The 121,809-nt window shown below is 45.8% G+C and overlaps 8 protein-coding genes across 8 annotated transcripts; 4 read left to right on the top strand and 4 right to left on the bottom strand.

Annotated features, from left to right (window-relative positions):
• Positions 1-2,589: 2,589 nt before the first annotated feature.
• TTC4 (tetratricopeptide repeat domain 4) lies at positions 2,590-7,088 on the bottom strand (the record flags this gene model as incomplete). The annotated part of the gene is made up of 10 exons (XM_079535525.1): positions 2,590-2,689; positions 3,591-3,673; positions 4,370-4,451; positions 5,158-5,372; positions 5,570-5,656; positions 5,911-6,035; positions 6,361-6,438; positions 6,572-6,733; positions 6,829-6,946; positions 7,014-7,088. The coding sequence occupies 10 exons, from the start codon at positions 7,086-7,088 to the stop codon at positions 2,590-2,592; spliced, it is 1,125 nt and encodes a 374-aa protein (XP_079391651.1).
• Positions 7,089-7,496: 408 nt separating this feature from the next.
• PARS2 (prolyl-tRNA synthetase 2, mitochondrial) lies at positions 7,497-8,909 on the bottom strand (the record flags this gene model as incomplete). The annotated part of the gene is made up of 1 exon (XM_079535677.1): positions 7,497-8,909. One exon carries the CDS (start codon positions 8,907-8,909, stop codon positions 7,497-7,499), a length of 1,413 nt encoding a protein of 470 aa, XP_079391803.1.
• A 2,341-nt stretch (positions 8,910-11,250) lies between these two features.
• CIMAP2 (ciliary microtubule associated protein 2) lies at positions 11,251-15,277 on the top strand (the record flags this gene model as incomplete). Its single annotated transcript, XM_079535472.1, is given in 11 exon segments — positions 11,251-11,262; positions 11,529-11,633; positions 11,739-11,855; positions 11,959-12,096; positions 12,197-12,337; positions 12,602-12,722; positions 12,725-12,756; positions 12,894-13,022; positions 13,423-13,455; positions 13,940-14,070; positions 15,175-15,277. Coding segments are annotated over 11 exon segments (1,062 nt in total).
• A 3,664-nt stretch (positions 15,278-18,941) lies between these two features.
• On the bottom strand, positions 18,942-25,121 carry DHCR24 (24-dehydrocholesterol reductase; the record flags this gene model as incomplete). The annotated part of the gene is made up of 9 exons (XM_079535230.1): positions 18,942-19,095; positions 20,832-21,010; positions 21,374-21,571; positions 22,446-22,589; positions 23,354-23,617; positions 23,708-23,826; positions 24,007-24,112; positions 24,527-24,682; positions 24,891-25,121. The coding sequence occupies 9 exons, from the start codon at positions 25,119-25,121 to the stop codon at positions 18,942-18,944; spliced, it is 1,551 nt and encodes a 516-aa protein (XP_079391356.1).
• A 5,786-nt stretch (positions 25,122-30,907) lies between these two features.
• TMEM61 (transmembrane protein 61) lies at positions 30,908-35,630 on the top strand (the record flags this gene model as incomplete). The annotated part of the gene is made up of 3 exons (XM_079535162.1): positions 30,908-31,031; positions 33,425-33,821; positions 35,336-35,630. 3 exons carry the CDS (start codon positions 30,908-30,910, stop codon positions 35,628-35,630), a joined length of 816 nt encoding a protein of 271 aa, XP_079391288.1.
• A 1,327-nt stretch (positions 35,631-36,957) lies between these two features.
• Positions 36,958-38,239, top strand: BSND (barttin CLCNK type accessory subunit beta; the record flags this gene model as incomplete). Its single annotated transcript, XM_079536310.1, has 4 exons — positions 36,958-37,134; positions 37,413-37,504; positions 37,643-37,834; positions 37,996-38,239. 4 exons carry the CDS (start codon positions 36,958-36,960, stop codon positions 38,237-38,239), a joined length of 705 nt encoding a protein of 234 aa, XP_079392436.1.
• Positions 38,240-40,116: 1,877 nt separating this feature from the next.
• On the top strand, positions 40,117-43,594 carry PCSK9 (proprotein convertase subtilisin/kexin type 9; the record flags this gene model as incomplete). Its single annotated transcript, XM_079535471.1, has 11 exons — positions 40,117-40,251; positions 40,340-40,528; positions 40,737-40,860; positions 40,960-41,093; positions 41,180-41,321; positions 41,411-41,607; positions 41,702-41,885; positions 42,456-42,847; positions 42,919-43,084; positions 43,177-43,358; positions 43,427-43,594. 11 exons carry the CDS (start codon positions 40,117-40,119, stop codon positions 43,592-43,594), a joined length of 2,013 nt encoding a protein of 670 aa, XP_079391597.1.
• A 4,483-nt stretch (positions 43,595-48,077) lies between these two features.
• Positions 48,078-106,672, bottom strand: USP24 (ubiquitin specific peptidase 24; the record flags this gene model as incomplete). Its single annotated transcript, XM_079535768.1, has 67 exons — positions 48,078-48,140; positions 48,314-48,424; positions 48,620-48,706; positions 49,519-49,594; positions 50,046-50,124; positions 51,402-51,468; positions 51,750-51,815; positions 52,086-52,199; positions 52,457-52,578; positions 53,247-53,349; positions 53,670-53,762; positions 54,394-54,510; positions 55,825-55,921; positions 56,652-56,765; positions 56,890-56,993; positions 57,633-57,728; positions 58,135-58,285; positions 58,624-58,765; positions 59,364-59,488; positions 59,882-60,102; positions 60,496-60,615; positions 61,004-61,145; positions 61,359-61,441; positions 61,662-61,760; positions 61,975-62,100; positions 63,323-63,442; positions 63,850-63,994; positions 64,719-64,836; positions 65,138-65,329; positions 65,893-65,954; positions 66,774-66,934; positions 67,448-67,518; positions 68,092-68,247; positions 68,478-68,637; positions 69,582-69,810; positions 69,966-70,061; positions 70,823-70,920; positions 73,150-73,305; positions 73,550-73,643; positions 73,791-73,876; positions 74,526-74,696; positions 74,774-74,872; positions 75,274-75,384; positions 75,543-75,609; positions 76,249-76,364; positions 76,534-76,587; positions 76,738-76,878; positions 77,813-77,889; positions 78,141-78,252; positions 78,756-78,887; positions 79,431-79,580; positions 80,124-80,231; positions 81,971-82,183; positions 82,274-82,369; positions 82,859-82,966; positions 83,815-83,918; positions 84,514-84,628; positions 85,841-85,999; positions 86,618-86,692; positions 87,643-87,708; positions 89,325-89,390; positions 90,385-90,420; positions 91,257-91,379; positions 91,881-92,024; positions 93,386-93,453; positions 94,410-94,575; positions 106,367-106,672. The coding sequence occupies 67 exons, from the start codon at positions 106,670-106,672 to the stop codon at positions 48,078-48,080; spliced, it is 7,845 nt and encodes a 2,614-aa protein (XP_079391894.1).
• Positions 106,673-121,809: the final 15,137 nt, after the last annotated feature.

The raw sequence follows: 121,809 nt of genomic DNA, 5'->3' as shown, positions 1-121,809 counted from the left end.
TTATCACCAGGACGCGAGCCATACTTCCAACTTATCTGCAGGAATGGCTGCTGCTTGATTAAGTGCACACAGTGATGTATTCACCCCAACGCTGAACTTTGACTGACCTCTCTCCTTCCCACAGCACTGTACTTTTTAATGCTTGGGGTGGAGGTTTTGGGGTGCAGGAGCCAGAGCAGGATTCCCCAAAGAGGTCCCCACCTGGGTGACTGCAGGAACGGTGATTTTTGGCCATGATGTTGCAGCTGAATTGAGCAGTAATTCCAGCTCAGCACCGAGCCGGGGGATGGCTTGGCTGACACAGGAGGACCCAGCCCCAACCAGAACACAGTGCTGAGCAATGCGGAGCCTTCCAATGCTGTCAACTGCTGCAGCTGGTCTTCCTGCCCACCTCCTGGGGAGTGCAGATCTGTGTGAGCTCTGTGGCTGGTAGGTCCCTGCACTTGGCCTGAGAGGGGCTCTCCCCCACAGGGTTGATGATGGGCAGTTGCCTCTCACTTGTGCCCGAAGGCATTCACCACATATCACCCCTGAGCTGTTCAGCAAAGAGGAAACAGCCCAGGTAGAATCGGAGTCATTAAAAACCATCTGGTCCCACTCCCTGCAATGAACAGATACCCACAGCTCCATCAGGTGCTGAGAGCCCCATCCAGCCTCACCTTGGATGCCCTTGGGATGGAGCATCTCCCCAGTTTTAGTCTGAAACCATTTCCCCTTGTCCTACCACAGCATGCCCTGCTAAAGAGTTTGTCTCCTTCCTTCTTACAGCCTCCCATTAGATACTTACAGGCTGCTCTCAGGTCTTCCTGTAGCCTTCTCCAGACTGCACAGCCCCAGCTCTCAGCCTGTCCTCATAGGAGAGGCATTCCATCTCTTGGATCATTTTTGCATCCCTTTTCTGGATGCACTTGAACAGGTCCATGCCTCTCCTGCACTGAGGACTCCGTATCTGGATGCAGTACTCCAGATGAGGCTTCAGAAGGGCAGAGCAGAGGGGTGGGATCACTCCCCTGACCTGCTGGCCATGCTGCCCATGCTGCTCTGGATACAGCCCAGGATACAGCCGGCTTTGCCTGCAAGGCAGCCCCTGCTGTAACATGCCAACTGGCTGCCCCAGCCCCAATCCCTTCCTCCACTGAGTCCCACCTCATTCTGCTCCGCTGGGGCTGGCTTGCAAACAGTGCTGAGGTCCACATGTGGCTTTGGTTAAAAGCAAGCAATTAGCATCCAGACTTCAGCAAGCTTTGCATGTAAGAGGGGTGGGGGAAGAAACCACACACAGCAGCTGCTTACAGCAGGTTCTCTTCCCCTTGTAGATCATCATCATCTTTTTTTTCATTGCTGCCTCCATGCTGAACATGCAAGGGTTTGGACAGGCCATCTCCAACACCATGACAGCCATGCACCCCATGGAAGGCAGCCACAGGAGGTCAGGCTGGGTGCAAGTCCTGCACGTGTGCCACCAGCTCATCCCATACCGTATCCTTGCTCTGCAACACTGCTGCTTGACCTGCACTGAGCCAAGCCTGTCCCACCTGACTGCCCACCTCCCTACCTTGTGAGTGTGGCTGCAAAGCAACCCTGTTGATATTTTTTACTATATTTGTGCACAGTGCAGTAACTCAGAAATAGCAACATGGAATTCTGTTTACTTTCTTAGAGCTGCCTGAACACAGCACTGGACAGAGAATAATCCTCCGTGCTGTAAGCAGAAGTTTTTATGGCTGAAGAGCTTTTCTGTTGCTCTGTGCACTTACTGTTCTTAAAACTCCCCACTGCTCACCAGGGCAGCTCAGGGAGAAAGAAATTAGAGTTAGAATTATTTTTAATTACAAGCTCCTACAGAAGCACAGATGATCCTTGTATGTTGGCACTACAAGTTAACCCGATGGATAAAACTGTTATGTTCGAGCTCAGAATTACTGTCAGAATTCACTTTCAGTGAATTTCATACGGTGAGAAAAAAGGATCACCTCATTTATTAGACAGGAATCAGCCTGCTTAAAATAGACATGTCTAGCTCCAGTTGATATAGGTAGCAAAAGAGTCAGTAAAACACGCTGCTCCAGACAAAGAGCTCTGCTCTCCCCTGGCCAGCAGCAGCTCTGAGCAGTGAAAACCAGCTGCTGCTAATCCTCAGAGCTGCAATGGCCCATGCAGGAGCCCAGCTGCACTCAGCTCGTGGCAGCAGGCAGGTAACTCACCCCAGAGCACTGCTATTAAACCCTGGCAACTACAGCCCTCCTCACAGGAAATCAGCGATTTTTCACAGGTAAGTACATTCCCAGCTGCTGTTGCTTCAGCTGCAGCCAATGTCTGGCACTGTTTCAGGTTTATTTCAAAGCCCCATGCAGCCTGTCATAGAGGAGACCTTCTGCAAGCCAGCTGGATTTCTATTTAAACAAATAATCCCCTCTTGTAAGCCCTTCATTCTCCTTCTACGCTTCTTTGCTGGAAGTTTCTGTGTGTGCCAAGACTATTTCTCCCCTGAAGTGTGCAAGGCATTTCTGTGCAAGCAGAAGTTTGCTGTCTGCAGCCGAGATAAAACAGCAAGCCCTTGCACATGATTCCTCGGTTCCTTCTTGCTCATTACAGCCGATGCACCTTCTTGCCACTGAAATACTTCTTAGAGAAGGGAGAACTCTTCACAAAAGCCAGCACTGTCGGAGTTCCCGCCTTTACAAAATACCTGCAAGATTAAAGAGAGTCCTCTAGCTTCCCTCTGCCTGGCCAAGCATCATGCAAGCAGCTTTTGCCCAGCACAGCACAGCCTGACCTCCCGAAGGATGACAGGCTGCTTTTGATGATCAGCAGAGCCTTTCAGAGCCAGGGCTACCCTTAACCAAGGAGCAGTGTTATGAATCAGTGATTCTCCCAACAACCACCCCTAATTAAAATAGAGAGCTGTTGTTCTGTCCCTGGAAAGGTTTCTTTTGCAAGTGCCCTTACAGCTTGAAAAATCTGAGGGCTTATGCACACTGCTGAGTTTTATGGAGTGCCAGTTCAGACAGTCCACAGCAGCAGAGCTCGAGCTCTGCTCCCCCTGTGACAGACCATTCTGCTGGAGCTGTGCTGCAGGCATCCCCAGCCAGCTACAAGCTGCTGCAAGTTAACAGCACCAGCTCTACAATACTTTTTTTGGTTTCTCAACAGCAGACTCTTTTCTCTAAACAATGGCACAGTACTTGAAAGTCAATTTCAGAGACCGAAACTGCGCTGCATGCTGTGCTGGGGACTGCTCACACAGCATTATTAACAGTGAGAGCATTGTTAACCTTCAACACGCTCTCTTTACACACTGCTGCTGCCTTTTTATAAGTAGCACTGTTTAGATGGGTATAAAACAGCCCCTCTAGTGCTGCTGCTTGTGTGTAGTCCCATTTCCCTCCCACCTCCACCTAGTCCAGGAGAGTTGTGCATTTTTTTGGGGGAGGGAAGGAACACTAATCACCAAAGCAGGCACAAAAACCATGTGGCCCTGGTGCTCTACACCTGCCCCCCATAGAGCAAGTGCTATTAAATCAGAAGGAAAAAACTGCACTTAAAGCCCAAAGTCTACTCTTACGAGAGACATGCAGGTAGAGCCTCACCTTTGGTGCTGCAGCACTTGTAGCAATGTGTGTGCTGGGTTCAGCTCATACATTTCTGCTCTTTCTTCATCTTCAAAATAGAGCTGAGGAAATTTGGGAGAGTTACATGCTTAAGCCATATGAAGACAAACTGCTAAGTCCAGTAAGAGCACAGCACACATCTCACAGAGGTTTCACAAGTTTCTCTACCTTGAACTGACTGCATCAGACACTAATTTAAGCAGTGCAGTCCTCTATATATATTCCAAGTCTTTCTGGCATAAACCAGCTTGCTTTCTGACAGCGGTGGCAGCAGGCACACAATTTCTGCCACAGACATTGTCCTTTAGTACCTGACTGCTTGCTGCACTGCAGGCTGCCCAGTGCATGCCACACTGAGGTGGAAAATGAGACAGCACCATCTACACTTCTTTATGTACAGTGTACCAGCTCACTGGCCTAAATCTCAGTTATTCTTTTGATTCCTAATTTCCTAACAGTATCTGTCAATACCTTATATTTCACACACACTGCGTATGATAGAAAGTACTTTCATTTTTGTTAATAAGCTCTGCCTATGTAAACTGAACATTTTCCAGATGTGCTGACAAGTGAATGTAGCTCTCCAAATCACTATTTCACAGCCATGGGTGGTGAACAGGTAATTATGCTACTGCTTTCATACACACACAGATGCTTAGTCTCACTTCAGAGAAAAAAAACAACAAAAAACAAACACCAAAACCAACCAAGCAACATTTCACAAATCAACACACTCAAATAGAAGTCCAGTTTCTCACCTGCAGATTGCTGGGAAGGTACTTTCTTTCTAAATCCCAAGGAGGTAACTCAGCAAACATCACCATTAAATGATCGATAAATCTAAAAGCCAGAACACACATTTTAGCTTAGCATTCAGCCTGATCTGTACAATTGGCACATGAAAGACAGTAAAAATACTAAAAAAAATTAGGCAATAGACTTGAAAATAGATTTAGATCACTGTAAAAACAAATAGCTTCTTCTCTTTAAACTCACTGCTTTCTCAATGAGACCATACCCTACTACAACTCATACCAATGGTTTTAAACTTGAACAGTGCAACAGCAAGTTGTTTTTAATTTCCATTTTCACAATACAGAAGGTGTAGAAGCGAGCACTGTGCATTTCTTTCACAGTTGATTTTTCATCTACATGGTCTCAACAATGCCACGCTTCACCACATCAGTGCTCAGAACACATCTGTAGGTCATTTGGCTGTTATTTTGGTACTGCAGGAGAGCTGGTCAGTTAGTTCTGAGAATTCACCACCAAACAATGTGAAAATGGAAAGACATACTTAAAAATACTATCTAAGAACTACGGCTTTATTCATCTGTTTGCACTGTCATTTTTAATGGCAAAGTTGTGGGTGGGTCTGTGCCTACAAAAACATTACAAATTCCAAGTTGTTTTAACCTTGTTTGGCCAGCTATGAGATTAGAAATCTGGAGCTACTTCAGTGGTAATGACAGCATTTCCCCTACCAGCTGTTCTAACTCACTCAAACTTTTCCTTCATGAAAGAATGCTGCAGATAGTGCATTTACCTGGAGTTCTCATGAAAAGCCTCGATGAAGTCTGTTTGTTCATGCTCAGGGTACAGGAAGAGAACAGGCCAGTTTAGGTTGCCATCAGCATCTAAGTGCACCTTTGCCCCTGTGGCACTGTCAGAGTGGAAACCATTCAGACATATCTCAGCCAGACTACCTGATATTTCTTCTTCTTCACTTGAAGGTTCAGCAACCAGCTTGATATTTCTTTCCTAGGAGAGAGGAAGGAAAATAAGTAAGTTCTTGTTTTGCATTAGTTGTTACCTAAAAAGGGGTACAGCCCTGGGAGCTCAGGACAGAGCTAGCCACGCTCAACAAGTCCTCAACCCAAGCCCCTTGTCCCTGTCCCTTCCCCTACAACCCCCCCCAAAAAGAACCACCACCGAAACAAGTCCCCTCACAGACCTACCTTTATTGCTGCAAGCAAACGCTCCTTTTGACACTGTTCTTTCTTCGCCATCGCCTTTGCCTTTCTTGCATCCCTCTCCTCAACTCGCTGCATGTAACAAAGAGTTGTATCACAGTCATGCATAGAAAGCCAAGGCCCAGCACTACTCTGCTGACAAGTGGAGGCTCCAGGAAGGCCCCAGCTGTTTTCTCTGCACATCTCAGCAACATTATTATGTGGAACCGAAATTATATTACGCAGAAACCTGAATGGAGAACTCTCCAACCAACGTGTTTCTAAGTTGACAGTAAGCAGCACATATCACTCCTGCAACAAGCATGCCAGTCTGCTGTAACATTTACCTTTAATTTGTCAGCCTTAGATCTCACTTCCAGAAGCTTTTTCTCTTTTGAATCTATTCGCAAGCCCTCCTCACACCACGCTATGGCTTCAGAGTAGTTCTTTAGCTCCATGTGACAGAGAGCTCCTGGAAGGATTAAGGCTTTTAAGCGCCTGGTATTGGAGCTGGCACAGAGCTTTTACACAAGGCAGTGGTTATAAAGTCAGTGTTAACTCTGGTGCCTTCTAAAGCAATACACTCTGTTGCACTGTGGGGTTGTGTTGAGCTGCAGACTGCCAGTAGGTCTAATAAGCTGGGAGAGAATCTGAAGCATTTCTGCAGCCATGGCATCAGCAGAGTGGTACAGCCTATGGTACCCACCCTTGGAGGTGCCCACAGCCAAAGCTGGGCACAGGATAGCAGAGCTGGGGCAGGAGGAGGCAGCTTTGCGGCCATTTTGCACTGCCCTTACCCCTCACAATGGCTTTGAGGTGGTCGGGCTTCAGCTTCCTTGCTTGGGTTGCATCAGCGAGAGCAGAGCGGTAGTTACCTGCGGGCAAAAGAAAGCAGCTCAGAAGCCTGGATTGCACATTTCAGGTACAACTGGGTCCCACAGGCGGCAAAACACGAGAACTGCATCACCGGCCCGTTCGGCAAAGGAGGGACAGCGGGCGGGGGCTCACCCAGGCGGCAGTGCGCGGCCGCCCTGTTGGACAGCAGCACGGCTCGTAGTTCCACGTCCCCGAAGCGCTGCTGCAGCCCCTCGCTGTAGGCCCGCACGGCCCTGCCGTAGTCCTTCTCCCCGAAGTACGCGTTCCCTTCGTTCTTGTACATGGCGGCTAGCTCTGCGGGGCGGGGAGGCGCGGCGTGAGGTGGGCTGCGCGGCTCCGGTAGAACCCGCCCTCAGGGTTGTGGGTGCACCCGCCGCCCCGCCGCCCACCTGCGGGCTCCTTTTCCTCGTCGAACAGCAGGGACTGCAGGCAGGCCAGGGCGGGCTGCCGCGACGCGTCGATCTCGGCAGGGCAGCTCTTCATAAACATAGGGATGGCCTCCAGCTCCTGCGGGCACACCGCGTCAGCCCGCACCGCCGGCCGTAACGCCCGCCCGGCCCCATCGTCGCCTCACCTGCTCCCACGTGTCGGGATGGAAGCCGTTCCGGTACCGCGGCACCGCATCGCCGCTCTCCCCGGCGTCCGCCATGCTGCTACCAGCCCGTCCGCTCTGCTACTTCCGGCCTCGTGTCGCCCCCTTCCGGCCCACGCCCCACCCCCTTCCGGCTCCGCGCCGCCATTTTGCCCGCTGTGGGGAGCGGGGCGCCCGTGCGTGCGGCAATAGGGATGCATAGCTGCAAATGGCTGCCCTCGTCCTACAGGTGTTCAAAATCGCGGGGTTGCCGCAGAGGAACAGGGTTGGTGGGCTGCGGAGCTGCTGTCTGTTCCAACCTTAACTGCTCTATGATGAACCACGAGGACAGCCCCAGAGGGAACGTGGGCTGACCCGGCGCGTCCCCGCGCCGCAGCACTGCTGTTAAGCAGCTCCTAAACAACGAACCGCGCTGTTCAGGCCCACTCCGCGCTGCAAAGATGATAAGATTTGGAGGCGGGGATTTCAAGGGAGTTGCACTTTACTCAGTAACTCAATGACACCTTCCTTGGTGAGGTACAAAACCGTGCCAGAGCTCTGATCCCAAACCTCAAAGACCGGGGGGTCCTCGCAAGCTCTCCTCCCGGCTATCACCACATAAGGGTACCCCAGCTTGTTGGCATCTTTCAGCCTTTTGCCAATTGTCATCTGCGTCCTATCATCCAGCACCACATCGCCCACCAGGCCAGGCAGAGCTTCAGCCACATCATCATAGAGCTGCTCCAGCACCACAGCTCCCTGCTCCTCCTTGCTGCCTTTCTTGGGGGGGATGAAACACGCCTGGTAGGGTGCAATGAGGCTCGGCCAGCGGATGCTGTCCTCTGTAGACAGCACCTCAATGGATGCTGCCAGGATGCGAGTGACACCCAGACCGTAGCAGCCCATTTCTGCTAGCTGGAGCTTGTTCTCAGGGGTGTAGAAGATGGCGTTGTGGACGGAGGAATACTTGGTGCCCAGATAAAATGTGTGCCCCACTTCGATCCCTCTGCTCTGGGTGAGTTTTTCTCCACATGTAGGGCACGCTGTTTGCTCTTCATCCATCATCTCCACGTTAGCTGCAAAATGCCCAGCAGGGCACAGCACCAACCTGTCCTCGCCAATGTCAGCCGGCAGCTGGAACTCATGGGATGCAGTGCCACCAATGGTGCCAGTGGCTGCCCGCACTTGGACGCAGCGCAGGCCCAGGCGCTTGAAGAGGCTGCAGTAGGCTCTGCACACCAGCTCATAGGTGTGACGTGCTGCCTCCTCTGAGGCATCAAAGGTGTACATGTCCTTCATGTAGAACTCCCTGCTACGCAGCAAGCCAAGGCGGGGCTTGGGCTCATCCCGGAACTTTCTGGTCACCTGGTAGAGGCGCAGTGGGAGCTGCCTGTAGGACAGGTTGCTATGTGCGGCCACCAGTTCAGTGACAGCTTCCTCATGCGTGGGGCCCAGGCAGTACTCCTTGCCGTGCCGGTCAGCCAAGCGGAACAGCTCTGGCCCCATCTGCTCCCAGCGCCCGCTGGCCCGCCACAGCTCAGCAGAGCTCAGGCTGGGCATGTTCACCTTCTGCCCGCCGATGTTCCGCATGGCGCCGTCGATCAGGCGGATCAGCTTCTCCATGGAACGCACGGCAGGTGGCAGGAGGTGGTAGCAGCCGGGGCTGGCGGGGTGGATGAGGCCACCCTGCAGCATCAGCCGGTGGCTGCGGCAGCTCAGCTCCGCCGCCTGGCCCTCGCATCCTGCCACACCACCCACCTGCAGGTTCAGAGGCTGGAAGAGCTGCGAGAGCAATAGGCGGGCATGAGCTGAAGCGTCGTGCTGGAAGCTGCGGGCCTGCAGTTGCGGTCCTGCTGCTGCTCTGAGCACAGGGAGCCCCATCCGCAGCAAGCCCAGCATCCTGCCTGTAGGGAGGAAGCAGCAAAACAAGGAGTTACATGCAAGGTGCTGCAGCTCAGAGTGCTGGTGGCGACAAAAAGGGTGCACCGCTGCCACGTGCTGCTTCGTGCTGGGTGGCACTGCAGCCCCAGCACCGATTCTTACCAGCCCCCAGGCTGGGCAGCACCTGCCTGCAGGTACTGCCCCCCACGTGAACACAGGCACCGCGTGAGCGCGCGCGGACACGCGCTCTGCACGTGCACGCGCGCACCCCGCGGCCCAGCCGCGCGCGCCGGCAGAGCCCGCACCGTCCGCACCGCCCAAGTCACGTGATACACCGCACCGTCTTCCTTCCCGGAAGCAGAACGTGCCGCTGACTCTATGGCTGCTCATCAGCGCCGCCTGCTGTGCGGAGGCTGCGCCGCAGGCTGTGCGGTTGGGGTCCTGCTGCAGGGCTGGGGACCGATGGCTGTCTGCGGGCAGCCGCCGTCAAGCGAGAAGCCCGCCTGCATTGTGCCTGCGTTTGTACTCGGGCACGGAGAAGCCCCTTCACGCTGCTGTGGGCCTCTTCTGTCAGGATCTGGTCTCTGTCCAACCTCAGCTCACGCTCTGCAAGACCATGGGAGCTGGAGGCCGGAGCTGGAGCTGGAGGATGCACCATCTCCAAAGAGCACTCCGCCAGTGGAGATGTCACTTTGCTGAGCCTGGTTTTATGGGGGCTTAAGTGATCCCTTTTTAAATATAAAGAAGTAAGCATAAGCTTTTCTTTTTATTTAAAAATGAGATTTGGGGAAATCTTCATAATTCTTCTGTGATGAGGAACATGCACTAATGTGCACTGCGATTTATATGAGGAAATGGGAAAGATAAACAGATTAAAGGGCTCACTGTTGATGCTTTTGAGTCAGGAGCACTGCAGCCGCTAAAAGCATGAACTGCAAGCACTGCCCAGAGGGACCCAGGGAAGCTGCTCCGCAGCTCTGAGCCAGAGTCTGTCTGCAGGTTTCTGACTCCAGGATGGTGCTTCCCTCCCAGAGCACCTGCACTCTTATCTCGGTGATGGTTTCCTGCTGCAATCTGGTAGCGGTGCACACACAGTCTGGGATACACAGCAGTTGAGCTGCAGGTCCTGCAGGACGCCCTGTGCTGTGGTGTGCAGGTCTTGCTGCAGGGCAGGAAAATGGTCCTGCCCTGTTTCCATCGCCTGCTGGAGCTGCTGAAGCAAAATGTGTTTCTGTCAATGACTTACTGCCTGCTGAGCAGATCAAAGAGGCAAAACATCTTGGATTGATTTGCAGGGCAGTGTTTTAAGTGGGAGGGTTTGAGGCTATACGAGAGACAAGATCTGCAGGGAAAGCTGATATCTCTCATTAAACCAACAGACAGTGCTGGATGAGGAGCTCGGAGGCTCGGTGCCTGGGAGCCTGTCTGCACTCTTTTATCTTTTCCAGCTGTGCTGAGAGGGATCAAAATGAGGTTTCAGCCCTCGCCCAGTCACACTGGCTACATCCTGGCTGACCCTGGCCATGATCTTACACAGCTGGGAGGGTCCATGAGTAAGTAGTGCTGCCTTGCACATCTGTCTGGCTGAACTTCCTGAGTGCTTCCATTCCTTCCTGTGATGCTTCTGTAATTTACAACTCCAGGGTGATGTTTTTATGTCCAATAAAATGGTAATTGCAGGGCTCGTCCTAGAACCTCCTGTGCTCCTTGGGATTGCTCCTCCAGGGGGAAGAGGTGGCACAGGCTGCCACCATCACAGAGCAGCTGGGAAACAGCCGCCAGCTCTGCGTGTCTGCAGATCTGAATGTGTGTCAGACAGCAGAACAGCCCCGAGGTGAAGCTTTAAAAACTGCTGCTTCTTTTAAGCTGCTTCAACTGCTTTTTGGGTCACAACCTGTGATGCTGGGGCTGGTCAGGCACTGATTTTGGCCATGTCCCTGGCTTGTGAGATAAACTTTAGTATCTAACAAATCTCTATGTGTTCGGTACAACCCCTTGGAGGTGCCGTGTGGGGACACCATCCTTTGCATCCTTACAGTGCTGGGGCAGAACCGGGTCATGCTTCACGTGGTAATTTGTGTGCCAGGAAGGGGGCACTGCATCACTGGTGGGAATCAAGCATGGGCTGTGCTCAGTGAAACTGCACTTGCTTTGCCAGCATGCATGGCTCAGAGAGATTGAGGAATCCTGCAGTGAGGACTGCAGGGCTTGGGGCAGCCAGGCTGGAGCCCCCAATATACTGTAGCTACAGCACCTCAGAATGAGTGGCAAGTGACAATGGTGAGGGCTGCCATGGTGAAGGCTGCCGTGGTGAAGGATGTCACAGCAGCCCTGGTGACCAGAGCCACCAGTGTGGAACATGGGCAGCCAGGTGAGGCCACCAACTGGGCTCACAGTGGAGAGAGCAGAAATTCCTGATGTAGCTCCTGAATTGTCATGCCTACTTTGCACAGCAGTCAGAGGCACCCACTGGGGAGCACCCTAGAGTGTCTATGTGGGATGTGGGCTCGTGCTCTGGGGAGCCACTTCCCACCCATCAGCAAAACCCTTTATTAGTGCTTTAATCTGGGATGAGTGACAAAGACAGCATGTGAAGCAGTGGAGTATGTACAGTTGTGCTCTGGCTCTGCCTTGCAGGGGACAGCACTGGCCTCTGGCTGGGCCAGAGCAGAGGCAGGATCCCAGGCAATTCAACTGCCCCATTTCCAACTCAAGGTGATGCTGAAGAAACGCAAACAGCAGGTAAGAGACAGATTTGATCCACCCTCCTTGTCCTGGCATCCAAGAAGCATTGGCAGTGTTGCCTTTGATGCTCAGCCTATCCTTACCATATTTTTCCTTCTGCAGCAAGAGAGGCTGGGCCCAGGAACGTACAACATCAGGGGTTTTCTGCAGGAGACACAGCCTTCGAGCCTGAGGGGCATCTGTGACACAAGGGAGCAGAGGTTCAGGGAAAGCCAGCGGGTATGTTGCAGCCTGACTTGGGAGCTGCTGGCATCCCTGTGAGCATTTTCCCTGTCAGCAGAGCTGACTGGGGGCTGCCCATCCTGTCCCATCTCTCCTGCAGGACTGCTTTCCTGGGCCTGGCACCTACGGCCCCCAGGGAAACCCCTACGCTCTCCTGGAGGAGAGGGACAAGCGCTCTCCCAGCACACGAGGGCTGATGGACAGCAGGACAGAGAAATGTGTCTTCCAGACAGCCACGGCATGTCCTGCTCCTTGCCCTGGGGTTGTGGTGTGTGCCCCTGGGGTGGCTGTGTTTCTCTGCTGGAGGTTTTCCTGCCACTTTCCCTCTGTGCCTGCAGGGCAGTGGTTTGGGACCTGGCACCTATTCCCCATGGAGCAGCACTGAGGAGCAGCTGCGACAGGCAGGCAGGCGCATCCCCCGCCAGGTCTCCTCGAGGGACAAGCTGAAGCCTGCAGGTGGCCGGCGGCGCAATGGGGAGGTGTGTAACCTGGACTTGGAGCTTTCAGTAAGCTGTGGCATCACCACCACAAACGTGTAAGATGGACAGCTGCTTTATGTCGCACCTCAAATCTTGAGTTTTGCTTTTTGGCTTTCTTGGATCTTAGCAGCCTGGTAAGACAAATCGTTGCAGCAGGAGAGCATGCCTGTGAACACTGAAAGGCTCAGCTCTCACAGTAAGGGGTGTTTGGGGTGGCTGGAATGACCTCCAGCAGCTGAGCCTCACGCTGCTCCTGTGGCCCAGCAGGGGGAAGGCACTGAGCTGCACGCTGGCACTGCCAAGGGGTTCCTGGATGAGCTGATGTCAAAGGAGAACAAGAAGAAAGGCTGCTTCAGCACACTGCCACGGAACCCAGGCTGCCCCACAGGGCCACACTCAGCCAGTGCCCGAGGGATGCGGTCAGTGGCAGTGGGGTGTTTCATTTCCATCCTGCCCAGGCTGCTGGGCTCACGTGGTGGTGTTGGGTGCCGGGCAGTGCTGTGGGGCCGCTCTTCTGGAGAGCAGATGGAAGGGTAAAAAATTTCCTTCTGTACAGTATGTGGTGGGGCCAGGCTCGTACGATCCAAAGCCCATTGAGAGATCAGCAGAATTCAACCAGCCCCCGTTCTGGTCATCTGCCAAGAGGTTTGACAGAAAGTCTGAACGCCTCTTCATGGGGAATGAGGTGAGTGAGCACAGGGCAGCCAGAGAGGGACGCAGGAGCCGTCAGACTCTAAGCTTGCCCTGTCACTGTCTCTGATGAGTTGCTGGCACCCAGTGAGAGGACAAATGCCTTCCTGCAGCTGTGGGCACCCAGTGCAGAGCAGGCCCTGAGATGGGCAGTGTGAGCTGGGCTGATGCTGAGAAGAGGGACAGGAGCTCAGCAGCAGCCACGTCACCTCTGCCCTTCTCAGTGCATGCTCAGTCAATGCTTCCTAGAAGTTTTGCTCTGCATCAACTGTAGGCAAGGGGATGCATTTCATGGATGAGGACAGCTAGATTACCTACTGGTGCTAGGAGCTCCTTGTATCCTCCCAAAAAGTCATATTCTGCTACTTAAAAGCCAGTTTTTTTTTTTTCTCTAGCAGCATCAGCAGCACACTGAAGAGCCAGTGCAGGTATGAGCCCTTCCCCTAGTATCCCTTCCTAGAGTTGTATTCAGCTTTGCAGCTTCCCCACAGAGAACCAGAACAAAGGCTGAAGGGCTCAAAGCAGCTGGAGAAAGCTGTAGTCTCAAATAGTCCATCTTGGCTAGGAATGAGCAGCAGATTATATCCCAGAGGCAAGGTTGCGATAAAGCAGCCCTTGAACTAGCAGTAGGCAACTAGGGAGTGCATTCGAGCCAGCAGAGCTAATCAGACCCTTCTTCTCAGTGCTGTGAGATGAGAGGAGCTGCTTGTGGAGAGGACTGACTGGGCTAACACCACATAGCATGCCTCCTCCTCCCTCCCCTGCACTGCAGACCTTCTTTGGTTAACATATTCCACGTATTGTTGTTTTTTGCAATTGGAAACATACAGCTACAGCCCAATGTTGTCCCAGTGTCAACAGCCACGCTGCCTCTGCAGCGATGGGAAACAACACGCGACCTTCTCTTTCCAGAATGCTGTGGGTGTGGGCCGCTATAATATCACCAGGCACGAAAAATACCCTCGGAAGATCAGATACCAGTCCCTGTACCAGAGTGACACGCAGCGGTACCTGAGCAACTTGAAGCAGGATGCCTACCTGCTGTAAGTGGCATATAACAGGGGCTAGAAGCACTTTCACACCAGCTTGCAGGAAAACCCTTTATCTTGAGCAACTCTGGTGAGGCTGAGTATGTTACTGATAGTTTGCAACTGATGTGAGAGGCTAAATAGCAGAAGGGATGATTGTGGAGTTGCAAGTGCTGGAATGGGACTGAGCAACGCTTGCTGGCCCCTGAGCAGTGTCCCTCTGTGAATGGTAAGTTAACCATCTGTGAAGAAGCGAGCAGCCCTTAATGCTTCCTTCTGTGTAAGGGCAGCAGGAGGGTTAAGATGCTGCTGGCTGCCCAGGATTCTAAAGGTATGAAGGTGGTCGTTCTTCTACTTTGTGAAATGCAGAGTCTGTGTGAAGAGGAGGTGCAGACAAATAGCGCCTGTCTGAGTTAGAGGAGGCAGCCTGGGGAAGAACCTGACGGTGGATGGGGCTCTCTCAGCTCATTCCCTGTGCTGGCACTGATTTGATCAATGGCCTCAAACAAAAATTGCGTTCTCAGACCGTGCCTTGGTTTACCCGTTTGGAGAAGGAAGATAACAAGGCTCAGTTCCATTGCAAAGGGCTTTGAAATCGCTAGGGGGAAAACCCTGTGAAGTAGTTGGGAACTGTACTAATGAGAGACCTCAGGGCAGTCCTCCGCTTTCACCTTTGCTCGTGGCCAAGATTAGCAAACTGCTGTGGTGGTACTATGGCTGACAGCTCTGCAAAAGCTGTCTTGATCTCCAGAGAGTTGTTAGAAATCCATTTCAGCTGAATACAACGTGGCAGCTTTCAGTGGGGCAGCTACGAGTTAGCTATCCTATGATGAAGGAGAAGGCATAATGAAATCTAGCCTTCAATATCGCTGGCTTTGTTAATTTTGTAGTTCCACTAGGAATAAAAAAAAACCTGAACAGTGAGCAGGATGTTCAAATGCACCGAATTGCTCTATGATCAAATAGCACTCGCTCCAAAATCACTTTTCAAGCTACAGCTTTACTTTCAAGGGAATAGCCAGGCTTTTAAGAGCTCTGTTCACCTCCATGCTCGTTAAGACTAATGAGATTAATCCAGCCAATAATTAGAGCTCACTGAATCACATCCTCTTTTCACAGCGAGCGGCTAAAGCCTGCTGCGAAAAACAAATGGAGTCATTTGATTTCTGCTCCACGTTGTCCAGATACCTGTGAAGAAAGCACTGCTGTTTTCCAAATGTAAGATGGTGCTGGAAAGCCTGAATTGGCGAATAAACCACAGACGGCTGACGAGATGGTGTAATGTGAATACTTGCAGTGTGCTGACATGCAAGAGATAGGAAACAAGTCTTGTTCTGTGGTAATAAAACACCCTTCAGACATTCATCAGTCTAACCTGCCTGTTGACTAATTCATTATTTTCACCTTGGCCTTTATGAAAATGACACAGTGGAGAAGAGGATGTCAGATACAGATACACTGACCACAGGAAGGTCTGCTGGCACGCAGCACTCATTCAATATTAAGCATTTCCTTCCCCATCAGCTTGCACTACTCATCGAACGTGCAGCTCTCTATCTGTTCTGTGGTTGGTGGCAGTTATCGTGACAAGCAGTGAATGCCCCAAGGTCCACCACAGCTACTTGAAAGGAGAGCTGGTTCTGAGAAAGCAGCACCATGGCAGCTGGGAGAGGTTTAGGAACTGTCTGTGTACCTGTCCTGCCATCCTGGAGCAGTTATGTGTGAGGATCTTCATTACAAGCTATAGCACACACAGCTTCACTTGAATTAACAATTCAAATACTTACAAGCAGCTGGAGGGCATTCGGGGGAATTTAGTGTCATCATTCCAAATTTTGTAGCATATTAAGGCCTAGAGGCAATGAAGAAAGTGAAATGAGCAGAGAGCTCTATCAGCTGTAACAAAGGATGGCCATAAAACCATACCACGAGTATGCTGGTTCACTTCACGTTAACCTTTACAAAGGCTCACACCAGTGTTTAGATGGACTGGAATAATTAAATTTAGGTGTAATTACATGTTAGTTGTGGCTGATTAGGTATGCTAATTAATCTGCAATTACCCTTTGGTGGGAGAGATAATTGAACACAGGTAAAACTGTGGTAATTTAAAGAAATAGCGATTACTGTAATAGAAAGGCAAGCAAAGGAAAAGAAGGTCTCTGAAGGGAGCATTGGAAGAAGATGTAAAAGCTGTGACCAAGCTGCAGGAGGGCTGGAATACCTCCCTCCAAGCTTACAGAGTTCCTATAAGGGCACTTCTCAAAGAAACTGAAGATGGGGACGTGAAACTCTTCAGGCTGAAGAGGGCACTGCATCTTCATCCTCTCTTTTGTGGTTGGTCATTCAAACCAGGGAATAGTTTTAACAGCAAGGAGAACTGAGATAGGAGCTACAGCAGTTGATGTGGATAGATAAATTCAAAATGCAGTTTTGCTCTCATGGGCCAGAAAGTCACAGGGAAACAGTGAAGTGAAGGGAAAAATCAGAATAACTGGCATTATGAGGTTCTTAATGAGGCATAACGGAAGGGCAAAGGCTCAGCTATAAGGCATATCATGGGGCAGAGATAAGAGTAGACTCATGGCCTTCAATGGCATTTCCTTCAAAGCTGTTTGCAGAGTTAGACACCTCATTTAACATCACTGCAACGCCTCTGGCCTTTGATCAAGGCAGCAGCTTTTCTCACTAATTGCTGACCACTTGTAACAGTGCAACAGACATGAGAAAGGCTAAACAACGCCATGAAAAATAAGGTATCACTTGTTAAAAGATGCCACTTTGAGCAGTACACCGGCTATATTTTTATTTTAAACAGCCCATACAGCCAAAGAATAAGACCAACAGCAATTCTGCTTGTGCGTGTGTGTGACTGGTGTACAGTGACAGTACCAGACCACATCATACCAAGTCTGCTCATAAATTAACGAGTGAAAAATCAAATTCAGTGCACACCCAAAGATCATCAACATGTGAGAGAAACACAGCTTGAGTAAAAGTATTTGCATATTCCTCTAGCTTTTTTAGCACTGCCCCTTAAAAACGGACTCAACCGATCCTTGCTCTGCGCAGATCATCTTGCAAGCACTGGGCTAAATCATAGCTTTGCCACAGGAATAAGGAAACTGCTCATGTGCTGCTTCCCTCGCAGGGGTGGGAAGACAAATTCCCACTCTGAGAATCAGTGCTTGCTTTCCTGTGTGCCACGAGGCCTGGAATGGATCACCGACACAGCCCTACCTCTCACCTGCTCTCGTATCTGTATGGGCAGCCCATGGGCTGGGCAGCATTGCATGCACCCTGCAGTGGCTGTGTCTCCCCTTGGCAGGCTGCTCCTGCCACCAGTTCCCTGCGCAGGACTGTAAGGAGCACCTCACTTGCACACCATTTGCCCAGCATGCATCACTGAGAACAGGCCAAGCTTATTCTTGTCACTGTTTTATCATTGGTTTCATCTGGATCGTAAGCATCCATCTATCAATAAATAACATCATTGGTTTAGCACTCATAAAAAAATCACAAAGCTTCTCACTGCAAGCCATTTAAAGTGTTTTCTGTGTTACCCCATAAGTAGCCCTCAAGAAATGACTCTTTCCCCTCAAGCTCAGCAATGTTCAGAGTAACAATGTGCCACATTGCTTGGATGAGACATGGGCTTGGTTTGGAATCACGTCTCTGGCTACAGAGTCAAAACATTCCCACACTTCTACACTTGACTGCATGAAGTGTGTGACTGTGCTGTGCACCAGAAGGGGGAACTGAACAGTATTTACTATTGATCTCCTCTCCAGGTGACTGAAACAGTCCTTTTTACAAAGCCTATCAATCTAATCCAGGTAAACTGAAAAGCAAAAATGCCTCTCGAGCAAGAACTGAAGCCTGAGCATACCAAGCACCCAAAACAAGGGCTCTTCCTATCCATAGCCACTTGCTCTGGCAAACCTTGTGAAAATAAAGCCTTAACTTGTGAGGGCACGCTTCCTCTTCCTGCTGGCCAGGACAGAAGGGATTCACTGACCATGTTCTCTTCCAACTGAGTGTTTATAAGGCACTAAAATTAAGCAAAAAAATCAAAAACAAAAGGCAAAAACACAAAAGTTCAAATAAACAGACTCACAACAAGCAAAGCCCCAAATTAATAATTGCCTATATGAAATAGCAGCAATTTTTCCAGTAGTTGTACAAAGCCAGAGCGTTGCTATCAGGGGGCACAACCCAGCACAATACTGTTAACCAATAAAGTAACTAAAATCTATACCCACGTAACATTTTATAATCAAAACCAGTACAAATCTGATAGGCACAAGTAAAAAAGCATTTGCTTCACACCTCAGTGCTCAGTTTTGAAATGAGACCAACTGCTGGGGAGTGTGGTTGTGTGTTGATGTGCCACGCAGCTCCGCACGGCCAGAAGGACGTGGTACCATTGCTAAGCTGCCCTACAGCTTACTGACTGGAGGCAAACGATCAATGTGACAATTCATTCAGCTTTGGCACCTCTTTCTGTCACCTCCTTACCATTTTCAGAAGTAATTTTAAATACAGCTCTAGTTTCTAGCTGGCATCACTTCAGTGTCCTCTTTTCCAGTTACTTTTCTTATGCTCGGAGCTAGGTGAGCTCACCTATGTCCAAGACAGGTCCAAGATACACAAGGTAATCAGCACTTCAGATTTCTTAAAAACAATCACTTTGAGTTTTGGAAAACTGCTCTTAAAGCATACTAGGAAATACTAAACATAAGTTTATAAAGCATGAATTCATATCATTTAAATATCAACAAGAATGAGCTTATTTGGAGAGCAATAAAGCTTTTCTTTAAAAAGGATATGCTGACTAGCTATGGTAAATTCATCTTTCCCTGATTGCTTAATTAGGCCGTTCAAGCTCAGTGCCTGGCAGCCTTGCAGATTTTGTCGTACACTTCTGGAAAGGCATCCTTGCAATTCATTTGCTCCCTCAGACTGTGGTATAACGAACCATCAAACATATCCCAGAACTCCTCACGGGTCATGTAGCAATCTGCATACAGCATCTGGAAACTGAAATGAAAAATAAAAGGAAGTGAGAGATACAGCATTAATCGTCCCGCAGGGTATGAAGAAGAATTAAGAGGAAAATGGACAGGGCTAGTTCTGGAGAGCAAATATTCAACAGAAAGAAAACCACCAGAATGCTCACATGGATCATGCTGGGACCCTCAGCCAATAGACAGATGGAGCAACGTGTTCTTCTACTTTTTAAGTTTTCTTTGGATTGCACACTGAGAATAAAACTGGGAAGGTGTGAGCCAACACAATCAGATCAGGTGAAGAATATAAACGTATCGTGTAAGTGAAGCACAGTGTAACAGAATTCCATTCACACAAATAAATGGAATCGTTATTTCATCGAACACAGAATCCTTAGAGTTGGGAGGGACCTCTGAGGGCCATCTAATCCAACTCCCCTGCAATGAACGGGTTCTAAATCGTTGTGTACTCTTCCTTGCTTCCACTCTGTTCTCCCTAAAATGCAGCAAGCATCAGAAAAGAGCAGTAAAATACAAAGAGCCCCGTTGTGATTATGAAACTCTGAGATAAAGCATTTACACAGTGTTCATTTTTTTCCAGTGACAGGTACAGAAAAGACAGAACTTTGCTGGCAAAAAGATTAAAATTAAAAGCTTAGTTTCAAATTAATTTTAGAAGCTTAACATTAACTTTTGGTTGCTTTGTTCTCTATGGCAGATCACATTGTAACTAAAAGACTTTTATAATCTCCAAAATACCTCGAAGCATACTCACCATTGTTACTCAAACACATGGGATGTAATCACTGTTAGATTGAGAAATACAGAAACGCAGCTAAATGATACTGATGGCATAAAAACACCGCATAGCTGGTTTTTGTTGGGGAGAAACAAGTCTGTAACTGCCTGCCTATTGATGTTACTACGACAAATTAGGCTGTCAGGAGTCAGTGACAGATGGTGGGGATCTATCTCACACCCACTGTGGTCTTGTGTAACCAGAATCAGTGCAACAAAAAGATGACTGCAAAAGCTCCAGCTGTAGGAAAGGCTTCCAGTGCCACGCAGGGAGCAGTCAGGGCTGGCCTCCTGCTGGGAGGACACACGAGCCCAAGGACAGGGCAGAGTCTGTGCCGCTGCAATGGCAGAGAGCCCAGCAGCCCCAAGGGCAGGCAGGGAAGCTGTCCAAACTTTAACAGCCTGTGGGATTCCTGAAGGACCTGTGGCCTGCTGCAGCCAAACAGCACTTGCTCTGCCCCTGCTCTGGATCAGCCTTCAAACAAGCCAGCCTCAATCTGCAAGGTCAGTGGTTACCTCTGGAAGGACTGAGCTACCAGCCTTGATGAGAGCGGTCACTGCGCCGTACTTACGCTGCCTTGGGACAGCAGCTGCTTTACATCCCGCCTGCACGGACCTGCTGAGGTCCTTCTGACTGCATGGACCAGGTCTGTTGCAGCAGATTCTACTCCCAGAGCAGCACGGAGCTGAAAGGACGCGAGGCAACCTGTTTGGATGCTGCCCAGCTCCCAAACACATCGCACCAACTTCCATCGGTGACCCCACGTATTTGGTTGGTTTTGCAATCAAATCATGATCGTGCAAGCATATTATAAAACTGCAGCATCAAAATTAATAATTAAACTAACTTACAATTATGCTTTTTAAGTTGTTGTAGTATTAAATTGCTGCAGTGCAACATAGGAGTGATGAAACTACACAGATGTAAGTTATATGGCACTGGCATCGTCCCAAGGAGTGGAACCTTACCCATGCACGCTTCTCACAAACTTTTCCATTTGCCTCATGGAAGCCCTGGCTTCAAATTGTTTTGTTTTGGGCTCTCCATAAGCTCCAATATCCACGTAGAGTTCTGTTTCATCCCCTTTGGGGTGGACCATACCAGGATTATTGGGCAATATGAAAGGACATAACCAAAGAGGGTATACCTGCAGAGGCAAGAAAACACTTGGTAAATGATTCTTAACACAATAATCATTTAAGCAATCTCTTAATAAAGGTGACGAAGAGTTAAGAGGACTTCTTCCCAAGGTGGGATTAAATCTTACACAGCTTTCCCTTTCCAATTCTCTTGCTGCAGTTCTTAGAGCCTCCTTCTAATCACCATAATAGATTGAGATGCTCAGTCAGAACACTTGCAGTGTGCTCCAGGAACAACAACTCCCCATTAACTACCTCAACACCCAGATGCATGTTTAATCACCTTTTACACAAGCTGAATATTATGCCTTAAAACAAATGGCCACAAATATTGCAACAAGCACTCCATGATTCACTGCACATGTTCTTACATTGAGGTCAACGTGGAAGGTTTGGATGGATTTTTCAAGGCTTTTCATTGGGACCAGCATGTCTTGCACAACATGATGTTGCTCATACAGCTTTCGAATAGCTTCTCCTTGGGTGAGTTTTAACAAAGAGATTTTGGGTGGAACCATCCAGCCAAAGAGGTAGCGGAAAACAGGGTTATTGCCAAAAGGAATGATATCCTTTAAAGAGGAAAGACAAGAAAAATTTGACTTAAGAGTGTGTAACTGAACCAGAAGACAATACTTGAGAATCCTCAGAGAAATATTAAATGAAATTTTCAATAAATGTAACTGCTGATGCTTTTGCTAAATGCAAATCTGAACTAAGAGAAGTCTGAACTGGATTTTGCTACTGAACCCTTCCCTAAGCATCTCCTTGTTACCACAGAGGATTTTCCGACTCGTGTAACTCACAATATTTCATCAGCCCTAAATACTTGCAGAAAAATGAAGTTCAGGGAACAGCAGGCTATTATCTCAAAACTGCTGTGAGGAGCTCCTGAGAAGAGAAACTTGCAAAACTCTTGCAAGAACTGACACGCACAAGATCAGGTCTTAAATGTATTTTAAAGCTGTAAAATTTGAAGTACTTGTTACACAGCAAACTCCTGTTTGCTTACCTTCTCCAGCAGCTGAAATTCAAAATGCAGCAGTAAGAAATTCAAAATGTAGCAATAGGAATCTTTCATAATGTCAAATAAAACTTTTGCATAATTGCACATCAGAAGAAGTAAGTTTATATAATTCAAATTAATGCCATTGCCTTATAATGAGTGTTATGTGCTTAGGCAAGTTTAGGAAGGGCACATCCTCAGCCACAATTCCACCTTTGTGTTTTTATCACTGTCTTTAGAAATCACTCAGTAGGCATAAAGGCTTAATGCTTAAATACGTGCCTAAGTTTTACACTCAGAAAAGCATTCAGCCATAAATGAGGAAGTTGTGATACAATGCCTTAAGTGTTGCCAAGGAAAAGAAGCTACAACGTTCATACACTGGGAAACAGCAGAGCACCTTCCCGTAAATGTTATTTCAAGTTTCAAACTGTTCTTACCTGGAGTTCCCAGAAAATACTGCGTGTGTGTCTGTGGTAATAATGTCTTGAGGGGATGTATTCAATTCCAGTCTTATTGGCTTTCAAATACTTCTCCACGTGCTTGAAGAACCACGGCTTGTAGTAGTTGCCGATTCTGTTTATCTGTAAGACAGAGATTCATTAGCACATCCCAACATGGGTAACAGTAACTACTAGACAGCACTGAGTACTTCCCTGAAGTCCCTTTACAATGGGAAGCGATGTTACATGCTCTGTGACAGTTCCACTGCCTCAAGAAACCTAGAGAGCCTTCATTTCTCCTTCCTGCCACATGCATGGCGGCCACTTATCTTTCCTCTCATTAAGATTTTGTCTAAATAAGGCTTTCCTGTTATGAGCAGCTTAAAAAGCCATGAAGGTGGCAGAACCGGATTCCTGAAGTTCCTCTCAGCCCCTCATTAATCCAAAGCCTCATGAAGGCAGAGGAGAAATATCCAAGCTGAGCAGTGCGGTGAACAAGCAGCATATCCCTCCTGTGCACATCTCTGATTGGTCTCACCAGTACTGGCTGTCTTTAAGAGCGTGCTGGAGAAGGAGTTACTCTGAACAACTGCAATTTGAAACAGCAGTGCTCTGTATATGAAAAAGGATATTTCCTCCTTAGTACTGACATGCAAACACAGTAAATTAAATTATTTGCTATACTAATGGAAATTAATGGGTCGCTTCTCCCTCATTGAAGAGTACAGGCTCTGTTGTCATTACAAAGAGCTGCGATTTAAAGCATTCTGACAGACAGATTGCACTTTTCATCCCACATTAAGAGTGTTTTCAGTTCTTATGGTCCTAGTTCTATATCATCATATAGCAGTAAAGTGTCAGTTAAACTTTGGGGTACTGCTTTCATTGGGAACAACTTTAGTTACCTTGCTTGGCTCAGCTTCATCAGTCAAGACTCCTGTCATGATGACAGCTTCCTCCAAAGAATACACGAGTCCTTCCACAAAACTGTTCTCCTTCTTCTTAGATTCCTCAGTAAACTTCTCACAAATATTCCTCAGTCCTCGTACAGGCTCATAGTGTAATTTGATGTATTTCTTGGCAGGAATCATTTTTATTTCTGCTGCAACCAGGAAACCCAGAGTACCACAAGACCAAGGCACTGCGTAAAATAGGTCTGAGTTTTCAGTCTGCAAAAAGCACGTCATATGAAATCATCTATCCACACTGACAACTGCCAATGACATAACAAAAAATAGCAAAATAACATTTTGTCTTACTGGTGAACATCTCACAAGGCTTCCATCAGCAAGGACCAGTTCGTAGGCCACGCAGGTATGTTGGAAAAGCCCATAGATATGGGATGAAGACTCAATGCCCGTTCCCATGATCAGACCACCTGATTGAGGGAGCACATAACAGTTCCAATGAAACATACTTCAGAACGGAGGTGATTTTTACCAGAACAAAGTTCAACAGTGTATTTTAGGAAAGGTTCACACAAAGCAACGTGTCAGTGCACAAAAGTAAATGAAATGCAGGAAATGAGTCCATTTCTTCTCATCACAACAACCCTTACCTACAGTAAGGTCATCAAGCTCTGGCACCACAGGAATAGTCCATCCCATAGGATTCAGATGTGCAGTCAGCTGGCCCATGGTGACCAAAGGTTCCACACGAACAACCTACAAAGAGAGAAAACTCAGTCACAAATTAAGTGTTTGGAATGAGTGATGACAAAACGCGGCTAACTGGATCGCACTTCCATCTGTTATCAGAATTCAGAGCCCTGCTTTCCCAAAAGCAGTCCTAAAAATAGTTGTAACTGCTAAGTGATTCCTCCTCTGCCTCAACGTCTTGTTGCTCAGTGCCCAGAGCCATCAATCCTTCTGGTCTTTTAGGCTTCGGCACACAGAGCGAAGTGATTCCATATGCTGGGTTTTTGGATAGAATGATCCAAGCCCACACTGTAAAAACTAAAATTTGGAGGGTTTACTGCTACAAAAATCCTTTGTTCTTGATAGAGCCTAGCTCCACTTCAGCTACAAATATAGTCAAACAAAAGCTGTATATTTCAGTATTATGAGAGGTTGTGCTACCTGTCTCTCACTGTCTACTTCCAGAACATCCATCAGGTTGATCATGATGTTCTTATGGGTCTTCTTATACTTCCCAACACGCAGTGACACAGTCAGCCAGCCGGGCCGACCGGTGCACATGTATCTCCTACCACCTTCATCCTTCCACTGCCGCACCTGCAAAAGGAAACAACCAAAACTACACCTCAGAAACACCACCACAGGAGCCACGTTAGCACAGAACCGCGGGACGCCCCGTGTTGGAGGGGACCGTGCAGCCCAGCAGCCCCAACCTCTGCCGAGGGTCTCCCACAGCCTCCCCTTCCCGGACGGGAGAGCCACGAGCAGAAGCCCAGCTCCGTCCCCCAGCTCCCCCCGGTCTCACCTGCTCCTGGATGTGCCGGACGCGCTGTCCGTGCAGCCGCGGAGCGCTGTGCATCCGCCGCACGGCCCACGCGCGGAGCTGGTAGTACACGTCGAAAAGGATGGAGAGAGGCATCAGGAAGAAGCAGACGAAGATCCAACGGTGATGCACCAGCACGGCCTCCAGCCCCCGGTGCCGCACCCACAACAACAGCAGGAGCAGCCCCGCTCCCAGCGACCACACAGCCGACATGGCGACCGCACCGCACCGCACCGCACCGCACCGCACCGCACCGCACCGCACCGCACCGCACCGCCGGACCCCCGCTGCACCGCGCCCGCTGCTCGCGCGCTCGCAGCCCGGCCCCGCCTCCCTTCCCTCTAGCTCGCGTCTCATTGGTCGCCGCCGGTCTCCGCCCTGAGGCGAGGGGAGGGGAGAGACCAATCAGAGAGCTGCGGGGAGATCGGACCAGGCGCTGAGAGCGCTGATTGGCTGAGCGAGGTCGGCCCGGCTCTCCCCTCATCGCGGCCGCCGGGGTTGGGGCGGGGGCGGCACCTGGACGAGGGGTGGGTGCGGGGCTGGGGGCTGGGGATCCCCGGGCTGGGCTGAAGGACTGGGGATCCATGCCCCTGGGGACTGAGGTACGGGAGACCTCGTGGTGGGGACTGAAGTGATGGGGATGGGGGCGGGGACAGAAGCATTGGGGTCCCTGTGATCGGGATTGAGGTGCTGGGATGGGATCTGAGGTATGGGGGACCCTCAGTTGGGGCTGAGGTGTTGGGATGAGGTCTGAGGTATTTAAGGCCCTCCAGTGGGACGAGGTGCTGGGATAGAGTCTGAGGTATTGGGGACCCTCTGTTGGGGCTGAGATGTTGGGATGAGGTCTGAGGTATTTAGGGCCCTCTGTTGGGATGAGGTGCTGGAACAGTCTGAGGTATTGGGGACCCTCTGCTGGAGATGAGGTGTTGGGATGGGATCTGAGGTATTGGGGACCCTCTGTTGGGGATGGGGTCTGAGGTAGTTGAGGCCTTCTGTTGGGGATGGGGTATTGGATACCCCTTGGTTGGGTGAGGGTATGGGGCTAGAGCTGAGGTATTGGGATCAGAGCGAGGGTGTGGGGATGGGAACAGGGCCTGAGGTATTAGGGACTCCCCCAGTCAGGGCTCATAGGGGAATGGGTCTTGTCATAGGGCATTGACAGCACTGTGGAGAAGCTGCTTTGTGCCCAGGGTCACTCAGTCAAAGTGGATTATGCTGGTGCCTTTAGGCTGGGGGGCAGAACCCTGTCACATGCCTCTCGTGCAGCCTTGTGGTGGTTTTGGTGCCCCACAGAAACTCCAAGATGCTTGCCATCCGCTTTGTAGAAAGGAGAAAGAGGCAGACTCTTTCTAGAGCTTGTTCTCTAAAACCCTGATGGAAAATTCCTCCTACTCTCCACAGCGTGACAGCAGACAGACGTACAGCAACGTCCTTGAGGAAAATGAGGCATTTCTGCAGCTAGAGTCCCTCAAGAGGTGCAGTGTTAGAGAGGAGTATGGTGACAGCGGTGTCCTGCAGGCAGCTCCAGGAACGTGCTCACACAGTGCCAGCAGGCGGCCTGAGCCCTGCTCCATCAGCCTCAGGTTGCTGCTCTGGGGGCACAGAGACCCAGTCACAGCATCACTGAGTTCAGAGAGTCCACCAAGGAGATGCTGGCTGGCCCTGTGCCACAGGAATGTGGTATGAGGGTATTTCATGAGGACGCCGATGTTGTCACGTCATGACATGGCATGCTGACATGTCAGATAGTGCCTCTTCCTCTTTGGAAGCAGGATCTGCACCTTTGACTGCCACAGCAGAGACTCAGGAGTGCTGGACTGGGAAGGATTGCTGCATCACGGTTCAAAGCTCAGTCACACCTTGTAGTCTCCTTCAGGAAACCCAGAGACTCTGCTTTGAACCTGGTTCATTTTTTTTTCGTCTCATTGCTCATATCAGAAGACTGCTCTGCAATGTTGCTGCTCTGACGTTTGGAAATGTTCTGATTTTCACCCTAACTTTATTCACGGCCAGATTGTATTCACTGCACTTGTGCCTAGGCTGTCTGCTAGCTCTTTTCCTTCTTGTATTTAAGCTGATGTTATCTGCCTTTGCTTACCAATTTGCCTGCTGGCTGGAATTATGCACAGAAAAGAAGTTTCCCATGCCCTACGTGAGGTTGTTTTAACCTCTCTAAAGGAGCTAAATAATTATTCTTCATCTAAGGGTGACTGAATGCAGGCTTTATAGTATAACAGCATCACTTATTCACAAGGGGATATTTGCACCCTCAGTGTAAAGAATGCTTTGAAACTGGTTTTTTATTTATTTATTTTTATTTTTTTATGAAGATCCATTAACAGTGTTTATAACGTTTCTCATGCTCTGCTCTTGTTTTTGTAAGGCCCTGTGCAACAAGGAGGGAGCAGGTGAGCTCAAAGACTGCAATGTGAAACTGCTTGGAAGGAACAGAAATGAATGACTGTTCAGATTGCAGTGGAATCACCTACATGCGTAGTGGTGCCAGGTACAGGAATCTGAGGGGGTGAGGGAAGGGGAGGCAGGTTTTTTTAAGGCTGAATTGTTTCAATTTTAGTTATTTTGGGTGCGAGCAAAACTTCATCCAGCAAACAATGCGGGCTTAGCAAAGCATCATTTTCAACGGTGGTGCGAAAAGCTGAGATTAGTCTTCTGTAAGACTGAAATCCCAGTTCTCCTCAATTAAATTATCGTTTCAAGGGTGCTTAAAAAAGCAGTCTTCTTCCTTCCTGCCATCCCTTCCACCCACTCGTGCTGTTCTGGGCATGCTGTGCAGTACAAATGCTTCTGCTGTCACCGTACAACAGGTTGGAGAGCTGATCTAAGTGAGGAATACTTTTAAAATATTCTTGTCCTCCTGCCCTGATCAGCTCTCTGCTGAGTTCGTGCCCCACACATCTCTGTGTAGGCGCGGGGCAGGGGCTTCTTAAGCACATGGATCATCTCCTTGGTAAATGCTCATCAGATTGCTCTGCCAACACTGGCAGCACTTTGTTGGTTTAAAGCTGGACTTAGCAATGGCTGTGCCGCAGCTTTTGGACAAAGAATGGAAAGATGAAGCTGTAAAGGTACGTGATGTTGCGCAGAGCATGCGAGCTGCAGACAAAAGTAGGCTGAAAACTTGGGTGTCCGTGAGAAGAGCGACAAGAGGCATTCAGAGGGACCAAAGGAAGGCACTGAGAGAGTGAGAAAGCTCTTCTTTTCATGCAAGCTCCCTTAGCCCTGGTACTGACTGCCAGAGTGCTGTCGGGTGGCACTGGGATGTCAGAAGGATGGGCAGTAGCACTAGTGATGAAAATTTTGGAAAGGCTGCAAGCCTTCTTTGTCCAGCAAATAGCTGAGCCCATGGTTACGGGGGGTCAGGAGTCCCACCTGTAAACAGGATGTGATTTCAGAGGGTTTGCCTGTGTTGGTGCTCAAACTGGTACGTGAGAAGCTCCCTCTGCTGAGAAACCAAAGCACATTTCAGCGCCTTGAACAAACAGCGTGGAAGGACACAGGCTGCAGCATGGCTCTGTGTGGCACCTGGGGGTTGGCAAGTGTTTGTGCTGATACTGAGGAATACATCCTGTGACTGAAGAGAGATGTTACGTTGCAGCTTTAGAGGTTTAAGGAAAAAATATGGGGTTGGGACCCCAGTGATCACCTTTGGATGAAGCAGATGTGGGGTGTGAGATAAAGTCTGGAATATCTGTGGGATGGGGCCCAGCATTCAGAGCCTGTTTGCTGTGCTGGGGAGCAAGGTCAGCACATTCTGCCAAAAAAACGTGCCGAGAGCTGTGGTGTATTCACTAAACCCAGCTTTACAGCCACTGGGATTTATAAAAAGAATCACTTGTCAAAACAGAGAGCAGGGCTGGGAGAGGAAGGCAGCCCTGCATTCATTGTCACAGGGCCGGTGTCCTCAGCAGCCCCTGCAGTGTGGCTGTGGTGGAGGAGCTGGGTGCTGGAGCAGCTGGGGGCCAGCACTGGGCTTACAGGCTGGGGTAGGGCTGGCTGTGTAGGAGAGGCAGCAGCTGGGCAGTGCTGATGAGCCTTCATGGCCCAACACAGCCACTGTGCTGGGGCAGCGGGCTGAGAAGTGACCGTGCTATCAGAGAGCCACGAAGGCTGGAGAAGATCCCCAAGCTCAACCCATCCTAACATACCCACTGACCACATCCCTCGGTGCCACATCCCACAGCTCTGGAGCACCTCCAGGGATGGGGAGTCCAGCTGTGAGTCCTGTGCAGCTGTGCCACTGCATCACTGCTCTTTTGGAGAGGAATCTTTTCCTGCTATCCAACCTGAAGCTTCAGGTGATGGTGGTCCCCATCTCCTTCTATCAGTGAGATCCAAGAGATGCTGACTGTGCTGGGAATCAGAAAGGAGCTGCAGTCCCTGAGAGGCCCCCCATGCAATAAATAGTTTGGAGTTGTGATGTAACACACGCATGTGCCCGTGGCCTCCAGGATGCCCAGGGTGAACTGCTGCAAAGGCAGCTGGGGAACACACACAACCCATTTGGGGCTGATGTGGTGCTGAGGGCTTGCTGATGTCACCAGAAGCAAATACAGGAGGATGTCTTATTCTGCAGGCCAAATTTTTCTCCTGTTTTCAGCTCCCAGCAAGTCTGCATGTGTGTTTGGCCTCCTGGTACCAGATGTACTCACAGCCCCTTTCCCTCCAAATAAAGCTCAGACTTTTGCTGCCTTGGCCGTCGCCATCCTGCTGTCACTCAGTCACCTGTCTGCTTTCATTTATTTCGACATTTCAAGCATTTTATGGCCCCACACCCGGATGATGTAAAGCGCTAAAACTCCAGGCTGTGCTCCAAAAGCATCAAACCTCAGCTCAGTGCAGGATCCAGACCTCAGGGTTTGGTCACCTAGGCCAAGGGAAAATAGAAATGCTGTGTGCAAAACAAAGAAAAGAAAAAAAGAAAGTGGAAAAGGGGAGCTGAAACAAGTGCTCGAAGATGTTGGTTATGTAAAGACTGCACAGCTATAAAAATACCCCATTGTTCCAACCAGAAGAAACTCTATTAGTCTTATCAGGGATAAATGTTGCTCAGTTGCTCGTCCCTTTCAATTGCCTTTGTTGCAGCCCACGCTGCGGTGCAGCCCCCATGGCTGTGAGGCTGAGCAGCAGCTTTGTGAGGCTGTGAGGAGCTGCAGCCCGGGGCTCAGCAGCAGCACAAGTGTGTCCAGAAGATGTCTGTGTTGAACGCAGCTGGAGCTCACGGTTTGTGGAGGTGCTCAGCAATCACAGCGTGGTGTGACAGCTGCTGGTGAGATCTGCCTGCACCTGTGGGAACAGGAGCATGCGTTGATCCAGCTGCCACTCACACAGCTCATCCCAAATCTCAGATCAGAACGCCCTCGGCTTGTTTAAAATCCAGCTATGCCCACGGCTGCTGCGCGGCAAGGAGATCCAACTGGAATGAGGGAATGGAGGGCTCCACAAAGAGAGAAGCACAGAAATCACAGAGCGATGGGGATCCACTTGTACACCCATAGGGTACCGGTGTGCCAGGAGGATATGCAGTAAGGTACCAGTGTCTCACCCATGGGGTGCTGATGTCCTACCTGCAGGGTGTTGGTGTACCACCTACAGGGCAGTGGGGACCCACACAGAAGTTACTGGTGTCCCCATCTATAGGGCAGGGGGGACCCACGCAGAGGTTCCTGGTGTCCCACCCACAGGATACCAGTGTCTCGCCCATAGGTTCCTGGTACTGGTTCCTAGGGTACTGCAGCCCCAGCCACACAGCAGTGATGTGTGTGTCCCACTGGCTGTGCTTTCCTCATCTCGCAGCCCTCTCCCCACCTCCTGCACCCCAAGGACCCCCGAGGGCTGTGCCCTCACCATCCTCAGACGCAGCCACAAACCCGGCCCATCGAGCACACCCCCCAGCCACCCCCCGAGGATGACAACGCTGCTCCCCCTCCCCGACCTCCACCCCCCCCTCTCCTAGGAGATCGCGGACCCCGAAGCCCACGATGCAGCTCCCGGGAGCTCCGCGGGGCCCCGCCGCCGCCGCCCGCCCCCCGCCCCGCCCGGCCCCGCCCGCCCCTCGGGCCGAGCTCCGGGAGCCGCCGGGCGGAACGGGGTCGGAGACGGCGGGTGAGTACGGCACGGGGACCGCGGGGCTCTTCCCCGGGTTGGGGGGGGAACGGCGGCTTGTGCCGGAGGAGCCCCGACGTGCTGCGGGGACGGGACGGGCTGTGCGCGCCGCGGGTCCCACTGGCAGCACGGCGATGGGATGCGGCTGGAAAGTTGGTGAGAGCCGTGCGTCCGGACTGTGCCACCCCCTGATTGCTGACAGCGCAACACCACCAACGCCGACAAATTCAGTCCGAGGCAGAAAGGAATCTTCTTAATTTGGCGCTGACGCATTGGTGCGTCTCCGTTCCTCTTGGCACGTCGGTGCGCTCAAAGTCCTCCATCGTGCGGTGGAAGGATGGGTGGGAGGCGGGTCCTGCTGTCCGAAAGGGTTCGGAGCGCTTCTCGTTTCTCGTTTTTCTGGAAAAGAGTGTTTCTCCGAGCAACGCTCGGTAGTCCCTATGAATCACCATCTGCATAACTTTATATGGGGGCTGCTATTCTCAGCATCTCGCTGGAACTATGTAAACTATTAACCTCTGTGTCTGTTTGGACATGCAACATGCAAACCCCGGCTACGCGTGGTTCAGGGCGGGTCGAGGGAGATGGGGCAGAGCCAAGCGTGCCTCGGATGCTGGAGATGGGAGCTCGGAAAGGGCATCCGGCAGCCTCCCTTGTGGGTGCTGCGCTGGGGGTCCAATGGGTCCAACGGTCCGATGTGCCGACAGCAGCCGGGATGAGGGCTCCTCCGGATGCTTCCTTGTTCTTTTCTAACGTGGTGCGTTCAAAGGGCTTAGAAGGATGCTCGGGGAGAGCCGTGCCAGGTCGAGGGCGGACGGGGAGGTTTTGCCGAGGGGATCGTGGCGGTGGTGACAGCGTGAGCGGCCGCCCCCGCGCTGGGGGAGCGTTCAGCCCCGCGGGTTTTGTCAGGAGAGAAGGGCTCATTCTTGTGCTGTCAATCTGCCACCTCCCAGAAGCTCTCCTCCTCCTCCCCCCGCTCCCAGATACGTGCAACGCGGGGGCTGAAAATCCCCTTCCCCCCGGGTGGGAACTGCAGCATCTCCCAAACCTCCCAGCCCCGAACACGGAGAGAGCACTTTTTCTCCATGTCAGCTCGGTTCCTTTCTGTTCAAAAGGCATCCCCTCATTCTGAGGTGAAGCTCTGACTCATGTTGGGCCCAGATGTGACCTCTGGCTGCCGCCGGGTGCCCCTGACTGCTGCTGGCAGCAATTTGGGCTTGTGGCCGTGGGATGAGAACCATGCACACCATCTGTGCTCCCTGTCCTGTGGACTTCCCAGCTCTCCTTTCTCCTCGGATTTCTTCATTAGAAGTAGATAAGATCAGACCATTCTTTCACTACAAATTCATTTTACTTTCCATGCAGTGAGCCCATCTGATAAATAGTAGCTCAACATAACCCAGATCCTTCTGCCCTTGGTTGCATGCACAGTGCAGGACTGGTGGCCCCAGCCCCGTGTCCAGCAGGTTCCTGGCTTTTATTGGAGGTGGGGATGGATTCCCACTCTGACCTGAGCTGTGTGGCACAGGGGAGCAGCTGCTCACATGGCATCTTAAGACCTGTCCTGGGCAAGCTCACGTAGCCTCCTGGCTGTGTTTCCCTGTTTCACACCAGCATCCCTGTGGTTTGTGGGGGTGTCCTTGGCCATTGTCCCCGAGAAAGCAAGAAGTGGTGCAGCCCCTGGTCCTGGCACGCAGGGTTTTGAGTAGCAGCACCAGGCACCTACTGTCACCATGAGGCTAATTTGTATCTGGCTTCAGATGAGAAAAATGTGCACTGATAATGCTGAGTGATGACATCTGAGATTTACATCCCCTCCCTGCCTCCTCTAATAAGCCTTGCTTTGATCAGAACCCCAGCTGGCATTCCTCTGAGGTGGGGAGGCAGTCTGCAGCAGACCCCAGAGACAAGAACCATACAATCCCTGGAGCCGCCCCGTAACTCGACTGCCCGTGGTTCTCATTTGGGGTGAGAGTGTTGTGTCATCTCTTTTGCACGTTTATGTGCATTTGAGTGCGTTTAAGTGACCAGTGACATAATCATGGCTTTATATGGGGGCTGTTGATGTCCACACTGGGGTCTGGGAGAAGTTCTTTCCTCAGACGTGGGGAGGCCCCAGCAGTGCCCAGAGCTGCGGTGCCCCATTCCTGGAGGTGCCCACAGCCACGGCTGGGCCTGGGGCAGTTGGAGCTGGGGGCAGCCAGCCTGCAGCTGGGGTGGGGCTGTAGGTCCCTTCCAACCTCAGCCATTCTGCTGTTCTTTGATTCTATGTAGGCGGTGGGTATCGAGTAGGAAGAGGACACTGAAGCGCGCAACCCTTGGAAAAGTCCCGGCTCTGGCCCTGGAGGTTTCTTCCACACCTTCGTCCCTCCCACCTCTCTCCTGTGTTGCAGGCCGTGAGCTCCCATGCCTTTCCTCTGCCAGCCGTGCTAACGTCCGAAGGATGGTGGCCGCCTCGTTCCGCTACGGCGTCACCATCACCGGGGTCGTGCTGTTGGTGACGGGGACGCTGTGCTTCGCCTGGTGGAGCGACGGGGAGGTGGGCACAGCAGTGGGCAGCGGGGCTCACCTCCTGCCCCCCCGCGAGGCCCAGGCCGTGCCCAGCTCCTCCAACGCGCTGCTGCGCTCCGTCAGCTTCTTCTGCTGCGGCATCGGCGGCATCCTGCTCCTCTTTGGGCTGCTCTGGTCCGTCAAAGCCAACGCCAGCGTGGTGTCACGACGCTATCAGTACCGCTTCCCCCGCGACCTGCAGTACTTCACCGCTGAGCCCCCGGAGAAGTGGAACTGCAGGTGGGTGTGGGTGCTGCTGCGTGCTCAGCTGCTCGAACCCTCTGCTCCTGAGCGGATGCCGTTGTGCGTTAGCATCAACCCGTGCTTCCGTGCACACGCCGGCTGCTCCTGCACTGTGCTCATCCTCCAGCAGCACTTCAGCCCTGCGGGGCACTGGGTGTCTGTGCAGAGCCAGAGAGCAGAGGGCTGCAGTGATTTTCTGGGCAATGGTGTTGGCCAACCCCATCCCCATGCACAGTGTGGGAGCTGTGTGATGTCCTGTGGCTCCTTGGCCAGTGCCACTCATTCTTCGGTGTGCATAGGGAGTGTGCTGCATTGTTTTTGATGGTCTTTAGTGAACGGGATGAATTTATGCTGCTCTATAGAATGGCTGGGTTTGTGTTATCTATACCAAAATGGGGTCAAAACTAAAAAAGGAAAAAAATCAATTCTCAGGTTGGCATTAAGTGGGATGGGACTGCAGCACTAAGACGTACTACTGACCCAGGGGGTTGGTCCCTGGCTCTGCAGGGCTTTTGGTGCTCATCCAAGTATCTGGGGCTCTGTGAGCTCATCTGGGGCTCTGGTAGGCTTCACATCAGTGGAGCAGCGTCCCCAGCATGGCGCCCATAGCGATGGAATGGCATCACCTTGACATCACCCTGGCACTGCAGCAGGAGCCATCGCTGAGCATTGGCATCCTGCATGGGGAGGGCAAAGGTTGGGCGGAGGTTTTCCCTGTACACAAGTTGTGTTTGCTCAGCAAAGTGCAGCTGGAAGCAGCAGCAGCAGGGCTGGCACATGGAAGGCCCAGGTGAGTGTGGGGTGGGCTGGGACTGCACTGAACAAGAAAACCCAGCTCTCACCTGGCTGCTCGTGCAAACCGTCTGCTCAGCTCCCAGCAGCCCCTGTGCTTTAGGGGTGGCCGTGGGGCCCTGGAAGGAGTTTGGTTGTTAAGAGGATGCTCTTCTGCCCACAAGAAGCACTGTGGCACAGAACAGGACTGAGAGGCACCACCTCTACTGCTCTGCAGCCAGACACATGCACGTGGCCGTTGGTGCCAGAGGTGGCACCTTGTGGGGCTGCATCTCCTCTTCCTCAAGGTGAGGTCAGTCAACTCAGAAGGAACGGGTGATGCTGCTCGTTGCAAAGCCTCAATGATGGTGCCCGTCCTCCTGCATAGCTCCTAGCCCTCCTGGTGCCAGGCAGCAGCTGACACAGTCTCCCCTTGTCTCCAGGTGTGCAAAACCTACCCAAGTACCACCATTAGCATGCGTGTGTCCCCATGCTCAAGGATGCTCTGGCTGATGGGGCAGTAGGAAGCTCCAGTTGTCAGGGAGCTGGATGATCCCATTGGTGGACACTGGGATGGTCTGGTTGATGGGCACTGGAATGCTCCCATTGTTGAGCACAGAGATAGTCCAGTTGAGGCCACTGGGAAGATCCAATCAACTGGCATTGAGGTGCTCCCATTGATGGGCCCTGAGATGCTCCCACTGATGGTGTGCACTGCTGGGTGCCTTCTTCCCTTGCAGCTCCTGGGACGCCACTGCCATCCCCACCTACGAAGAAGCCCTGACCTGCAGACCTGCTCATGGCACGTACCTCCACCCCGCAGTGAGCAAGGAGGAGCTGACACCACCGCCATATCGTGACTTGGAGGAGGAGGAGGAGGAAGAGGATGAGCGTTGGCAGAGCGGCCGCCGCCGCAGCTCCTCCGACAGCGCCTTGTTCCGCCCCAGCCCCTCATGGTTGGACACCCAGAGCCCTGCTGGGCCACAGGAAACGCCGCCCCCCAGCTATGAGAACATCAGCGTTCGGGGTGTCTGACTGAGCCCCGTCCTTCAGCAAGGGGAGAGCGCGGGTGGCACGGGGCTGTCCTGCATTCTGAGCAATGCATCTGGGACAGTGTTCACAGCTGGCATGTTGGAAGCCTTCGTGTTTTTAATAAAACCACCTCTGGTTGCAAATGTTTGGTGTTTCAGTATGGAAACCCACACTGGCTGCCCTGCCCAACCCACATTGGGTTCTGCCGCAAAGGGGGAAGGAATGACAGCGGTGAGCGATCGCCCATTGTGCCATGATGGAGCACGGCCACCCCCAAGGTCCCACCAGCACTCAGCCACTCCAAGCAGGAGCTGGAAAATACACCTGCAGCAAGGAACATGGTACAGAGCTGGGGGAAAGCAGGCAGATCCCAGCTGGGACTGCAGGCAGGTTGGGAGCAGAGGTCTGGGCTGTGCCAAGGAGAGCGGGGGCAGTGGGCAGTGCAGCACGGTGTGTGCTGCCTCTGTTCTGTGTCTTCCCCTCCACACATCCTCTGCCTCCTCCATGCCCCCCCACTCTCACCTGTCTCTCCCGCCTTGCTCCCAACGCTCACTGACTTCCCACGCCTGGCTTCACCTTGCTCAGAAATGCTCAGCTGCTCACGCGTGTGCTCACGGTGTCCGTGTGCATTTGTCATTTCACACAGAGAAGACATCTGGGGTTGCTCAGCCCCCATTTGTGTGCAGTGCAGTGGATAAACCCACAGCTGGGGTGGGTGGCTGCATCCCGGGGAGCTCAGCAGTGCCCAGGGAACCCCTGCAGGGCTGCAGGGTGTCTGCAGAGCCACAGCCAAACATACACCTACATACTGATGTACCTCTGCTCCTACACACCAATGTCTCTGTACACCTATACACATGTATACCTATACATCTATGCACCACTGTACCTATATAATATACACATCTATGTAATTTAATACCTGGGGGCTGAGGATTTGCCCAGTGCTGAGTCTGCAACGGCCGACCCCACTCAACAACCCTGTTTCTTATCCCAGGATGTGAAAACACCTGTGGTGGCCCAGTCCCCGTATTGCCAGCATCTTGCTGTTCCTGTCCCATCACCTCGCTGTCCCCATCCCCTCCCTCGTGCCCGCAGGGAAGGTTGGCCAGGCACGTGCCGGGCATCTTCACTGGAGTGTGAACGCGGGCTGCTGTTTGCATTCATTACAAAGCCATAAAAACTGGCTGGCTCAGCCCTGGGCAGGACCAGCCCCACTCACAGCCGATCCCCAGCCCCCGGCAGCCTCCGCAGTGAGAAACCACTCCTGCCGTCCCCGGAGGTGTGCTCGGCACAGAGCTCCCGGCGTCAGCCCTCCCACTGCCTGCCCATGGCCGAGGAGAAGACGTTTCGCTACGGGTTCATCATGCTGGGCTTCTTCCTGGTGATGACGGGGATGTTCATCATGAGCGTGGAGAAGCCCCAGATCTACGCCACCTTCTGTGCTGGGGGCATCCTGCTCATCGCCGTGGGCATCACGTGGAGCATGTGCCAGTGCTACCCCAGGGTAGGGCACGAGGGATGGGGGCTTTGTCCTGGGGTTGGGGCTCGATGGGATTCAGGCGCTCTGGGGGAGGATTTTGGAAGCTCAGAGTGGGATCTGCAAGGTGTGGGAGCCTGGGAAAGCCTGAGCATGGCTGTGACCCTCCAGTCTCCTTGGCGGAGGGCACGGCAGGGCAGTAGCGTCCCTCCCGTGTTCGTGGCTCTGGCACAGAGGGCTTTTTTCCAGGCAGACTTTTTCTCAAGCAGATGGCAGCCACTGGACTCTGCATTTCTTCCCCCCAGGTGACATTTGTCCCTGTGCAGCCCGAGGCTGAGAAGTTTCCAGACCACAAAGCCACGCTGCTGCCGGAGAAGGGCAACCTGGAGACACTCAGGTAGGTGCTGGGGGGCTCTTAGTGGGTCCCTATGTGCCTCCCACTCCTGGGACACATGTCCTGGCAGCCATGTGGTGTGTGCATCCCCCCGTATCTCCCAGCAGCACGGGGAGCTGCCTGACACCCCGTGCCCCACAGCCTGCAGGATCCCTACAGCAGTGCCTACGAGAAGAGCCTGCCCTCCTACGAGCAGGTCCAGACATCAGCACAGCCCCGGCCCCGCAGCTGCTCACAGGCACTGCTGCAGGCAAAGGCAGAGGTGCACCAGGAATCGGGGGGACCCCAAGAACACCCCCAGGAGGCAGCCCCACAGCTGGAGCCTGGCAGCTGGTACGTGGTACACATGGGCATGGGGTCAGATGCATGCTGGGGGGGGTTGAACCTCGGTGCCAAATTATTTACCCTGCTGATATCAGAGCTGGGCGAGCAGCCAGCCCAGGGGAGCATCCTGCTAACCCCACTGTCACTGTCACCCCAATCTGTCCCTGCAGCCCCTCCCAGCCGCCCCTGGGCTCTGCACCACTGGTGTCCCTCCTGGAGGACATGGACACGGCCTCGCTGGAGAGCTCTGTGCCCGACAGCCCCTCATCACCCCAAGGCTGCTCTGGACAGGGTGAGCACCCCGGCTCCCCACAGAAAGCCAGCAGGAAGGTGAATGATCTCTACTATGGGCTGGGAGAGGGGTCAGACATTCTGCTCGAGGACAGCGACCACCTCTTTGAGCCTGAAAAATGATGTCCCCGAGGGGACTGGTGCTGCATGGAGGGGACACCAAAGTGCAGCCCTGGCACCATGGAAGCACTGGGATGGGCACAGGGAAGCCCAAACGCCAGCGAGAAGGACATGCTGGGAAGCAGCTGGGCTGTGCTGGGCTGTGTAGGTAAGCAGCAGTGCTCCAATCCCATGGGTTGTGTAGGGAGGAGATGTCGGCAGTTTTCCCATTTATCAAAGCCTCCCTGGAATTAAAGCTGGATTCTGAGACTCCCGCAGCTGAGATCTTCCTTGTTTGTGCCCTGGAATGTTCCATTTGTTGATGGACAATGGGGTGCTCCCCACCTCCTGCGTAGGGAATGGCTCCTGGGGGTTGGTGGGGGGGTCTGGCAGAGCCCAAAGCCCTGGGCTGTTTGTTGCCAACTTTGGGCACTTGTTTTGAGTCATTTTGCTGGAGGTGACTCTGGCCCATTGGTTTCCTGCAGCCCATATACAGTGGACCAAGGATGCTGGCTGCTCCCAGCACAAGAAACATCCCCTCCCAGGACCCTTGTGCCCCCAGCGCCCATCCCAGCACTGCCCTGCCCTTCACTCACACCTCTGCAAGGTGACAAGAGCTGGGTGGCAGCTCCACAAACTCAGTGTTTGTGCCACTGGCAGGGCGGGGAGCGCTGAGCTGTTGGCTAAACAGTGCAGCAGCAGCAGCAGGGCTGGGGAGAACTGCCCAGAGTGGGCCCACATCCTTCCTGGAGCCTGGCTGCCGCACAGCTCACCTTCAGCCCATGGATCCCGTGGAGCACTTGTCCCATCTCACATGGCAGGGACATTCATAGCATCACAGAACCTTTCAGGCTGGAAAAGAGCTCTGAGATCCCCAAACCCACCCCACCCATGCTCACTGCTCACATCCCTCAGTGCCTCATCTCCAGGGCTCTGGAACACCTCCAGGGATGGTGACCACCCTGCTCCCTGTGCCACTGCATCACTCCCTTCCTGGGTAGATACTTTTCCTGATATTCAGAGTGAAAACCTCCACCACCCTCTATGCACCTACTGGTGGGGGTCCATCCTGCAGCTCGCACAGCACCAGTGGTGTAGTGGTATCATGCAAGATTCCCATTCTTGCGACCCGGGTTCGATTCCCGGCTGGTGCACAACCTGCTGCAATTTGTTTCCGTAAACCCTTACTAAAACACCAGGGCTGTCGTGAGAACAGAATCCTTTCCCTCGAAGGATTCAGTTAAAACGCAGGGTTTCTTTTTTTTTCTTTTTTCTCCTATGAATCAGATCTGTCTTCTGCAAGAGTTCCTCCTCCCCCCACCTTCCCTTATTTTTTTTTTCAAATTACTACATTACTATGATTATTTTTCCCAATGCCAACCCCCATCTCCCCTCCTCCCGCAGAGCTCTGGGGATGTCCCCGCGGATCGCGGTCCCCACGGGGGGTTCCATTTCCCGTTTTCCCCAGAGCCGGGGAGGGGGAGAGGGAGACCCGGGGCAGCGCGGGAGGGAGGTGGGGACAGAAGGGTGAGAGCAGCGCCAGAAAGAGGAGAGATCTCCGTATTGGCGGCGTGTGACGGCTCAGCGAGGAATGCCCGAATGGGATTAGAGGATTTCACGACACAGCGCCGAACGAAGGCAGCGAGAGGCAGGAAGGAGCGGGGGCTCTCGGGGGTATTTGGGTTCGCAAGGGTGAAGGCGGTCATATTTGCTCGCTGTCCGGGCAGGGCCGGGGGGGGGCTGCACGCTGCACGGCGAGGGGGGGTCCGGCTGCTCGCTGCCCGCCTCGGGGCTCCCCGTTAATGGTTAACGCGTCCCGGTGGTCACGACGGCGTGATCCGCGCCGGGCAGAACCGCTCCGCCGTTCCCAGCTCCGTCGGTGCCGTCGGTGCGGCGGTGCCATGGACCCCCGGGCGCTGCTGCTGCTGCTGCTGGCGGTGGCGGAGCCGGCGCTGACCCAGCGCGCGGCCGACGATGCGGCGACCGCCTTCGGGGCCGCCCCGTCGAGGCCCGCCGCTTTCCATCGGGCCGCCAAGGTGAGCAGCGGGGCGGGGGAGGGGAAAGGGAGGATTGTGCGGCTCCCCGCAACCGGGCGAGCGCTCGTGCGTGTCTCTCTCCCTGCAGGCGGCGTGGCGGCTGCCCGGGCGCTACGTGGTGCTGCTGCGGGCGGGCAGCGGTGAGGCCGAGGTGCGCGGCACGGCGCGGGCGCTGCGGGTGCGGGCGGCACGGCGCGGGTACCCGAGTGAGCTGCTGCACGTCTTCAGCCTGCTGCCCGGCTTCCTGGTGAAGATGAGCAGCGACGTCCTGGACGTGGTACGAGCGTGGGGATAACGGTGTGAGCAGTGCGTGCCTGTGCAGGTTGGAAAGGAGCACTAAAGTCATCCTGCCCAGCCGTTATGGGTTGCGTCTTGGCATCTCCATCCCCTGGAGATTGGCCAAAGGCTTTGCCCAGCCTTTGGCTACCTTTGGGTGCAATCCAGGCTGTGAGGAGCTGAGAAGGATGTGTCGCGCTTCCCTACAGGCGCTGAGGCTTCCATGTGTGGACTATGTAGAGGAGGATGCGTACGTCTTCGCACAGAGCATCCCCTGGAACCTGGGCAGGATCGTACCACCACTGCCCGGCACAGACACCTACAGCCCTCCCAGTGAGCACAGGGCGTTCCCATCCCTTAGTGTGGCAGCTCTGAGGCCCCTGTCCCCATTTGGGGAGCACCGTGCTGATTTGTTGCCTTTTCCCTGGGCAGATAAAGGTGACAAGGTGCAGATCTACCTGCTGGACACCAGCGTGCAGAGCACCCACCGGGAGATTGCAGGCAGGGTGTTCATCACCGACTTCCAGAATGTCCCTGAGGAGGACAGCAGCCGCTTCCACAGACAGGTGAGCCTCTGTTTGTGTGGCAAGCCTGGTGCTTAACCCCCCTCCTTTCTGCGACGCATCAGGGCATAAAATCATCCCTGCTCCAGGCCAGCAAATGTGACAGCCACGGGACCCACCTGGCCGGGGTGCTGAGTGGGCGCGATGCCGGCGTGGCCAGAGGGACACACATCCACAGCCTCCGTGTGCTGAACTGCCAGGGGAAGGGAACCATCGGCGGGACGCTCATCGGTGAGTGCCCAACTGGGAGAGGGAGCAGCCTGCCCTGCTCACCTCAGCCCTGCCCTACCATCAGCCCCATCCCTTGGCCTGTACCGCAGGCCTGGAATTTGTTGGGGCATTGCTGGAAGCTCAGCCCAGCCAGCTGCTGGTGGTGCTGCTGCCCTTCGCCGGTGCCCACAGCCGTGTGCTGAACGCCGGCTGCCGGCGGATGGTGCAGATGGGGGCGGTGGTTGTTGTGGCTGCTGGGAACTACAAGGATGATGCCTGCCTGTATTCACCTGCATCCGAGCCGGAGGTATGGGCAGGGGGGTTCCCAGGCTGTGGGCACACATGGGAACATGCTGGAGCACACTGAGCCATCCGTACCCCCTTTGTTATTGCCCCTCCAGGTGATCACGGTCGGGGCCACGAACCGTGAGGACCAGCCAGCCTCCATCGGCACGCTGGGCACCAACTTTGGCCGCTGTGTCGACCTGTTTGCCCCAGGGGACGACATCATTGGTGCCTCCAGTGACTGCAGCACCTGCTTCATGGCGCAGAGTGGCACATCGCAGGCGGCTGCACACGTGGCAGGTGAGCTGGTTCCAGGGTCTCTTGTGGCTCAGGGTGGGATGTGTTTGCACCAAAACTGAGTGGAAGTTGTGTTTGGAGTACAGCACCTTCGACCCTTTCCAACTCATAGAACCATAGAATCATTAAGGCTGGAAAAGGCTTCTAAGATCCCCAAGCCAATCCCACTCCACCATGCCCACTGCCCACATCCCTCAGTACTACATCTCCATGGATCTGGAACACCTGTAGGAATGGTCACTCCTCTGCTCCCTGGGCAGCCTGTGCCACTGCATCACTGCTCTTTTGGAGAATAAATTTTTCCCGATACTCAGCCTGAAGCTCCTCTGGCACAACTTAAGGCCGTTACCTCTCATCCTATCACTGTTACCCAGGAGAAGGGATCAGATCATTTGGGTGTGTGTAGACGATGGGTCGCAGTGAGTTTCTCTTGCCTGTTGCTTCCCTTGATCCTGTTGTTGCCTCTCAGTCCCATCACAGCGGGCAGCCTTAGGGACCCCAGCCCACCATCACGGTGCACCTGCGTCTCTTTGGCTTTCCCCAGTTCTCACTGCATCCCCTCGGCTCCCGCAGGCATTGCAGCCATGCTGCTCAGTGCCGAGTCCCACCTCAGCGTGGCTGAGCTGCGGCAGCGCCTCCTGCGCTTGGCCACCAAGAATGCTGTCAGCAAGGCCTGGTTCCCCGAGGAGCAGCGGCTGCAGACACCCAGCAGTGTGGTGGGGCTGCCTGCCCAGCTGGGCCCAGGTGAGGGCTGGGGGATGGCAGTGCCTGAAACGTGCTGCGGGCCCTGCACTGACACCTCTCACCCCATTGCAGATAAGGAGCTGCTGTGCCGCTCGGTGTGGTCGGCACGCTCAGCGCCCACCCGGCACGCCACAGCTGTGGCTCGCTGTGCCGGCACCGAGGAGCTGCTGGGCTGCTCCAGCTTCTCACACAGCGGCTGGTGGCTGGGCGAGCACATGGAGGTGAGGCACAACGTGGCCCAAAAGTGTTGTCTGTGAGGTGCGTGCCAGTGACGCCATGCTCTCGGTCGCAGGACAAGGAAGGGCAGAAGCAGTGCGTGGCCCACAGCGCCTTTGGGGGCCGGGGGGTCTACGCCATCGCCAGGTGCTGCACGTGGCCCCACACCCAGTGCCGGCTCAGCGCCAGCTCCCAGGCTGATGACACAGCTGGCTGCTCCTTGCAGGACCACGTATCGACTGGTAACACTTTGTAACACAGCTACGGGCCCTTGGGGCGCGGAGCTCGGTGGAGGCATCCTTGAGTGCTGCTCCCACATCCCGTCTCTGTGCAGGCTGCAGCTTCCACTCCCCTGTGGCTGTGCTGGGTGACAGCGGCAGGCCCGTGCCGGGGCTGGGCAGCAGGCCTGGTGGCTGTAGGACAAGGCTGGAGGGCACAGCGCGTGCATCCTGCTGCCCTGCTGCCACGCTGCAGTGCCGCGTGAAGGAGCTCACGCCGCAGGGCTCTGCAGACAAGGTACGGAGCGACGCTGTATGGCTGCACCTCGTCCAGGTGACGGTGCCCATCCGTCCTTCTCCTTGCAGGTGACAGTGTCCTGCGATGCTGGCTGGACGCTGACAGGCTGCAGTGCTCGCTCGCGGGGCCCCAGCACCTTGGGGTCCTACGCTGTGGATGACACCTGTGTTGCAGCCAGCACTGCTGGCAGCCACGCACCAGGGGCTGTCGCCGTTTGTTGCCGGAGCCAGCAGTAGGGATGGGCTGACCGCAGTGTCGCAGCATGCCTGGCTGATGGCAGGGCACAGCAGTGCCACAGAGCCCACCACAGCCTGCCTGAGCCCCAGCCCTGACCCCCAGCACAGGCAGCTTGCTGGCCCTGCCACCATTTCCCCACCCCTTTCCTGTACGTACAGTGACTGTAGAGGCCGTTCGTGTCACCACACAGCTCCTACCTCTGCACCAACAAAGCTCCCACCTCTGCACCAACAAAGCTCCCACCTCTGTACCAACAAAGCTCCCACCTCTGTACCAACAAAGCTCCCACCTGTCCTTAATTTCAGCTAACAGTTGAGTCATTTCCAGGGGGTTTGAAAATTGCCAACTCAGGTACCTTTACTTTTCAGCCACTGCAAAGCTCCTAATTTTAATTCTGCTTGTTTAATTAGATTTTAGCTTGCAATGCTACAGAATCAGCTGCTGCTCCATTAGTGTGGTTTTTGTTGCTGGAGTTCCACACTGCTCTGTTCCGCAGCTCCAAACAGACCCAGCTGCACTTCCTTATCAAAAAAACTTGAGTTTGTACGTCTGTACTTTCAATATTTATTTGGAGTTTTATAAATAAACCTTTTTATAAACGTCTTCTAAAAATAAAATTCCTAGAGCAGCACTTAACAGATAGGACCCACGCTCTGGTTTCTGTCCATGGCCAGGGGGAAAGGCTCCAGGGAGGAGCTGGGACGCGGTCTCTGAGCTCTGCTCTGTTTGGGACACAGCCGTTTGTTTTTCAAACAGCATCGGAATGCAAGAGCTTCAAGTTGTGGAAACATCCCCCAGCTTCAGGAAACACGTCCTTGGTGCTGTTGCCATCAACTCCGGGAGGCAGGCGGCAAGGTCTGAGCCCAGGTGAGCGCAGGGCTCAGGAAGCAGCAGCTCACTGTTACTGGAATATAATTTGCTTGGTGCTGTGTTGAGGACAGCTTTAAAAATGAAGCTTAACAACACGGGTACAGGTGGATCTGTCAAGCTTTAGGTGCATTTTCCCCCACTGGAATGCCTGGTACAGACACAAGACTGCTCCAGCTTTAACTGCACCAGGACCCCAGGTAGGAAGCACTGCTTGGAGAGGTTAGAACCATTTCTAACTCTTTAGGTAAAGATGGCAAAAGCCCAACCCCAACCTATGTAATTACGTAACACATGTAGATAATCGCAACCCATAGCTTTATCAGCTTCAATCTTCACACAGGGGGAAAAAAGAGAGGGCTGTTAGCTGAGAGCTTACAGAAAGCCCTGGCACAGCTGGCAATTTCCAGCAGACTGAAGGTACTCAGGGGCCATAAGCACTTCTCCACTGCTGCAGGCAGAAGTCATGGGGATGCTCACACGGCAGAGTCCCGCATAGCTCTCACGGCTCAGTTCACACACATGAGATCAGTGAAGGGCAATGATACGGGAACGAGATCAGCCCTCGCTCAGTATCTGTGTGCAGGTAAGCAGAAAAACTAATCTTGTTTGTTCTGGGGATCACACTGAAAAAAAAAGAAAAAAAAAAAAAACCCAGCAAGGTAAACCTGAGGGATCCTGTTACCTAAAGGCACCTGAGGCAGTTTTATCAGCCCGAGAAGCAGCACATGTACTTGATACCCCGTCCTCCTCCAGGGCAGGCACTGCCAGGGGAGGCTGCAGGCTGGGTGATGCTTGAAACACAAGTCCTTGTGCTTACATGCCCTGAGGCCTCTACCTTTGCTTGCAAAGGAAAGCAGAAAGGTGATGGGGATAGCAGCACAGCTCTCTGCACTGGGCACCAACACATCTGCTCATCTTGCTGTGAGGCACACAGAAGCCAGTCTAATCCACGACTGCAAGCAGAGCTAGGGTAAATCATTCAGATAAGGTCAGGAAAAGGAACTGCAGACAGATACAGTCTGACAGGCACCACAACATGCCCAGTGTGCGGCTGTGCAGTTGCTTTGGTTTGCTCCTGGCAGGTCCAGTGAGCAGGGTAACCTCTCAGAGCTCATTATCCAGAGGACCAGATGAAGAACTTTCAAAAGGATCCACAAGACACTGTGTTGCACAGTCTAAAGACTACACTAGTTTTCTGTGAAAGGAATAACTTTATTCCATTGACCAGGAATCCCAAGACTGTTTATCAAGACTGCCTATTTTTCCAGTGCCATACGTTCATGTATTAATTGGACAGTATCTCCCCAAATGCTCACAGGCAGGCTGAGGCTGCTCCTCACCGAACATCATGTAAGCTGTATAAAAACATTTTCATCCAAAAAGATCGGCAGTAAAAAGTACAACATAGAAATGCATCACAATTTACACAAAAACTAGTTTTGTTGAACTCTATTTTCCAAAAAAATAATCTTCAGCAGGTTCAAATGACAGCAGCTGGAAACCAAAATAATTGACCGAGTATCACCTTATTGCAAATTAAAACCATCGACTTTGTACAAGCGTGAGCAGAACCATGAAAAAGTTTGTATTGGTTTCAAGTATACAGTGGTGATGAGCCATCCTGATGCAGTTCTCCCATCAGTGCTTCTCTGGGCATGCAGTAATCGAGGACGTTGTTTCCATAGGAAATAACAGGAACCTGAAGTGACAAGTGGTGCCAACCCACAGCAACGTTACCAGCTTCCTCCATCACCATCACCGCTGTGTACTGACTATTTGTGAAGACTTAGGGCCCATTACAAAGGATTGGGGGTGGGGGAAGGAAGAAAGGGCATCTGTAAGAAATGATTTATTCAAAATTAATTTAAAACGTCACACATTTAAAATGTCCCAGCACATCATCAGAAACATTTATAAAATGCTAACTTTGCCACGTGTCCATGAAGACATTGTTTGGAAAAAAGAAACATCAAGCAACAAAAGGTGAGCTATTCACTACAATGCCACCCTTGCATCTTTGCACACGCGATTTACGACACGTTTCTCTTAACCCGCAATAAGTTATAAAGCTGTACAGCTGAAATCACATCAGATGTTTGCTTCCAACAGTGAAATGACTGGTTAATTTCAATATTAGTGCACAACAGTGAAAAGCTGTCTGCTGCTTCTTGGTTCAGCAACAGTCCGTAGAAAGAAAAAAAGGCACTTCTTGGCTGGTTGTGCCTTTAACTTGGCAAATTTGTCTATTCTGGAGGTGCCCAGGCACTCCTTGAGATGCCCTCCCATTTCTGTGCATGTTTGTTTACATAATTTCTAAAGTAAGGCAGAATCCATAAATAAAGGCAAAAAGCAGTGCAGAAAATGTGACAAACGCAAATGTACAAAGTAAGAAGATAGTTGGCACAAAAGAAGCTAGCATCCAGAACCAGAAGTCACTGAACTAAGCTTGATATGGAAAACAAAACCGTGCTCCAATCATCCCAACTGCCTTCCAGTTGTTTACGAGCAAATCAAAAGAGCTGTGATATTTTAAATGTTGCCTGGTCAAGTGAAAATATAAACAAAGCCAAATCACTCTTTCCCCGTGTTAAAATTGCTTAATAAAATCTGCACGACAGTGTCCCCAAACTCAATCAAGGAATTATTCATCATGTACAACCAATACTAACTTTCTCAGTAATTTGAAAGCACAAGCAAGTGATTGCAGGTCACAGGATCGAGACTACGTTCGATTCAATATGTCTCCAAAAGCAAAAAATTTCATGACTAAAACTGCAACAGAAATCCATTTTAAAGTGCTTCTTTTCTTTCAAACTACTTTTTTTTTTTTTTTTAATTATTATTTCTTTAAACCCACCAACATCCTTTCATAAACACTTGCATACCTTGAGAATGTTTTTCTCTTGCAGCCCTTCCTGACTGCCTGTGGTTTTTGGAAGGGTACCCAAAAGAGAAGCCACGCGAGGAGCTCCATGACCAAACCTTTCTGTAAGGAGCTACTCTCCTTGCAGAGCAATCTTACTGATCCTTCCATTGAAGAGCTTTACAAATGAGCAGGGAGACATATTAAATACAGAAGTCCTTATGTAAACTGATTCTTTAACTAATATTTTACAATGAAATGTAAGTCATCACACATCTTTATACAGAAATTTGAATATTCCTATTCAACATTATCAGAAAGATTAAAAATTTGCCCTCCATACATAAGGGCAGTCTGGTTTTTCTCTGTATAAAAACCAAAAGAATTTTTTTTTTTGCAGCATCACAGAAAAGCAACAGTTTTACATTCACTCATTTAATGTTCACATAAAAATTCAACCACTAGCGTTTGTGTATTTGATAAAATCTTCTTGACAAAAATGTTGTTGGTGTCTGGACTGTCATAAGCTACTGCAGGTGAAGATGCAGTTTTCTAGAGCATTTGTCAATCTGAAGCCTTCGTGGCTAAGAAATGCTTTTAGCTTTCAGGGAAACAACCTTCTCCAGCATTGCCATAGATCCTTCTCTTCCAGACTCTTGTAATAGCATAAGCAATAGGACTCTAGGTTTCAACAGGTACCAGGCATTAAATGTTTGAGTTGATCTGTTCTTGGGTTCACGGGTATCCTTTTACGGGTCAACATCATCAAGGTCACTTTTAGTCTCACCAATCATCATAGGAGACTCTGAGCCCTTTCAACACACACAAGGGGTGGGGAGAGAAAGATAGGGTACATTATTTATTTTTCATCAGGCACACAATTATCGTGATTACATTCAGTGACCCAAACTCTAGACCCAAACTCCAGACACAAGTCGAGCAATGCAACTGACAATAAACATGCCCTCATTTAGTCGTTAATTACCTGCTGTAGATGTCTGTCTCCGTTCTCATTGGCTGGACTGCTTTCTGACCCATTACTGCTTCCAGACTGATCTTTTTCATTCAGCAGTGCTGTGGCATAGGCAAGTGTGTCCTGTAAGGAAGAGACAAGACAATTGTATGGATTAATTTCTACAGAAACAGCCACAAGATGCAGGTTTGCCAGGTAGGAATGGCATGAAGTACAGTGGAATATGGTAAAGCTGCTAAAACTAGAGCTGCTAACTGAAAAGTGAGAGGGGAAATAAACCAAGCTTCATGCCATCTCCCAGGACTGACACACACATACCTGTGCTGAAATAGTGCGCTGGAAGGTTTTTGCAGTTGATGTCTCATTGGAAACGTTGCTCTGGGGTGCCCAGTAATGTTCAGACATCTGCATTAAAAGGTGCATTAAAAAAAGCATAAAAAAACCCAGGAAAGCTACAGAATTGCAATATGAGCTCTACATGTGTAAGATCTTATACACTTGTGATGACAGGTAGGCTAACAAGTCTGGAATAAGCTTCCTGAATCCATCAACAAGCTGGAGAGCTGAGATACAGCCTTCTGATGCAGCCAAGAACAGTTTCAGAGACTACTGCCCCTCAGCTGAAGCCTAGTCATCAGCTCCTTCTGTCTGCCAACAACATGACTGCAGGTTATGCAGCTGAAGAGCAGTAGATCCAGACATTCAACAAACACTTTCAGAAGCCAGTAGATTGTAAAAATAGGCACAGAACTATCCAGAGCTGTCCGTTCAAGAGAAGAGTGGCAACAAGTGCCAGCTGCACTGCGAACATCCTACTGACAAGATTATGTAGAAACAAAAAGCTGGACATGTCAAAAGCTGTGTTCTGTGCAAAGCTTAGAAGATTCTGTAAGAAATCCACTCCTCCAATGAAAAGAAGCCTAACAGGAATATAGGGGCACTGAAAGCTTCCCACATGACAAAGAACAATAATCATTATGACCATTTCCACTCAGTTACATTTATTGCACAAACAGCTAAGCCTAAAACATATGGTGGCTTACCAAAGTTCTTGAATGTACCAGGTTTAACTTCATCCAAGCTCTCATGGCAAAAAAAAAATAAAGTAGTTTGTATTTTTGTCTTAAATCAACTTAAGATTCAAATAGAGAACAGAGGTTTTATAATTCTTGCTGTAAATAAAGTGATGTTTCTCCAGACAGTTACAGCCAAACTACCTTTTTCTGTAGCCACTGCACAGCCCAACTCCAGTGGTGGGAATTCTCCTTGAAATAATCTTTTGCAGTAGGGCACCTTGGAAATCGAAATGAGTTTCATTATTAATGAACAAGGCACTCTTGCTAAGGGAAAAAAAATAATAATCCACATATATTTCTCTATGTTGCTGCCCCCTGTATGCTGACTTGAGCTGAATAATTCTATTATTAACCAAGTTAGCAAGAACCATAAAGTTTACACAAAGTAGTACCTCTGTACAGATACACTTATTTCAGAACTATGCTTTATCAAAACATCTGCCAACTTCCAAGCCAACAGAATTTAGTAATCACAATATTTCATGTGTCTGGGGCAGTTTTCTTATCTTTATCTTGGTCTTAATGCTAGGCAGCTACTACTATAAGCACCACTTACATTACAGTAACAGAAGCTAAAGCCGAACAGAAGTAGAAAGAGCAGCAGCCTGAACAGTCACAGTGGGGTCTAATGCAAGAATAAATTAAACAATGAAACCCACACTACTCACTTCTGAGCCAAAGTAACAAGGAACTTGACACACTGGTAACAGCGACTGCTGTCCACATGGTTGCTGTGGTGCATCAAGGCTGTGGGAAGAAACACTTGGATTAAAAACCACAAATCAGACTGCTGTGTACCAACCAGGTCGAAAATGCAACAAGCTTGAAGCTAGAATTTTAGCTTACGTGGGAAAAGGCTTTGCTACAGATGTGAGCATGAGCATTTGTGCTCAACACACTGCTGCATCACTGGCAGTTTTGAGTATTTACAGAACTACTGGATTAAAAACAGATCCAAGTCAAAGGGCAGTAATTCTTTCAAACATGGTACCTGAACTTTAAACAGCCCTCTCCTAACACAGTTTTTTTTCCCTATATTCCATTTTATGTTAGATAATTGCTATGGTTACAGATTTGAAAGAAATAAAGTTTGAAGCCACAGTAAAAAAAGGAGGAAACCACCAGCTTCCTTCTGGATTATAATTGCAAAACTAGGATAATGTCTGAAGCTTCGTTACACAAACAAGATAGTAAAAATCCTGGTAAGGACCACAGACAACTATTATTTGCTACTTTCTTTTCTTGGAGTAAAAGCAGCCAATGTGACTGACAGGTCATGGACCACATGCAGAGAAACTGAAAGTTGTTTAGTGCTGTTGCTAGGGAACTCCAAGGTAAACCCACAACACTAATTCCCAAAACTCACAGCAGTTCTCAGAAAGTGTGCTATTCAACAATAAACACAATAAGCCTACAACATAAAGATTAAATTGAATAATTGCATCTCTCCTCTGCAGAAATAAAGTGCCATGTACTGTTTAAACTACAGAACTGGATTGGTCCAAGTGGGACCAACATATCTGGAACTAAAATAACCACTATTCCCTTACATTACTTCCTGTTATCTTCTCTTCTGTTAGTCATACATGGAAATCAGTAACCAGAAGAGCAGTGAAGCATAAGAGAGAATTTTTTTTTTTTTAATTTCTTTCTCACTAACAGAATCTGAAACAAAAAAATCAGGTGAAAGCCATAATCTGAAACAGCTTCTCAACCAAACAGTTCTGAAAGAGATACCCAAGCAGCACTTGCTGATTAGATATGCTATTTGAGCACTGTGTGGCCCATCTGCATCTCTGTTACACAAAAAGCCATTTCTCCTGATTCATACGAAGCAAGCTCTCATCATTCTGGGTCTTTAGTTGCTTTAGTAACTTCACTTCAGTGGTGGTTGTTAAATCAGATAATGCCAAGTTGTTTTCCATCAGAAATAAAACAGAAGGATTAAAAAAACAGAGGATTATAAGAATTATCAGCACAAGGGTTAGCAGAAGATAGGAGCATTCACACACTGGCTTACTTGCCTATTAATCCATTTTCAGTTTCAAAGGCAAATTTGATGCGCTCTACTTGTAAGGGGTCTTCGATGACCTGGCAAAAAAGGAAAAGGTCAACAGAAGTCACGCTTGAGGCCTGCATCTGCACTACAAAATGGTTTTAACCACCTCAATGTGAAAATCAAATGAGACTTATGAAGCTACTGTGCTGATGATCTGGTGTTAATGGAGTTGTGAAAAGTTATAAACTTTTGAACAGAAGGATCGAAGATTTGTGAATGCTGAGATTATCTGTGCATCTTTGCCTTCTTTATTATGCACTGGTACAGAAAATCCATCCTGTACTTAATGCGCAGGTCTTTACCATTCACCTACCAGTATCTCATGGAGTAACTGGAATATGTTTTTCAATTCATGAGGTGGAGCAGTTTCCAGTTGAGTCTGCATTAAGAAATATAAAATTATTCACAAATAAAATAAATAAAATAGGTAAAATAGGTTGATGGTGCAAAGAACTGACAGAGTGCTTCACAGCCTTTTGAAAATTAGTTATTTTAAACTGCAGAAGTTAAAAAACAAGAAAACCCTCCCAAAATCCAGCAAACTGTACTGACTGCTCTGCTGCAGATCCCAGTGCCATTCTAACATAAGACAGCATAACCAAAGCTCAGAACAAACACTTATGTAAATACCCCATCTTAACATCCATACCTTGATGAAGTGTAGCACAGTAAAGGAAAAGTGCTCATTACAAAAGCAGCAGTACACCACCATCTCAATGAGAACTGACAGAGATCCAGTTAGCTCTCGCAATGCATACATCACCTAAAGGAAAGATGCAAATAATTCTGTATGTAGCCATACAATTATTTTCAAGAGATGGATCAAGTTTATGATAAAATATTAGTCTTCTTCAGGAAGGGTGCATTTTTTTCTCCCTTTTCTCACAGCACTTCACTCAGCTCCTGCTGCCCAGCTCCAGGGGCCTGGGTCAAGCATGGCCCATTCAGTGAGAACAACTCAAGTTAGCACTATCAGACCAGATATACGTTCAAGTAAGGTAGAATTTAGAACACAGATACCTCTATTAGGTAAGGTTTTCCCTCGGACAAGAACAACAAGGCTTCCACTTCTTCATGGAGTGTCAAAAGTGGACCTGAAGTAGTGATGCTTAGAGGTGGACGTTGCTTAAAGAGACCAGGAGCTACAACAGCAAACAGAAAAACAATCCACTAATAAATGACATTGTTCTACACACCTTCAAGTCACTGCTGACATTTGCTACCTTGTCATTTCTAAAGTCATTCACCTTGACTAGCTTTTATGGTGCCAGCCCAAATAACAAACTTTATGCTAATGTATCATTTACATTATTGACAACATAGGGAAATGAACTGCAAGAAAGCAAAAGCAGAATGTTCAGATCACTTTGGTATTTAATTTCACTCCCACTACTGCACATTCATCATGCTCAAAGCATTTATCATTCTTCTGTTACAAGTTTTGACTGCCTCCAACTCCAGAAACTATAAACCTCAGACAAAAATCAAGTTTTCTTTTCACAAAGAACAACTTTAAATTCCTTCTTTAGGGCACTGGAAGTCCAAACTCATTCTTTTATTATGTTTATTTGGAAAACTCCGCCTCCTGTAAAAAATATCCAACACAGTGTTTCATTGATTATTCTGCAGTAGCTCAGTCTAGAGACTCCCATTATGAGAGATATAAGAGACATAACAGATGTGAGTCTCTCACAGCCAACAACACAAGCTGAATTGTTCACAAGAGGCAAGGCCTTACTGATGCTGAAATTACTCCCAATCAAAATAACTGAAATGCAATGTTACCAAAAGTCAAAAATGCAATTCTTACCAACATTTCTTTGTGAAGAGACATCAGAGTGCAGAACAAGTAACGCGACAGTATTGTGAAGATATCCAAACTCACGAGCTTGCGCTGAACTCCACCTGCGGTTCTGTTTCAGACAAAGGGGAGATTTAAGTGAGGTCTGATTGACTAATTAATCAAATTCTGTTAAGTCAAAACAGAACAATATCCTTAACAGCCCACCACCACATTCTAGGACTTCAAATTTGGTTCACAGTTTATTAACACCAGAATGCCTCAACTTCTGCCAACGCTGCTACTTCTTCATGGCAGCACAGAGGAATGCTAAGACTCGCATGAAACGTGCAGAATAATTTAAGGAGTGATCTATCTTAAATCAATCAACCAACAAGGTTTTTGCCCATAATGTAAGAATCTTAAACACAGGAACGGGTACATAAGCTTTACCTGATTACTCTGACGGTTGGGACCAAGGAGAAAGTTGATCATGTGCCTCAAAGCAGAATGTCTGAGAAGAAGACTGCTAGCCCTTATACCCTGCTGTTTAGACAATGATAATGCATTACAGACCTATCTAGGTAAAGAATTCGTGCTCTAAGGGACAGAAGTAAAACTTTGCTAAACATCTTTAAGAAGTTGTGAACTTGACAAAGCTATGCTTTAAAAGACACCTGATTGCATACAGCACACTAGAGAAACGAGGCCAGGATCAGTATAGGCAAAATAACTATAAAAGAAGCAAACAAACAAACAGAAGAATTAAGGGATAGACAGAACCCACAATAAGGTGAACAGCACAGTACTGTGCTGTCAATGTTTCAATGTTTCTACTTTTTACAGGACAAAAAAAACCCCCCCAACACCTTAGTATTTTTTTTTTTTTTTTTTAAACAGTCAAAAAGTCCCCAGTGAACAAAACCTCAACACTCAGACTTTGGAAATGACATCCTCACTAGGTATAATTTGCTTGAATGCTTTTGTATGATTTTATCCCTAATCAGTGTTCAAAGTCACTCAGCACACACAAAAGAACCACCCTGAAACAAGGATCAAATACATTTCTGGAAGAGTTTCACTGCGCTGCTTAAACCTTCCATGAAGATTGTTTTACAGTTTTACTACTGTCCTTTAAAATTGAAGTAATGTGAAAAGATGACACATGGTTGCTTACCTTCTGCACAAAATTGTTGAATAGTAAGAAGTACTGAGCACAGTTTTTACAGTTTTCAGGAACATCTTTATCCAGCAAAGCAAGTAGCACCTCCAATAACTGATGTAGACTTTTTAACTGCAAAAACAATTATTAACTTGCATTTAAATGCTTCTCTCCTGCTTAAAATACAGGCATTTCTACATTTTCAAGTTTGATTAACAAAACAGTATGTATGGTCAGCTACACTTGCTGTAATTAACATAAATAGCTAACGTAGGACTACAAACTTACCATTTCCAACTCTGAATTAATGTGCATATATTAAACAGGAGTGTAGTGAAAGCATCAGTAGCTTGCTTTCACATGGGTAACTTGCTTATAGAAGTGAAACTCAGTAGTTACACAAGTTTGCAATATTTTTTAAAGCAATTCAAATTAGTCACAATGTAACTGATGTTCAAATGTTCCAGTCATTACAGTAATACACTGATCACACTAAGGGCCTTGGTATAATACCTACTGCATCTTTGTTAACATGAACAGCTAACAGTAAGTAATCAGAAGCTCTTCAGCTATATTTTAAATGCCCATCTTCCTACTACTCTATTAAGTTTAGAGAACTTCTCAGCAATCTTTCCTTGAAGCTTTAAATAAGGAATTTTCTTCACACACAACAGTTGTGCCTTCCAGCCATAACACTGCTTTAAAAAAAAATATTAGAATTGGATGCAAGAAAATCACTTCAGACTAAACAAGATTTGGGCACCTGAAAGTCCCTACCATCTCCACTGACAGCTTATAGAAATATGACAGATGACAAAGTATTTTTGACAGAGTTCTTTAATACGAATGACTTGGTTCAGATATCCCATAAGAAACAGGTGAGCCTCAGGCATGTTCACATAATTTCTGCTGGGTTTTCTTACGATATTAAAAAGAGCCAAATATAACAAACCTGCACTTCCCAAACTTACTTGCCCAGATTTTTTAGTAAGAAGTTAAACCACTGAACAACAACCATAGTTCCAGTCTCTCCCTGGAACGTGACAGCTCAGTTACTGCTGTACTGCTGTGGGCTTCTGACTCTGAGCGAGGAAGGATATCAGTTAAAAACTAAGCTGATTTCTGGGCTCTCTCTGTTACAGAGAGAGAATAAATCTTACATTCTTTTAATATTTGGAAACCGCATTTTCGTGAGATGCCATACATTCATGTTGAAATGAGACAGAACTGTTCAATACTTTAAACTTCTAAGAATTACAGCAGCACATTACTTCCCAGGGTAGGAGCAGACAAGCATTAACCTATCCAAGAAAGAGCTACAAGCCTGCTGAAGATGAGAACCTTCCACTTTGTCATACACAAATCACACTGCATTGCCTGCAAGCGAAACAAGAGATACTGGGTAGAGACAATCAGCAGGATGATGGCTGATGAGGTGTCACTAACCTTCTCTTGATAAAGCAAGGCACTGTCGAGGGTTTTTTCAAGAATAGTAGCTACAGCAACTCGCACCTCTCTTACGCTGCATTCCAGGAGGAAAGTCCTGGAAGATAAAAGGAAAAGCTGCAAGAAGAACTGGAATCAAAGTGTACATATATCTACTATGATTAAGTGTGGTATTTATCATTTTAATAAGGGTAACAGTTCAAAAACACCTCTTACATTACACTTCTGTGGATAAGCTTTAACTTGTTTTCCTGCACTCCTGCTTCTCACTACAGAAGACTATAACAATGCTTTATTCATTCAAAGAACAAAAATCTAATACTAAAAGCTACCACAGGATCCTGTCCTCCAACACAACTTGTAAGATAACCTCCTCTTTAGGTTGGCAAATCCCTCTGTTATCAGTTCTCCAAGAATTGCCTTGAGCTTATCTTGAGTTGGTGAGTGAAATACAATGCAATTCATTTGTGATCACTGTCAGGTAAGTATTTAACTTACCTTACCCCTAAACATTTTCACCACATTCTCTTTCCCTCCACTTGCAGGAGTGACTTGACAAACACATTCCAAGGCATCCCTCTGAATTAAATTAGTTTGCATCCTTCATCTACACTGCACTATTGTCATATTTTCAGAATTACTGAAAAATCTGAACAGAGGTTTTTATTTCTAACATTTTCTTAGCAGACAATTTAGAGCACCTGTTTAAAGAACATGCACAGTCAACTTCTTGGCAATCTATCAGTACAGGTATGCCAGATCACATTATTTCAAAGCCCAATCCACTGGCAAGACACAAAACACTGAAGACAGAAATAGGCACTTACTTTACAAGCTCCCGGCCCTCTGGTCCAACAAAATATTCAACTAACCACTGACAAGCATCAATACTTTTGGAGAGCAGTGCATCTATGGTTGCAATCCACTCTTCTGTATCAGCCCTTTAAAACCAAACCAGGGGAAACAGTCAGTAATGAAAAACAGCTGCAAAACCCAAACAATGTGCCATTTCACTTCTTCCTTTTCTGCTGAGTCAGAAGTGGCTTTCCCACAGTCAGACCTTACCTGAGTTTCTTCTTGGTTCGGAGATAAGTTTGGAAGAGGAACTGGACTGCCAACTGTAAGCTCACCTTTGCCATACACGGATAGTAAGGATGTTTTACCTTCGTCTGAAAGAAACACCACATTTACTCCAGAGCAGACCTATACCTGCAGCACACATTCTGTCTCCTAAATAAGTCAGCATGCTCTATTCAAGTTATTTACTTCATCTAGAAAACAAGACAAACCACACTTGTCTGTGCTGAAATCTGTTTCCAGTAACGACTATGCTAGTTCAACACATATGCTAAAACAGGAACAAACTTGCTGGAAGGCCCACTATGTCTGTGGATGTAATAAATACTGGTTTGTTTATTAATCCATAACTACACTCGGAAAAACTAATTAAACTATATTCAAATGAAGGTCTATCAACTTCAAGATGACTAATGCCAATTTTTGTACCTTCCATACACAGGGGAATTTCTGCCCCTGCAGAGCTCTGTTTGCATCAGTTAATTGATTATTTTTTTTTAATTATTATGGCACAATGACATTTTCCCCCTCTGCTGCAGCAGAAGGCTGGAGTCAGCTTTGAGATGGATGCTATCAGTGTGACGAATTACTGGAGTTCAAGAATAGCTCAGTTTGAAAAGTTTGAAAAATCATACCAAACAATTATCTTCTAAACTTCCTGTTCTGGGGCTTCTCTAACTATTGCTAGTTAGTGTTTTCAGAGTACTCAAATATTAAGTCTCATTACTTACAGCATTTAGTGAAGCCAGTGACAGAACAAAACTGAAGTAGTCACTACTGTACACATCTCTGTTCTTCATAAATTTCAGGTTTTCATCTCTCACCATCTGCAGATTTTTTTTTTTTTAAAAAAAGAAGGCAAAAAATTAAAACTGCTAAAAAAGCATTGAAGTGACATTTGATCTCACACATAAATATGTATGGAGTTGAAAAACCAGAGTCAGACTATTCTGTTCATACCCTGAATGACTACTTCAGTGGAGGGGAAAAATATATGGGAAACTTAGAAGACTGATGTAAAACCAAGAACTGATGAGTCAGTTTCGGGAGAAGTAATAATAAAACATACAGTAATGCACCACTGAACAGCCTGTTACCTTTACATTTGAACCCAGTCACTTTCTGGCTTACTGTTCAGTAATGGAATTGCCTCAAGGTCACCTTCAAAGTTTCTCTTATTGTGAGCTTAAGCTTTGTATGAACAGCATCTACCTGGAACTTTGAGTGCTCTACCTGATAGATCCGTACAGGCATCTTCTCAACAAAAAGTCCCTTTTTTTCACCTTTTCGGACCAGTTTAGTTAAGATGGACAGGCGATCACTGTTGGGTCTGTGGGGTCGTGGTGATGACTGGGGTGAAATTTCTGGTGAAGATGGAGCAGATCTAAAACATAATATCAAAGGCAATAATGTAACTATGACAAACCTGCAGTTCAAGTTTTAAAATACCAATAGAGCCAGTATCACCGTAAGGCAAATTCAGATGACAGTCTAAACTACTTCTGAAGCTGCCAGTCAGCTTGAATTTCTTATTCCAACAGTGACAGGAGTATGGAAGAGTAAGTTACAAAAGCAATAAAAGGCCATTCATTAAGCAGCTTAAAGAAAAGCAGGGGGATAAGCATACTTTTGTGTGAAACAGGAATTATTCATGCCTTCATTCTGGAGATGAATCCGTACACCAGAACAGGAGAAGCCTTTATGGATACAAGAGAAACTTACAGTGAGAGGTCCTCAGCTTCCTGACGCACGACACTCACTCGACTTTTCTTTGGTAAGACTGGAGAGTTCTGATCAGACACTCTCTGATAAAACAGCATGTAGGCATTCCAGTATCGCCGACGCACATCAGGGTAAGGGTTAGCTGATGAGAGAAGAGGCATTTGATGGACCTTTGGAGATTTAGAACTCTTTTCATTCCTAGAGTAGAGTAAAACCGAGTGTGCAAGCACTAAAGACTGCAGTACAGTTACTTCTTGGATCAAAAAAATCAGTCCATGTTAGAGAAGAAAAACAGCTCCAAAGTGAAGAACATGCGTATATTAAGATGATAATCATCAAATTACTCAGCACGTGAATAATAGTATCAATGTATTTGGAATTAATTCCTTAGAACACTGAAAAATTTAACTGTGATCCCAAACCACATTTTATACATATTCATATCCTAAGATAAGATCTAGTTTGTATTTTCTTCAAACCATTCTAACAGTGTGCCATTTTACTTCTGAATCTCCTGTTAAGTCCACAAAGAGTTGAACAGTGAGCACAGTTTAACTAATGTTAGGTCACGTACAAATGGTTATGTCCTTCAGTAAAACAGAATGCTTTGGCTAGAAAATGTTTGGGAAGGACTATTAGACCAAATCATGCAAAGAAGATATAACAGACTCAGCTCCAACACTACTGAGAACTGGTATGAGATACAAAGCTACTGTAAATTAATCTTCAATTCTACTTACATTGATCATAGACTTTAGGTCTGTACTCTCCACCAAAACATTCATACTCCAAGGTTTCATCAGTTAACTCAAATTCTTCAACAACAGTGTCATTAAATTTATACCACTTTCCCTTTCCACATCCCCTGTTGTCAGAACAGAAACCATGTTATTTGACTGTTCAGCCAAAAACAGCAACAAAAACAATCACCAAGGAATATCAGAGAATGGAAGGCCCTTAACACACGTTTGTTTTGACAGGAAATAGAAAATCCATCTCAATGACAAAACTGGATTAAAAAAATTAAGCTTGATTAAAAACTTAATTAGTGAAGCCCATAATCTGAAACTGCATGTCCCAAAAAGCACTCAGAACGCAACACAAGATACATAACAATTCATGAGACTCTGATAATGTTGACAGCAGTACTGGGTGTTAAGAAAGAAATGGTGCTTCCAACAGAGCTCTGAATGGCTCATTACACCTTCCTAAAACATGTAGTCTTTAGACTCACTACATGAGCCTTCTTGGTTGTTACCTCCTGTCCTTTATAAAGGAGTAGTAATGCCCTGCATGAGCCTGGCCACTGTGAACAATCACACCAACAAGCTCATAGTTCTCTGTAGGTGCAACTTTCTTCCTTGGGGACCCTCCGCCTCCTTGATCCATGTTTCTACCATTGTCCCCCACTTCTGAGGACGAGTCCTGGCGAGCCATTCCTGACACAGTGTAAGGCTCCATGTTCAGCATCCAGGGGAACTGTTTGAAGAGAGATTTTAGATTAAACAGAGGTTATGTCATGCACTCACTGTGTGTAATTTTGTAAGTTGTATTAATACTTCCCACACCGTAAATAGTACAAGAAAGCATGGTGCTTCAACTTCTCATTCTCCTGACGCAGAATTTTAATAAAATATCTTTACAGAGGCTTTTGCTCAGGCTTTCTGAAAGCAGTCTGAGAATGCTGCAGACAAAGACAGCTCAAAGGAAAAATACTTTTCTTTAACATGATCGTATTGTACCACATGTTCAAAAGCCCAGTATCAAGATGTGAGGGAAAGAAGGGAGAACGAATAGGAAGCTTTCATTTTTCATTGAGTGGAGAGAAAGGAGAGGAGTGGGAACAGGAAGCATACTGGAAAGTATTCTTACCCTTATTTGTTCATCATATTTAATAGAACGTCCGCTCTCCCAGTCAAAGCCAAATCTCATCAGGTGTATCACCAGCAGGTTTGGTAAGACCTTAATGCACGTGCGCTTCACTGTAGTTCTCTTAGAAAGGAGAAGAAAGTATTGTCTTCATCTATGTACCTCAAACATGCTCTAGTTTTTCTACAGATGTTTGATTCCAGCCACCTGACGTACCCTACTGGAGGTAGGATAACTCTAATGCTGACAGACAGGGTACTATTACAATTACAGAGTTTGTGCAGTGGACTGGTATGTTTCAAAACATTCGACTGTTCTGCCATCCTTCTAAACGTTCATTTCACAATACAAGTTACAGGAAATGCAGAACACCACCTGTATTTGTTCAGGGATTTAGCTTTTTGATAACGAAAAGAGCAAGCAAAATTTAAGCATGGCTTCATGTGAGCATGTAATGCTTATGAAAACAAACCACGGCTGAATATTCTTTCACAGACATTAAGAACAATACCTTTTCTTTGCATTTTTCACAGTAGTATGCATTACTTCCTTCCAGAACTTCTCCCCTAACAAACTGATCCAATGATATTTCCAAACTTTGACACGAAGTCACACCTAAGTTGAGAGCCATGAAGGCTTCCTCTCGCTCATATCTAAATCCAAGAGGAAAAATGGTAAATACATTGACAGAACAGAACCTACCCAACTTGCATTAACAAGACACATGCTTATGAATTAACATTAAGTTTGCCCCATAACTATGATATTTACAATCAATGGCATATTATCCCACCTTTTAGTGCTGTTTCGACCTACATATTTTAAGTTACAGCAGCTGATATCTAACACACTAAATGTAACATTACCTGTGAGGACAGTCCTTGCAGATCTTCTGATCAGAAAAGATGCCTTGAAAAGTATTCTTAAATATTTGGTCTCTTCCTATTTTCTGTCAGAGATGTAAAATTAGACATCAGTTGTATATACTGGCAGAGTGAAAGACCAAGCATACAACACGAATTTTAAACTCCTGAATGTTACTTAGATTGTAAAATAATTGAAGTGGTTCTTTGCCTTCTCTTCCAAGAAAAAAAAAAAAAGAAGAGAACAGAGGAAAGGTATCAAAAAGATGCACGTATTTGAGGAAAAAAAATCCCTGAAGATTTTACCTTGAGGTACTCATCCATCTGATCTATAAGACTGGTAAAGAACTCGTAAGCATCCTGTTGCTCTCGAACATAAAGTTCCTTATTCCACATCTTGAAGATCTACACAAAGTATATACATATTTAAAGTGATCATTGTTCCACATAAATATCACTAAAATCTGTTTTTTTTTTTAATAAATATTATTATAATATAATATTATATAATAACACATTCTGAATTTCTGAGGTAAAACTTAATCCCTAGAATTTCTGCAATGAGAAAACAGTGAATAAATGACTTCTTGCTAAGTAGGACAGCAAAAAGAAATAATACCTTCCAAAAGTTCTCAGGTACATAATACTGTAGTTTGCTCTCCATCAGGTGACCAAAAAGAGACTGAACTTGATAGAACACATTGTCATCTGGATTGTCGGTATCATCATCAATGGAAAGCAGAGCCTAGGAAAAAACAAATGCCACCATTTTGATAAGAACTAATTTAATAAGGTTAAGTGTTCACGACAAACATTATTTGTTTGTCTGACAACTTACAGCAATGATTTATTGGAGCCTGTATATATTTTTAGTATGTATTTATATAGAGAGAGCACTATTCATATGTACACACATTTCTGTTCTTATTTTTCAGAACAATTCTTGATTAATTGATCAATGGTGCTAAAATGAACTTGCATCTCAGACAGTGGTAATTCAGAGAATCACAGGATGGCCTGGGTTGAAAAGGATCACAATGATCATCTCGTTTCAACCCTCCTGTTATGTGCAGGGTAATTAACCAGCAGACCAGGCTGCCCAGAGCCACATCCAGCCTGGCCTTGGATGCCTCCAGGGATGGGGCATCCACAACCTCCCTGGACAACCTGTTCCAGTGCCTCACCACCCTCTGTGTGAAAAACTTCCTCCTCATATCTAACCTAAATCTCCCCTGTCTCAGTTTAAAACCATTCCCCCATGTCCTATCACTGTCCACCCACGTAAACAGTCGTCCCCCCTCCTGCTAATACTCTCCCTTCAAGTACTGGAAGGCCGCAACAAGGTCTCCCTGGAACCTTCTTTTCTCCAAGCTAAACAAGCCCAGTTCCCTCAATTTTTCTTCATAGGAGAGGTGCTCCAGCTCTCCATCCTCTTTGTGGCCCTCCTCTGGACCCATTCCAAGAGCTCTACATCTTTCTTATGCTGGGAGCCCCAGGCCTGGACACAGTACTCCAGATGGGGCCTCTCTAGAGTCGAGTAGAAGGGGACAATCACCTCCCCCTCCCTGCTGGCCCTTTTTTAATGCAGCCCAGAACACAGTTGGCCTTCTGGGCTGCAAGTGCGCACTGCTGGCTCATGTCCAGCTTCTCGTCCACCAGGACCCGCCAGGACTCTGTAGGGCTGCTCTCAAGGAGTTCTTCCCCCAGTCCATATAAATACCTGGGATTGCCCCAGCAACACCTTGCACTTGACCTTGCTGAACCTCATTAGATTCTCATGGGTCCACTTCTCCAGGCTGTCCAGGTCCCTCTGGATGGCTTCCCTTCCCTCTAATGTATCGACTGCACCGCTCAGCTTGGTGTCATCTGCAAACTTGCTGAGAGTGCACTCGATGCCATCCTCTACATCATTGATAAAGATGCTGAAGATTCTGAGATGATGACCTTGAGGACATTGAACCAATTACCTCTGGGAGACCAGGCTGCATATACAGCTGCTGGAAGACAGCATTCATGTAACAAGTAGCACCGCCATTCTTCAGTCCCACAAATCCTGAAATGGAGCGACTATCCACTGGTGGAAGATACTGAAATGAGAAACATTTTTTTGTCCCAGTAAATTATGGAATGCATGACATTCCAACAAACATTACAGCTTTTATAATCACCCCTACACGAGCTGTCAAAAGCGATTTCATGGAAAACCAGGAATACCAAATCTGAAACATCACAAGAGCTATATTTGTTCACTTACACAATTAATATTTAGCAGAAAACTTAAGCAACAGCCTAAAACATTTCTGAATTGCTAGTTAGGCTATGCTTTTTCCTTATCCAGGTAATCGACTCAGAGCATTTGCTTAAAATGGATCTTAATTTACTTATCTGCTTTCTTGTCATTTCAAATTGAAGACTATGGAAATTTAATGAACGAAGCAGTTAACCAAATCACAGTGCTCCAAACCACAGGAAAACAAATGAAGAAAAGGCTTACATCAAACTCCTTGGTAAGAGCTGGGTCACACTGATGATGCATAGAAAGCAGCTCCTTCGTAATAAGCTGAAGATTGGAAGGTGAGCTATCAGCCAGCATTACTAACACTTCATAGGCAGCTAATCGGCTATCTGCTGTACTGCACCTGAAAAGGAAAATGCAATTGAGAATTATTTTGAAGATGACTCAATTATTTCTAATTCTAGAAAGCCACATTACTTGGAACAAGTGGCAACTGCTCAGAAGAACTAGTTCAAATGCTAAAAAAAACCCCACCAAACTGAGATACTGGAGAGTGGTATCTTTTCTTTCTTGGGGAGACAGGAAGGAAAGCAATCAGCTAATACAAACTCATAGTGGCTCAGAATATCTCAGGTACAAGACTTGCTCAGCATTAGCTTTTTATAAAAAATAGTTATTCCAAAAGAAAAAAAAAAGAGTTAAATGCATTTTTGATATCCTCATCTAAAAGGGGCTTGTAGGGTTTCCTGCTTGTGCTCCAACTCAACCAAATTCCCAAGTGAGGATGAACAAAAGGAGTACTCTTTGGCCTCATGAAATCAGCACTCAGTTGTGCTTGCAGCTCTTCATTGATCTAACAAGCAAAACACAGCCTTTGGAAGTACAGAACAGCAAAGACAAACAAAGGAACATACAAAAATTCTTCAAAAAGAACTTACAAAAAAAGAACTTACAAAGACACTATTTGGACAATGATATGGGAAATGTATAAATTGGAAAGTTACACTCAGAAGAAATATTCCAACATCAGTATGAACTTCTTGTATCTGTAGCCCCAGTGTGGCTGACATTTGCATTCCTGAACTGACTTGGACAAAATGCAACATTAATGAAAAAGCAATTTTTACTTTGGATGAAAGTCTTGCTGACTGATTGCAGCACTGCCTGCTGGAGAATGGCTGTTCAGAATAATCCTGGATGCTCGGAAGAGGAAGTCATCCAACAATGGCTTAATCAAAGATGAACCTGTAACACAAACCCATATCTACTGTTAAACACATTACTGCAAATGTCAAAAGGTCCTCTGTAACAGTAAGGTCACTGAATATCACCACACCAACAAAACTGCATCCAAATGGCTTGCCACAAGTCACAAGTACAATTAAGATACACTCAACACTACTTCTTCAGCTCTGTCACTTCTGTTGATATATTATCATGTCTTCATAGGTACTTTCTACTGATTAAAACATTTCCTAAGTCATTTTTCAGTGCTGCACAAATTCACACTAGTCCAACAAACTTTAGAATAAAAAGGAATACTTACCAACCATTTCCTTCTCTGCCCCACAGAGTGAAAGGAGAGTCTTGATGAGCCTCAAATGTCCAGCTAATAGGATGTTATCAGCTTCACTGGTCTCACACTCAGCTGTGCGGTTGGGTTCAAAGTTTTCTAGCCAGGTAATCTCATCTTCTAACATGGCAGCTGGGCTTATCTTTAGCTGTTCCATTTCTGATGCTACAAGACAAAAGAACCCCCCTGCCCTGAGTCTGTAGAATTTAAATACAAGGAACTTCAACCAGTTCAGTAATTAATGTATGTTATGACAATGCCACATGCTACTTTAATAGGAGGCACTACACAAAGCAGTTTATAGGAAAGATCACAGCATTGGAGCTTACTATCTGTCACTGACACAGACTGCATTACTTTAGAGAAAAAAAACAGAATACAGAAACTTAGAAGACAGATACTTCTTTGAGCAGGAACAGCATCTAGTCATGTGTGTGTTGGACTGCCTTACACATCTTCACGATCAGCAACTTCAAACACAGACAGGTAACTTCATGCACAAACTCCTACCTAGGCACTGTACAAATGAGACCTGGAGTTCAGATGCCTTGCAGTTAAAACACCAAGAATGGTGTCCATGTCAGGCATTAACAACACAGAATGGCTAGCACATCAAGTTAATGGTGAAACAACCTCATGAAGTCTACATTCTACATCTCATCAACAGAAGGAGGGAACATGTGAACGTTGTGAGCAGAATAACATGCATGTAACCTAAACATACTTACAAGTGAGGTCATCCAATAACTGACATCTCAGATCAAAATATTCGGTACACTGGGACAAAAGTCTAGACAAGTTACAAGTAGAAAAAAGGTTTTAAAATTCAAATTAGAAACTGCTTTTTCTATGCAGTTAACTTTAAGGCCCTCATGCTCTGTTCTTCTAACCTAAAATACTGCAGCTATTTAGGTATGCTTTTTGGCATGCCCACTACAGCTTTAACAAATTGCTTCTGAACTTTTCAGTCTTGCTTTCATCCCACACTTCACAACATATCAAATAACATCAAATTTTAGATTCTCATTCACTCAGATTCCTCTAGAAATTACTGTTCAAAGTTACTGTTAAATTCAATGTTTGTCCAGTCAGAGACAAGTCAACACAACTGACACTTACAGTCTTTACAGCTGTAATGATTAACATAAGCAGCAAGAAAACAGGTGAGATCCTTGCTTCAGACATCACTAAAAGGGCTGGGGCATTCTGGTTCAATTTCTGCTTAGGATCCGTGAAATACTATGACATAAATTCAATGTTTCTGTCATACACCCCATCACCTCTACACCTCATTGTGGAACTCCAGTCTGGTTTTGACTACTGTGAGAACATCCTGGCAAGAGCAGGCCTATTTAGCAATTAGATCTTCCTAGAAGTCAAATAAACCAGACTTTAAGAGTTCACAGAGGAAGAGTTGTACCTTATAAACTGGAGGAAAATAAAGCTGAATTTTCCTATTTCTCAAACTTCCTGGAGCATGACAGGGATGTCTACTTTCCACAGAATTACAAAAAGACAGTTTAGTTCAGTTATAGCTTAGAGATTCCATGGCATTACTAATGTAAAAACACAATAATTTCCTTCCTCAGCCAACATGCACGTGACTCACCTCTGGTTAATTCCTCTCATGATGCTGGTTGGTGACCAAAGAGGCAGCTGGGCACCAAGGATAACGCTCAGGAGAAACTGGTTTGGCTTTTGTACATCTGGATGAGTTGATGTGTCAGTTTGACTGAGGGTGTACAACTGGTCACAAGCAACACGACGAATCTGAAACAGCACTGTTGTCAAGCACTAGACCTTACTCAAAGATTGCTAAAAATGCACACTTTTCTTTGGTTACAAATCTAACAAAAAATATATACATATTTTAAGAGGGTTCGGACACTGGGAAGAATTTTCCAAAAGCTCAGAGGAGTGCATTAGATGTTACCCAATCTTCTGAGATGCAAGTTCCCTGTAACTTCCCCTTGCTGTGAAGGTAGAAGTAACAGTATTATAGAATCTGTCTAACCCAAATGAGACTACTGCCGTTACACTGCTCACAGCACAGCCTCATGCCCCTTGGATTAAACAAATCTAAAGAATGCAGTACTTCAGCATTTGCTATCAACACAGTACAAAATATACTGGAATCCCTAAAATTACAGACAGGTCATTTATTTGTATGCAAAAAATGTTCAAGTAGTTGTAATGTAATATTATCTCTAGACCACGTTAAATGAACAAAGTATACAAATTACACTGAAACATTTAAGGAGTTTTCAGACAAAGGAGGCTCACCTCAGCACTTGGTGATCCAAGCAGTATGTCAATAATGAAATCAGCAACACAAGGCAAATTGTAAAAAGATCCTAGAACAGAACAATACCAGGCCATTTTTTCTAAAATAATGGTTTAAAATCAGTTACTTACAGTCTTATGTTAAAATGACCACAGTACTTCCCCTCCTGTCACACCAAAAAGCAGTAGCAGGTATTTGTACGTTTCTTTATTTCCTTCCCTCACCATAGAGTGGCACTACCTCATAACAGCATTTTCTTTCTCCCATCTCCAGGATTTACAGCTCTTGTACACAAAGGTTCAAGTACTGAACATTAGCTATGCAAACAGCAGCACGTGCTATTCCCTACTCCAAGGCCAGTACAAATATTTATATACTGGCACTATGTTAGCTTACCCAATGAATTTCACTAAGGCACAGCACTACATGCCTTGTTTCATACCCACCTACTGTTTACTCGTTTGGAAAAAGAAACAAACAAAAACAATACCAAAAAACACAACTGCTTTTTAAAAATGAAATTGTATATTTCTCACTTGGTTGCCTCAACAAATTTTTCATTTTTTTTTTCCTTTACTGCCTTCAAAAGCTTTCAATCACCTTTTACATTCCAAGTAGTGAGCAATCCAATTCTATTTCATACCTAGCTGCTGACTGCGTAGCTGAAGGCAGGTTACTAACAGAGACAAGGCTTCTCCAGCAATCAGAGCATCTTTGGTAGATACGGACTGCTGTCTCACACAGATACCAGCGTGCAGTGCAGTTGGCTCTCCTTCACTTCCTGAGCTGCAATTACTTCCTGCATTGAGAAATGGTGAAACACTATAATCCATTGCGTTTTTCAGGTATTTTCAGCTTATGGTCAGTTCTCAGCAACTTAAGAATATTCCCTAAATGTCAGATGAACGTAAAGCATTTTTCTCAGATTTCCATAACTGAATGAATTCAACATCAAGTTTCTCTAAAGTTCAATTACAAGTAAACCAACAACTTTCTTCAGAAAGATGGCTCAGAAGCAGAGCAACCTACCTGAGCTGCTCAGTCTGTTTCGAATCCCTGCAGGAAATAAAGTGTTGTTTTCTTTTATTGGCTGACTACTTCCTACGAGGTCCAGTCGTCCTGCAGCAGCAGCCCAAGAGAGTCGCATGAAGCAAGCCACAGTGGAAGTGAAGTCATTCACCTCCATAGTCTGAAGGAACAAGAAGCAACAGTTATTTCTGTGATCTTCTGCAGCCTTAGTTAATCACTGGGACATAAGAGGAATGTATCTTTTGGATCAGGTCAAATACCCATTTGATTTTCTTTTCCTCTCCTCTAAAATAGGCTCAAAGATACTTCTATCTTTTTTATTACAGAGACAGGGAGATTACTATTGCCTACTATATAGGGAGTAATTTGTTTTTAAATTCTCCACTTCATAGACCATTCACTTTACCATATCTGCAATTATTAATTTAACCATGCTAATTTCATTCATATCAATCAAATCAGAAAGCACTGGCTAAGAACCTAAGATAGTATAATAACTGCAATAACTAGGAAGTTGGTTCAATCGGATGTGACTTTCAAATGGTTTGAGCTCTGTCAGCTTACAATGCTCCAGTAAATAATGAGCCTCAGACAAATTATACTGATATAATCTCCCTCCTATAGAGGGAAAAACAGCTGTTTTTTGAAAATACATAAAAGAAAGAAGTTTCCTCTTTTGCCCCCAATCAAACAAGCAATTTCTTATTGAGCTATTTAACACACAAAACTATCAAACACAAGTTCAAGCAAGAACACCCTCTGCTCCCTCAAAGCAAACGAGAATAAGGTCTTCAGAGCTGAGAAGCATGACTGAAAATAAATCGCAAGTAAGATTTCTTGCATCTCTATTTCTTGCAGGCAGCTCTGGAGCACTGCTTCCCTTCGTAGTTCAAAAATAATTCCAACAACTAAGTAAAATGTTAACATTCAGATGAATGTTAGGATGAGAGACTGATGGCATGGATTTTCCAAGACTTTTAAATGGAGGCTGGCAAAGAACCAGTATAGAAGGCAGACTTTTGACTAAAAATCCAGGAGCCATGGAGCTGTCACCAAAGAGCTCACCACTGCTACACCACCATAAATTATCAAACACTTCCTTACTTGTATGGCAACTCTTGCTGCTGGTATGATCTCTTCTACCCTAATGGAGGATCTATCAGACACAGAGAGCTGTCGGTAGGATGACTTCTCAGGTGTCCCACAAATGGACATCTGCCTACTTGCTTGTCGGCTGACATTACGGAAGGGGCGTGAGGACAGTGCTTCTACTCCATCTTTAATAAGATCTTCATCCAGTAAGGTAGGCATTGTCTGGCCAACAAGCAAGAACCTGCATTTACAGAGCAGAAACACCCAGTTTATTTTTCAGTGCTTAAAGCAAACAAGTGAAAAAGAACTCAAAGCATCAGTTTATCTTACACATGGCAAGCCACCCTCCAAAAGCCAAGAAAGCAGCACTCCCTCTAATGAAAAGAAATCACATACCTTGCAAGTTGCAGGCAGATGGAATAGACTCCCTGTCTGGTTTCATAGTCTACTTCTGATGGAATGGAATCCCTCTGCATCACATTCACCACCAAACTTAAAAAGAAATCAATAACACAGGGTCTGTTTTAAAGTATTTCACATTAGGAGAGCGCTGCAATTAATTTATCTCCATCCTTCCTTCCTCCTATTCATCAGCTGAATGCCAATTATGACTGCCACTCGGGCACCTTTGGAGACTAACATCCCCATTTTCCCCTCCAGCATTTACAGATTGGAGATTTCTGTTCCCGATGGTGAAGTTCAGGACCTGTAGGGGCTGGGGTGAAAAACGACTTCAGAACAACATGTACTTGTGTCAAATTTATCAAGAGTAAGTAGTAATGCTAAGTCTTCCAAACTGCTCACACTGTATCTTAATCCATCTGAAGGGCCTGGATTCTGGAGATGGTCAAATTCCATTGTTCTCAATGCACAATCTATGCCTTGACAGCTAAAAACTGTCTGCTGGTGTCTATGAAGGACACAGTGTGTGTAAAGAACACACTTGCAAATTTGAACTGAAATAATCAAATAACTGTCCAAACATCCACTACTTCAGCATAAGCTACGATTTACAAGCTTATCTGGGCCTACCTTCATTTTGGGGTTTAACAACATACACTCCATTACATTACAGTGGTAGCTACAGCTACCTTTCCAGATGCTCACTAATGAGAGAATAGCTTTGGATGGACTTTTCCTCTGGAAAAGAAGTTTAAAGCTTTACTATTGTGCTGCATCACAGAAAGCAGAACCACACAGAAATGCTATCTGCATGAAGGGTTACAAATGGAGCCAAGATTTTGAAATCTAACCTCAAACCTCCTGCTCTGAGAAAATTTTCACAGAAGGACTTAGCACAGTTTCTTGCCATTTCATCATCTGCAGTCGGCATCAGCTTGGAGCTCAGTACCTAAAATAAAGTATCCACACACAAGTCTTAGTATTCTTTTACTGTGAAGATCAAAAGTAAAATAGAAAAATTCTATAAAAAAAGAGAAGAAATTAGCAACATAGCTACATGGAGCTCTACTTTGCCAAGATAAACCAGTCTAAAAATATCCAGGACAACGATATCTATTATAGATATTCATCCTGTACCAAAGAGCATTTTTCCTTCACTGCTGTTTACTGACTAAAAGGAAGAAGTGCATACTCTAGCACATGAAATGTGTCTTCAGGCACAGAAGTATCCCCTTAAGAACAGAAATCCTTCTCCTTTTTAGACTTTCAGCATCCCATAAGTAATCCATCTGCAGGATGTTTTATCTCATGTCTCCTGAAATAGAACTGTACTATAATTCTTTTTTCTTTTTTTAATAGTCCAGGTAATTCTACAGTCCACCAACACTAAACTCTACAAAACACCATTACACTCAGAAATATGGCCACAAGGAATTCTGCAGTCTCTGTGGCTCAGACTTCACGCACATTTATAATCCATTTCACTTCATTTTTTACTAAAATAAATAAATAACCAGGTGTTATTGACTTTCTTGAGAAGAGCCTTTGACATGTGCAGCCAACAATGCTCCACACAGAAAAACATGACAGATCCTTTCTGTGCTCACTGGACAGAAACATGGTTTACACAGTTCCAGTTACGAAATCTTATTACAACACAGCATAATACAAACCTGAACATCTTTAACATTTTCACCTCTTTCACATGCTTTAAAGTTTGTGGTGCACATTTTCCAGACTGGTTCCCATCATTTTGACAGATAAGCAGGTGGGGGGAGGATAAAACATTATGCCACCTTTTCCTGTCAGAACTCAGCTTCTAGTTGGCTTGATCAGATTTGAGGCTTAAGTCCATTTGTAAGAATTGACACACCTAATCCAATTTACTACTACTTACCCTTTGCCAGAAAACCAGGCAATTTCTATCAGATAAAATAATGAAAGAAAGTAATAAAAGAAGTAGACAGCCATGCTGTCATACTGTAATACAAACTACAGTTCAACAAGGTATCCTTGCTGGGATATGTTAAGATGTTTGCTTTCAGTTGTAAAACTTGTCAGTGTATTTCAGAGATACTAATATCTTACAATATCTTTCCTGTCCAGTTGGACAGAAAAAAGGAGAAATACTAGCACTGCAAGGGGATATCAGAATGTGGGAAGGTGAGAAGTGGATGCTAAGACTGCAGAAATGCAAAGGAAAGCGACTACAAAAAGATTCCTACAACCACCTTAGAGTGACAGAACAGTAACTTGTTTCCTGTATTTGAAGCTGCAGGCAACCAGTCCTGCAACTTCATATTGTTCAGACAGTATTTGGAATGAGTCCTTATTAAGAGTGGCATCTGTGAGCAGAACTAGCAAGTGTCCAGTTTTCCAGAGCGTGCTTCAACGTGGTGTAACACCACCACCACCTGAACTCTCTTACACTCCTTAAAATCCATGCACTGAGCACTTAGGAAGAGTCTTTTTTACAGGTTCTATGCCAGTCTTTTGAGTTCTGATAAAGAACTTACTGAGAATACTTTGGGTATTCCACTCACTTTGCATGCACAGCTAAAACAGACCAGAAGCTCCTGAGTAAAAGCCCTGCACATTTGGATAGTGAAAATTCTTCATAGCTGAATAATTCTCAAGAAATATTCCTCCTTAGCCTTACAGACAGAATATGGTATATTTATATAGAAGTTAGCTTTTTTCTTTTGCCAGCTCCCTCTGAATTGCTAGTATTACTCTCCCTTAAAATAATTCAACTTTCAAATGAGGTTGAGTAAGAACAATAACAGCTCCCATTCATCTTTAGAAGTGCCAACATTTTTTTATGATAAGAAAATTCACATTCAGTTTCTGGAGATTCAGGCAGGGAATTGTACCTAAACAGAAAGGAACCTGATATTTCTTTGTTTCTCTTCACACAAATTAGAATATTCCTTCTACCTGGCAAATCACAACAACAGGAGCCTGGCTTCACAGTAAAGTCTCCTCTAAAGGGGAACTGTTTCACCTCTTCTGTTGGGAATTCACCTCATACAGAAAAGCAGACTGTGACACGACTTCTGCATTTCTGCATAAAGCCTTTATCATGGTGGATTTGAGGCTTCTTGCAAAGAAAAAAATATTCCAACTAAAGCCTTAGCACTTGAAAACACAAGTTAAAGTAGTAAATTTGATTTCTTACCTCCAAATTGTAGAGTACTCTGAAGGTAGACATGCCCGGAGCAAAAGATCTGAACAGACTTTCCAGTATTGAACTAGCACTGGGCTGATGTTGGTGTTTTGAAGACAAGGATGGGGATTTTGAAGACTGAGAACTTGATTCTGATAGCAGCGTTTTCTAGGAGGAATATGCCACAGAGGATATATTTTCAGACTGCTGCACTTTGTTGTGATTGCCAATACACCTCACATAACCCCTGTAACCTGCTTGCCTCTAACTGCTCAGAAATACAGCACTAATCCTAGATGAGCATTGTTTTTCTAATCTGTCACAGATTGTCATCTCAAACACGGTTTAAGAAAACTAGTAGTAAAACCCTTTTAGTTAAGCTTTCCAATACTAGTTACTGTTCAACACGTACCTTCCTTCCCAGGGAATCGAGCTGATCAAGTGCCTCCTGAATAGCTGGGTCAGTGGGAATTAAGAGCAGAAGTTTTCTCACTCGCAGTGTTATTCTGAAAAGTTACCAGGAGTTATTTAGGCAAAGGAAGGCAAAGCCACACTGTGGGCAGGTAGGTGCCAAACACTGTGAAATAACCAACTATTTGAAATTTGCAACATAAGCATTTCTGCAATATTTAATAACTACTTAGCTTGCTTACCTTGGCTCCTCTAGATTGGCAAGCTGGTAAAGCATATCAAACACATTACACACGAGAGCCATGACCACGCCAGGGAGGGATTTCTCCTGAGAATAAAGCAGAAATACAATTTGGTTTTTTTTTGTCCCAACTCTGTTTTATATAATTTAATAGAGCTCTTAATTGAGACAACCAACGTAAATGCCAACCTGGTTAAGTGAAGTTCCATCTACTTTCTTGATTGAGACAACTGAATTTTGCCATTATATCACTTCCCTTATAATAACTAAGTTTTGATGTCAAGTATTATTTAACATGCACATATGAAGCAGACTGCATGCTAGTTGATACTTTTGAGTCTACTTTCACACTACAGCTTTCTTAACAGTGTAGGTCTGGAAATCTCTGCTCCAGCCAACTACGTAGCCTCAAAATTACATCGAGAGAGTCATTTGTTTAGAGATTTAACAAAAGACCTTAGAGATAACAAGCACCAACAGGCTACACTAAATGACAAAACTGTTTTCCTGAAGACCAATTCACATGCTTAAGAGCACAAGTGAATTTAAATGGTTTGTTCCAATTTTTGAGAGGAAACCCAGGCTGCCAAGGACTGGATGCTCAAGCTGATATGAACAGCTGCTGCCCCAGCTCACTGTATTCATTGCACCATCCCAGCTGTGTACTGCACCCACTGCTGTTCTGCTCCCCACTCCTCTCAAATTCAAGGGATGTTTTCAGGCTACTATGCTGTACCTGTTCCATTGCATAGGATGAACTAAATACACTGCTGCTGTTGCTGGAACTGGTTGAGGAATCAGCCGAGCTCCCTGAAGGTGTCCCACTGCCTGACGTTTTCACTGTAAGGACTTGTTCATCAGAGAAGCCCAATTGGTGGAGTAATTTCTGATCTTTATTTACTGTTAGCTGCAAGAATATATTCATAATTAAGTTCTGAAAGAAAGATTCAATTTTATAAAGAATGAAAACTCTAGTTAACATACCAGGCTGTCATTGGCGAATATCTGTATGTTATCCACAGGAGAATTCAACATCTTTGCTATCTTCCATCTGATGCTCCCTACAGTTTCATTGCTATGAGCCTGTAAAAGTAAAAGACATTGGTTTAGTGAGCCTGCTCAAGTACTGAATCCCAAGAGGAAAAAGAAAAAAAAAAATCCTCCTTTAAAATTTTCCTGCTTCCCTGCATAGAGTGGTAAAGGTATTATGGTACAAAAAAAGAGACTGATGATGTAGGACAGCACAAGAAATGCTCACTGACAGCAAGCAAACAGTTTTTCTCACACTGCAATGATTATTCAAATCCATTTACGCTACAGACATTTCTTACTGTAGCCTTCTGCACTCACTGAGCATTTCCAAATAGATTTTTCAAGCTGACTGTAGTCCTTAAAAACAACTTCTTCTGTAAAAATCAGGCATCAGAAAGACCCTCATCTACCTATGTAATCAACATGGCCCAACGCAACCTGTGCATACATACCTCTATGGTGAAGGTATCTTTGGTAGATTCATACGTAACATTGAGAGTTAAGAGATGTCCATGAAAAGAGGCACCGTGAGGTAGAATAGTTCGGGGCACAGAATAAAGGTCCTGCCAGGAGAGAGGACAGTGGTACATGCCATTAATGCCATAAATACCATTTATGATGGCATAGAGCAAAGTTACTAGAGCTACATGGGTTTAAATTGCTTCTACTATTTTTAAGGAATTTCTTACTAGGCAAGGCTAAGAACACATCATCATCTTACCTCTATTGTTATTACATAACGCTCTGCCAACAACAGCAGTCTCTCAATTATTACAAGTTTAGTAGACCTAGGGATAAAAATCCACAGTCAGTTGCTTGTTCTCAGAGGTGAATTTTTCCAAGCTCATGCATAGCAGTCGTGAATCAACTGTTTTTAAATGCAGCTCCTTAAAACCAGGAGTATTTCAGTCAAAATGGACTAGGAAAACAGGTCAAGAATTTTGCATCACATGGAACTGCAGAAGCTTCATGCTTCTACAGGTCTCCAGCCCCGTGCTCATATATTTAAGCTGTACACATTAAGTATGCATAAATTAAGAGAAAGGATGAAGATGCATATCTCTTCTAATTAAAAAAAGCCAAAAGTACCACCACCAAACAAACAAAAAGCAAGAAATCCCACTGCTCAAGAAATAAGACTAGTAAGCCAATACTTAAGAAGACTTTTTTTTTTTTTTTTGGAAGACTCAGTCTTTTTATTTTGATATTTTTTAATTGCTACTTTTTAAATTTCAGGCACTGCTAAAATCTTTTCAGAACTCAAATTACATTGTAGCAGAATACAGAACCACCAGTAGTAAGTGACCATGGAAGAAGAGGTTTTTGGCTAACACGAAGTCAGCTTGGCCACCTCAATCACCAATTGGAATCAAGGGGGAAGTAGCTGGCATTGACTATCAAAATTACCATTTTGAAAACAGGCTCACCTGTATGGAGATTGAACTGATGTTGCCACTGTAGGCATAGCAGTTGCTGTAAGCATTTTCGTCGCTCTTGTAACAGCGTGCGTTAACGTTGGACCACCAAGTGCTGAACTGGCTGCCTAGAATACAACACAGAGTACTTAAGTGCTTGCTTCAATACACAGTCAATACATCCCAGAGAGCCAAGAGCATAGGAAATATCCACGGAATGATTTTTCATTTAGTCAGTTACTTTAACCCTAAGATAAAAAGCTAAAAAAAAGAGAACAATTCATATTCGTCTCTTACCTCCAATCGCGTGTAGCAATCAGCAATGAATTTCTTGTGCAGTGACACCGAATCCTGAAGATACAGAGGACAAATGAATTACAACTTAAACCAATGCCACAGCAATTACTGATAACTGACAGAACTCAGTAAATTATACATTTCAATAGTCAGAGTACCCAACTTCTACGAATGTCAAAGATTTCACACTAATATTATAGCTACCTTCTTCAGTCTAGGAGTGAGGTTAATATAGCTGTAGTTAATTATCAGTTGAATGGCTTCATTGGCAATTTCTTCATCAGGTGACTCCATTGCAATCTTCCAAATGAAATCCATTCCTATTAATTCCAGTTTTTCTACACTCTATGTAAGGAAGAACAACAGTAAAACATGACTTACATGAACTTGAGTTAAAACATGTAAACAAAAGTTTTCCCTCTGCTGGAAAAGTATCTTTTGTGTTAACCTCAATAATTTTTTTTTCACCAGCATGCTGTTAAGTTTTTGCACCTTGGAAAAAGAAATCAATAACTGCAAGCTTGCATTTCCTTACTAGAACTCTTTTCTTTTTTAAAGGTGAATAAGTTAGTTCCAAAGAACACCATCAATTAAGTCTACCGGAAAATTAAAGACTTCAAAAGCACTGAGAAATGTTATCAGGAATGGAATTTGTTTCACAAAGGTCAACACGGTAACTAACCACATTATAAAACATCACAAAGCCTGCTATGGTATTAAGCAACAAAAAACCAACCAAACAACCGAACAAAAAAACCCAACAAAAACCCCACCAACACAACCTGCATTATCTCTCTTTGGTAAAGATCTAAAATGCCTTTGGAAAATTACTGAATATATCACTGAATATAACCATTAGCACGACAGACAAGAATCAAGCATCACAAAGTTAAAAAGAAGTGTCAAAAAGAAAAAAATAAGAACTAGAATGATATGCCTAAGCCCCCCCCTGTAAAGAAGAAAAATTAAGAATATCTTCCTGTCAAGGAGAAGCAAAAAAACCAGAATTTAGGTTTATTAGTAGACAAGTTGTCCACTCGTATATTCCGAAAAGCTTTAGAAGCTGCATAGCAGCTGCCAGCAACCAATGACTGACTTCCTCCTATACTAATTCTCATGTTTTAGCTTCAGAATTTAACAACAACAACACTAGAAAGCCCACCTGCATGTTAATACAAACATGATCATATCAAACGGCTGCTAAAGAATCTCTCTCACCTCCCCCCACCCTCAAGATGCCACACATAGTACACAAGAATGAACTTGCCAGAACACTCACCAGCTGAGTTCCTTGCCTCTTCAGTCGATGGTCACACAGGTTCACATTTTCAAAGAAAGTCTTAAATAAACTAAAACCTGAAAATGAAAAGCAGTGCAAGCTTTTTATTCGGGTCAGGCCAAATTTCCAGGCTTTTTATTTTACTTAAATAAAGATATCGAATGCAAGCAATGACCCTTTTCTTCTACAATTATTAAAACTAAGAATAATAGAAAAAGACCTTGTTATTTTAATGATTTACAGAGCTGCCTGATGTTTAATTTGAAGGCTTAGAAAGCAAATCGCTGGTACATGTGTCAAAACCAAACATGTCCAACAAATTTCATACCATTCATAGTAATTTCATATGATTCCAGTTTAAGAATTTTCTCTTTGAAGAGCTGTTGCTGTACATCACTCTCTAGATCATGCTGTCCTTTGGTAAACCACTCAAAGCACATCTGTGAACAAAAGACATTTTTACTCTATTGTCATTGCTAGAATCTTACTAGATTCTACATCGGATATAGATGGCAACATCAGATATTACGGGAACACGTCACACACAAGTTTGATCTGCAGCAAGAGCGAAGGTCACCAGGAGATCCTGAACATAATATGCGAGCTGTACTGGAGCACTGGGGTAATTAAGCTTGAAAGTCATCTTGAACCCAAAAATAAATGTTTTCTACTACTTACTGACAAGCTTTCAGGCAACATTTTTCAAGCCAGCATCCATAAACCTGCAACTAATCTTCTCACCAACATTTACCTTCTACTCGAGTTTAAAGCTAAGAGAGCATTCTAGTTGTAAGAGAACACAACAGTGGTTACATTAGCTTCAACAACTCACACATTGCACTTCACTACTGAAGTTTCACATGTTTCAGCAAACGAACGTGCTGTTCATGACCTTTTCAGATTCCCTCTGCAACTGCAGACAGTAACTTTGACGACTTCTTACCTCTCGATCTAACTCACAGACGTCCTGCCCAGTCACGAGGCACTCCCAGATCTCCCTGGCACGATTCCAGCCCAAATAAAGGGTGGCTTCTTGCAGAAAAAATGCCAAAAATTTTAGGTGTGCTTCCAAATACTGAGAAAGAGGAAACAAAAACTCCAGTTTCAGTTTTTTCTTTCCAAAATAAGAACTGTAAGGATTCTTGTTATTATTATTATTTTTTAAACAAACTTAGTTGTCAAATAACAGCATAATTCATGAAGCCTCGCAAACTCAGAAGTCTTTTTGCAATGAGCATTGCTTTATTTCACACATATTTTAACATTATTTATTTTTTATTACCACTCCAAAAAGGCATCAAACTGAAGCAGAGAAGCTGAACGCTGCATAAGCTTGGAGACATGAGCTCCTGAGATGAGGAGATCTCATTCCCAATCAACTAGAGAATTTGCCAAGAAACTTGTATAGCGTCTACAAGTTTTCTAGCCTTGATACATAATGTAACAAACAAGGCTACAATAATTCCTAATGGTAAGTGTGAGAATTATAAATAAAACAGTGTAACTGTTCTCCAAACAGAACACCAGTAAATTAAACAAACAAAAAAAGCATCACCTCATCTTATATGACACTACACTGTTTTCAAACACAAAGTAGCACAAACTGAGGGCTCAGTACCTCCCGGTAAGTGTATCGGCCATCCACCAGCGTTGCTCCAACAAGCCCCCCAGGACCTGCCACAGATGCAGCCAAACGGTGGCACGATATTAAGCTTCCTGTCACCAACTTCACTATTTCAAAGTTTTTCTTCAGATCCTGAATAATGCTCTTGGCAGAAAACAAACACAAGAACGGTTTTCAAGAAAATACATGAACAGAGACATGCAGCAGTCTGGTCTTCTACAGTAATGTACCTTTCATAGGAAGAAGTCAGCTGTATTCCTTCCAAGCATCCAAAGCCTAACCACTTTCAGCATGTGCTGAACTAGGCATGCTGTACATTGCACACAAAAAGTCCCACACCCCTACTTAGCCACAGAACAGCATACATAACTTGCTGGTATTTCAGTCTGTTTCCTACAAGTCTATGTCAATACAAGTACAAACTAGCTGGCAGTTTCTTATCAGAGCTTGTTAACTATTTTACATAAAACTGCAAATAGAATAAACTAGACCTGACACAGCAAACAGACACAGACGCACACAGACACACAAATGGACAGCATACAACACTGTATCTCTACTTGTACCACACTGTCATTATGAGCAACTTTTCTCTCCTTTTTCTAAAGTCACACTTTCACATTCTAGAGAAGCAGAGTCACACAAGCATAACAAGGGCTTCAAAATCATCTCAGCATCCATTCTTACCTTGTCTTGTTTTTGGTAAGTTTGTTTAATAAAAGAACGTGTGATTTCATGGAGCTGACGTAATGCTGGTACCACCCAAACAAACTGAGGATTACTGTGCTGGGATGACTAGTGATAAGAAAAGTAGGAAGAATTACAATGTGTACATTGGATTAACTCTCCTCTTAGACTCCTGAAGCATAATGCTTTCCATTAACACCCCTGTCTCAAAACAGCCACTACTATCTCAGAAAACATCAGTACTTCTTGCTGGTCCCTTTCCAAACATATAGGAGGTACCCTTCTTCACTTTCTCCAAGGAGTCCTTTGATACACCTGTATGCCATTTTGCTAGCACTATTAAGCCCAAAGTACCTTCTAGCTAGAGAACATGCAAATTAAACTGCACCAGAGAGATAATGGCAACCACCACCTTCTTCAATTATGGGAGACAAAGCAGGCCTGGCAGGCTTAAAGGGGCCAATGCAGTAAAATGAGATGACATATTGTTAAGGCAAAATAATAGAAGAAAAAAATCTTAAGTACTACCAAGGGTTGGGTTAAAAGATGAGAAGAAATGTCTGATTGGTGTTGCAAGGAGCCCTCTGATAGGAAGCAAAGGCTATTTAGGCTGCATTTTGAAAGAGACCCTACAAAGGATCCTACCTCATTGTTAGAACTGCTCATCGCTTTTCTGGCAGGCTTCATTTTCTGTAAAGTTTGACCACACAAACCAGTACTGAGGGTTTTCATTCAGAGATGGGATATCTGGTTTACATATTGACAACAACCGACACCACCTGCTCACTAAGAGAAACTAAGCTAACCTGGCAGTAACAGTGCTCTTACTGAAGGCCTCCTCATGTACTTGAGAATGCTGCCTCAGTCTTACATTCCTACCCAGTTCATGTTTTCATTTCCTCTAATGTAGGGAAATAAGCAAACGATGTACTTTTTAAGAGATGTGCTGTATGTTTGCCCCAGTCACTTCCAGCCTGTAATTACAGCTTTCCGTTCGTGCTCCCCAGCAGCACCTCAGTAAAGGTCCTTGCCAGGACATAATTAAAAAGAATGCAAGAGTTAGAAAGCATTAGATTAGAAAATGCTGCAAATTTTAGAGACCTAAAGAACTTAAACTTCAGTATCTATATTCTTAAACACGCACGAAAGGAGAAAAAGAAAAAAGAATAATCAATATCAAGAAGTAACACGTTATGTTTCCTAAACAACTAAAATCCCCTACAAATACTAAGGACAGACAAAGCCTAATTTACCATGAAATGAGATGTATGAAAAAGAGTACAAGCCCCTTTATTTGAATGTATTTCTGACTAAGGAAATACATTTGAAGGAATTCTCCTATCTTCTAGGAAAACTGCTTATTATGTGAACAGTGCAAGATAGAGTACATAGTCTGTTAATTCATGCACATGTCTGCTGCTGCCAGGAAAAGCTTACACAGGTCTGAGAATGGCTTCTTCTATATTAGGTGAAAAGAGGGTTTTCTATTATTATTAAAATACAAAATTGCTGTGATTTAAATACTGATTTGCATTTTGAGATTTAATGGCTATGCTAAAGCAGGTGTTTAAGAAAACTAATCTAGCCTTTCACATCAAAGAGACAATTAAAATACTGACATACATTTATAGTTGTTCTATTTGCAAATTCTAACCTTGGGCCCATCCTGGTAGATCTTATAAACGGATCATTCCTTGTGCTGAAAATTTATTTAAAACAAAGGCAAGAGACTTAGTACAAGTCTCAAGGTCAACAAAGTGGCACACAGCCTTTCGTGGACTCCTCAAGGTAAGAACTTACAGATGGGACAGTCTGGGTATCTTAAAAGAAAGCTAAGTAATGCCAACATCAAGCCTAGACAACGCTTCACTTTGCAAAAGATAAAACAATAAACCAACCCTCTTAATATCCTCTATGCATTTGATGATGTAGCTTCTTTTGATTGCCTCTTTCACTGCATAGGCATCGCTGAGGATTGTCAGGTGTTCCTCCAAGGCCTGCTGAATAAGACTGCAGGGTAACGTTGGAAGATGAGCCAGCTCCCAGAGCACCTCCAGAACCTGGTGGAGGAAATAAAAAATGAAGACCTAGGAAGCGCAAAGACTAGAAACCCTACTTCTACTAAAGAGAAAAGAATTGCATTCACATGCCTTTCCAGTGGTCGTCTCCACCCGTGCTTCTCGACCAATGCGCCCTATCAGGCTCAGCAGCTTCTGTCGCACTCTGTCACTCTCTGTTTCCCAGCTCTGTACAGCAAAGAAATAACGTTCACTATTACAGCAGCAAGCACTCTGCCTGTTAAGCTTCAGAATGTACAAAATACACAAGAATATAGTTTACAATTGTTTTACTGCAGGACAACTGAAATGCAAATCAAATACGTTCGCTCGTGCCTATTTCCTCATTTTTGTTACTGACACAGCATTAGTTTGCCCAACTCCTTCTTCAAAGATAAAATGTGAGGTCTCTTATAAGTACCTAATCACTGCTACATAGTGGACCTATAATTAACATATAGTCAACAAGCAGTATGGTAACAATCATGCTTCTGGGTTAGTGAAAAATTAATATTGCAAGTGTTCTACAGCCAACTTTTTTCCTAAATAACATACAAATACATTTTTATATTGAAAATACAAGCACGTGTAAGGCACTTGTCTTTCGACAGGCTGGATGCACAAGCATTTTTTAACTAATTCTCTCCCTTAAGAATGCAAATTCAAGATAAAACCTACCTTTTGAATTAGAACAAATAAATGATTGAGCTGATCAGAGCTAAATTTCACAGCTGCAGCAGCAATAATGGTATGTATGTTCTCAATCACAGTGGAAGATTGTCCTGACTGGAAAGAGGAAGGGAAAACAGAAGGAGGTAGGTCTTAATCACAAATGAGATATCAAAAAAATCTTTAATGTAAGCATTATTCTACTATTCCTATCAAGGAGAAAAGTGCTTTGGACAAGCCAGAACCACAAGTTAGGAACAACTGACTCTGCTCCTTGCTCCACTGGTTTAGAAGTCTCCAGAAACAATTCTAAAGCAGGAAAGGGCACATCAGTTTTGCCTGTGGTTCAGCCACAGGAGCAAAAAATAGCTTCCTCACCAAAGGAAAGGAAGGTCCATCTAAGGAAGTGCTGAGTCTGTGCTTTCAAACAGATGTAAACAAGCTTAAGAGAACACTGTGCAAAATATTTACCATATTTCTGAATAAATTATTGTGGTATTGAGGTAGAATGAGGAATACACAGCACTCAGTCAACTGTACGCTGTCTTTTATCAGCTGAGGAACCTAAAACATGATGCATGCAAGGACTAAGATTTCAACAGGAACCTAGTGATACTATCTGGAATCATCAACCCTGCCTTGAGAAAATCCAGTTTCGCAGACTCTTTAATAATTCAGGCTGTGGGATGGTGAAAAGTTCTTTGTTGACAGAAGTCTTGTGAGGAAGTTATTGCCCAGAAAGTGCTTCTGAGTTAGACAAATTTCATTCTCACCTTTGCTAACTTTAATAAAGTTTATACCGATACAAAAGTGTATGACAATATCCTGAGTCTCCCAGGGAAAAAGCCAATACGACAAAGCAGATAATGAATAGCTAACATTCCACCAGCTAATGAACCTGGGAATAAGAAGTAGTTATTTTCACAGGACAGTCTAAAAGCAGCCACCTTGTCTTGATTCCTTACCTGAATTCTCCAAATTTTAGTGAGTTCATCTAAAGACAATTTACTGCCCAACAGTTCAATAATTCCCTTTATACGATCACAGTACTGTGCTTGGTCTATATTACCTATGAAACAAAAAGTAGCAACTGAATTAATTTATTTCAATCTTTAGATACAAACCACGTTAAAAGGATCAAGGACAAAATTGTTTTAATCTTAAAGTTCTTTATCTTTATCTGAGAGAACTTTTTCTCTCAGAGGGTGGTCGGGCACTGCCATGGCCTGCCCAGAGAGGTGGTGGAGTCGCCGTCCCTGGCAGTGTTCAAGAGGCGTCTGGATGACGTGCTGCGTGATGTGGTTTAGTGCTAGTGGTGGCAACGGTGATGAGGAGACGGTTGGACTGGATGATCTTGGAGGTGGTTTCTAACCTTGTGATTCTATGATCTATCGCTAAAGAAAAACACAATTTCCTTCACTCATACAGGCATAAAAATATACATAATTAAGCTGAGAGTAAAAACCTCAGGTACAGCAAAAGATGTTTGCACAAGTGTCAGAGGACCAGGTGACAGCAGGCAAACCTGCAGTTTTCCTATCTCTCTTTTGATGACGACAAAATCCTTTAACTCCTTTGTTAGCAGTGTCCAGTTAAAATGTATTGAAAAGAACAGATCACATTCTACATTCAAGACGTTCAATAGTCTTTGTGAAAGCACTTACCTTCTAGAGCAATGGACAGGACAGAATTTTCTACCAGCCAGTTTAGTAATCTGTCTGTATCTATTGCATTCTTCACTGACTTGGACACAGTACTGTCTTCTATTAATTTGGTTACCTAGAAATTGCAAAACGTTGACATTTCAAGGATGCTTTCCACATGCAATAAACATAACATAATCTATTCAAAATGCTTCCTATGAAGCTTGGAAGTGTGAATCCTGAAATATTTTAAGCACAGGAGGTTGTTTTTTTTTTTTTTCTTTTTCTTTTTAGTAATTAGTAGTTTGTTTATCTTAAAAATAATCTGCCCAAAGGCAAAATCTCCCAGGCACTGGTCTGATGCAGTGGATTCTCATACCCAGTCTGACACAGAAAAGCTTGCCTGCGCTGTGTATTTCTAGAGATATAGCAGAAGTGGGTTATCTCAGGCTTCTGCCTGTGATGCTCAAATAAAGTGCCCTATTTTTATCCAACACAGAACTGATACAGCCTTCTCTCTCCAGGGAAAAGTTGTAGAAAGCGTACATTTCTGCTAGGGCCTTCAAAAGCAGCACTTACATAACTTCACCAAAGAAACACACTTTTAATTAAGAACCACAGAGTTATCAGGTTTAGCACCTCAATCTTCCCTTAAGCAGACAAGCAAAAAGCCCAGAAGAGGGACTCTACAATACTTCACAATGTTTGCAGAAAAAAACCCCCTTTTCTAGAGACATTTAATTAACATAAGTTCTGGAAAGAAGAGAGGAATGAAAAACTCTATACTTCAATCACAAGTCCCAGGAAAATCTTTTCTTCCATTCACATCTAAGAGTTCAGCCCTGGTCCAGCTCCTAAATGTCAGTACAATGAACATTCATAGTAAAAAATAAAAATACTTAGTATAATAATCTGATATAGCTGGAATAATAACAATCTAGGATTAAGTCTCCCCCTCCCAGCCCTCCTTTTATTTTTTTTCCCCTTACAATGGGAAGGAAAGAGAAAAGCAACATGCCACACACGCTCTGAATTATCAGGGTGATCTCAGACAGAACAATGAAGGAATAGCATACGCTGTTGCTTATAAATGAACCTGGAATTATAGCTCCTAGAAAACGTTCAAATATTGTCTAGTTTTCCAACTGGGTGACCACAGTCTTGGCAATGACTACTAATATCACAAATATCTCTTGTCTTTTTTTCTCTGCATTTAACGTGAGCTTTTGCTATGGCAACAGAATTTGTTAGGCAACATTTTAAGGCTGTGGTTTCAGTAGCTTACAAACAGTCCACCCCAGCTACACACGTGTGCACCCACAAACACACCCACATGATGCAAACCTACTTCTTTGAGGGAATTCATTTTTGCACTGAAGTGAGGCGATTTTAGCATGCGCAGCAGAATGTCCAGCCGTAAGTCATCTACTGCAGTTACTAAATCAGGTTGGAAGCGCATACACAGCAGCTTAATACCAGACAGCAGCTCGGGGATACTGACTAGTCTCTGTTGAAAACAGCACAAACAACAACAACAAAAGGACAAATAAAGGCACTGCTGGTTCTGGTGTTCTGTTTCAGACTCCAACGATGCACAAAGAGAGGTTTAGTGACCGTTACAGACCGTTTAATTGATGGGTGGCTGAAAGCATTACTTGTCTCAGAATTTCTAGCGTACAACAAAACCTATGGTTTAAAAAGTGAACTCTCCTACTACAAATATGGTACATTAAAATGCTCCTTTGTTGATATGTAGCCTACGTGTACCTTCCAGCATATGATTCACAAAGGTATGTCTAAGTAAAAAGATAACACTCAAATTTATCAGAACTGAATGCCAAATTCAGTGCAGTGTAAGAGGTAGTCACAAGTTACATGGAAATTTTCCACAGAAAATGGGAAAATAGTTTTGAAAGGGCCATAGTATCAGAAATCTACTGAGAAGAGTTTCACATAGAATTGGGTAAATGCAGGGTAGCCACTTCTCGTATTTAGGGCTAAGAATTTCAGACAGAATTCAGAACAGGCTGTATCTGTTGTCAATGAAAGCAAGATTTTGTTGTCTGTATTACCAGCATTTCCAAGACACACAGTAAATTCTCCTTAGATACTTATAAAACATTACCTTGTCTTTCAAGTCCTTCTCTTCTACATTCTGCACATATTTAATCATTTTATGAATGACTGGATCCAGCATGGGCTAAAAAATACGAGAAAAAAGCATGCCAATCATTTGATGTTTCCTGAAATCAACTACATTACTCAGAAGATCTGGCTGCGGCAAAACAAAAATACTTAGCTGACAGCTCACAATTATCTTAGCTATAAGGCAACATCTGTAACATACATAAAACTACCCTGCTACATAAGTCCAGAAATAGAAGCAGTTAGACAAAGAAGCCACTTCAGACCACCACAACACAGGTTCACAATGGCTACCCCCAAACCCGTTCCAAAATGCATTGGTTTTTAGATGCATGTACCTCTTTGACCCCCTTGATAACCTCCTCTTCAAATAAAGACTTTCAGCCACTTATTAAACTGGTACTTTTTGTTAGTGAATGTAGGTGTGAACCCTGCAGCACATTTGCAAATTCACAGATCATGCTGTGTTCTCCCACCCACCCCCCACCTTGTACCACAGTTTTTCCGGTCTAAACTCTCATTACCATGAACTCCTCTGTCACAAACAGAAATTACAAACAAAAATCCACATATCAATTGAAATCTCTTCTCCGCATGCTTTGTAGTGTGGAAGCTTACTAGCAGCAGTTCCTGTGCTTCACACCACTGCAGATGCAGATTAGCAGCTAAGGATGGAAAATGAGCCTGATCATTATCTGAACCCTCTATTCATCACCTCCAAGATACTCAGAATGGTTCCTGTACTCACAGTGTGAGTTGTGAAGGCTTTTAGAATTAGTCACCCGTTCACACTAACACAGCTATAAACCACCTTTCATTCCTCTTATTTTTCAAATTGCTATGACGAAAAAAGCAGGTTCTCCTGTAGATATTTTCTTGATACTGAACTGCTCAAGTTTTTATTGTAACACGAAGAGACCCATCTAAATTTGAGCAAATGACTACAGTCACATTTCATAAGGCTTTACTTTCTGCTGAAAAGAAATCATAACGAAGATGTCTTACCTGTACTACAGAAGAGTTAAGATATTCTGCACAAACTCCAAATGGTTGAACTAATGCAGAGATTGCCTAGAAAAAAACAACAACAAAACCAGCACATATTTGGGTGCGCATTTACAAGGCTTTTTCAGAGTTAGCAATCTATACCTTAAGAGGCAGATGAAGGTGAATAAATATTATCTTGTGGGGAGGAGATCCTTCCTGATCTGAAACAGGAGGGTTTTGTTACATCTATACTCTGCAAACAGGTCCAGGATTAAGACAGAACACATCAGAGAGAGTTCAAATAACTCTACTCTCCTCAGCCCCACTGAAAGTTGAGAAGGAAAATGCAGGAAGTCATTCCAGTTGTCAGAAAAGCTGTGTGAGTTGATGATCATCCACCCCGACACATGGAAGAGCATCTGAAATGTTCTTTCTTGAGAAGTTATCTGCTCCCCTGGATTTACCTTGTGATTTTAGATACATCATACAACAACTCCTTGGCAGTTGCATGGTTCAGAAAGAATTTTTTTGTGATATTTTCTACCAAAGCGTTAGTCTGTACAGTCATATTCTCTTTCACTGTTAAAACCCAAAATCACTCCCTTGCATTTGTGAAGAATCTGGCCTTGAGTTTGGTACCTATCATGTAAACACAGTTTCTGCTTTGATATGTTTTAATTTTTAGGCAGTCTTCTATGAAGTCAAGGGTTGCACTTGATGATCCTTGTGGGTCCCTTCCAATACAGACATTCTATGATTTTCAAGCAAACTCCATCATCAAGAAATTACGTGCCAATTATTTGCCAACAAAGAATACCAAAAGTAGTTTCTTCCAAGAGCGGATCAAAAAATTATGAAGTTAAGTCCAACAATCAGAGGCCTGAATTTAGTGATGCTGAACCAGACTTCTTTCGTAAGTAAGCAGATAGTAGTTACTGAACAATTTTCACTCAAAGTTTCTATGGCACTATAGGACTGAAATTGAATTTCCTTATTCCTCTACCATGCTCATTTGTGGGTTTGTCTTTTCATTAAGCAGCAAGTATCAATACTCAAAGAAATGCTGAATTCTCTCCAAATGACAGTTTACTGAAAACAGGCTAATTTTATAGTAGGGGACAAAATTCTAAACGACATAGCTTTACCTTGATCTCAGCCTGAAAGAAGATACAAAGACTCCTGAATATAGGTAAGGAAACTAAAACCAAAGAAGTTTGGCTTGGCCACCAAAAATTAGTTCAGAACTGCTAAATCAGTCAGTTTTTGAACACAGCTGTTGAAGGACTACATAGGATTAAACAGTATTTGTCTTCCTAGGAACTTCTTTCTTAATTTCTATAATGAACGACAGGAGTTAAGTCACTTCCTGCTAAATGCAGCTAGATCTGAAGGAAACAAAACCAGTGATCTACTGGTAAATATACAGTGAAACTAGACTGACTGATGTCTGTGAGGCTGAAAATCAGACAGAAAGGTACACTAGTCATTCTCTTCTTTCTCTGAAGACTCAAAAGATCTCTTCAGTCAGGACTCTGACGTACAACCTCTTCTGATCTCCAGTCTGACAGCATTTCTCCAGGGCTCTCACTATTGCTCCAGTACCAAAGCAAAGGCAAGAATGCTGCCAAAAGCAATGTTATTGGTTCTACATGAGTTGAGTAATGGAAAGAGAGAAGTCTGCTGACAGCTAATGAACTTACCCCAAGCTCAATGTCTTCTGAATTGAGTTTAGACTGAATTGCTGAAAATCCACCCAACTCTGCAAACTGAAATAAAATAATCAGTATTTTATTTTCCAAGGATGCTATTATAGAAAATACTCCATTGAGAGTTCCTGGGATAACAATTATTCCTCACTATGCAACATCACATACCAACACTAGCTTTAGGTATTCACGAGAATTCAGGGATGCAGTGGGGAATGCAATGCAATTTATGTGTGGTACCAGCTTAAACATCAAGCTAGAAACTGTCTCAGGTAAAAACTGACATAGGGAAGAAAGCCAGACCACATAAAGAAACGGCTAACACATCCGACTGGGAAATGTCACTGCAGTCTAAGCTGAGTTCTGTCATTTCTTCCAGGGACAGTTACCATGCTCTGATAAAGATAATCAAGGGAGAAGGCAGCAACTCAGCAAGGCCCTTTCCTAGATTCAGTCAGGATTAAAATCCCAAACTATTTTTTGTGTTCATAACCCTCTGAAGAAAAAAGGGAAAAAACAAGGAGAAGACAGGAGGAAACTATTATCTCTGAGAAACAATGAATTCAAGTGACAATTTAGGGGACTTGAGCACCTCCCCTATGAGGACAGGGTGAGGGAGCTGGGCTTGTTCAGCCTGGAGAAAAGAAGGCTGTGGGTGACCTCACTGCAGCCTTTCAGTACCTAAAGGAAGCCTACAGAGGGGAGGGGAATCAACTCTTTAAAAGGGTTGATATGTGTAGGACAAAGGGAAATGGTTTTAAGTTGAGGGAGGGGAGATTTAGGTCGGACATCAGGGGGAAATTCTTTACCCAGAGAGTGGTGAGGTACTGGAACAGGCTGCCCAAAGAGGTTGTGGATGCCCCATCCTTGGAGGTGTTCAAGGCCAGGTTGGATGGGGCCCTGGGCAGCCTGGTTTAGCATTAAATGTGGAGGTTGGTGGCCCTGCGTCTGGCAGGGGGTTGGAGATTCATGATCCTTGAGGTCCCTTCCAACCCTGGCCATTCTGTGATTCTGTGTAACAAGTAACAATTCTGCTTGCTTTTTATTTACCTACCCTGTTTACCAGATCCACCAGCCACCCATGAGGTTCCTTAAATGATCAAAATATTAACAAATTAGCAAACACAACACCAATGCCAAACATTTGTCTTCTGAAACACATTTGGATAGACACATTCAGCCAATAAACCCAGACCTGAAATGCATGCTGTTATTTCCCAGAAAACAGGAATGTGTTTATAACAGCTCCTTTGCTAAGTGTGCAGTGGGAGCTCTGGGAGGTTCTCATTTGCATCACCCATTTTTGGATCCTCCCTAACATGACTGACCATGCGTTGTGGTAACAATACACACTGTGGCTGCTGACTCACAAGCAGCTATATTTATAGCACATTAGCAGTGTGGAACATTACTAAATAACCTTTCCTAAAGCAGCAAACAGAATTTTCTTTCTACAGCCACTAACATGTTTCCTGGGGAAAAGATTTACAACACTGAGGCTCCTTTTTAAGACCCATCTGTCTGGAACAACTGTGACAAGTCAGCACAAACCCAAAAAACCCAGCTCTTTGACAGTGTGTTTGACAAAGTTACCCTAAAGGTGGGTGTCAGGAAAGCACGAATTCGAGTTATCTTGGTCATTCCATACTCAGCAGATGCCAGTCCTTAGATACAACAAACCTACCCATTTGATTGTTGTGATAGTTTACACAGAAAGTACCCCAGTTTCAAGATCCAGGCTCCAATAGAGAACTGGGAAATCTGAGATAACAGGAAATCCAGTTCTACAGACCAATATGTACTCAACATCTATTTGTTGTAATTCTTGATGGTAATTAAATGTTCTTATTTTATAAATACGTACTAACCAGTCTCTTCTGGAAGAGAAACATCAACCCTAAAAGCAGGTGTTAGGGCCATGCTCACCTTCTGAAACGTGGATATGGGTGACACGGCGTGCATGTTCCCCTCCCCAAAGACTTCTGCCCAGTTTCTCTGGCAAACCTTCATTCGATTCTTGAAATGATATTCATTGTCAGGGTTAAATGCCTTGAAAGAAAAACCCATGGAAACAAACAGCATGACTTATGCAGTGATTTCAAAAGCATTCTGAAGCTCCAATTCAGTACAGACAATACCCATGTGAGACAGATATCCATATAAAGGGGGAGATAAAGTATCAGTTTTCAAAAATTAGCAGCCATGTGTCAGCAGCTTTGAAGTACATTTGAGAGCAGATTTTCAGAAAACTTGAATAGCATTCACATACTGAATTGCACATTGGGTGTTAAAAACCTGCAGTAAACAATATCTGCAGATTGTAAGACAATATGCTGCAACTTAAATAGGAGAAAAAGCAGTAGGAGAATAAATATCAAATGCCAGATACCCTAAGTTGCATACAAAACACAGGACACAATTTAAGACAATCATCAGTAAAGACTTCTACATTTTGATGACACTTGCCAATGAATTACATTGAAGCCATTTTCCTTATTACTTAAGCAGATCCCTGAGTTTAAAACGCCACAGTTATTAGAAGACAAATACCATTGTAAGCACACCAAGCAGGCCCACAGGAATAGGATCTTGCTTTACTCTTTCTGCAACCAGGTCCACCAGCAGCATAAGCATGTTGTATATTCCTTCGTGGATTTCAGTTCCCCATTTGTGAACAGCGCTGGATGTCAGCAACTACCAAGACAAAGCAGGAGGGCTTTTGGTTTGTTTTTCTTCTCAAGTTTGAGCAAAATCACATAGAAAAGGTAAAATTCTTCAGCCTTCCCCACCCCGATTATTTTCAGCGCAAATGTTTCCCCAGAGTGTAGTAATAATCACTGTCTGGTGTGTTACTTCAGATGCTCTTTCTGTACTTAATGGCTTAAGAGTTAATTACATTGGTTATTCAACTGAAGAAGGCCTTAAGTCAGTCCGTGACAAAAAATACTTATCAAAGCAAACTGTTTTCTATTTCCACTCACTGGAAAGATTGTAACCTTTGCAAAGAATAACTGATATGCAACTGTTTGCAAAACGAACACATGACTATTAAGTCTTCAAGTGCTTGTTCCATGATGCTGCACTGATTCAGTGGTAATAACCATTTATCAGCTCACACTTTTTTGTTGGAAAACAAAGCACACAGAGAGAGGTATTACTGCTGCCTTTTCTCTAATGAAACATGCTCTTTGTGGTCTAATCTAGCTGTTTAAAGAGGACATAAAGCATTCACTTTGCATGTGTTATTTAATTTCTGCTTAAAGAGCTTTGTACTTCAAATACAATGATGTTCTGTACCATTTTAAGAAACAATAGAATCAGGTTAAATAGCTTGCAAAAAACTCAGCAGATTTTAACTTAGCACATTCTGAACTTGGATTTTCTTCCAGAGAACCAGTCTACATTTTTATTTCAAGTGCACACAGGGTTGGGTAAATAAGAACAAAATGCAAGTTTATTACTCTCATAGCCAAATACTTTTTCCCTTACATCTTCATCTTCCTTGAATACACTTAGATTTCAGTATTTTAAGATTAGGACCAAGTAGTTTTATTTAAAGGTATATACACACTTGTATACATATGGACTAAAAACCAGGCAAGAAATTTAGGTAGCATCCAAAACAGAACAGCAGGAAGGAAAGTAGTCTGGGAAGCTCCATAGAGAACATTCACAATAAAAGAGAAGAAAAGCCAGATAAGCAGGTTAGGCAAGAATCGAGGTGAAAGAAGTAAGAATGTTGCAATCCTTCAAAGAAGCAGCAAAAAGAACAGAGTCAAGGAAAGCTGATCCTGAACTAAAGGATGCATGTAACTATCTTTAAACCTGCCCTTAGGCTCCACCAATTGCTATAGAGCTCTTCGTTAAAGTAGAAAAGGAGGAAAAAATATATATATATATATATGTTCAAGAGTTGCAGAACTGCAACTTAAGAGTATGATTTTAACCTAAGAACACACACTGGTTCCAGTTTCTGAAGTCTGGGTTGCAAGACAATACTTCCACCATGAACAACTCAAACGTGAACAAGGAATTAGCACACTGCACCTACTTACCTTTTTAAATGCTTCAGGCATGCATCTGTCCATAAATCTCTTGCAATTCTCATCAGAATCAGAAAGACCTTCGCAGAAAGGAAAGAGTGCACATGCTTTAAGTTTACCTTAGGAAGCTCAGTCTCAGTTTCTGAGTACATCAAGGAAAAGCAGCAGTAGAAGTGCTGGTATTCATGCATTATTAAGCACTATGCTTTTTCAGCTGCAGAAGAGCGTATCAAAAGAACTTTCCTTTTAGAACTACGATGCTTCCAACTGGTTCAGCTTCTACAACTTCTTCAAGCACATGAGTAAAACGTGCATTTCTCCCTTCCAGATTTATAACTAACTTCAGATCCCTATTGGGGCTACACTTGCCCCACCAAAACCAAACCTACTCATGGTCTTTTAATGCAAGTTAAAAAAAACACAAACCAGAACCACCAACAGCCTCCACATCTTATTACCTCCCTTTTGGCTGCTATTGGGCACGATGGAAAAACTACCTGCATTCTCACTCTGCCAGGAGTTGGGCACGATGCCTCTCCAACAAGCTTAACCATGGCCCAAGTACTAAATACAGCCCAAGTCCTGAACACAGAACAGTCAAATTGTTAATTCTAAAGCAGTCTGAGCATTTCACTAGCAAAAAACAACCAGTTACACAAGGCTGGTACAGCACGGATTTAGATGACAGCTTGTTTTTCCACAAATGGAAAATAACCAGCACAATGAAAAATGAGTCGGTAATTCGGCTCTGAAAAAACAGCAACTCCTACAGTCATTAGAACATAAAGAAACATGTGCTTTTCTTGTTTAAGAAAAAGAGCTTAAGTAAACAAATTACTTTAGAAAAAAAAGAGAACAACACTCCTATTATAGCATTAGGTAGAATAATTCATTGGTAATAATTCACTTTCACAGAGACGTGATCAATCTGCAGAGTGCTAAGTAAACAGCTGCAAACTAATACAAGAGGTTTAGTTGCCCACTACATGCCTCTGAAATCTCATGAACAGATAATCTTTGTAATTGTAGAACTTACCCAGTCTTGCTAGATATGTGGATGCAATCAGGCACTTGCCTAGAGATTCCTCCCGCTTATAGGGTATGGACCAGTGATCTGTTAGAACTCTGCTCTCTAGCTCATACAAGTTGGTTGTTGGAAACTCAATGCCTTCTCCAGAGCAATTCCCATTTTCATCATTTTTCTGTGAATAAAAAGAAGCTCAAGTGAAGCAATTTTTACCTCTCCTAGACACATTCAAGGATTTTGTAGCTTTGGAAAACATGGCTGTACTTTAAGCAGCAAGTCAAATCCTTAACAGTTCTTAGAAGCCTTCTGTTTTTCAAGGTAGGATTTCATATGGCACAATTACATACCTTCATATATCTCAATCTAGGTGATAACTGCTGTGTTTACATAACTAACTGCTAACTGATTGGCAATTTAAGCACCAAATCTTTTTCCTTAGCACTTCTGTCTGGGATGGGATATGCTAAGATCATCTAGTCTATGGGAGATTGTAGAACACAAAACCAATCTTCAGAGACTCATGCATGTTGATCCTGTTTTCAACATGAAATAGTTTAGTCCAAGAGAGGTGAATTTCATCACCCCTCACCCAATCACACTGAAAACAAACAAGACTAATCTGCTGGATTAGCCAAAGAAAAAAAAAATTCAGCTACAGTTGCCCAGCAAGGAAACTACAATGGTACTTCTCCTCAAGTCCAAATAAGTTACTGGAAAGCATTCTGGAATGCAAACGGAAAAAAGCAAGCAGAAGGCTGCAGCTCAGCTTTCCATGTCCCATTGCTCGTGGCACAGAGCAGCAGCTATTTTTGTGCACTGGCAGCACTCAGAATGAGCCCCTGTCCTTTGTTAGGTGCCACACGAGGTAACTGCCTCAGCAGTGCCAAACACGACTCTAGGAAAGTTATCTATTTCTCCTATGTTGTTTACTCTTTTCACACTGCATCAGCGCTATCTAGCCCACGTGTCAGAGTTCACAGAGACTTTCTCTGGCTTCAAAACAGCGAACAACTGAAGCAGGAGAAAGGACAGAATGTCTGGGTCGGGCACGGCAGCAGCCAGGAGCAACTGTCCAAGGAAAACACAAGTGTCATGGGGTAACAGGATCGCAGCCAGAGGGGAGCCAGGGACACACGGCGTAAGCTGAACGAAATGGCTGCACTGGAGAGGACACGGCGTATGAGGAATGGAATCAGTTTGTGCAGAAGGGCACTGCAAGCTCTCACCGCACTCACTTGTTGCAGGATCAGACCTGTGTATTAAAATGTAAATGGATCCTATTCACTTTTATAACATTATGAAAGTCACATTATGTCAAGGAAATGGCAACAGTACAGAGCTTACCCTATGAACTTAATAGGCACCGTGACAACTGCACACAGTGGCTGTACTTAATGGTAGGTTCTCGACAGCAGCACTGCAATTTATAGGAGCGTAATGCAAAACAGCACTCAGGCAAGACAACGGGTCGGTGTTTGGGAAGATGCCACCTTCCCACAATGCCCTATAAACACTCAGTCCCAAGTTTGCCATTATGGAAAGCTATATGGATCTCCAGCTTCTGGAAATTCTCTGATCCAGCACTGTGCAAGGAAGTCTAACGTAGCTCACATCTGGTAAATCACCCCTTGTGAACTTCTGGAGAGGGGATGTTTGAGTGTCCAAATAAAAAGATACTGAAGGTATTTAAAAGCAAATGCTCTCTAGGAAATATCCTGCAGCAGTGATACAGCTTCTGTAGATGATATCCACCCAGAACATATTTCACTTCCTGCAGAAAATGAATGTCAATTTATAAGGAAAGCCCTTAATGCTAACTGCATAGAATACAACAATTAGCTTAATAAAGGAAGTCTGACTATAGTGCAAACATCCCATTGCTAGCTCCCAGATTCCATTTCAGCCTGGACTTGTAGCACAGGCAAAACAACATCTCAGCAAATGATTACATTAAGAGAGCTGTGCTTTCTTCGTTCCCTAGAGCACAGTACCCACAATGAATATCCATTACTAACATCAGCGTTTGAGAGGTGCAGCCCCACGGCAGTGCAGACCTTTCAACGTTGCTGAAAAGCTGCACCTGTTGCTCCACTTGCCCATAAGTGGAGCTGCTCTTTACTCACCTCTTCCCCCACAAGCGATGAGCAGCACCTGCCATATTACAGAAACTCATAATGAGTGAATTCATACATTTTCTTCACGGTGTGCTCACAGATAAGGGCATTACCATAGCAGCTATGTTCAGAACAGAACTGGTCTACTGCTGTACTGAGTCTCCCAACAGAATGGTGACAAGAAGATCACTGTGATTCAGCACCAGGGTGCGGTGCTGGAAACTGCCCTGACAACAAAGGGAATTATTTGCATTGGAGGAGTGCATCTTTGGCACATTCTGCTCACTAAAAGTGACAAGTCATCCTTAAACATCAATTTTCTGCTACTAAAATCCTGCCCAGAAAGTGTGAAGCTTTATCATGTATTAATTTTAGAACTCATCACATAAAAGCAGCCTCACAGCTGCCATGAAACATGCAACAGCCTCAGAGAAATGCCAATGTCAAAGTAAAATTCCCAATCATTAACAAATTTCATACTCTTGGAGATTGCCACCATGACCAGTTTGTACCTCATCTCTCACAGTATGAGCAACTCTGAAAACACACTGCTGCTCTTTCATACCTGTAGTGCACAAAACCCAAACTGTTCACCATCTAACTTGCAATCAGTGCACTGCTGTTTGCACTGAGGGTTCAGCAGTGCCCCAGCTGCCACACCAAGGTGCTACACAAGATCTTCCAATGTTTTATGCTGGCTCCCTGCTAACCAACACCCACTGAAGGGCCTATTTGCTCTCCTGCCATTCACAAGGACAACACACCACAGCTCTGAGCAGGTAACGGTGGTTAATTAGTGCTTTGGAACTAAGGGGCTAGGAACTGTCACTGGAGAATCTTCTGGTAGCCTTCACAGGCCTTTATTTCACCTGGGGAAGAAGAGTATGTGAGAAAATATCCTCACTTCAACAGTTTCAAGAGCTGATTCAGGGCTGTCACTCAGGAAATCCGACATCTCCCCAGGCTGTCTGCAGTCTGAAGAGAGACTTCTGCATAGAGCCTGCCACGAGGACTAACACAGAACAAAGATTAACCCTTGCATAGGAAGTGAAATAGAAATTAACTTTAACTGCCAAAAGTTGACAGTTCAAGGCTCCAAAATGCATTCCTGCAGCATTCAGTTAATTGACTTATCAAGCTGTTCAGTGAAAGCTACTGACTTCCCAACGCTGGTCACTTCCCATAAAGCAACAAGGAGCTCAAGAATATCTGATGTTAGTTGGCACTCTTTGGAATGAAATTACAGTCAAATTATAAATTCAGCTTGTTCATTTGATTTTGAGAGAAGGATATCAATGCAGTTCAGTGTCACTAGAGCTAAGTTATGCCACATGCTCTTGAATCTTATATAATTAATGAAACAGAACCAGAAAGTCACATTTCTTTTAATAAATGATGGGATCGGAGTTTTTACAATCAAACTGTCCCTCACCCTCACGCATCTCCAAGTGGTTTCCACAAGTGATTTTACAGCCAAGCAAACAGAATTTGATGTGCTGCTGTACTGCTAACAAACAGACCTCTTCTTTGTTACCATATCCCAACAAACATGATCGAGGTTAACTGCACTGAAAAGCTGTAATGAAGAAACACAATGCCCTTAAAGCCAGAACTAGAAGACAAAAACGAGAGGCCCACCTCTTCCTTTTAACACAGATCTACCCAGCAATAAGGATCAGCTGCCCTGTGCTCCAGCGGCCCTCGCTGCCAAGTGCCAATAGCAGCACTTCCCCTGGCACAGCACTGCTGTGTGACTCACTGCTGTGTGCAAAGCAGTGCCCAGCACCCAGGTGGAGGCCCTGCATCAAACCCCCATACAACCAGTAAGAGCAGTTCTTTGCTCACTCATCTATCACGTCCATCAGCTTCTGGGAGCAGCCATGAGTCCTGCAGTTATGACTTGCAGGTCTATCTGTCACACTGCTGATTAAAGCAGCTTTTACTTTCACATCTGGGTGTCATTTTGTTGCTTTTTTTCTTTCCCATTTTAATTAACCCTTAGGGGGAAGATACCTGTTACCCACAATTGATTCACTGGAATAAGAACATAAAGTTTTTCAAATGAATCAAAGCTACCACTCCACACTTAGGCAGGAGAAGGCAATGTTTTAACACATGGTTACATCTTCTTACTTGGAACCCACTTTGCTCTGATAAAACTGAAAGAACGTGAAGCTCTGGTCAGGCTGCATATCAGGAACCATCCATAAACAACTCACTGAGCAACAGCCACTTATCTCAAAACGTAGTAACTGTTTCTAACTGTCATACTACTCAAGCAGATACAGCATCATTCCCTTGCTTTCTTGTCTAAGGAAACACATACCTGTATGCAAAAATCCCTGAGCATGCTGACAGAAAGGAATGCTTTCTATAACCTAAGTAAGCTTGTTGGTAGATATGTCACTGTTCTGTTCTTTTTTGCATAGAAATAAAGCCTTTAAGTTCATATTTTTGCTATGCACTACTTGACACAAGCAAAGAGACTTGTCAGAGGAAAAAACACGAGGATTTAACAATGTTAAGGTGAAGCAGTGATCCCATCCTAGTCTGTCACTAAAGGAAAATAAACCCTGTGTTAAGGACTGCTCTCACCTGGAGCCAACTTGGACTCCCACCATAAATACCTTCCAAGAAAAGAAGTGATTTGTTTGGTGAATGCTTTCATGCAAAGATTTGGACTCTGACCTTAACAGAAACAGCACAAGCAGGTTATCATGAATGCATGGTTAGAATGAAGTCTCCTCAGTATGCATAAAGGATTATAACCAATCAGCCACCAAAAATATGGCTTTCCCCCATCTCTCAAGAACTACATAAACCTAGGAGTAAGAACACAAGATGAACTTGGGTGGGGAAGAACTACAGGTCGACTGGGGCTTTCTAAAACACTGCTTGAACTGTACCCCTGATCTCCATGGTGATAGTGCAATGCTGCAGTGCAATACCCCCACCGTGCCCAGTGGCTCAGAGAGGAGCACAGTGCCCAGCAAAACGGACCAGAGCGATAGCACTGCTCTTCCCAACCCTTCAGCTGGTGTAAGCACAAAATGCACTGCTTATCACCACACAACTCAAACCAACTGAGTGGAATCAGATTAACATCTTAATAGAATAAAACAACAAATTGCAAATGCTTGAGTCAATATGTCTGTTCCCCTTTGGCAAAGCACCAGGCATGAACAGAGAAGCGCTGCAGAAGCAGTAGATAAAGTATTTATTCTGACAATTCAGTGGCCAAAATTCAAGCTCTGGAAGGGAAAACTAGACAGCAATGCTGCTAAACACACCCCTAACACTTCTGTTCTATTATAGAGATGCACAGCGAGACAGAAGCAACAAAGAAGCCGAGAATGAGTTTGAATTTCAGTTCCACTGCACATTGTTACAAATTTGTGATCAAGCACCAAGGAAACCCATCTGTAAAGGTCTCCCAAGACAGCTCTGCTGGGTGTCAGAGCATGAGAGGTGAAAACTGCTGTTACACTGTGAGCAGGAAGATCAGGTGCCATGAAGCACTCAGTACACTGGGGTTTAGTTTTCTTTTTTAATTTGGCCCACAGAGTTTAACTGAGCCATACATACCAGGGCCTATTTCCATGGCAGCAGAAATACGTGATTTTTTTCAAATTAAGAGTTTACAAAAGAAAGGGGCACTTCCTTTCCATCCTTGCCCTCTTCACACAAAGAGCCACTGTTCTTTAATCCAAAAGCAAGCCAAATGATTTGCTGGAATTAACTTCTAACACTGGCTAATTTGTTTTTATTCTCATTCTTCCTCAGTATTTCACTTCCTTGTTAAACAGCTGCCACAGAGCAGCACTTGAAGCTGGGAAGATGACCAGCAAATGCCTCCAGAGAGCCCCGTGTCAGCTTCCTGCCCAGCTGAGGGATGCCTGCACAGAGCTGCCTCTGCAGGCACTGCCCTGGCAGTAATTAAGAGGTGTCAGTCTCAATGTCAAGATTACTCCTTACAACCTTACAAAATAACAGGCTTAACAATAACAAGTTCTCCAAAACAAGGCTTGTTTTCCAAGTTAGCAAACTGCCCCTCCTGCATTACCCCAACCCTCCCTACCTTCTTGCTCTTAGTGGTGTCTCCAGGATGATGCACAGGGAATTCTCTTCCCAAATCCAAGGCAGCCCCGATGCAGACAGAGCCTAAAATGAAGTTCTACACCAGGACAGCTGGTTTAATTTTTGAGAACAAAGATGCTGAAAACCAAGAGTGCTAAAGTACTAATTCCACTTGACATTCCCATGGCACCCAGCCAGGAACTCACCGCCAGAATCCACCACAGAGCTTTATTTGATTGCTTAATTGTTTTACAAGGCCAATTTCTAGACAAGCCACACTGTAAAGCTTCCACTTGAGAATGCCAGAAATAGTCACTTCTGCAAAGCTCCACTCTGCTTACAAGACAGAAGACCAACTTAAATTTACAAAACTGTGAAATCCATTGCATTTCCTAAATAGCTTTTTTTGTCTTTAAGTAAATACAGCTCCTTCCATTCAAGGACCAAAGCACTCCACAAGCTTAACGTCCATGGTATTTGCAGTCAGCACAAGCCATTACCCTCGTTGTACAAGCCAGCAGCTACAAGGTCCTGCTGCAGACCCTCCGTGCTGAGCTGGAATGGGTTTTAGACACAGAATGGGAGTCAGAAATGGGTCCTGGCGCTGGCACTCACTGCAGTTGCTGACCTGTTCCTCTTAACATCAACAGCACTTCTAAAAGCTTCTTGGATGAGTTGCACTGTAAACCTTACCTACTAGGTTGTGGATGCCCCATCCCTGGAGGCATTCAGGGCCAGGCTGGATGTGGCTCTGGGCAGCCTGGTCTGTTGGTTGGCAACCCTGCACATAGCAGGGGGTTGAAACTTGATGATCATCGTGGTCCTTTTCAACCTAGGCAATTCTATGATTCTACTATATCTGGTATATATGAGCTTTTGATCCAGTTCAACTAAAATTAAAATAAAGAGTACATGCTAAAGGAGACAGAGATAGCTAGTCGATCCACTAATAACAACTCACCCAAAAAGTCACAGTAATGACTCTGAGAAGCAGTTTAAAAACAAATCAAGATCTCATTTCAGGAAGGTTTATAGCAATCATGTCCAACCTGCAGTCTGCGTGCAGCCCAGGACAGACATGAGATTGTGAACTCTCGCCATCATTACGTGATTCTAGGGATATCTGCCACAAGCAGGTCGTGCACAGCTGGAGCACGGACCATGTAGGTGGCAATGGGATGTGGCAGAGGTGAGTGCAGTGCAGGGCTGGCTGTGCCTCTCACATCAGCCACACACACAGTCACATTAGAAGCCACGTGAGTTACATGTGCCGGAGCCATACAAGAGTACTTGTATATACAGTACAGGTGACTGCTGATCATTTTTCCACCCACCTGCACATATGCACGCCTGTGAAGACAGGCAGTTATTGTTATTAAGCAGACATGGAAGTTTTCTCATTTATTAAACTTAGAATCATAGAATCACCAAGATTGGAAAAGACCTAAAAGCTCATCCAGTCCAACCGTTCACCTATTCCCAATAGCTCCCACTAAACCATGTCCCTCAACACAACATCCAGCCTTTCCTTGAACACCCCCAGGCTCGGTGACTCCACCACCTCCCTGGGCAGTCCATTCCAGTGCCTGACCACCCTTTCTGAAAAGTAATACTTCCTCATGTCCAGCCTGAATCTCCCCTGCCGTAGCTTGAAGCCATTTCCTCTGGTCCTACCACTAATGACATGAGAGAAGAGGCCGACCCTCAGCTCACTACAACCTCCCTTCAGGAAGTTATAGAGAGCAATGAGGTCTCCCCTGAGCCTCCTCTTCTCCAGGCTGAACATTCCCAGCTCCTTCAGCCTCTCCTCATATGGCCTGTGTTCCAGACCCCTCACCAGCTTTGTTGCCCTCCTTTGAACACGTTCCAGGGCCTCAATATCTTTCTTGCAGTGTGGGGCCCAAAACTGGACACAGTACTCGAGGTGCGGCCTCACCAGAGCTGAGTACAGGGGAACAATCACCTCTCTGCTCCTTCTGGCAGCACTGTTTCTGATGCAGGCCAGGATGCCATTGGCCTTCTTGGCCACCTGGGCACACTGTCGGCTCATGTTCAGCCGAGCATCAATCAATACCCCCAGGTCCATTTCCTCTACGCCGTCCTCCAGCCACACCGCCCCAAGCCTGTAGCGTCACCTGAGGTGGTTGTAGCCGAAGTGCAGGAAAACTTGAGTTTGTGTTATTTTATAAAATAATTTAATAAGTGAATACATTCACTGCTGAAGTACCACCCAGAATACTTGTGTGGCGCTGACAAATGCTTTAATTTTCAGTGCTTTGATTCATTGGCTGAACACAGTCCTGTGAACAGCATGCAGCCCTGCCTTCAGTTCTGAGAGGAATTTACAACAGATTCCAAGATTTTAAAAAAGTCGTCTTTTTTTGGTGTTTTTGTGACCCCGTTTTCAGTCGACACAAACACATCACCCGTGAATTATCAAATGGAACACACAGAGCTGCAATCAGATATTCAACTCAGAGTGAAATCTGATCACGTCTCTTTACCAGACTTTTATAAGAGAGAGAGGAATATCCCTCGCTTCACCACCACATCTCATCCACGCCCCTGCTATTTGTCAGGACATGTAGACATCTGCAAACAACTGATTTCAAGGTTGAAGCTGTTCAGATGTTAAGATCTGGACCCACAAGCCTTGCTTTTGCTTGTCCTGCTCTTCTCTATCCTGTTTCTCTGTGGCTTGCTAAAGTCAGCGCCCAGGGCGCTCACGGCAGTTCCTGGACACACTGACAGCCAGTGTCATCACATTCATTTATGGTTTCATCATAAACCCCATGGATTCAGCAGCAGTTCACATAACAGCTTATTTGTCAGTCATGAGAAGATGAGCGTAACCCTCTCCTTTACTCCAGAGGATCACAGTACAAATCTTTGTGTTGCCTAAGGAACAAACATAAGAGAAGCTCAGATCCTTGCCAAAACGTACTTATCAGATTTACTTCAGCCAACAGACACAAGCGTAAAAGTTGTATCAAACAGGCAAAGCTACCTCTATAAAAGCAGCTGATCTGAGCCTGTCAAAGTGGTTTAGCACTGCAGAGGGCAGAACGCCGAGCCAAATGCAAACATACAGATCAGCTTCCCAAGATTTCAGGAAAACTGCACAAGGAAACGTGAAAACCATCTGTATTTCCAAATTCGTTGAGCACGGTCATGCCAACAGCACAGATCACAAGCAGTAACTTACAAATGGAATCGGTGTGGAAAACATGAACCTGATGATTCCAACATTTGAGCCCTTGTGGAAATGAGTTCATGTGTGTTCTTACGTCAAGTCTCAGATGTAACACACACAGCACGCATTGGGCCGGCTCACAACAGCTGTCTTCCAAACTCAGCCCCCTGTATCACCTCCAGATGCCCCTGAAGATCAGCGGTGCGGACCACCGAAGGAGGACTCAGACTGGCTGTACTACTTCACCAAAGGAAAGATGTTTTTATGGGTAAGATATGTATCTGGTTGCTGTGGTATTTTCAAAGAACACCGACAGATGAACCTTTCTTTGATCAACCGAGCAGAACAGATTCTAACATTATGTAATAGAATCCAAATCAGCATATACAAACATAATGGGTTCATTACCGGTTAGAGAAAACGTCAAGTGTTTAATCATCCATGGATCTACTCTGATATGCACAGCAAACTGCACTCAGCCATAAAAAGAACATATACAAAGTACAGAGCTGACACACGTGTCTTGGAGCATGGCTGAAGTCTGCCTGTTATTTTTAAATAAAAAAGAAGTCTAACTTTCATTCACATGGTTATGGGAAAGATCATTAGACTGGAAAATAATTATTTAGGGGAAAATTGTAACAGCTGTGCTCATCCCCCCCCCTCTCCCCCCATGTATATTTACTGACATATACAAGCCAAAAACCAAAACAAGCAAAGCAACGCTACCTCTCCTTTAAGTGAGCATTAAAATCAGCGTGATGATGAGAAAGAGGAATGCATACTGTTAGAAGGATCTCTCCTGGCAGGAAGACAAGCAGAAATAACAGCTGAATTCCATGCTACAAGATAGCATGTGGACACTACAACATAATGTATACGACTACACTGAATAATACAGGTGTTCGTGCACTTGGCTTTCCATTCAGCTTCACAGGCCATAAGCTTGTATTGCATGGGAAACTGCTTACTGATTAACGACCTAAATAATAGCTGTAGTTTATTAAATATACTTCCAAATTAAATTTGGAGAAAAAAAAGGCTAAAAAGCAATTAAATATAATTTGTTTCCTTGTCGTTTTATGTTGAAAGCTGCTAAGCTGCACTGCAATGTCAGACAAGCAGAGGAAATAATCCTAACTCTCACAACTCTTAGAGGTCCAACTATTGCACTACAAAAATGTAATGTACACATGCAGAGGAGTCGACAGGTATTCATATGCAAATACCCCCAATTACTAAATTAAGGCCCGAGTTTATACAAAGGTTAATGTAGCAAGATACTTTAATCCTTCCACGCTTATTTTGTGGATTTGTAATCATCTGCCTGTATTCAAATGCTTTGGTTTTCCTCCTTCAGGTTATCAAGAACACAAAGCAAACACCAACATGAGCAGCGAAGGAAACTGAAGTTAGTTTGATCAGACATACAAACTGCAATAATAGGAAAGAAACCCTGATAGAATTGTCAGTGTCATTTGTAATAGGAGCAGCAGTGGGGGGAAAAAAAAGTGCTTTTCTGAAGTTTAAAGTGAGAGCTTCTCTTTAAACGTCACACTGACAGCTCATGTTAGCTATGAGAGCTGATAGGAAAATCCACTCCCTTCACAGTTACAAAGACCTGGATGTGAACGAGCAGAGCTCTTTCTCACAGCCTTTCAAAGCAGAGCCTGGCAACCAGCTCCCTCTTGCTTCCACCAGTAACGTGATTTGACTCCCGCACAGTACACGTGCAGTCCAACAGATCTCTCCACATACATTATCATCTTCCTACATCAGGTAAGGATCTGAACAAGGAAATTCAGCATAAAAATCACCCGTTCTTATTCCGCAAGGTTGCACTTCGTGACAGCACTCTGAGGCCATGGATACAGATGATCTGTGCACGTGCAGTTAGTAGATAGTATATACATTCTCATATATACAGATATTTTATTTAGGTATATACACCAGAAGAGAGCACTTCTGGCTCAGAACACCCCTAGGACACTGCTCACTGCAGTCTGAGGGGGTGCATGAGCTCGAGCTCCATGAGAGGGCTGTGCAGAGCAGCCTGCAGGCACCACACAGCACAGCAGTTCTGTTCTTACCCTATGGACTCCAGAGTCTGTGCATCACCAATGAGCTCCTTCCATGAGTGCTGCGGGAAGTTTTGGACACAGCAGAACTGGAGAAGGCCGTAGGCAGCACCCAGAGCCACGGGTGGACATGCAGGGCAGGGAGCCCCGGGTGCTGGGAATGCATGGAAGGGAAAGGCAGAACGAGGAGAGCTGCAGGAGGCTGACGTTCTCCAGCCCCGCTGCTCCAGGCGTGCTTTTCAAACACGGCTATAATTTATAAAGCCTTTGTCTGAAGAACGTTTGAACTCATTGTACGCCCGCTTCTGAACGCGTTCGGCTCACCCGAAGAAAACCGAATGCAACAAGCACTCGGGCTTATCCAAAGCAACACCCGGACCTCGCTTCCCCTCGCGCGGAGCAAACAGCTCCGAGAAAACACAACACGGGGCCGAAAAGATCCCGGGGCAGCCATCCCGCCGGCAGGGCCGGGGGGGGAAGGCGGGGCGCCGAGCCGCGGCTCACCTCGGTCTCCACCACTTCGTGGTACGCGGGCGGAGGGTCGAAGCCTCCGCCGCCGCCGCCTCCGCCGCCGTCCCCGTCGCGGGAGCCCTGCCCGCCGGCGGGAGAGCCGCGTCCGGGCTGCGGGCCCTGCCCGCTCTCCATGGGCTCGTAGCCGCCGTAGTGCAGGCCGGGCCGCTCGTTGGTGAGCAGCGCCACGGCCTCGTTGATGTCGTTCTTGGCCAGGCGCAGGGCCTTGCGGATGGCGGCGGCGTCCGAGAAGCCCATGCAGAGCAGCGTGGTCATGTGCTGCTCCTCCTCGCTCTCCATGGCGGAGCAGGAGGGCGGCGGGGCCGAGGGGCTCAGGCGCTGCCCGCCCCGCGCGCCGCCATGTTGACGGGAGCGCCTCTCCCCTCAGCCGCCGCCGCGGCCGCCGCCCCCCCCGCTCCGCGCGCGCCCTCACACATACGCGCCTCGGCCCCGCCCTCGGCCCGGAAGCGGCGGCGAAGCTCGGCCGGGGAGCGCCCGCGTCACGTGACGGGGGAAGTTCTGTCGGGGCATGAATGGGGCCGGGGGGAGGGAACGGCCGGCCGCCATGGCGACGGGAGCCGGTGGGAGGGGCCGGGGCGGTCACGTGAGGGCGCGGCGTTGCCGCGGGAATGGGACGAGGGGCCTCGCGCCCGTTCCTGTAGCTGTGTTGCTCTGGCGCTCTTGCTCGCTGCGCGCGCATCAGAACGCGAGGCTGCTCGGGCGGAGCGCGTCAAAAGTAACGGACCCCTAAAGAGGGTCCTTATGTCACACAAAACACACCGCTGCGGCTCGAGGTTTGCAGGCTTAAGGAAAGAAAAAAAAAAAGCAGCGCTTCAAGGCATTCAATTAATATTCTGGATATCGACTCGTCCCTTGCTCGTGTGACCAGCGCTTAGATTGCGCTTTCTTATGTCCGAGGTGAGGTGCAAGTTGTGTCATTCGAGGTCCCAGCTGCCAGAGTTGTTTGTGAAGAGACATTTCAGGGAGAACGTTTCAGTTTTATATGAAGAAACAGGGAGAAGCAGTAACCCTGTTTAATTAGGAATGAGAAACATAGAGCGAGTCTTTCCAGCTGAGGCGTCAGGAGGTTCGTGGGGACACGGGAAGGAGCTGAAGGAAGGAGCAATGCCCTCATCATCTGCCTTTGGGTAACCGGGGGTTTACAGCTGTGTAGCTGCCAGCCTGATACGACACATCTGTTGGTTGGCTGTGCTGCTGTACAGCAGTGATTACTTTGGACAAAACGCATCCTATGTGTGTACCCTGAGGGCATGAATAGCCTCTGTGTTACAGAAGAGACATTCTAGAGCAGAAACGACTTTTTCGGTAAGTGACTTTCACTGAGTTCACTGCTGTGACTTCTTGTTTTTCATAAAGCTGTTCACGAGCCAGTCCCATGTTTTAGAGCTCACTGCTCTGATGGTGAATGCAGTATTTTCACACAAAGAGAAACAGCTGTATTGCCTGGTGGAACTTATGTGTGCAGCCAAACTAACAGGTATCTCTCTGCCTTGTTGAAGTCGGAGGTTTCCAAATCTCTGAACTATTTGGAAGATGTCCCTCGCCACCCTGATTTCGTTTTCTTTGTTATACATTATCAGCTCTGATTATTACATATATACGTAGAGACTGCTAGAAGAGAAAGCTGGTTAAGTTAGCACCAGGTCTTCAATGTGGCTCATGTTTTGCTCAAGGTAAAACTGTCTTTCTCATCTTTTGTTAGAAAGAGTAGCAAGATACCAAGGGAAGCTCTGTATGAGCTAAAAATCAACAGTTCATCATAAGTCTTTTGTAAATAACGACTGAATATGTGAAATCAGGACAAAATTTGATGACAGTTCTCCTCTACCACTTCGTACTTAAGTGCAGAAGGAGCTGTATGAAAACTGGCACAGTAGTTAGAAGAAATTCCTTTGCAGATGTTGCACGAGTAGGAGTGTGTGCCTTTATGAATCACAGCTCATTGCTTTGGAGGGGAAGAAGCCTGCTTTCCTCACTGATGTTAATGGTTTGGGATTAGGCAAGAAGTATATTGGATCTCAAGATGATAAGAGGAGGCTCTGTCCTGTCTGCCAAGTAAACAGAAAGGCTCTCCTCAGCCTGCAGGGCAAATGTTTCTTGTGGGCTTGAAATGTGTTACCTGAAAAGGCAACAAGCCACATGATGTCATGTTGCAGGAAATCGCACCACCAAGTGGAGACAAAGAGGTAAATTTCTGGTGGGAGCTCTCCTGTCTCTCATCTAAATGCACCAAAGCCTGGCAAGAGGAACATATTTACAAAGATTTCCCCAATCTTAAATTTTTGGTCGGAAAGGTGCTTCTTGCTTTCAGTACAGCTAGCAGTTGTGGCACAGAAAGTCTTTACTGCTTGAGGAAAGAGGATGTGAGATGTTGCAAAACCCAGCTTTTATATAGTATTGTGAAGCACTAATATAGCTTTTCTGTAATGGCTTTATCTTTCCTTCCTTCCTTCCGTTTACTCCTTGTCCCACCCAGTCTCTTCCAGTTTCCTGCTTCTGCTTTATTTATAGCTAAACGTAATAGGTGGGATTTGGGGGAGTGCAAACACACCTGAATTACTGGAAATCACACTTCTTATATGTAGATATTGACAACAGATGATGCCTTCTGCAGAAGGATTAGAGGCATTGGTGTAGTGAAGGTCTTTGTAAAGCTGGGAAATACAGCTGCAGTGGGCAGATAACAGAGTACGTGCATGAATGCACGTGAGGTCTCAGAGAGCAGTGCAGCTTCACGGAAAGCAATAATTTTAACAAACACAAGGAGCGTGTGAGTCTATTCATGACCACCGACTGACAGATTTATGTAACATACTTTTAGAGTCTGTCTGTGCTGTGGATTTTTGCTGCTTTCACAGCTTTTGGCCAGCTAGATAGCAGATATGTACTGGGATAACCTCCAAGGCAAAGCTTGCTGTCAGCAGTGATTTGCAAAGAGATGGCTTACCTTGGTTTCAAGCTGGGATTACTCACGTATGCTGGTAATAATAATTACAATATTTAGCTCTGTTACAGTGCTTTTAAGATGGATATCTGACACACCTCATAGGGGAAAGGAGGGGTGTCATTAGCTCCTCAGCATGTATTAATTTTTACAACTGCTATTAACTGTAGCGGAGCTAAGAGGGAAAACAGGAAGGCGAACAGATCTCGTGGTGTTGGTGTGCCTCCTCCTGCAAGGCCTGTTGTTGTTCTGGTGTCCGAAGGGAGCAGCAGCTGAACTGTGACTGTTTTTTCTTCTTGAGTACCCGCTGTTCTCCCAAATACAAAAATGAAGGTTTGTACTGTTCCCCTGAAATGGAAGCAGCATGATGTGAGTATGAAAAGAGTGGTACAGCGTGGTAAGGGAGACAAACCAAAGGGAGAGAGCAGCCTGCTCTGGGCTCTGACCAGATCTGCTCCTCCTGTTTCACTGTGTGGTTTCTTTTCAGCTCCTCAACTCAGAGCATCTCCTGGGGCTCACAACACAGCTCCACAGCTCTGGGCTGAGAAAGAGAAACAACTCAAAGGGAGTACGTTCTTCCTGAAACAGGCTTCATAAGCTATGGGAAATGAAGCCGAGACGGAATTTTAAATCAAGCTGAAAGCACTAAGGTGCAGAAATGCAGAGTGGAGCTATTCAGTAAAATAAAATTTGGAACAGAGCCCTGAAAAGATCTTTAATTATGACTAATCCATTTTTAATACGTGTGGTTCTAGGTAATTTACTTTTAAAGATCATTTCTCTACTTAGGCTGGTTACAATTCTTTACTGTCATTTTAGATAAATGGTGTGCTGACATGTGAGCTCAGAATCAGATGAGCTGCAACGACAGAGTTAGTTCCGATGCTGGAGTGACCCTGGGTGAGCTGCTGGTGGAGCAGAGGAACAATACAAACAGGATATTCAGTGCAGGGCTGCCGTGGCACCCCGAGGGACCCACCCTGGGCAGGCAGCTGAATGCACACACTGTCCTTCAGCCAGCTTTGCTGAGAAACTCAGCAGAGTAGCAAGCTGTAAGCTCAGTTTGTACAGAGGCAAACATTTGGAGTGACTGACTTGGAAAGTTCAGGTGTTCCTGATGTACCGCTGAACAAGCCTGTGAGGCACCATTATTTCACTCTGTGTGCTTTTTTTTGCCCTCAGTTTATCCCAGCCTTGTTTGCTGGTCCCTTCTTAGAGAACCCTCTGATCCTGTGATACAGAAACACTGAAGTTACACTGCTATGGTAAGCAGTACCCTCGGTGTCGTGACTGTTGTGATACAAATCCAATCATTTTCAGACTTGGCAGTCATTATAACAAAGAGAGCTGTGAAAAGAAATATCAAGTCAATGCAAACATGCAAGAAACTGTGGTGGGGAACAGCACAGAGGCTTTTCAGGCAGGTGGGAAACGAAACAGTGGATCCAACGCTGATGGGATATGCTCAGACCACAGCAGTCTAGCTAAGGGCAGCAGTGCTTGTAGTAACATGCAGCTCTCTGAGGGTGAATGCTGTTTTCTGTAGTTGTGTATCTGATATCTAGTTGGCATCTCCTTGATGTAGGCTGCAATGTGGTGCAATGCGATAGAGCAGCAGGGAACTCCTTGCTGGCTTTTTGCCCTGTGTGCAGATTCCTTTTGAATTATGTTTTGACCTTTAAAGCAAGAACTGCTTCTTTAGCTTCTGATTGTCTGAGTTCTGCATTGCAGCTTGAGAAACAGGGCTGGAAAGCTGGGGGATTTTGCGAGCTCTTAGTGAAACACGGAGTCAGGTAGGAAGGGCCTGCTGAGGGAGAAACACCAAACTGTCCTGAGATGTGAGGGAGCGCTTCACAGCAACACAGACCTGCATGGTGCTGGGCTTAAATCAGCACAAAAGACTGGTTTGTACTAAATGCTCGTCCCCAGATCCTCTCCTGCTCTTAAGAGACACCTCTCCCTCCGGTTGGAAACAGTACCTTGTTTGTTCTTAGTGGTGTAGGAGCCTGAAGTCATGCTCCTCCTGCCAGGGTTTTGTACTTGAGCACTGCAGGCACTTGGCATCAGCAGCCCCACACAGGAGTTTTTGAGGTGAGGGGAGTGAAAGCCAGTCTCCTGGCAGAAAGTCTGGGTTATTTAGGTAGAGGATCTGTGATGGAAGGCCCTCTCACCCTTTCAGAGCTTTAACGTTGCCGTGAGAGCCTAAAGCCTTGGATTTCTCCTGCCTCATCTGCCTGCTGGCACTGGCAGCCTTGTTGTCCCTTTAATAATCCATTTGATCTGTCAGTGACTCATCTAAAGCTCTTATCTTCACCAGCAAGGTGCTTCAGGGCTGGGTTGCACACATCAGCCCTGTTACTGTACTTTGTTATCAGCTCCTCTTTTTACTCCTTTGGTGCTCCCAGCCTTTGATCTGTTACTGGATTGCAGTAGTAAGTTAACTTCCTTATTTTTTTACTTGGTCTTTATGCTGCATTACATTGTGCAAGGCTATAACCACTGCACGAACGCTGCAGTCTCTGCTGCCTGTTCACTGCTCTCCCAAGTATGTCCATACATTGGTGGGTGAACCCTTCCCAGGTAGGTTCCCCACAGTGCTCAAGCAATCATAGTAGGAGTCACTTTCTGTGCTCCCAAGTCACTTTATGTAACCAGATGGCCATTTCCACCAGACACAGTATAGCTAATGTATAGCCTGAAGTTATAATATGGTTAATTCTTTCATTCCTTCTCTCTGATGCATTTATGTGGCTGTTGCTTTTACAAAACTGTGAAGCTGGGGCTGTTTGCTCCATCTGTACAGCAGCTGGTGTGGGCCCTGCCTTGTCTGTGAATCCTGGTGTTACTGAGCAGTAATGAGTCCTGCCCAGCAGCAGAAAGTCTCCTTTTGCTGGTCAGGTTGGATCTTGTTTAATTTGGGATTGGTTCTGTCAAAGCTAGAAACCTCAATGGAAAGAAAGGTGCTCTGTCTGCATCAGGTCTGATGGAACTTTGTGTTCTGTGTTTTACAGTTGTTAGCTGACAATCCTGCCTGATACTGTAGACATCAGATAGGCCACATAGAGAGACTTCCTTCCTGAGAAGAGTGGTCTCTTCTGCCCAGAGAAGCACAGAGCTTTTCAGGTAGCTGACTCATTCATGTGGCTTCCTTCCACACAGGCTTTTTGGTGCCCAGTAGTTGAGCCCGCACTGCAGCCTCTGTTGCAGCCTCACTGCATCTTTGAGGCTACTTCAGCAACATTTATCGGCCTATTTTCATTACAGTTGTCATTGCTCAATAGCTGCATGACCTCTGCTCTGGTGTCAGATTTGTCTGGAGCTAGCAAATGGGTTACGAAGTTATTGGGGCACGGGGCAGTAAGTGACAAAAGCAGAAATAGCACAGTAGTTCAAAACGTATTTCCTTAAAATCAGCTAAAATCATAGTAGTGTTGAAAGCAAGACCAATGGCAGCATCCGGGCCGCTTCTGCTCAAGATGGTGTTTAATCAGGTGACCTGATAAAGCCTTCCAAACTCACAGGAGTTGGGGCAGAAACTGGCATAGCAAACACGTGCCATCTTGCAGCCTACGAAGCAGTTGATTTGCTGCTGTTGTGGACCAGCGACCCAACTTATTTTGTCTTTATGCTTGAGGATGGGCCTTAGCTGGGCTTTGGAGTGGAGGATATACTTGCTGCACCTGGGTCACACAGTTCAGGGGATGCTGTGCAGTATTTATCTCCTGTGGGGTCCAAGCAAGTGGCACAGCCCTACCGCCACGAGGTCTGACCGCAGTCAACTGATCCTAACACAGTTTAGTAATACAAATCACTTTCCTTCCACAAGCCATGTTGGGTGTGTTTTATTTATGCCTGAAAACCTCTCTGCTCTCTCATGTTATGATTCATGCAGAACTGTTCAGTGAATTAAAAGCTCTGCCCTGGGTGTGGGCAGGAGAAGGGCTGCAGCACGGTATGGAAACATAGGAGATGTGGTCCAGGCTCCTGGGGGAGAGCAAGGCAGGGAATGGAGATGCTGATCTTGTGCTGTTTCACAGATTCATAACTACTTATCCATGACTATATTTCAGGCCGGGACTACAGTTGCTGACTAGCAGCATCCTAGGGCTTTTTGCCAGGTTTTAATTGTCTCTTGGTATAATGGATGCTGGAATTAAGGCTGCTCTGGAGAGAAGAGGTGTTTCACTGCTGTTGCTGTTTTCCTGGGGCTTCCATTAGGTCTCCTTCCTGACATTTCCCCTCTCGTGAAATGTGTAGGTGAGTCATTTATAAATGTACAGAGAGAGCCCACATTTAAGGGTAATCCCCACAGAGAAGGGAGAATCTGCCCTGGACTGCAAGGCAGTTCACTTGCAGAGTTGAAAACAGTCAATTTCTTCCGAGCTTCAGCACCTTTTTGCTGTGGTGGATATATGGCAGCAGGAGCAGGAGTGGAGAACAGACACACTGCTTCCTCATTAGCACCACCTATTACAGCATCATGTCCCAACTTCAGGATGAGGAGAGGGACTTTTCCTGCTGAGTAGCTCCTTCTTCCATCTTCCCCCCCCTCTGCACAGCTGATGCACGCTGTGGTGTTCAGGGCTGCATTCAGCCTCAGTCTTTACTTGCTTTTGCACATCCTTTCTGAAGTGAATTCACCTGGCATGCAGGGATGAATGGGTCTTTTCCTGGAGCAATCCAATCCCTGAAACATGGGTATTAATCTCTGCCCTTCTTGAATATTCTACGAGTAGGTATAGCTGCTGTATTTGTTTCCTCACTGTTTAAACCATGCAGTTTCTTGAAAATCAAAGTTAATGTAGCTGGATTTCCAGCATCTCTGATTGCCTTTTATCTTTTCTGTGTGGCCTCACTGTTGTCGTTGGGAACATGGTTCTTCTGCTTGACTCCATTTCCACAAAGCATAGGGGTATGATCTACCTGCAAGCCAGTGTCAGGTTAGGGCTGGCTGAGGGATTGGTTAGTTAGCATCCTGAGCAGGATGAGCCAGTGAGAGCCCAACTGTCACAATGAACAAAACTAATGCTGTTTGATGGCGGCGAGCAAAAGGGATTCTTGCCTCTTATCCGGAGTGTCTGACGGCTCCCGATGTGTGGCTGTATCTGCAGGCACACTGCCCTCTGTTGGTCCTACACGGGCTCTGGGCTTGAGCTGAGGAATTTGCTGTGTCTGTGTCCCGGTGGCTGAGGAGGAATGCTGCGGCCTCGTGGTGGAATCTGGTTTGCAACGCGATTTGTGAAGTCCGTGTTACAAACGTTGCAGGCAGTTCCGAGACCCCTCCGTGATTTCATCAGAGGGTTTATGTGGAGTTTCAGAACTGTATGCAGCCAACTGTGAGAAAAATAACCTATTACTGGTTTACTGCAAGACAGATGATGTAAGAATCTGCAGAAATCTGCTATTTGCATTCTTGAACACACGGTGGGAGACTTTCCTACAGTTTCTTCTATAGGTGAGGCTTTGATGTAGATGCTGGAAAATCCTAATGATGATATAAAAATCTCAGGGAATTTACATTTCCAGTTGCTATGGAGTTGTAGGAGAAGTCAACTTGCTTGAAAGTGACATCATTCAAGCTCAGTGTTGCCCTTTGGGTCTGTAGAATGATTTGGAGTGAAGCTGAGCGTTGGACTCTCAGTGCTGGTATTTTAATACTTGGGATGTAACGATTTCACGTTCTGGCTTTTCTGCTACATGTTTTATTTGTTGCTGCCCTTGTGTGCAATCATTCTGGATTGGCAATGTCTGACATTGTGTTCTTTATGTCCTGGAGAACCTCATTAATCTGCACTGTATCTCCTATCTGGGTTCATGTTACACTGAGATGGAGGGGACTAGGAAAATTAGTTGTTTTTCAGAGCAATTGTGTCTTTTTGTTTTGTCTTTTATCAAATGATTGTTTTCAGCAAGGAAACCCATTGTGACCTGGAAGGGTTTGTTCTCACTGCACGTACTCTTGAAGGAGCAGCAAATGGAAATAGTTCTTGGGTGTGAGCGTCCTGAGGCTGCACAACTTGATAGATAACTGCTTGTTTATATAAAAGCAAACAGAGCCACAAAGCGAATCAAAAAAGAATTTAAAAACAAATAGATGCTGTGATCCCAAACATCTCACCTATCTAGCATCAGAGGAAGGGGTCTCCAAGTGATGCCTCCTATTTGCTTACCTCTCCAAGTTCCCTCTCCAAGAAATATGTATTTTTTAATGCCTAATGCATATCAGGAATGCTTAGGTGCCTCTTTTGGCATTCTGAGTCCTGAGGGGTCCTCTATGTGCAAAGAAACATCGGGTTAACCTGCAGCTGGTTGTCTGACAAACTCCTGTTGTCCTATGATTGCTGGAACCTCCAGAAGTCAGACTACGATGGCAGAAGTTGGTGTGGCAGGAAAGGGAACCTTTCCATGAAGGTAAATCGGCACAGATTTGCCATCATGGGAAGAAACAGCTTTTTTGATATATGCATCTCCTCAGCCTCTGCTCTTCCATCCCTTCTTTCAGGGGGATGCATATGCCACCAGTGTGGTTTCTGAGGTGTTTTTTGGAAGTCTGCCATGCAATGAATGCTGACATGTCACACAGAATTATAAGGACTGGAAAGGACCTCTGGAGATGATCCAGTCCAACCCCCTGCTAAAGCAGGTTCTCTGGAGGAGGTATCGGTGGTCTGCTTCCTCTGTTGCGATTTCCCTGCTTCTGTGCAGGTGAGAAACCAAAACTAGGCCTCTGGAAGTGGAAAGTTTCTGACCTAGTGCCCAGACTCACTTCTTTCCATGGCCTTGTAACCTTGCTGCTGGCAGTTTACTGCTCTGTGCTGGTACTGTCTTGCTGGGCTAACTCAAGGGAAAGGCGTTCTCCAAGCCTGACCTCACTCCAAATCTCCACTTGGTATTTTTATAGTGATTTACACCTTTCTGAGGTAGAGCCTTTGAACCAGAATTTTCCTTAGAACTAAAATAAAAAGGGAAAGCTGGAAAAACAGTCAAAAGATTTTGTATTTTTCCAATGCAACAAGCCAGGTTTTGAAGACAGCCTTGGATCACTGCTGGCCAGCTGCATGAAATCCATTTACTTGTGGAGGTGGCTCCTTGCTGAGTGAGGCGGTGTGGGAGCGAGCAGCCCGTGCAGACCTGCAGGTACCGCAGGGAAGTCCGAGTGGGAGCAGTGTGAGTGCATGTCAACAATTTGTCCTGCAGTTCTCACGCTTCAACTTGACCAAAACCATACCCTGACCTTATAGCTACGGGCAAGATGGCTTAGCAACTGTTATTTATCCACTTATATTAGTCACTCTGTAATTAGAAGATAGAGAGACATGCATTTTATGTGGATCCATGCTGCCTGGGAGGGAGGGATGCCCAACCGTACGCAGGCTGGGGCTGCAGCCACCAGGAGACACTGTTGGATAGCCTATAACTGCTTCCTTGGGCTGACAGTTGGCTTTCTCTGTTTTGTCTCAGCTTGATTCCCCAGCCTCCCTCCCTCCACCATCCTCCCTTAAGTTCCTTGTCCTTGGCCCTCCTTGCTGTGGCACTGGTTTCCTTTGAACTGTTCCCGGTTGTTCATTTTCCTTGGGCGGTTTTATCGTATGTGGTCACTGAGCTGCAGTATCTTGCCTTTCGTTCTGTTTCTGTTCCCCAGGGACAGGTAGCCAATACACCAGTTTTCTGGGAGCGTGTCAAGGACCTGCATGGAGTTGCAGCACTTGGCATGCTTTGGACAGGGGACATAAACCAGATGGAACCTGCCCTGAAGTTTGGGAGCACTCAGGGTAGACATTTGGGTTTAGGCCTGTTTGGGAGATTAAGTTCAGTCTGATTCAGTCTGCTCCAGTTCCCCACGGTAAGAAATGTCCTGTCTCTATTTCCTGTAGTAAGTGTAAAGTGTAAGTTCAAGGCTTTTGAAGTTAATCCTCCGGTACTTTGTGTAATAATAAAGACACATCGTTTTTGCTTGAAATTTAAAAAAAAACCAACGAACTAGTCAGGTTTCTTTCTTAGATGGAAAGAAACATTCCTAAAGGAGCCCGAATAGGTGGGCTTATGAGAGTTGTGTTCCTGCAGATTTCCTTGTGAGAAAGGCAAGTGGAATAACTTGTGTGGAAAAAGGACCATCCCTTGGGGATGGTGGAGTGCAGGAGATGCCTTCTGTGAGCACTGTGTAGAACAGTTAACAGAACATTTTATGGTCTGGAGTTCTTGCTTATTATGAAAAGAGGGCTTCTTTAGATCCAAGCTCAGGTGTACAGAATCAATCTTGACTGACTCTGTGGTTAAATCACAGTTCACGCTTCACGCTTTGGTACTGGCTGCCCCCAGCCTCAGTATCTCTAGACTTCTGGAATCACTTTGCAAAGTGATGGAGAATTTGACCCCAGAAAGCACAGAGATATTTCGTGGAGTCTTGTTCTGAACGTGAAGCTGCTTCATGTCTGAGGAGCTTTGGGATGATTTTCTTTCTGGATCCCCCATGGTACAAGGTGTGTTCTGATTTGCAGCATTACCTGAAGATCAGGGATGTTATCATCTACCAACGTGTCTTTCAGTGCCTTGAGCTCATAGAGTTTAGTCTCCAGCTGAAGATCATGTACATTTTGTATACACAGGGCTTTCTTTTACGTAATGATGATGGAAATAACTTCACCAAGTGCTTATAATACATCAGACATAATCTGATCCATAATGTGGAGATCACATGCTGATCTCCACAGCCCATCATACTTGGGCTTTGGAGATCAGCATGTGAAAGAAGTCTGTGTGTTGTGGTCAGCCTAACAAACATCTCTGTGACATGGGCACACTTTCCTTTCTATGAGGAGATGAAGTGCCCGTAACAGTGACAGTGGGATAATTTAGCTGGTCAGCTCTTGAGCTCTTGTGTACTTGAAGTGTTTAAAAAAGAGGAGGATGATTTTAGAAGTGAGGAGTAAAAGTGGCCTGGCAGTTGAGTGGTGCTTCAGGGTGGAAGTCGTGTAGGCAGTACTGCCTTGCAATGTGCTGGGAAGTGGGGGGTTGTGCTGATGATGCTTATGGTTAGCATTATGGAAGGTGCTGAAACTGTGGAGCACAGGCAACCCTCTGCTCGTTTTGCAAGAAATGCTTTTTGTCTGAGATACAATTGCAAGTATCTCTGTAAACATGCACGGTGCAGACAGAAGGAGCGAGCAGGGCCTTGTGGTTGGGATCTGGTGCAGGGGAGCAGGAGGATACCAGAGATCTGCTCTCAAGGTGCAAGCATGTGGGAGCACAGCTCCTTGTGCCTCGGTTTGTCTGGTTGCAGATCGGGGGGCCTTGGTGACAACTGCCTTCTGAGGTGACTCCTGCAGCGTGGCAATGGAGTCTCTCTGTCCCACTGGGCCTCAGCAGATCAGCTCCTGCAGTAAGATGTGATTTGAATTATTTAGGGGTTTGTCATGTGATCGGGAATGATTGAGTTCCTGTGGCTTAACAAGTTGCCATCTGTTATCAGTCCCATTATGAATTATGCATTAGCTTAAATCAAGGCTTCAGCCAAAGCAGTTCAAGCAAAGTCATCACCTCACTGATACCATAAATCTGTCTTTAGGGCTGTTGGTGCTGGATCCAAAATGCTGCAGCCACATTGCAGAGCATGCTGGTCCTGTACAAGCTGGTTTGAACCATGCTGGTAGTTCAATTAGCTGTCCTGCTACAGGCTCATCAAGCTGCCTGAAACTCCAATGCTGGTGTCCTGGTTGGGCTGACAGAAATGAGACGGTGAGCCATCACCAGAGTGTCCTAAAGGACTCAGGATCATTTGGCTGGGGAGCTGCTGCAGAAAAAGCCCGATGACCCAGTGACTTGCTGGCTGACTCTGAGTGAGGCTTTGCGAAGCTCTTGTCTCTGGAAGCATACATCAGGTCTGCAGTGGGGAAGGCAATTAGAGCCTGCTGTCCTTCTGAGGGTGCAATTCCCTCATCTCTCATCATCTCTCAAGTCAAATTTACAGGCCTGCTTTCTCTGCCTGCAATCTACCAATACAAGGCAGCCAGCAAGGTCAGGGCAGGCTGGGCTGTTCCTGCATTTCTGGAGTTGGCTGAATTTGAATGCGCTTGTTGGGCAGCAGACTGGGTCAGTACCTGGTTCTGGTGCAGAGAACCAGACTGTTCAGGCTGTTTGAGATCCGTTTGAGATCAGAGCTTATAAAATAAACATTTCTCTCTGTGGGAACAGGCAGCAGATATTACTGTAGCCAAATCTGGACTTCCTTGGTGAGTATGCACAGTAGGGAACACAGAAAATTCATGGCATCCACAGAAGCCAAGTGCTGTCACACAAATTGCACGGCTGTGTTGAGGAGGACCACTGGGATCCATGAGCCAAGCAGGATGGATAAGGCAGGGAATGAATGCCTCCTGGCATCAGCAGTGGTTACAATGATGATTCCTGTTCAGATTTTGGGTCATAAATCTTTCTGTGGCTGGAAGGACAGCTGGAGGCTGGCCATTCCATTAGCTTTAGCTGGCACAAAGGCTGGCTCTATGGTTCCCAGTTTCTGCTCTTGGATATCTGAGGGCAAAATCCTTTTACTTCAATTGGGTGTTACACAATGTCCGTGCTAGAAATAGAACAATGTCCCTCTTTAAAAAAGGCCCAGATTCTCTGTCTTCAGTGTGGTGTGCTAAGCTCTTCCTGTGAGAGAAAGCCAGCCTGCTTTTCCACCCAAATTCACAAGTGTCTGTATCCCTCGCAGTTTTACAGAGGCCTAAACAGTCTCTTCAACCAAGACAGCCATTCACAGTCTTTTTAACCTCCTTTGGAAAGAGGGAGTTGGATAGCAAACCCCTGGCAGAAAAGCAGTGCCACCATTAACAATTGTGTAAGTGAAATGGCAGATTGCACATCTTTGCTCACATTTTGTCCTGATGTCTGTGTAGTCTAAAGATGAAGAAAAAGAAAAAAGAACGGCAAAGCTCTGGGTGCTGGGCAGTGGTGGATTAGGAAGAATGGAATAACAAAGCAAAGGAGAAAGTTAGGATTTAGTATGGACCACCAGGATGAGAGAAAAGGGAAACAAATTATTGGACTGAGACTCAAATTGCTCCAAACCACAGGGTATTGTCCTTGGGGGAGATCTGGAAGGGAAGTAGTTAGGCAATTTCATCCTTGATCATGAAAAGGCAAAATTATTGGACAAAGGGATTTTATGAGATATATTGTAGTTTGGGCCTAATAAAGCGTTTGATACCGGGCCTTATACGATCTTGCACTCCCTCTGAAATTGTTTGGTTTGTCTTGGATAGGAACTCAGTCATGTGGATTAGTAGACATGACAAGCGATGTCTGGCTCTGATCACACAGATTTTATACCAGTTATTGGTGTTATCTGCTTTACTCAGGGCTCCTTCTGTGCGTTACCAGGGCAGAAAAGAGAATTTTTGATGAATTTTTTAGAGGCAGTAATTTCACAGAACTTAATGAGTACCTGCTTGTGAAATATGGTAGGAACTAGGAAGGTTGGTAACTTCATATGGGTAAAAATAATGAAAGTCACTTAGGAATTTTTTTTTTTTCTACCTGGAAAAACCATCTGAAGGCAAAATTTTTTAGGAAGGAGGAATCCTGGAGACTTTATTGTGAGAGACAGCAAAGCAAACTGTGCATAGTTTGGGTTTGCGTAGTCAGGTGCGTTCCACAGGCCAACAGCTGAAGTCACGGCATTGGGCCAGACTGTAACTGGGGTCAGTGGCAAAGCTCCAGTGACATCCATCATGCCTGACAGCTTATTCCTACTGAGGATGTACTGGGGTAGAATTTATTGCAGAGTATCTACTTATCAATTGGGTTGAAATGAGAGTTGAAAGTAAGAGAGATAAGTAAATATGTAGGGAGAAGTAGATCCATCTAAAGAAGGAAGTCTGCTTACCCCAGGCTGTTGGAGGAGTGAGGTTGTGTAGGAGCCTGCCAAAATCACAGAGGTACAGAGGGTTGCTGGGCGGTGTGGGGAGCTGGCATACTTGTAGGGAAATGGAGGGTGGCACTAAACCCATTACTTGAGAGAAAGACTGCTGGCTGGAAGGCAGCCTTGATGACCACATCAGTCTTTCTACCTCTGTATAATTGGGCTCTGTGGACTGTGGCTAAGGTTTCACTGCAAGCAGGTCATGAGATTTTGCCCAATAGTCCCACAGAAGGAGGAATTACCCTATCCTGTGATAGATGTGAATAGTGTATAGGCCAACCAGGTGTGGTTCGGTACAAGGTTTTCCTTCAGAAAGCTGAGCACTCGTGATTCGAGGGGTCCAAATATGATGACTTTGCCACTAATGCATTGCCTGCGCTAAGCTTCTGTACCTGGAGACTTCCATGCATGCAGGTCACTCGCATAGTGTTCAGTTCAGGAAGGAACGTACGTGGCTCAGCTGTCCAACTCTTTCTCTGTCCAACTCGCATCCAGTAAAGCTCTGACCACCTGGTTGGAGAATAGGAGTACTTTGTTCATCATTCCCACCCG

This window comes from Tetrao urogallus, assembly GCF_951394365.1.
Source record: "Tetrao urogallus genome assembly, chromosome: 5".
In the NCBI taxonomy this organism is placed as follows: domain Eukaryota; kingdom Metazoa; phylum Chordata; class Aves; order Galliformes; family Phasianidae; genus Tetrao; species Tetrao urogallus.
Note: the sequence above shows the minus strand (reverse complement) of the source record. Positions and strands in the feature narration are given on the sequence as shown.